The 144,179-nt window shown below is 44.0% G+C and overlaps 4 protein-coding genes and 1 long non-coding RNA gene across 22 annotated transcripts in view; 2 read left to right on the forward strand and 3 right to left on the reverse strand.

Annotated features, from left to right (window-relative positions):
• Positions 1–508, reverse strand: part of ZNF367 (zinc finger protein 367) — a 9,141-nt gene extending 8,633 nt beyond the window's left edge. Inside the window, exon 1 of the mRNA XM_028748936.2 lies at positions 1–508. This exon is cut by the window's left edge and continues 107 nt beyond it. Within this exon, the coding sequence (XP_028604769.2) occupies positions 1–274 (274 nt within the window). The 5' untranslated portion in view covers positions 275–508.
• Positions 509–7,331: 6,823 nt separating this feature from the next.
• On the forward strand, positions 7,332–26,866 carry HABP4 (hyaluronan binding protein 4). The gene is given in 9 exon segments (XM_028748200.2): positions 7,332–7,373; positions 7,376–7,871; positions 15,721–15,871; positions 18,423–18,584; positions 18,748–18,819; positions 20,361–20,444; positions 23,020–23,188; positions 24,907–25,092; positions 26,555–26,866. Coding segments are annotated over 9 exon segments (1,419 nt in total). The 3' UTR covers positions 26,612–26,866.
• A 1,082-nt stretch (positions 26,867–27,948) lies between these two features.
• CDC14B (cell division cycle 14B) lies at positions 27,949–85,725 on the reverse strand. Of its 11 annotated transcripts, none has more exons than XR_013394609.1 (16): positions 85,387–85,721; positions 69,387–69,480; positions 67,157–67,232; positions 64,117–64,209; positions 53,895–53,971; positions 51,837–51,903; positions 51,069–51,131; positions 50,613–50,700; positions 49,806–50,036; positions 47,118–47,256; positions 45,290–45,443; positions 44,705–44,805; positions 38,689–38,805; positions 33,166–33,263; positions 32,833–32,889; positions 27,949–32,550 (listed from the first exon to the last, which is right to left on the reverse strand). XR_013394609.1 is itself a non-coding variant. In XM_028749500.2 (15 exons), exons 1-15 carry the CDS (start codon positions 85,565–85,567, stop codon positions 32,514–32,516), a joined length of 1,575 nt encoding a protein of 524 aa, XP_028605333.2. In that variant the 5' UTR covers positions 85,568–85,721; the 3' UTR covers positions 27,949–32,513. The 11 variants fall into 11 exon arrangements, 9 of the variants coding, with proteins under 9 accessions (XP_028605333.2, XP_028605332.2, XP_028605339.2 ...); XR_003708989.2 differs by having other exon boundaries at positions 27,949–32,553; XM_028749500.2 differs by lacking the exon at positions 33,166–33,263.
• Positions 39,701–63,356, forward strand: LOC114606877 (uncharacterized). Of its 7 annotated transcripts, XR_013394614.1 has the most exons (5): positions 44,746–44,818; positions 56,022–57,012; positions 57,464–57,568; positions 59,671–62,101; positions 62,916–63,356. It is a non-coding gene; the product is annotated as an uncharacterized LOC114606877 (long non-coding RNA). The 7 variants fall into 7 exon arrangements; XR_013394613.1 differs by lacking the exons at positions 56,022–57,012; positions 57,464–57,568 and having other exon boundaries at positions 44,745–44,818; positions 59,671–59,897; positions 61,316–62,101; XR_013394616.1 differs by lacking the exon at positions 57,464–57,568.
• A 4,310-nt stretch (positions 85,726–90,035) lies between the features above and the next one.
• Positions 90,036–96,710, reverse strand: PRXL2C (peroxiredoxin like 2C). 2 transcript variants are annotated; one of them, XM_028749096.2, is made up of 6 exons: positions 96,423–96,699; positions 95,569–95,637; positions 94,699–94,752; positions 93,337–93,442; positions 92,120–92,251; positions 90,036–90,534 (listed from the first exon to the last, which is right to left on the reverse strand). In XM_028749096.2, exons 1-6 carry the CDS (start codon positions 96,612–96,614, stop codon positions 90,407–90,409), a joined length of 681 nt encoding a protein of 226 aa, XP_028604929.2. In that variant the 5' UTR covers positions 96,615–96,699; the 3' UTR covers positions 90,036–90,406. The 2 variants fall into 2 exon arrangements, with proteins under 2 accessions (XP_028604929.2, XP_077792159.1); XM_077936033.1 differs by lacking the exon at positions 92,120–92,251 and having other exon boundaries at positions 96,423–96,710.
• Positions 96,711–144,179: the final 47,469 nt, after the last annotated feature.

Raw genomic sequence — 144,179 nt, forward strand, 5'->3', positions numbered from 1 at the left:
CTCCTCCACCTCCTCCGCCATCGCGGAGAGGCTGCGGCGTGGCCGGCGGGGGGCTGAGAGTGACGTTGTGCGCGTTCTCCCCCCAGCGCCACGGGTAGACCATGAAGTCGCTGAAGCCCGGGCTGGTGGGGATGGGCGGCGGCGGGGGCGCGCGGCCGTCGGCTCCGCGGGGCGGCTTGACGGGGGTGGTCTTGATGACCGAGACCAGGACGCGCTTCGGGGAGTCGCCCGGGCACAGGAGGACGGGCGCGGGGAGGCCCGGCCGCTCCGACATCCTGCGCCGGGAGTCGCCCTCTCGCACGCTGCGCTCCGCCGCCGCCGCCGCCCTCGGCTCTTCTTCGGTGCCCTCAGGGGACGCCTCAGGGGCGCATGGCCGGGAAGCAGGCCGAGCTTTTCCCCTCAGGGACGCCGCCAACCCCGAAGCAGCCGCGGCCTCTTCCCACACGCGGCTTGTCACCCAGCAGCGGCCGCAACCCTGACCGCCGCCACCGAATCCAAGACTTTCCCGCGTTACATTTCGCGCCTGGGCGGAACCAATCACCAAGTCGGGCGCCCACGTCAGGAGAGTGGCGGGCCCCCGCGGCCAATGGCGTGCGGGGAAAGCGCCGAGCTCCCTCACTTCAAAGGCGGGCGGCGGGAAAAAGGGAGTAGCTGGGTGGGTCTTAGCCGTATAGGAGCTCAGCCATTGGCTGGCGCTTGGCCGTCTCCGGCCAACAGAATTCGAAAATCTCCTAGGGTGGGTGGGCCGCCGGCATCCCACCAAGGCCCGCCCCCGGCTGTCCTCATGTGAAGAATTGTGCTTGGTGCTGATTGGCTGTGGGGTGGAAAGAGGCGGGTTCTGTCGCTGGCGGTTAAATGCGCAGTAAACAGGCTTTGGGCGCGTTTGGCGCGTTATTTAGTCCCAGGCGTCTGGCCAATCAGAACTGCCGACGCAGCTCTCTAGGCGCGCTAAGCAAGAGACCACCTGAGCGCTTATCACGTGACAATCTCTATTTAAATGTAATTAATGAATCAGAATAGGGACGCGGGTGGCGCTGTGGGTAAAACCTCAGCGCCTAGGGCTTGCCGATCGAAAGGTCGGTGGTTCGAATCCCCGCGGCGGGGTGCGCTCCCGTTGCTCGGTCCCAGCGCCTGCCCACCTAGCAGTTCGAAAGCACCCCTGGGTGCAAGTAGATAAATAGGGACCGCTTACTGGCGGGAAGGTAAACGGCGTTTCCGTGTGCTGCGCTGGCTCGCCAGAGCAGCGATGTCACGCTGGCCACGTGACCCGGAAGTGTCTCCGAACAGCGCTGGCCCCGGCCTCTAAAGTGAGATGGGCGCACAACCCTAGAGTCTGTCAAGACTGGCCCGTACGGGCAGGGGTGCCTTTAATGAATCAGAATAGGAAAATGTGCAGTTGGACGGAGACACGCTTATGTTATTAGCTAAAACTGTGATAAACAAGAAAAGACGTTGTGCCAGTCTAATATAAAAAAGGTAAAGGTACCCCTGCCCGTACGGGCCAGTCTTGACAGACTCTGGGGTTGTGCGCCCATCTCACTTTAGAGGCCAGGGGCCAGCGCTGTCCAGAGACACTTCCGGGTCACGTGGCCAGCGTGACAAGCTGCATCTGGCGAGCCAGTGCAGCACACGGAACGCCGTTTACCTTCCCGCTGGTATGCGGTCCCTATTTATCTACTTGCACCCGGAGGTGCTTTCGAACTGCTAGGTTGGCAGGCGCTGGGACCGAACGACAGGAGCGCACCCCGCCGCGGGGATTCGAACTGCCGACCTTTCGATCGGCAAGCCCTAGGCGCTGAGGCTTTTACCCACAGCGCCACCCGCGTCCCTGCCAGTCTAATATATTGGGCTTTAAAGCCCTGGTTCTCAATAGAATGGAATTATTCCCCAAACCTAGAAGAAAATTGTTGTGGGTGAACATATCCGATGACACAGCTCTTATTAATTCACAGGCCAGAACAGAACTGAACTGAAGGGTTCAGCCAACCTGGTTATATAGAGCTCCACTAGAACGCAACTGTAACACTTTCTGTAACTATCCAATCACTGAATGTCACTTTCAATCCCTTATTTGCATATGTGGACCTGAGTGAAAACTATCTACAGTATCCCCCTGATGGCCCTGGTTGAGAGCTTCAGTACATAACAAAAATAGTGTGCCAAAGTACAGTGGTACCTCGGGTTACATACGCTTCAGGTTACAGACTCCACTAACCCAGAAATAATACTTCAGGTTAAGAACTTTGCTTCAGAATGAGAACAGAAATCGTGCTCCAGTGGCGCGGCGGCAGCAGGAGGCCCCATTAGCTAAAGTGGTGCTTCAGGTTAAGAACAGTTTCAGGTTAAGAACGGACCTCCGGAACGAATTAAGTACTTAACCCGAGGTACCACTGTACATTCATCGCAGAGGCGAGATAACGGCCCATCTAGTGCAGCCAGGGATTTGCTAGCATGCTCAGCCACGATTCTGTCAGCCCTTTGTTATACGCTTCTGGGACAATGCACTCTCATAGTCATGTACTGTATAAGAAAGTTGAACTTAGGATTTATGTAGCACATTTGTAAAGTTTTTTTTTTAATGAATACAGTCATAGTTTTTTTTCATCTGGAACTCACCAGAACTCAGTTCCAGCACCTCTCAACCGGACTCCATTATAAGAGAACAAGGAAGGCATTCGTGATGAGTTCCTGCACCTCTTTTTCTAGAAAAACAGCGGCGAAGACAGTATTGTCCGGATATTTATTGCATTTCCTTTCTGTGGATAAGCCAAGCAGAAATTCATTAAATATGTATCTGTTTAAAATCACCACATTTATATTTACATTTCTTCCAAGGAATTCAAGGTGACAGGCATGTTTCTCCCACACCCCATTTTATACGCTGAAAAGTCCTGTGAGGTAGGTTAGACAATCATTATTTGCCATGGCTGTGCTCAGCTTTTAGTACGCTTTTGAATCCCAGTGGCTGGAAAGCACAGGAGAGAGTGCTATGTGTTCAGGTCTTACTTACTGTTACAGATCTGGGATACCAGAGTTTGAGGGTGCAAGGGCACCCAGAACTGCTAGAGTTAGTGAATGTTAGAAATCAGTAAGGTAAAGGTAAAGGTACCCCTGCCCATACGGGTCAGTCTTGCCAGACTCTAGGGTTGTGCGCTCATCTCACTCAAGAGGCCGGGGGCCAGCGCTGTCCGGAGACACTTCCGGGTCACGTGGCCAGCGTGACAAGCTGCATCTGGCGAGCCAGTGCAGCACACGGAACGCCGTTTACCTTCCCGCTGGTATGCGGTCCCTATTTATCTACTTGCACCCGGAGGTGCTTTCGAACTGCTAGGTTGGCAGGCGCTGGGACCGAACGACAGGAGCGCACCCCGCCGCGGGGATTCGAACCGCCGACCATGCGATCGGCAAGTCCTAGGCGCTGAGGTTTTACCCACAGCGCCACCCGCGTCCCTTAGAAATCAGTAAAGGGGTATAATTTAGCTGATTTTTGGAGTATGAAGGAACAGTGCCAGAAACTAGATTCAAAATACAGGCCGAACCAGTTCTCCTGTTCAGGAGATTGTTGTTAGCGATGACATTAAGAAAACAAGAAGAACTAAGGAGCGGGCCGTTAAAGAACCACCCAGCTGGCTGTCCTTCCACCTCAGCTGTGTGTTACTTATAGCACAGTTGGAAGAGGCTGCAGGAGGCGTGATGTCACACAGGGAAAATGTGCCCTTTTTGGAAACAGGTCTCAAGAAGGGGAGCGAAGAAAGTGAAGGGGAGGTGTTGCGCTTTGCAAGGTGTTCTGGGAACAAGGAAGAAGTAGAAAGAATTTCATGCGCTGCTGGCTGGAGGAGGAGGTTCTGCCGAGAGACTGGAGGCCATGACTGCCTTTTGCTTTGGACCCAAACTCACTGAAGCTGTGAGAGGAGCAACGAGGGACACTCTTGGGGTGCAATATTCTGTGTCCCATCTGTTGAAGGCTTTAGGTGTAAATATCTTTAAAATAAACCGTATTTCTTAATGGCACTAGTCTATGGTGCAGCGTTCGAAACTCCCATTGTTCTAGGCATGTTTTGAGACAAGGAATTTCACTACCGAGAGAAGTTTCTGAGCTCTGGGCTCAGTACTGTGCCTGTGATTTCAGATTAAAACTGCAGAGTGGAAGCAATGGAGGATCTTTTTCTGCCTCCCCACTCAAAGCCACTCTGAAAACTGGAGAAGAGACCCTCTTAAGAATATTAGGGGGGCAGGCAGGGGAAGCATGGCTTTGTTTTTGCAGTCTTCAGATGAGGACTAGTCTATGTGAAAAATGAATACAAGATTTTAGCTGCAGTTCATTCATTTTCAGCTTTGTATTCTTGTTGTAAAGAAAGTGTATCTAGACATTCCGTTGTTCTGCCCATAGCCTAGCTTTAAAGTGCCATTTAGCTCCTAGCTTTCATATCTCAATTTCTAACATTGCTGTGCTGTGCCTTAATTTCCCAGTGGAAACACAACCCTGTTGCAGAGATTGAGGGTGGCATGCAGCCTTAGTAACAATACATTGCCTCACACATGCTGTCATCCTCCACATCCACACCTTTAGGGAAAGCTTTTCCCCTCTCCCTGACTGAAAGTAAATTGTACTCCTTTCACCCCAAGTTACAAAACATGTTCTGCATCAAATAAATATTATGGAGTGTGTTGGTTAAGTTCATATTTCTTATAAATTCACTCCAGCCTACTTATTTGCACAGTGTGGCATCCAATGAGGGCTTTGTACTAGCACTTATGCTAACACAACACTTTTACCAATCCTTTTTCCATTTGCTGTCCTCCGTGTCATATGTACCAAATATTTAGGAATAGGTTTCAGGGAGCACGAGTAGGTGGGGACAGCAACAATCAGGTGCAGAAGTGGAAGCGCTTCTAATGCAAACCCATTGTTGGATACAAGCCCTATATTGGCTTATAAATGTTGGGCATGAGAACTAGAGGAGTAAGGAAAAGACATCATAGAAAAGATGGGTTCTGAAATGCGACTGGACGGAAGTAAGAAACATAGTATTGCACAGGTGTTCTGGGAAGCAGTTCAAGTATATGGAGCAGTAAGGAGGAGAGGCAGATTTTTTTTACCCTAGATTGTAGGATTAATCTACACTGGTGAATTATAACATTAAAATGTGTTATAAAAATGTGACACCAGAGTGCTGTAGAGCAGCGATCTGTGGCCAATGGGAAATTGCACTGGAAGCTATATTTTTAAATAGTGTTTTTTAATAGCGTTTTCCAGATCAGTGTAGATCCGGCCGTAGTCTCCCTTCCATATATTATAACAGAGACCTTACTTACCATTAGCTGAAACTGAACCTAGGAACTCACGTTTTTATTTCACTTTAACCACATAGCCAATGTCAAGTATTGGTATATACCAAGTTTTACAGCAAACTAGAGTCTACGAAATACTAAGTAGACCTCAGGGACCAAGCCTTGGAGGAATCCCTAGTCTGCTGCAGCAAAAACAAGTCTTGTGGCATTAACAAATTTATTGTGGTATCTGTTTTTTCAGATCAGAGTCTTTATCAGATGACCAAAGGTTTTCCTTAGTAGGCAGTTAAATAGACATAGTGGGGGGACGGACTGTAAGCCATGAAGCCATGTGTCTATGAAATGCAAGAGCTAGTTTGTGATATTCAATGTAAAAGTGTATATAAGTAAAACACAGTGTCTATTTACAACAGCATTCATCTGTAATATAATTTTTCATAGCTTTTTAATGTTAATTTAACATCTGAAATGGATGGAAGCAATTATCGTGAGCCAGGGCTAAACAAATATAATTAAAGGTTACTGATAAACTCTAGTCCAGCAATTTTTCATTAGAGACTTCCTTTGAAGTGGTTATACTAAGTGTTTATACTAACCTAGACAGTATAGAAGTGCTAGGACTGGGAATTCCCAAGTTCAAAGCCCCACTCAGGCATGAGGGAATGGGCCGTAGCTCAACAGCAGAGCACAAGTTTTGTGTGCGAAAGGTTCCAGGTACAATCCCTGTCATTTGCAAGAAGGCCTGAGAAAAGACTCCAGCATGACAGCACAGAGAGCTGCTATCAGTCAGTGTAGACAACACCAAGATAAATGAATGGTATTTATAGTATTTTCCTATTCACAATGGCCTTCGGTCTTCAGGGAAACCAACTTAGTTATAATCCTAAAAAAGCAGAGACATCACCTTGCCAACAAAGGTCCGTATAGTTAAAGCTATGGTTTTCCCAGTAGTGATATGGAAGTGAGAACTGGACCATAAAGAAGGCTGATCACCGAAGAATTGATGCTTTTGAATTCTGGTGCTGGAGGAGACTCTTGAGAGTCCCATGGACTGCAAGAAGATCAAACCAATCCATTCTGAAGGAAATCAGCCCTGAGTGCTCACTGGAAGGACAGCTTCTGAAGCTGATGCTCCAATACTTTGGCCACCTTATGAGAAGACTCCTTGGAAAAGACCCTGATGTTGGGAAAGTTTGAGGGCACAAGGAGAAGGGGACGACAGAGGACGAGATGGTTGGATAGTGTTCCCGAAGCTACCAGCATGAGTTTGACCAAACTGCAGGAGGCAGTAGAAGACAGGAGTGCCTGGCGTGCTCTGGTCCATGGGGTCACGAAGAGTCGGACACGATTAAACAACAACATACAGTGGTACCTCGGGTTACATACGCTTCAGGTTACATACGCTACAGGTTACACACTCTGCTAACCTAGAAATAGTGCTTCAGGTTAAGAACTTTGCTTCAGGATAAGAACAGAAATCAGGCTCTGGCGGCGCAGCGGCAGCAGGAGGCCCCATTAGCTAAAGTGCTGCTTCAGGTTAAGAACAGTTTCAGGTTAAGAACGGACCTTCAGAATGAATTAAGTACTTAACCCGAGGTACCACTGTAATCCTATCATTTGCTACACTAGCACTTTAATATCCAAGCTGTCACCTACAGTTACTGAAAAATATTCCATAGACCACATGGAGGATTTCTGATAGATTTTTACCCATCAACTCTAGTGGGGCCATTCTAGTTCATTTGCTCATGTACAGTAATTAGCAGTTACTAATTACTGAGACATCTCCCTGCCCCCCCCCCCCCGCCCCGTGTAGTCCTATCCATGACATTAAAAAAAAAAACCCCGGCCCTCACTGCTTTTGCTTCCAAAGCCGGGCACGTGACGCCACAGACGCTCTCCGTCATAAGCCAGCGGCGTGGGAAACTGTGCGAGCGGAAGGGGGATCCCGCCTTTTCATTGGCCGGCCGGGGAGGGCCCGAGCTCCCTGATTGGCCGGTGGCTCTGAACGTCGTCGAGGTGCATTATTGGGTAGGGCCATGAGGGACGGAGGGCGCGGATTGGTTGGCGGCCAGCGCCTGGGGGGGAAAGGGGCCGACGCCTGCGCGCCGATTGGGCAGTGCAGTCGGACGGGGCGGGCGAGCGGCCATGGCGTGGTTACTTGGGCCGCGCTGAGCCCGGCTCGCTTCTTTCTGTCGCATTCGGGGAAGGGGCGGCCGTCGGTGCCGCCGCCGCCGCCGCCAGGGCAATGATGAAGGGCGCGCTGGCCAGCCCCGTGGCCGCCGCCACAGCCATGCAGGAGACTTTCGGCTGCGCCGTCGCCAACCGCTTCCACCAGCTGCTCGACGACGAGTCCGACCCTTTCGACATCCTCCGCGAGGCGGAGCGGCGCAAACAGCAGAGCAAGAAGCGCGAGGAGGCGGCCGCCGCCGCCGTAGCCGCCCCCCCGGCCGGGAGGAAGCCCGGCCCGGGAGGAGCCGCCGCCGCCGCTGCCGCGGCCGCCGCCAAAAGGGAATCCCAGAAGGAGCGCAAGGGTGGCGCCTGTTTCCCGCAGCCCGAGAGCCCCTCAGCAGCGCCCGGTAGGGAAGGGACCCGGAGCGGGGGGTGGGGAAGCCCTGGGGAACGAGCCCCGTCCACCTCGAGGAAGCGCGCCCAGGCTCGGGCTTCGGGTCGGCTGCGCTGCCCGCGACGCCCTTTGGACGAGGGAGCCCATTGGAATGAATGGGCCGGGGCGGGGGAAGGAGAATCCGGATTCGCGACTGCGAATGACATTGGACGGGGCGGGGGCGGTTCGGGTTAATGGACGCGATCGCCGCGGCGCACCTGCCCTCCTCTCGCCCCAGGCGGCTGCCTGCGCGCGCCTTCCGCGCAGGAGGGCTGCTTCCGCGCTCGCCTCGTGGTCGGCTTCCGACTCCTCCCTGCGCGGGCCGTGGGCGAGTCTTGCCGGCTGCGGAAGGGCAGGGCCGGGCCGCCGCCTGCGTGCAGGGCGATTGTGGCGTCGGGCGGGGAGAGCAGGCGCTTGGGATGAGGGCGCAAAGTTGCGGCCGCGGCGCCTGGGCTGCGCCTTCCCGTTCTGGTCCCGCGGGCTGGCCGGCGCCAAAAGGCAGCGACGTTTTCCCCCGCCCGGCCTTGTCCCCGATTAATTCCGTCGCTTGACGCCAAGCTGTCAGAAAGGGCTCGCTCGGCTGCCTTCAGGACTCCCTGATTCCTTGGGGATCAAGCCGATCTCCCAAGCCCTGAGCTCAGCAGTGCCCGGAACGAGGGGTGCTCGTGCTAGAGAGCTTTCTTTGCTGCTCTTCAGCTGAAGGTTTTGGAACAGGCTCCAATCAAGTTTTTGCTCTTCGCATGCCAGACCGCACGTGTGGCAGGAGTGCCAACTTGAATAAAAAATGGGGGAAGGGGCAGATAATCGATCACAAGGTGGTGCACACACACCAGTTCCCCAGCTACTTTGGGCAGCTTCCAACAAAATATTAAAAGACAATAGTCTGTCAAACATTAAAAGCTTCCCTAAACAGGGCTGCCTTCAGATGTCTTCTAAAAGTCTGGTAGTTGTTTTTCTCTTTGACGTCTGGTGGGAGGGTGTTCCACAGGGCGGGTGCCACCACCGTGAAGGCTCTCTGCCTGGTTCCTTGTAACCTGGCTTCTCGCAGCGAGGGAAGGCCCTCGGCACTGGACCTCAGCGGTCCAGCGGGCAGAATGATGGGGGTGGAGATGCTCTTTCAGGTATACTGGACCAAGGCCATTTATGTCCATCAACATGGGGTGGCAACCCCCCTCAGATATTTTATTGGAGGGACTGAAGGGACCTCTGCCCCTAGGAGTTGACTTCTGTGATTTGTGAACAACTCAGTTTGTGCAAGAGCACGTATGAGTCAGTGGGGGCAGTTGTATCCAACCCACGTGCCACTAGGAAGCCTGGTTTGTGCTGAGAACCTAAGCTAAAACTTGACGATTCTCAGAGCAGGGCTGAGTCAAGAAACATTGGTGTGTTTTCCATCCCCACTTGCCAATTTATGAATAATGGCATTATTCCAAGGGAAAGATGCATCAGGTTCTTTGATGTAGCCCACGTTGTCATTGCCCACAAAAGATTGGCCATTCCAAGTGATTGGGCAGAGGGGATGTCTTAAGCTGGCATCAGAAAATCATTCATGAGGAGATGGCCGTATCCCTGTAGGGAAGGAGTTCCACAGGCAGGGTGTCACCTCAGAGAACATGCTATCCTGTGTTGCCACAAAGGCTGTAGCCATTGGTGGAACCATGCAGAGGGCCTTTGCCATAGATCTCAAGACCCAGGCAAGCAAATGTAGGTGCTCCCTCAAGTACTGCTGATGAACAAAATACATGATTTTCTGTGAGCCTGTCTCCAGTTTTAATCCAGAACAGAAATGTGTGCCTTGTCAATCACTTGAAAAACATTGCAGCTTGGGATAACTAGCGTATTAAAACCTAATACGCATTTTTACTGCACACAGCTTAATATAAAATTTCATGATGTCAAGATTTAGGTAAAAAAAATGCACTGCAGAATGGTTTAGCAGGTCACTTAAATGTAAAATTGGGTGTAAGACAAATTCATTCGTGCTTCGGAATACTTCTTGAATGTTCAAATTACATACACAATATATATTTTTGCTGGCTGTCCCCAGTCTCTCGCTTTCTATATCCTGACTCTTCAATTTAACCAGTTTGTACTTGGGACTGGAGGAGCTGCCCAAAATCTTCATATGCCGTGTCTCTCCTACAGACACATATATGCAGAGAGATATCCATGGACTACGGCAATTGTTTCATCACAGCAGCACAGTTTTTCTGTCACACAATAACATGAGTTGCTGCAGCTGGCTATGGTAGTGTGCTGGTGTTTTCTGTGGAAATCTGAACCCGGGACAACTGGGGTAGATCAGATGGAGAACATTTTATCATGTCTGAAGTGTCCTTCCTTCATTCTCCGTTAAATTTACTGTTCACACAGAAGAGCAAAGGGGAAAGTATACAGACTCCTCTTTAGAGATTTGAATGCCTAAACTGTCTAGGTGTAAACTAGAGGCCAAGGATCGCATTCCCTTCTGGTTAACTTTTTTGGGGGGGTCGAGGCTGGTGGTGAGCAGCTGACACAACTCTTAATATTTGTTCAGTGAGTTACAATTTCCCCCCACCCCAAGTGAAGGGCTTCCAGGCAAGCAATAGGTGTTATCAGACTGCAAGGACACCTTTTAGCCAGGCAAAACAAAAAACTGCATAGGTTGCTTATAAGGTAATGTGGTTCTGCAGAGTTTCCAAAAGGACTGGAGAGAGATGGCTGAAGGGCCACATTCAGCCGCTGAACCTGAGGTTTCTCATCCTTGGCCTAAATCAGTGGTGTCCAAACTTTTTTCAGAGAGGGCCAGATTTGATGAAGTGAAGGGCCATAGGTGCCGACCAAAGTTGCTGAGTTCCTTTTTTTAGGATTTTACCCCAAAGTTGTTGAGTTTCTTTTTGGATTGAAGTCGTTGAGGTGTTTCATAGGATTTTACCCCAGGAAATAAACTGCCACAGGGGCCGGATTAAACCGACCGGCGGGCCGGATTAGGCCCCCGAAAAGGACTTTGGACATGCCTGGTCTAACTGTCCAAAATCTACAGGATTACAATCTGCTCTCTTCCCCTTTCCACAATGTGTGACCCAATTAGTAATTGCGTCATATACGTGCTAACGTTGGCTATGGAACTGCCTAGCACAGCTGACTCTGATTGGCAGCTGCTGTTGAGAATCCCTGGAAGAGCATGTTTCTGAGACTTGCTACACAAGACTGTTGAACTGAAAATTGATAGATTGATTGCATTTATAACACACCTCCCCTCCCCCCACTGAGCGCCCAAGGTGACATACATGGTACTTAGTCCCCTTCCTCATATTATCCCCACAACAGCCTGGTGAGGTAGTTTAGGCCAAGAGGCCCAAGATCGTCCAGTGAGTTTCTCAACCGAGTGGGAATTAAAACCGTGGTCTCCTAGGTCCTAGTCTGACACTCAGTAACCATGACACCACAGTGGAATGAACCTTGGAAGCAGATCTCCCTGCAAACCACATTCCACTTTAGGTTAGGTTGATACCTCTTAAGTCACACTATGTTCATCCCCCCGCCCCCCCTCAAATGTTGACATGGTGAAAAGAGCTTTGAATAGTTATTGGCTAAAAAGCAGTTGGGATTTAGTCATTTTAGAACTTTGTCCATTATCTGTTAGTGCTGCTTTACTAATAAGTTCTCTTATATCTTCTCCCACCATATCAACAGGATGGGTGTTAGTCTTTGGTAGCTGTTTTCACATTTAATTTGTTAACTTTTTGTCTGTTTCCCTGGGTCGTTTTCTCCCTGGGAATTAGTAGCTCTGTGCTGTTTTGATCCTTTCAGATGATGACAGCATCTGAACAATCTCTTTCTGCTATCAATACATTTGCATACAGGTTTGATAAATCATGCAACTAGGACTGTTTAGGTAGCGCAACACTTCCCTCCAGCTGCAGTGTTCATCAGAATTTGGAAAGCATGGGATACATTAAAGCCTCATAGTGTAACAAGACTTCTATACTGGTTTACTGGGATAGAATCCTCTCCTTAGAAATGGCTGGGTTAATATTGGGTTTTTGTTTGGTGAACTACCATGTGCTCTATTGGATGAAGAAGAATTGTCTAAAAATTCAACAGATAAATAATAGGTTTTGGCCCTAGCCCAAACAGTGGCCTGAAAGAGATTTGGGAGAAATTTGCTTCAAATCATCTCTCAACATAATGGCAAATTCAGGGGGGGGGGGTCCTATGTGAATGTAGTTTACCTGGTCATATGCAACTTTAATCCAGGCATCACTGATTTCTCCTTCCCCCCTCTTGTTTTTGCTACTTTGTATGCTCCGTGTGGAGGGTAGTAAATATTTGAAATATAGGCTGCTTAGGTTTCTATTTTGCCGGTAGTTGAGATGCTAACTTACATTAATGATAAAAACTGCAATCCTTTTTCAGGGTTGTAAGCAATTGAATTGGTTACACATTCAATTTCAGCTGTGTAGTCATAAGCACCGGCTTATTTTACTTGTAAAAATTACAGTCTTTAAAACATAGCTCTGTGCAATTATCTTAGGGTGTGTGTACACAAGCCTTTTAATATGTATGAGATTCAGCTAACTCGAATAGGAAACCATATAATTAGAAAAGTAAACCTCTTGGGTTGTAGAAGAGCCCTTTGCTCGCTAAAGAGCTCTTAGTTCATTAAAACATTTATTCTTTATGGCTTAAAATGCAGATTCCTACATGATTATATAATGGAATACAGTGGGTATAATACATACTGAAGACTTCGAATGAATTGTTTGCCAGGACATATTTATAGTAAACATACACATGCTATGTCCTTAATTTCTTTAGACAATTTGTAGGTCTTAGCAGGGCTGGCCCAAGGCATTTTGGTGCCTGAGGTGGACCCCAAATGGCCCCTCTCCTCGCTAGGGAAGAAAGGGCAAGGAAAAATCAAAATCCAGGAACAAGAGGGAAGAAAGGTTGACATTTGGATCTGGTGCCCCAGTGGATCCTGGTTCCTGAGGCAGTCGCCTCACCTTGCCTCATGGGTGGGCTGGCACTGGGTCTTGACATCCTTTGGACTACAGCAGCTGATCAGCCATTGAAATAAAATGGGTTCTTTTGGATTCTAGAAAAAAATGGCTTGGCTCTGCCTGGTCATCAGTTGTTGATTCTGTGAAATGGCACTTTAGATGTCTTCATTCCAGAAAATGGCTGGGCTACAGAAAATGCTAGCACTGTGGAATAAGCCTTTCTACATGCTGCTGCTTGGATTGTGGTCATTGGTAGCATGGCAGGATTCCTTTATGAACCATCTCTGGAAAAACAAGTTTTTCTTCCTCACATCGAAGGCTTGTAGGTAGTCACAGAAGATGAGAGATCTAACAAATTATGCAGAGAGGCCAAGATGAGGTAATGTCTCCCAACAGCCATTCCCATTATTTTTTCCATATATTGAAAGCTCCAAGTTCACTGGGAACAGGTCTCTTTCAGCGCGGTATCTCATTATGTCCTTCCAGTTGTGTTATGACTCTTTAACTACCAAGCAAATAAATAAATAAGGAGGGTGTGTTACTTAGCTTTGTGAGTGGTGATGCTGTAACTTCTGATGCATGGTCCATAAGAAATCATTCATAGCAGCTGGCTCAGGGCACTGACTGAGTAGTTACTACTACTACTACTACTACTACTATTATTATTATTATTTTCTTTATACCCTTCCCATCTGGCTGGGTTTCATCAGCCACTGGGCACATATAAAAACATAATAAAACATCAGACATTACAAACTTTCTGATAGAGGGCTGTCTTCAGATGTCTTATAAAAGTTGTGTAGTTCTTTATCTCCTTGACATCTGATGGGAGGGCATTCCACAGGGAGGGTGCCACTACTGAGAAGGCCCTCTGCCTAGTTCCCCGTAACCTCACTTCTCACAGTGACAGTGAGGGAACTGCCAAAAGACTCTCAGAGATGGACCTCAGGGTTGAATGATGGCGGTAGAGATGCTCCTTCAGGTATATCAAGCTAAGGCCATTTAGGGCTGTAAAGGTCAGCACCGACATGTTGAATTGTGCTCGGAAACGTACTGGGAGCTAGTGAAGATCCTTTAGGGCCTGTTTAACCATTCTTGGCTTGCCCATTAAAAGTACAGATTTATTTCCTGCATAATCACTAGCACATCTTCCTTGTAACCTTCAAACTTTCCTCATCTTCTTGCTAAGATTTTTGCTGTGCACCAATACTTGTATTTCCTAAAAGGCGTTTAGTATTGCTTGTTGGAATACTTTCATGCATCCGTGGGAGTATGAATTTTATAGGGGTTTTCACAGTTGTCCCCACTAGTTGTGATATCCGCAGCTTGTATATTTTAGTTGGGAGTCCTACATTCTGAATACTGGGTATGCTTCCTCTGTTATTTTCATATAAATTGCACAAAACCTGCCCCCTTTGATAGCTGAGCTTTCTTGCCGAGTTGCTTGCATTGAATTTGTAAAGCCCAGTCAACAATTGTGAATGTCTGTTTGCTGTCAGTGGTACCTTTGAACCAGATTTGGGCTTGAAAATAATTTTCCTTTTTTTTATTATCAGTTGCATACTGTCAAGCTTTATGTTGTACACTGAAAATTGTAACACTTAACAACGGGCTGTGAAATGAAGCTGAACAATCACTTTTTTCTATACATTTTGAAGTTTTGTTTAGCTTAGTTTATTATTTGTACCTTACATTTTGACCAAAGGTTTTCAAGGTGGCTTGCAAAATAAAAATAGAAGTCATACAGTGGTGCCTCGCAAGATGAAATTAATTCGTTCCGCGAGTTTTGTCGCCTTGCGATTTTTTTCGCCTTGCAAAGCACGGTGTCGGGAAAGTTTTGGGAAAGCTTCAAAAATCACCAAAGTCTTTAAAAACCTCAAAAAAGGCTACCACACCGCATTCTATGAGTTGCTCCTCGAAGTCAAGTCGCAACTGTATAAACGGTGTTAAGAAAAAGGAAACAAACTTGCAAGATGTTTCCGTCTTGCGAAGCAAGCCCATAGGGAAAATCGTCTTGCGAAGCAGCTCAAAAAACAAAAAACCCTTTCGTCTAGCAAGTTTTTTGTCTTGCGAGGCATTCGTCTTGCGAGGTACCACTGTACTCAGAGTGGACCCATTTACAACAGTGGATTAAGTTACTTACGAGTAACTGAACCAATTTCAGTGGGCTTACTCTGTGTAGGACTAAATTGGAACCACTCATAGAAGACATCTAGATAAGTACACTTCTAAACAAATAAAAAGTAAATCAAGAAATTCAAGTGAGCAGCATAAATACAAAGACAAAGATAAAAATAGCTGGGCATTAGAAAAGTGCATTTATTTATTTAATACCATCTATATGCCACTTGATAGTTTTTTAAAAAAACAACAACCCACCTTAATTCGGTTTTCAAAAAGAATGAAACAAAATTATTAGTAGTAACAATATAAAATGGTTATTTAAAATAATTCAAAATTATTAATTTAAATTAGAACCAAACTAAAAATGCATTAAAACAAATCAATATTCTACATATTTTATTTATTTTACTTTGTAAAGTATTTATTAAGTATTAGATGTTAACAGATGGTAGAAAAGAAACTCGCAGACACAGTTCAAACTGTACATTACAACAGCCTTCACTAAGCTGATGCTTTCCATTGTGTTGGGCTCAAGCCTCCATGCTGACTGGCGCTGATGGGGTTTGTGATCCAGGATATTGGAGGGCCCCAGGGTGATGAAGACTGCTTTCAAATCTGATTCGAATCTAGGTGTCTCAGTTAACACCCCGTAGCTTTGTGTGATTCTCATGGTTCATCTGCCTAACAAAATCATGTTTTTTCTGTACCCCACAGGCCAGAAGCGAGCTCCAAAAAGGGGAGAACAGCAGGGATGGAATGAAAACCGAGGCACAGAGGTAAAGCAAGATAAAGCTGAATGGAGACCTTCTTTCAGGGAGTACCGTCCTCATGAAATGGAAAGACAAGCGGAGTTAACACTAGAAAGGTATGTGCTGTTGGAGGAGGTATAAAAATGGCACCCGAAAGGACTTTCCGGGTTCATTTTCCAAGCCACCAGTTGGCTAGACCTGTGACTGATGGTTCCTAGAGATGTTCAACCACAAAGCCAAGTCTTTGTTTTCATTCTGTTCTTGGTTGGGTATCCCCACGTGCCTGAGTCTTGGAATTCTAGACTGCATTATTCCTTTTCGTGCTTCAAACTTGCTTTCAGCTAAATTGATTGCTTACGTGACCTGGACTCGCTTTGTCTTGTAAATGTGACTCTGGTTTACGTATCTGGAGCAGATTGTTCTCTTGAAAAGACAATAAATACAGGCGGTTGTTTTATCACAGTAGCATGTAAAAAACAAAGAGAAAGCTCTTGGCTTTCTGAATTGCTCTATCATACTTTGTGGTGTTGGGACCGCACCTAGATTTGTGGGTTGGTTTTGTTTCTGTTTAAAGCACATCTTACAGCTTGTTGAACTCTAGTGGGAGGGGAGTGAAATGTTCCGCAACCTCTCTGAACCACTGGCTGCTCATTAGAAAAGAATTCAAATAGCAGCTCAGAACCAGAGTTGTCTTGTGTGAAAAGAAAGGACTTGGCTGCAGCAGCATGTATCAAGACCTCCCAATTTGCTTGTATCCCTGCAGGTCTCCATGCCCCCATCACGCTCTGTTCCAGAGGGTTCCTTAACCTTTGAGAGCAGATTACAGTAGGGTAGAAGAGCCAAAAAGGATAAACGTCACAGGCAGAATTCCACTTCTTAAGATTGTGGCCTTTGGAAGAAATCTTCACAATTGCTTATGTTTTCTAGGTAATAGCAGCTGTGGCGATCACACACAGGGCCCCCGGACGTTTGACGGTCTATTGACCCTGTGCCGCCACTGTGATTGCTTTTTCCGCTGCCACCACCCCGCATCTCACGGGGACACATGGAGTCCAGTCAGTTGTTAACATAAACAAATAATCAAGTTTATTTTAAAATGCAGGAACAAACTTATGGTTTCAGTTAGTTTTTCTTGACAGTTTCTTATCCTTAGTTCCTAACAACTCCAAACTGATTATTCCAACTATCTATCTGACTCCACCTAACAATTCCTCTCACTCTCTCACAATACAACTCTACCAACCCACACCTAAACCTCCCTCTTCCTTCTCCAACTCCCAAACCTCAACTGACTTTCAAAACCTCCCACTCTAACTTTTATTCCCCCCTTGCATTCTCACTGGCCAATCACATCACACCATTTTAACCCTTTCCTATGACCCATCCTAGGAGGCAAACGCCACAGCAGCAAAATGAAATCTGCTCATTACCACATTGGACAAAAGGAATGCAGTTGCAGCTTTGATTTAGTTTTGTGAACTTTCATGAGGAAATCAACGTGCTGCCATCTGCCATATTGCAGGGCAGATATGTGGGTAAACCGTATGCGGAGCGAGTCTGCCCCTGCGGCCTGATAGAGGTGGAAACTGTCTCCCATGTCTTGCTAAAATATCGTTTTTATGAGGATATACGCTCTGTCTTTATCACCCCTGTTATACAGAAAATTCCAAGTGGGTCTGAACCTCAATGCTTAAAATCCCCGATAGAGTATAAGGATCCAGAGATCACGCTACGGGTGGCCAGATTTTGCGTGGCTGCCATAAAACTCAGGGAACAAGCCGTGCTGTTACAAAGACTAAGGCCTCAGATGCAAACCCTAGATAATATCTTAGAGACTAAGACCTAAACCACATTTCTAATGGCCGTCATATTCGTATTGTTTGTTGTTATATTTGATTGTAAATTCAAACTTAATTCTGTTGTGTTTTATGTTCGTTTAGTATGGTATGTGAATCTGGTCTGGGACCGCAATAAACTTCCTTTCATTTCCATGGGGGAAACATCAGAGCTGTAAGGTTAAATCCTGCTGGATTGGGGCAAAGGCCTATCTACTCCAACATCCTGTTTTCACAGTGGTCAACCAATGAGAAACCTGCAAACAGGAACTGGGGCCAACGCTGCTTTGTGGTAGCAGCTGTTACTCAGAAGCATACCAATGATGGTCATCTTTTCCTTGGATTTGTTTAATACCCCTTTAATGCCACCCAGGTTGGCAGCCACTGTCTGTTCCTGAATCATCCAATTTCATTGGATGGCCCTGAATTTGAGTACAGTCAAACCTTGGTTCTCGAACGGCTCCATTTTTGAACGTTTCGGCTCCCGGACGCCGAAAACCCAGAAGTAAATGCTCCGGTTTTCTAACGTTCCTTGGAATTTGAATGTCTGACGTGGCTTCTGCTAGAATGCAAGAAGCTCTTGTAACCAATCGGAAGCCGCGCCTTGGTTGTCGGAACGTTTCAGAAGTCGAACGGTCTTCCAGAACGGATTACGTTCGACAACCGATGTTTGACTGTATTATGAGGCCCTATCCGCTTTTTCAGTCTACGCCATGTATAATTTTAACGCAATTAAATGTCTTGCATGTAATGCTTTGCTTTTCAATTGCATCTCAACGGTGTTAACCTATTGAAGATACGCTGGGTCAAGCTAAGGTGAATTGTATTTCAGACCGATAGACCGATTTGATCGGGAAAGGCCAATGAGAGGTCGTGGGGGAGGAAGAGGTGGAATGAGAGGCAGAGGAAGAGGTGGTGGAATGAACAGGACTTTCAACGGCTTTGATCAAAGAGGGAAGCGGGAATTTGACCGACAGAGTGGGAGCGACAAAACGTAAGTGTGCTGGTCTAGTACCTTAACAGCATCTTAGTAATACTGGGGTGGGTGGGTGTGTTGTGAATTTGCATCTGTAACCAACCTTTTGGACAACCATTGTATACAAATATTTTTAATTTCCAAAAACGGGGACTAAAAAGAACACGATTTATGTCTCTAGAGGAGTCCGAGCAGAAGACAAAAGGGGTGGAAGTGGACCTCGCAACTGGGGAGCAGTTAAGGATGATGTGAGGTATGACAGTGTTTTAGTAGTTATATCTGGATTGTAGTCTTGTTGGAACATAGTTTCCAAGCTGTATGGTCATAATTTATCATGTACGAATGCCGCCTCCCAGCTTTCAGATCTTGCATCTAAGAAATTGGCAAAAATTCCAGAATCTTGATGCTAGTGTCTGTGCTGAGTTTTTGGATTCTGTTTAACGTCCCTAAAATCTCTGCTAAAAATATTGTGATATTTCTGTCATCAAGTTACTGGCATACAATGCAATGTGCTAGTTGTCAAGACTGATATTGTTTGAGCATGCCCCCATCTCTCCAGTGAGACACTAAGTAATAATATCATAATAATAATTTATTATTTATACCCCGCCCATCTGGCTGGGTCCCCCCAGCCACTCTGGGCGGCTTCCAACAAAACACTAAAATACAATAACCTATTAAACATTAAAAGCTTCCCTGAACAGGGCTGCCTTTAGATGTCTTCTAAAAGTTTGGTAGTTATTTTTCTCTTTGACATCTGGTGGGAGGGCGTTCCACAGGGCGGGTGCCACTACCGAGAAGGCCCTCTGCCTGGTTCCCTGTAACTTGGCTTCTCGCGAGGGAACCACCAGAAGGCCCTTGGAGCTGGACCTCAGTGTCCGGGCAGAACGATGGGGGTGGAGACGCTCCTTCACGTATACTGGACCAAGGCCGTTTAGGGCTTTAAAGGTCAGCACCAACACTTTGAATTGTGCTCGGAAATGTACTGGGAGCCAGCGTAGGTCTTTCAAGACCGGTGTTATATGGTCTCAGCGGCCGCTCCCAGTCACCAGGTCTAGCTGCCACATTCTGGATTAGTTGTAGTTTCTGGGTCACCTTCAAAGGTAGCCCCACGTAGAGCGCATTGCAGTAGTTCAAGCGGGAGATAACTAGAGCATGCACCACTCTGGCGAGACAGTCCGCGGGCAGGTAGGGTCTCAGCCTGCGTACCAGATGGAGCTAATAAACAGCTGCCCTGGACACAGAATTGACCTGTGGCTCCATGGACAGCTGTGAGTCCAGAATGACTCCCAGGCTGCGCACCTGGTCCTTCAGGGGCACAGTTACCCCATTCAGGACCAGGGAGTCTTCCACACCTACCCGCCTCCTGTCCCCCAGAAACAGTACTTCTGTCTTGTCAGGATTCAGCCTCAATCTGTTAGCCACCATCCATCCTCCAACCGCCTCCAGACACTAACGCAGGACCTTCACTGCCTTCACTGGTTCTGATTTGAAAGAGAGGTAGAGCTGGGTATCATCCGCATACTGATGAACACCCAGCCCAAACCTCCTGATGATCTCTCCCAGCGGCTGCATGTAAATGTTGAAAAGCATGGGGGAGAGGACAGAACCCTGAGGCACCCCACAAGTGAGGGCCCAGGGGTCTGAACACTCATCCCCCACCACCATTTTCTGAACACGGCCCAGGTGGTGTTCAGAAAGGTGTAGTTATTCTGAACAGTCTGTATGAGTACACTGCAAAGTATAGTTTTTGGTTTCCAACGAGTTTACTTGGTGCACTTAATGTTTCTGCAGTGAGCTGGAACAGACTGCTCCTATGGAAGAGACTGCAGAAACAGAAGAGAGCGCAGGAGCACCTGAAGGAGAATCTCCAACCAAGTATGGGCTGGTTTTGAACATCTTGCTCTTGTTGTTAAGTCATTATTGGAAAACACGGCCCATTGTCTAGCATCCTGCAAGTGGTGCAGATATTTGGGCAAGCTGCACCTTGCATAGAGTGTCAATGCAACATTCTACAACAGGCTTGCCCAAGTTGTGACCCACACTGGGTGACTTCATAAAAAAAAACGTGCATCAGGCTATGTGATAAGTACCTGGCCATGTTGCATTTGTAGCTGATCTTAGTCCTATTTGGACCCCTTGAAATTAATGGATATGAGTCATGTAGGTTTATTAATTCTAATGGACCTGGCTTGAGTATGACTTAAGTTAGATACAAACCTTGGTGCATATAATTCCTTGTGCAAATTCTGACTTTATAAGACTTGCATTTCTTTCCTTGGCAGCTAAACCTAATTTCCTGTTTTAAAGCTTTTCTGATAACTGAGTTCTCATGAAACAGTTAAGGCAGATAATGCATCATCAATCAATCAATACGCCCCAGCCTCTCTTCTCTGGTTGGTGAAGATTGCATTTAGTGTCACATTTGATAAGACTCCTCTCCCAGTTAGCTATTTCCATTGTGTAACTAGCAGCTAAATTACAGTGGTGCCTCGCAAGACGAAATTAATCTGTTCCGCGAGTCTCTTCGTCTTGCGGTTTTTTTGTCTTGCGAAGCACAGCTATTAACGGCTTAGCGGCTATTAACGGCTTAGCGGCTTTAAGAAAAAGGAAACAAACTCGCAAGAACTCGCAAGACGTTTCTGTCTTGCGAAGCAAGCCCATAGGGAAATTCGTCTTGCGGAACGACTAAAAAAACGGAAAACCCTTTCGTCTAGCGAGTTTTTCGTCTTGCGAGGCATTCGTCTTGCGGGGCACCCCTGTATTGCCACAGCCATAACATATCCATGTTATATTCCATCCAAGTACTCTATCAAATACCTGTATATATTGTTCTGCAGAATATACCCATCCAATAGGATATGTCGAGCTAATTCCCTGCAGGGAATAAGAACTACTATCTGTTTCTCTTTCCTGTGACAAATGGTATATAAGAGCATGCAAGCTCTTAAAGTGGTTTGTGGGTTAGATAGATATCTCTGATGTTTCTTGGGTGTGCTTGCGTACAGCTAGTAAACCTAATGGACTTATAACAGTTTTGATCTTGGCAATACTATAGCAATACTGAACAGCAAATGTCAGTGTTTTAGAAACTGGTGAAACGATAGGCGTCTGCTGCTGTTGCAGTATGGAAAAAGTAAGGTTCAGGTGTATCTTTGACTTGTATAGTAGGTTAACAATAGTGGTGGAATCCTATAGATCAGGAGTGGCTAACCTTTTTGGGGCCTGAGGGCCATATTTGCTTTTGGCCAACTTTCTGAGGGCCTCATGGCATCAGAGGGTGTGGTCAAAAGTTTGTGGATGTGAACACTTACACAAACATACAGGCACATGTGGGTTGAAACCAGGGTGGATAAAAATCAATGATTTTTAAAATAAATAAATTCCGTTACAAAACCAAAGCGTTCCAAAACCAAGGCACGCTTTCCCATAGAAAGTAATGCAAAGATGGATTGATCTGTTCCAAACTTTTAAAAACAACCCCTAAAACAGCAGTTTAACATGAATTTTATGATCTAATGCGAAACCATTGTTCCATAAAATGAAAGCAATAATCAGTGTACTGCAGTCACACAAGCAAGCAATCAGTAGCTGAACTGGGTTCCACACAGTCACAAAAACGCAAAATAAATAGCAAAACCAGACAGACCTCAGCATAACATTCAAAACGGAAGCATGGCACTCAAAACAGAAGTGTAACACTCAAAACGGAGCACATTTGGCTTCTGAGAAACCTTCACAAACTGGAACACTTACTTCCGGGTTTGCAGTGTTTGGGTTCCAAGTTGTTTGAGTACCAAGGCGTTTGAGAACCAAGGTACCACTGTATAGTGGACGCTTGGGTTGCGAACGTGATCCGTGTGGGATGCACATTCCCAACCTGCAGCGGCGCGTCTGCGCACGCGTGGGTTGCGATTCAGCGCTTCTGCGCATGTGCAAAGCGCAATTTAGCGCTTCTGCGCATTCACAACCGCCAAAACCTAGAAGTAACCCATTCCGGTACTTCAGGGTTTCGGCGGTCCGTAACCCAAAAAAACACAATCTGAAGTGTCTGTAACCCGAGGTATGACTGTATTGGAAATCATATTTTGAGTTCCAGAAGTTTGAACACATGAGGGAAGTATTGACATGCTCAGGGGAACATCAAGGTCTGCCGGAGTTGAAAAGAAAAATCTTCAGGACTCCGTTTAAGTTACCCGATGAGTTCTCTGTATACTCAATGGAGTGCAGTCTGTTGTGGTGGAATGGAGTAGCCAGGAAGGGGGAATGGCTGGCTGGAACAGGAGCATTCCATACTGCAATAGTTTGTAGCAGCTTCCTCTCACTGGTGCAAGCTCTTCTTACCGTTGCTTAGAAAGGGAATCTCCACTTTCAGCGCTTTGTGCCTTCAATTTTCCTCTGCCTTTCCCTTCTTGCCATCCTAGAGGCTAATGGTTTTTACTTAAACCCTTAGAGTTGCTGAAGGAGAGCCTGTGGAAGAAGTAGTTCAAGAGATGACGTTGGATGAGTGGAAAAATCTTCAGGAGCAAAGTCGACCAAAGCCTGAATTCAACATCCGGAAGCCTGAAACCACTGTTCCTTCTAAAGCAGTGGTGATTCACAAGTCAAAATATAGAGATGATGTAAGCAAAAAACTTAGATTTTAGAGGGTTCTTCCTTTCAACCCTATGTTTTTTAAAAATGGCTTTATTATGCTGAATCATACTGAGAGATAGTCTGAACAGATGAAACATTATTAGAATTCTTTGGAATTGCTCAAGTTTTTTTAACTTCCAGCAGTAGATATTTTTCCGTTCTTGATGGCTCGGTCGTATTGACCAAACAAGCTTTTTTTCATTTGTCTTGTTTGCTACTTTGAAGACTTGTGATCCAGAGTATGAAATCAAAATTGAAATGTTGGGGTTTTCTGAAGCTTTTTTGAGTGCCAGGTGTCTTCATGATTTGTATTGTGTGACTGCCAAAAATTATGATAGGCACAGCCCCTGCATATTAGATGTTTCCTTAGCCCAGCTTCATGAGGGCTTTTCTTGCATTAGTCACTATAACAGTGCCATTGAAAATAAAATGGTTGTAATTCTTCATAGTTGCATTGAGGATTAGATCAGTGTTTCCCAACCTTGGGCCTCCAGCTGTTTTTGGACTACAACTCCCATCATCCCTAGCTAGCAAGACCAGTGGTCAGGGATGATGGGAATTGTAGTTCAAAAACAGCTGGAGGCCCAAGGTTGGGAAACACTGGATTAGATGATAGGCAGATTATTTTCGAAAGCAACAAGATTTAAGCTTATAAGACCCAGGTAACATCCTTTGCAACACTTGATAAACCACAACACTTTGATTTAAGGTGACTTTGCCTTTTGCTTGTATTGAGCTTGGAGCCCAAGAAAAAGCGTTATGTGAATTGTCAATGAAAATTAATAAAACATATATTTTTTAAAAAAACAGCAACCAACAAATTTATCAGCATTCATTTCTGTGTTGTACAAACCATGGTTAAAAGTATTTGCAGTGTAGCATCTTTGGCAGAGCACACTGATTACTCTTTTTGCAAAGGACAAAAAGTTGGCTATGAAAATGCCAAGATAATAGGCGTGTTGTCGTCTCTGTAACATAGAGACAAATTATTGTGACTGCTGTGCTAGTAAGGTGGGATATTGTTATACAGTGGTATTGTGGTTTTTGAACAGAATGCGTTCTGGGAGTATGTTCGATTCCCGGAACCATTCAAAAACCCAAGCGTGGCTTCTGATTGGCTGCAGGAGCGTCCTGCAGCCAATCGGAAGCTGCACAGGGTGTTTGGTTTCCAAAAATCGTTTGAAAACCGGAACACTCACTTCCGGGTTTCGATAGTTCAGGAGCCATTTTGTTTGGGAGCCAAAGCGTTTGGCATTGTACGACTGTAAAATGTTTAGCGGTATTAGTACACTTTTCAGAACGACTTGTCATTAGTGGCAATTTAAATAAAAGAGCTGTCTTCTCTCAAATACCTTACAGCAGGCATAGGCAAAGTCGGCCCTCCAGATGTTTTGGGACTACAACTCCCATCATCCCTGACCACTGGTCCTGTTAGCTAGGGATGATGGGAGTTGTAGTCCCAAAACATCTGGAGGGCCGGGTTTCCCTATGCCTGCTCCAAACCCCCTTATAGGTCTCCATGGGTCAAAAGGTGTGGTGAGAACATTGTAGCAATTTTTGGGTTGGTTTTCTTTTGTTTAAAGCTGCAACCGTTTCCTTTTCATGTCCCCCTTTCACAGCTCCTAGGAAGTGTCTGGTGGGTGCTCCTTTTCGGGGGGAAAGAATTCAGGTTGTGTGTTTATAATCTAGATCAATTCTGTTCCAGGTGCTGAAGGAGGATTTTGAGGACGATGCTCACTTTTTCCGGAAAGCAGCAAACGACATCACTTCTCAGCTGGACATTAATTTTGGGAACCTGCCTCGTCCGGGGCGTGGAGCTAGAGGAGCCCGGGGAGGTCGCGGGCGTGTCCGGAGAGTTGAGGACTCAGGAGGACACAGGCCGGAAGTGATGGTAATTATTAGGGTGTTGTGTTAAGCCCTCCTTCCCAGATCTAGCGAATGCAGACTGACCACTTCACTACAGTTTAGGCCAGGGGTCGGCAAGGTTTACCTCGCCTGGGCCGGTTCACTCCAGCAGAGATCTCTCCATGGGCCGGATCGCGTGTGCCCGCGTGTCATTTCTGACAGATGTGATTTCTGGCATCTGCGCAGACGCGATTTCCGGCATCACAGAAGCGAGTCCCTGTGCTGTGCTGCGCTGCACCGGTTTAATACAGCGCGCGTGGACTTGCCGAGTGGGTGACTCGGTTTGGGGGCGACTCGTGGGCCGGTTAAATGACCCCGTGGGCTGCTTGTGGCCCATGGGCCTTAGGTTGCTGATCCATGGTTTAGACTGATCACTCAAACTCAATTATGTAGATTTGTCAAATTCTCAGGAACTTCTTTTTTTAAAAAAAAAAAACCCATTGGGAATAAAATGGGTTAGAAATTCATCTGAGTTCTCTAGTAGTTTGGAGAAAATAGAGCGCTTGAGACCTGTCTGTAGACTCAAGAGGCAAGGAAATCTAGTGTATTTTTCGCTTTTCGCTCTATAAGACGCACCAGACCACAAGACGCACCTAGTTTTTGGAGGAGGAAAACCGAGGAAAAAAAATATTCTGAATCTCAGAAGCCAGAACAGCAAGAGTGATTGCTGCGCAGTGAAAGCAGCAATCTCTCTTGCTGTTCTGGCTTCTGTGATAGCTGCGCAGCCTGCATTCGCTCCATAAGACACAAACACATTTCCCCTTACTTTTTAGGAGGGAAAAAGTGAGTTTTATAGAACAAAAAATACGGAAAATTTGTGAGCCCACTGCTGCTTCAGGACCATGACCACCTGATGGGCTCACCTGTGTGGGTGGAAATTAGGAGTTATGGTTGGGAGGATGCCATAACATGCACTGTTTGTGGGGAAAAGAGCAATAAAGGAGGCAGAATTTAGAATAAAACAAACGAATAATTCCACTTCTATCCTGCCATTGCAAAAGTTTGGCCATAGGTCTCTCTCCCCTCCCTTTTATTCTCATAGCTGTTGAGGTAGGCCAAGAGTGATTGACCTAAGGACACCCAGTTAAACTTCTTGTGGTTGAATTGTGGTCACTTTTAATTCTAATTCAAATTGAAATGCTATAGTTGTGAGTTTTCAGGCTCTTCAGAATTTAAGAACTTGGGTTTTACAAGTATTTTTTATTAAAAATAATAATAAGCTGAACATGCAAAAGAAATCCTATATGCCTAATGTACACAGACACTGCCCATCCATTGTTTAATAGAGGCTTACAGTAAATAATATTTGGGTTTGAAGGTTGCGGCGCCAAAATAGAAACTGAGATGAACAAGAGTCAAATTTTATGGGCATCTCAGGGTCTAGATAACACCGCCAGTTATTATCGAACTAGCAGAAAGGTTTTGAGATGTGCTCTTCTTTCTTTTAGATGCACGTCACTGCTCCAAACCCCGATGACCCTGAGGATTTCCCTGCTTTAGCTTGAAAGAACTGAATAATGGCGCCTCAAAAGTAGCGACAACAGCTCTATGTTGCTGTGGAAGAATATCATCCAAGCCTACAGAGAGAGATGACTTATGTGTGTGAATTTTGCACTTCTATTGTGTTAAGCGCCTAGACCTATCCTGTGGGCTGGGAGGAAAGGTTGAGCACCACTGTTTGGGGATTAGCTTTGTGAAGGCTTATGGTATCGTACGTGAGGGCTTTCAAATAAAGGTTCAAGGTGATGGTGTCAAAACAAGTACAGAGGGGTGTCTCTTTGTCCACGGTGTCACAAATGCAAGCTAAACCAGATTGGGTGGGTTTTGGGTTGTTGTTTTTTTGAAAAGAGAGGATTGTTTTGAGACTTGATGGCAAAACCCCATAGGCACTTGGCAGCTGTTTTTCTGACCTGAGTGAAATGTACCTTCGCCTATGCAAAGCAATTGCACAATTTCGAGAGGTTAGCAAATAAACAAAAGCCTGCTCATTGGTTGGGGTGCGAGGTGGTATTTTCACAGCGATAACTCTCCTTACTCCATAACCCTCGGAAGCTGCAAGCTGTGGTGTTTACGGTTTCATTTCCAGTTTGGAGAGTGGGTTTCTTGGGAGTGAAGGGTGACCAGAGAAATAACTGAGAAGCCCTGTGGGTGGGCTGGGTCCCTGCTGGCAATGTGGGAATGTTCCCTCCATCAATAAACATTCATACACGCAGAAACTTAACTAGATAAGTGAGTCCAGGTTAGAACTCTTGTTCTCTGCGGAGGGTGCTTTTTTGGGGTATGGCAGTGTGTTCCTTCCTGTGAAACCATACTTGAAGCTCCAACTTTATACCACTTCAGTGAGGCTACTGACATATCAAAGTTTTATACAGGATTAATCTACTGGATCAAGCCATCACTCACTACCTGTTGGCATTTAATCTACAATTTTAATAGCTTCCATGTGCTTTGTTGACCCTTCTGAAATTGCACCAGGTTGGGTTCATTCCAGTTTGGGACTAGGCTTGAAGGCTTTGCAGCTTCCTTGCCTAATTAATGAAAAAATGGTTTTTAAAAGCCCGTCTTATTTTGCAGGAGTTGCACTAATCACTGTAGATAATTTAGGTGTGGGTACTTGTGTGAGTGTCGTACTTGGGCATTCGCTTTGAAATACAGAATTCCTCAAGTAGCCCCAGGTAAAAGGGTTATTCTGTAATGCATGTGAATTTAATTATGGCTCCCTTGCAGCTAAGGCATGGATACAAATTCCTCCAGAGAGAGACAGTCTACCAAAAAATTGTTTTCCCTTGTATGGAAAGGACCAGTGCCTTTTTATACCAACACTACACATTGCAGAGCCTGATATAAGCAATATATTTTATTTGCATACAGTTCTCTTATATGTCAGTATTTATATAATCAAATTACACTGGTTTAATAAGAAACACACACTATCAGATCAAATTTCCAAGATAGTATTAATTTACCCTTAAAATACCTTTAGCAAAATAAACTTCCTTTCTTGATTTCTTTAAAAAATATTATTTTTTGCTTTAAAAAAAGATGAGCAGTATTGATTACACCACATATTTGGAACAAATGATCTGTACAAGAGTTTCCAAGGCAATACATATAAAAACTATAGGGCAACATATATGGGAAATACAAGTGGCAACTTAGGTGGGTTGGGGAAGGCTATGTTTTTGTCCAGTTTTGAAACAGCACAGCTGTTGTCATAGCAGGTGGATGTTTGAGAATGACCTTGCCCTAAGTTGGCAAGTTTGAAAATTGTGCCGCAGTTGCGATAAACCAGTACTGACTTGGAATAATTTCAGGGGGTGGGGTTGGTGTGTACGTAGAAGGCAAAACCAGTAGCTGAAATGGCATTCATTTAAATAGCTCTATAAAAGCCCAAACTAAAGCAAATGATGCAGAAGAAATGTGAACCCTCTTTGGTTTACAAGCCTGGAAAATGCAACAAGCCCCACTTTAGGCATGAGAAACACAGGAATATATTTTCCAGCTGACTTACCAGACTGTGTCCCTCAAAGATGGTTTGAGATGTGTAAGACCTGGAACTAGAGTTCTGCAAAAACTACCAAACTTAACATGAAATAAGAGGTGCCTTAAATTGGAGCAGTGGTTTTCAAGTGGCTGCTGTTGCAATGGCGCTCCCATCATTTATATTTGCGTTATTAAGGAACAGGAGAATTGTGTGTATAGTAAAATGTTCAGGGCTTAAGAGAAGTCCTCTCTCCAAAGTTTGGTGGCTAATAGCAAATGCAATTCTTTACACACATGGCAGTAAATACCGCTGAAAACAGTGGGGCTTCTAAGCAAACATGCCTAGGATTGGGCTGTTAATGATTGAGCTCCATGCAACTTAAAGGTTTTCTAATCTTTATAGACCAACATTTAAGGTTTTGAGTGTGGGGAGTGGAAGTGTGGCTGAACAAAATTTGGAGAAAAGCCAGCTAGTATAACAGTTTTGTGGACTAACAACAGTTGTGGACTGTTAAGTAATCTTTCCTTCTATCAAGCCTTCCTGCTAATTTAGTTAAGTGAAGGCTCAAGCAATTCTGTCTTGGGTGTCAACCTCCCAGGATCGGTCTGTCATCTCCCATGGGACATCTTAAGCATTTCCTCTTAAGTTAAAGCAAAAGGCTGACATGGACTTGGGTCTACCCTACACTGCAAGAAGCTACCAAATAGCACTTATGTTCAGGCCTCAGATAACTGAAATATGGTTGCTTGTCTGTTTTTAGTATTTGTATATTCTACATCGGCTAACCCGTAAATTAGTGCAATATTTTCAAAAGCAACAGGAGGAACTCTTGTAAGGTTATGTTGCAGAGAGGAATTACAGTCCCAAACTTCAAGGGAATATTTGAGTCACTGAAGGAGAAACCCCACCAAGTAAAATGTGTGTGTGTGTGGGGGGGGCATTGATTATCTCTTTTGAAGATGAATATTATCCCTATGCCTTTCGCAGTCCTGTAAGATCTGAATTTGCCCAAAACAGATTACTAGACAATCGTTTCTTTTCAATTGACAAGCCAAGGCTATATATCTAATAGGCTGAGATCTCAGCTAATCTTTATCCCCTGCCTAATGGGATTCAATAGGCTTACATTTTGAAACTGAAAGGTAGTTAACATGGAATGACAGAGTTGGAAGGGACCTCTTCTAGTCCATGTAGGCTTTTCTAGTCCATGTACTGACCATAACTCTTACTTTCTGTAAGGAAATGCCAGAGCAAATTATATTCCCATGAAGCAACTGGGTTTAGTTTTTTTATATAAAGTAAGTTATGGTTCCAAATAAACTACCTTCTCACATCCTAAAATTCAGGCCCCCGTGTATGTATATACAGATCTTGAGTATCAGTCCATTTGACACGATCAGGGGTTGGCAAACTTTATCAGCAGGGGGCCAGTCCACTGTCCCTCAGACTTGTGGGGGGCCGGACTATATTTTTTTTTGGGGGGGGGGGAATGAACGAATTCCTATGCCCCACAAATAACCCAGAGATGCATTTTAAATAAAAAGGACACATTCTACCCATGCAAAAACACGCTGATTCCCGGACCGTTCGTGGGCCGGATTGAGAAGGCGATTGGGCCGCATCCGGCTCCCAGGCCTTAGTTTGCCTAGCCATGCTCAAGATTAACGCGGCACATATTCTCATTATTTTTAACAGGCTGTATCTATTTGGATCCTCTTATTTGCCTAGCTCTACTGGACAATACCCAATATGAAATGAGTAGCAGCAGGAGACTAGATCTGTTGGGCAGAAGGTGGTTTGGTCCCATGACCAAATAGCTGGGGATGATGAGAGTTGTAACCCAAGCATTGGAGGGCCACAGAGACATTACAAAGTCCTTACTCATAAAACACTTTTGCAAAGTAAGAGGGGTGGGGACTGTAGCTCACCTTTTGGTAATTCTAGTATTTGGTACCATGTACACAGGCTGTGAAACCAAATATTGACTCTATCAGTCCAGCATGATGTGGAAACATCACATTCTTTCAAATATTTTCCACGCATAAAGTCTGCAGATTCTTAAATGAAAGCTGCTACACCATGGAGAAATTTTGTGGTAACATGAAGCAGCACAGTGATTTAAAGTAAAATGCTGGAAGTTACAGGCCATGAATAAGGGAACCAATTTTACCGAATGTGTCTGTTGTGGCAGCGAGAATTCAATCACAACATATTCATGAAACTATAGTTGCATTTCTTGGCAACTGTTAGCAGCAACCTCTTCATTGAAACTATGATGGTCAGCAGCTTGCTCAATGTCAAGTGGCTAGCAGTCTCTTAGTTTTAGGTTTCTTTTGCTAGCCCCACAGGGGCAGATACCCCCAAAACCAAATCCTAAGGCACAAAGCCAACGCCCTACTTAAAAAGTAGTAGCAACTGCCCTCAAGTAGACAGGTGTTCTTGTGCCACTTTCTGGCTCCCACAGCAATATTTCCCTAGGCAGGAAAGAGCAGAATGGAAGAAAGACAGCATTCCTGGAGCAGGATTGTACCACGCCTCCTGTCCCTTGAAGATCTAACAAGGTGGCCAATGCAGCTGTCAAAGTGCTATGTCCAGTAACAAAGGGCAGAAAGCAGCATTGTGGTGCTTTGGCCCCATTCTTCCAACTTTTTAAAGCCACAAATTATGATAGCTTAGGATGCTCCAGGTACACTTGCCTCCAGGACTGCTACTACTACTGCTTCTCCATTAAAAAGGTAATTTAAAGCTGCAGTGTGTCAGACAAGGGGAGCAAAGAGGCTATTGCAACTCCAGTCAGAGCTCAGTGCTAGAGCCTTTCTATTCAGAAGGTCCAGGTTCAATCTCTGGCTTCCCCAGGTAGGGCTGGCATATAGACTCCTGTCTGAACACCTAGGTAATGCTGTAGGCCAGGTATGGCCAAACTTGGCCCTCCAGCTGTTTTGGGACTACAACTCCCATCATCCCTAGCTAGCGGGACCAGTGGTCAGGGATGATGGGAACTGTAGTCCCAAAACAGCTGGAGGGCCAAGTTTGGCCATGCCTGCTGTAGGACATATTGGTAGCCACAGCAGCTCTAAAGGCTTGGAGAGAGATTTCTCTAGCATTGCTTTTATAGACATGAGATGGTGTGTGTAAATATCTGCAAAGAAAGAAAAGTTACTAGGAAGCTCACCTTGCCTCCTGCATTTTGGCTCAAACCAGTAGTGTTAGGATAGTTTTTCTCTACCTGCACAGGAGAACAACTTTCCAAAGTGGCCCTAAAATACGGCACATACAATCTTTACATTTAAATTAGAAGCAGTAAGTAACACAACAGACAGTGGTGTAACTTGGAAGAGAAAAAAATAGAAACCCCAGAAAACAAAAACATAAAAATAAACCACAATTTGATGGACGCTAGTTTAGTAGTCTGTTGCCGCGTTATAAAAATCCTACTAAAATTAGGATAGTCAAACTTGTATGGAGCTGTTTAGGGGGTGGGGGTGAAGTATCACTTCTCTCCACCTAGGGAGAGAAATTACATTGATAACTTACATTTGTTATTCCAAATAGCTAAAATGCCACAGTCGTCTTGGTGGTTGACAGAAGCTAGATGATTGCCATCACATTTTAGACATGAGCGCTGTACAGAAAAGAAAGCTCTTTTGATAACAAGAGTTATTCAGACCGAAGGCTAAAATTTACACGCTGCTTTTTATATTCGGGAATAATTTCCTAGCATTAAAAGTAAAAATGGTACAGTTTACAGTAATTTAGGGTCCTCACACAAAAGTTCTCTTCACAAAACTAAAACGTCTTCCAACTAAATATAAAAAATAGACCACTGCTTTTTTTATATATATACAAAAAAGTTTCTTCCAATTGTTTTAATTGGCAGCCATGTCCTTTTGTTTCCCTTGAATCCTCTTCCACTCTGATTGCTTTTAACGCAACACAGTTCTGGTTCTTGGGTTGGGAGCACTGCTGAAATGATAAAAATGAGGTGTGCAAGATGTCAGATACACATGGCAAAACACAAACCAGTAATTTAAGCATCACTAGCCAATATAAAACTATGCAAGCAAACCAAAAAAGGGGCTTGGGGAGGGAAAGGACCACTCACAGACGGCATTTTTGAAAGCGATGCAACATCTGTAGTCAACGAAAGCACAGGCCAAGCAACTCAGATTACAAACAGTGAGGCAGGGAAGGGGGGCAGGGAGAGTTCAGGTCTATAAAGGGATAGCAGTGGGAAGAAAGTACCATAAGCGCATTTGTTGTAAAGCATCCCTTTTCCTCCTTTCCCTCTGAGGCACCAGACTGTAGGAAGAGTAGAGAAAGAAAAGGTAAAGGGAAAACAGTTCTTTCAAGACCAGCCAGAGTTTAATGCATGAAGTACTGTCGTTTTATTCAGCTTTCAGTTTAAACAAGGAAGACCAAATGCAACTAATGATATTAAAAGCAGGTGGAGATCTTATGAAACAAGGTGCGTGTGTGTGCCGCCCCCCCGCCTGTTTTTCATGGTTAAATGGTTAAACTATCCCTGAAAGAAACTAAAAGTATTTCTTACTATTTAATTAATAGTGTAGGACTTACGGTGTATTTGATCCTATTCTTCAAGTGCCTTTTAAAATCCATTCTCTCTCCACTCATCGTGCTCCCTAAACTGCTATCTGTAGCAACATGGGACGACTCTTTCATTTGTAGCAAAGGTTTCCAGCCATTTTCAAGAGAAAGAGGGGAGGGAGTTACGTAAGCACTCTTGAAAACTGCGTAGGAGCTTAAGATCCGGGTTGTGGTTTTTTTTGAACTGGCTGAGGCACCCGCTCCGTATAAGCGCTTGTGAACAACCCCGATATAGAAGCAGTTCTACATATATGTAAAGTACTTTTCTAGCAACGGTTGTTTCCCTTGCGATAGAATTTCTATGCTGCCACAACCCAAAAAATGCCTGGTGGTATCATAGGGCTTTCTCTGTAGGGCATTGAGGGACCTTACACAGAGCACCTGCTAAGGCTGATACCGTATTTTTCGCTCCATAGGGTGCACTGGACCATAGGGTGCACCTAGTTTTTTTTGGGGGGGGGGGGAATAAAGGGGGAAAAATTATTCCCCCTCCCCCAGCCACAGGGCTGGAGAAGCCCGAGCTTCCCCCGACCCCAGAACAGGCTGCTATCCGCAAGCCTTCAGAGCCCGAAGGCTTGTGGATAGCTGCCTGAAGCCCAGGGTGCGCAGCGAAAGCCTCCATTTCAGCGAAAGCCTGCATTCGCTCCATAGGACGCACACACATTTCCCCTTCATTTTTGGAGGGGGAAAAGTGCATCCTATAGAGCGAAAAATACAGTAAGTGTGGCCTAAGCCTACCTTGCAAGAGCTGTCACACAGGTGTGTCTTGCATATGTACAACGGATCAGTGTCCTTAGAGGTTCAATCTACTGAGCAGACCAAGGACTGTGGCATGATGCAGATTATGAGACTGGGGTATGGAAGGAGGCAAGGCTTCCAAAGGAAACACACTTATTTTTTACCACAGGGGCATTTGCTTGCACTGCACCGAGGGATACATAAAACTGCTGTGTGGCCAGCACTGCAAGTTGCTTTTGAAAACAACCCCCTCTACGCACCATTTGGGTCACCTGTATGTTTCTAGGGTTTGTTCTGACTTTTCCAGCATTATAGGAGTCAGTTCCCACATCTCCAAAATTCACTTCTGTGTGGGGAATACAGTGTGCGAAATCCCCCTCTGTATATAGGACTTGAGAAAACAAGTTATAGAATTACTGGTCTTCACCCTTTACTGAAGAGAGGTGTGATCACCACTAAGTTGTATACCCTGGTTTAGAATTCCCAAGTATGGGCTGTAGCCAATGCCAGTTCTACTCAGAAAACACCCACTGATATCCCCTCTGCAAAGCGAAAATAGTCCTTCCATTCAGGAATCTGGACACCTTGGCAAACTATTGTTGGGAGAAACCTGGAAACGGAAGACAGAGGGCATGATTTTGCAACCCATAATCTTCCAAACTGATTTTAATTTTTTTTAACGCGGTGAAGCATAACAGATTCGTTTTTGTTATCTTCTCACTTATCGTATCATTTCTAAAATTACACAAGATAGGATGAGCCACATCACAAGTGCACCTTGCTGCCTTGGCTGGGTCCTGGATTTCCATTCTCTATTAAATGTTTGATATTATTTGACTGAAACAATTGTGCAAAAGGCTGAACAAGGGGAGCGTCCATCACTATTCAAGGTGATGTAGAAAACTGAGGCGAGGAATCATTTTAGGCCCGAAGGCCACATACTCTCACAGGCAGCCAGGGGTAATATTCATGCAAGTCTTACCACTGTGCAACAGATTACAGTCCAGCTGCGCAAAAAATCAGGTTTCTACACATACACCTGTCCATTCAAATTTGAGCCAAACAAGAGGCATTATCACAGTCTGAGCACACATTCTTGGCAAAGCACTTAGGAAGAGGGTGACCTGTTGCAGGAGGGCAGCTGGAGAGGGGGGGGCGCATCGTGAGGGCCAAAGAAAGAGGTCCAGAGAGCCACATTTATGCCTAGGCCTGAGGCTCCTCACTCCTGATGTAAATGACTAATTTCTGCTACTCAAACACCAGTGTACAATTCCTCTCTAACCTCGGTTCCACTAAAGTCAAAAGAAATATGGCTACCACAAAACTACAGGAAACTACTGGGCGATAGTGTATATCGATATATTATCCATAACTGGTTTGAAGTCCGTATCTTGCTAGCGGTTTCATAATTTTTGACCTGGGAATATATTGCAAATCACGATGTGTGTGTGTGGGTGTGGGTGTGCGCTAAGCAAAAATCATAACGTGGGGGAAAACCATGAAGCCAGCCAATGCTCTCGATTCCTGCAGCCCGTTAACTCTGCCCGCTCAGCTCTCTCCTGCTTCCTGCAGGAGGCAGCAAATCACAAGAGCAGGGGCCAGCAAAAATTACAATGGGGGAAAAACATGAAGCCGGCCAATGCCTCTACATAGCTCCATCCTTATTTCAGACGTTGTGATTTATCAGTATATCGCAATGATATATCATGATGGTGAAAACCAGATATTGCCTGGCCCTACTGTGTACTATTTAAATCACAATTATCCAATGCCTAAAATATCCAATTCATGCAACGATTTAGCCTGTGGGCCCTTAATCTACTGACCCAAGATATCTTCTAAGGAAAGGGCCCTAGTTCAGATGCAACTAGGCTTGAGCCTTGTGCCTGCATGTTCTGTTCTTACACCACTTTTTCTCTCCTTGGCACATCAAGGGTTGAAGACTTTCTTGGTTAACCAAACCTATAGTGCAGAATCCTTGTTGCACAGCAGAAATCTGCTCATGTAAGAGACTTCACCTTCTCTTCTCCCCCTGCAGCCTCCCTATTTTCTTCAAAGGGTCTTCAGAGAGAAAAGAGAAGGGAAGGGGTGGCATGTTTGTGTATATGGTCTGTGCATATCTTGCCTTAATAAGGCAAGGTGTAATATCTGAATCTGGTCAAGTAAAAAGTGTGGAGACTGAAGGCAGAGATCTATTAGAGTGCAATGGAAATAGAATGTTAGGGATACAGTGGTACCTCGCAAGACGAATGCCTCGCAAGACAAAAAACTCGCTAGACGAAAGGTTTTTCCGTTTTCGATTTGCCTCGCAAGACGAATTTCCCCTATGGGCTTGCTTCGCAAGACGAAAACGTCTCGCGACTTTGTTTTCTTTGTCTAAAAACAAAGACATGTTTTGTTTATAAAGTTAATTTATTTTCCCTTCAATTTTTGAACTGCTCTTTACAGTATGTGTGACTTTAAAGAGCAGTTAATAAACTGTTGTTGTACCAAATTTGGCTTTGTTTGGACTTTTTTTGACCATAGGAACGCATTAATTGATTTTCAATGCATTCCTATGGGATTTCGTGCTTCGCAAGACGAAAAATTCGCTAGACGACAAAAATTGCGGAACGAATTAATTTCGTCTTGCGGGGCACCACTGTATTTGAAGACAAAGAAGTTCAGATAAAGGCATACCAAAGATAATAGTGAGACTATGCAGAAAGGAGGAGGAAAGATAGCCAGCGAAATCAGCAGGTTTTGAGAAACTGGTTCATTGTTCATTCTGCTTCAACAAGCTGAGTAAATAGTTAGTGGACTGTGAAAAATTGGAAATACGAGTAATTTTGAAACAAGCAAATATTAAATGTAAAAGCAGGAATTATTTCTGCTGAAGCCATTTAGAAAAATAAGTATCGTCCAGATAAAATTTCATTGACATTGTAAGGATGGGTGGCTGATACTGTCATAAGGTGTTTCATTCACTATTCTTCTTAAAAACACAAGAGTAAGACTGTTAAGTTGTGGCCTATGTGGACCTGAGTGAAAACTATCTACAGTATCCCCCCTGCTGGCCCAGGGTGAGAACTTCAGTACATAACAAAGACCATGCGCCTTGATAGCACAAAACAATAGTGCTGCAGCAAGTGGATTCAGGTGAAGGGCTAGTAGAAAACAGAAGAAAAGAACAGCTGGAGAAGGGGAATGAAATGCTGGATAGAGGTGATAAAGCGTCTCAACAAAAGGACTCTCACCAAATACTTCCAAAGAGGAACGTAAATCTTTGCCAAGCCAGGACAACCCTGCTGCCTTGGAACTAGATTGTGTGGTTGGAGGGGGAGGGGGAGCATAGAAACCCAGACTAGTATCTCTACTGCAAGAATACATTTCAAAATGCACCATCAACAACCAAATTTACACCCCCCCCAAAAAAAAATAACATGCATTTTTTCAAACTTTGATGTAATACATTTTCTATTTCCTTCTGTTAAACTAATGGCCAGTCTAATATCAAGTGCTTTGTTATTAAAAAAAAACCCTCCAATAGTTCTAAAATTAACAACGGCATAGCTACTTGAGTGTTTTTTTGTTTTTGATGATGTGCACTTATGCACCAGCAGCCATCATCTTACAAGAAACGTATTCCCCTTCCTTTCTCACACAGGACACAATACCAAAATGGCGCTTGCCATATACAGTTCTTTTTTCCTTTTTTAAAAAAGTAGCACCTGTATGCTTTTCAAACTGGTTACTGATTAAACATGGGTATCTTTTAGTCATTCAAAATATATCTTAAATGCACTAATTAAGCAACAAAATCTTGCAATCCTGTATGTCCAAGTCTCTCCCCCCCCCCCCGATCGCTTTCTATAAACACCATGCCTCCTGCTCAGTTCTTTAAGGTCTTTGCATCTAAGTAGAGGAGGCATTTATATAATTTTCATATTCTTATAGCTAAGAGACTCTCTCGCCCACACAGAAGTCTTTCAAACTTGTTTTACAAGGGGAGGCTGATGGTATAAAAACATCTTTTACTGATTTACTTCAGCTTACATTCAACCTTCATACGTGGCTTCTGAGGTTGTCACCCATCCAGGCAGTGGCCAGAGTTGGACCTGCTTAGCTTCACAAAGATGGAGGCTTCATGTGCCTTCATGATACATGTTATTCAAAACATCCACATTTAACTCAAGTAGTTCTGTCTTAAATACATTTTCCCAATACATTAGAAAAGGATACTTGGGCCCAGGCTGGGTGCAACACCAAATCACATTTTAGCTTTATGTGTGTGAGCAGCCATGGAGTCCTGGTCTCACATGCTCCCCCTTCCTCTCTCCTCTTACGAGTCATGGCGTAAGGAGATCATCATCAGCATCCACTTCTACTTTTAAACTAACTGGCAAGAGCTCTGATTTTGTTTAAACTATAGTTTTAAGTATGCCAGGATCACAAACCACAATTTGACGTGGGCTTATTTGAAAAGGGGACCCCCGCCTCCCAAAAGCTAAACGTAGTTCCTCCCACCCCTCAAATTCAGATACAAAAAGAAACAGGTTAGTTCAAAACTTAAAGAGGATGCTTCTGACCTCATGGCTGTGCTGAAGGAGGGAAGGGGGAATCTGTGAACTCAAAGCTCACTGCTACTTGCACTAAACTACGGTTCAGTGTTTGTCTGAACGCAGCATTTAATTCAAGAAGCAGAAGCCTGAATTTTATTTAAAGTTCAGTCTTCATTAATTGACAGTGTCCGCAGGGCAGCACAGTAGTTCTCACCTTTTAAAACTGCCTTTTCTTGCAGTAGACCTGGTTGTTCTTTTAGAATGGCCTGAAGTGTCAGAATTGCTAGTTTCAGGCTGTTTACTTTTCTGAACACTGGACTGCAGAATTACCCTGAAAGCAGTAGGAGAAAGAAATTACTTAAAAGTAAACTGAAATGTACATAATGTACGAAGATAAATGTGGCATATAGTTTTCTACCTAAAAACGTCTACCTAAGATGCCTAAAAGACAGGATTTTGTGGACAACTGTTTTTGATCTTTCCTCATTGAGTGTGAGGTAGTATTCAGATATTGGCTCTGTTTTAAATCCACTAAAACTTTTCATTCAGACTATTAATACAGCCAACCATTTTGGGGTCAAATTTTTTACTTCCAAAACAGAGAAGCAAAGGGTTTTCTTTCTTTCTTTCTTTCTTTCTTTCTTTCTTTCTTTCTTTCTTTCTTTCTTTCTTTCGCAACGAAAGTGCCTTTATGGAGGACTAAGATCCTACCATACAAACATCTCTGCATTACTCCTGAATGTCTTAGACAAGGCACGGGTGACCACACAATCCAACATATGAACCGATACTAAGAAATATCTAAATATAAAAAAGGAGAAGTGATTGCTCAAGCTTGACCACTGGAGTTTATAACCAAAGAAACTGGTTTTTATACACATGGAAAAACCATATGTGGGACTCAGGATTTGCAAATGAACTATTTGGTTTTCAAAAAGTTATGTGAACCAACACTTTAAAAAAACCAACAAGATAATTTCTGCTTTGCTGCTATCCTGTTCTCCTAATATCCTAAAGCATGCTTTGTTTTCATGCTTTCCATAGGCGGTGAAGCAGGAACAAACTTCTCCTTAAATTCCCCCACTTCACTACCCAGTTATTACTGGAAAGGGGAGAGATTTCATCAACATACATTACCCAACTGCATCCCCTCCCCTCCTAGCTGGTAAGCTGGTACATGCTCACACAGCATCTTGGATAATCATTTCCAGAGGGTGATGCTTGGGGGAGTGCACTTTGGCCCTGTGGAGCCTTCAACGTAGGGTTCCTCAAGGTTCAATTTTATCCTCCTTGCTATTTAACATCTACATGAAACTGCTGAGTGAGTTTTAGAGTACGTTGTCAGCAATGAGCTGATGACACACAACAATTTCTCCTTTACATCTGCAGGTGAGGCAGTGGATGGACAGGACCATTGTCTTGCCTCGGTCATGGACTGAAGCTCAATCCAGGTAAGACCAAGGCATGGTCAGTGGGCAGCTCCCTAGACTCTTGATGGAATTACACTCCCTGGGAAGGAGCGGTTGCATAGCTTGGGGGTACTCCTGGATCCTTTGCTTTCGCTGGAGGCTCAGGTGGCCTCAGTGGCGTGGAGCGCCTTCCATCAGTTTTGGCTGTTGACCCAGCTGCACCTCTATCTGAACAGGGATGACCTAACTTCTGTTGTCTATGTTCTGGTAACCTCTAGGCTGGATCACTGCGATGTGTTATATGTAGGGCTGCCTCTGAGGATGGGTTGGAAACTTCAGAATTTGGCGTCCAGGCTGCTCACTGGGGCAGGATGGTTTGAGCACATTGCGCCAATTCTGGCCTGACAGCACTGGCTGCCGATTAATTTCCAGGACCGATTCAAAGTACTGGTTTTGACCTACAAAGCCTTAAATGACTCAGGACCACAATGCCTCAAGGACCACCTCTCCCTATCTGAACCACCCTGGACCCTGCAATCATCATCTGAGGCCATTCTTCGTGTGTCTCCTCCATGAGAGGTCCAGGGGGTAGCAACATGAGAATAGGCCTTTTCTGCAGTGGCTCCCAGTTTGTGGAATGCTCTCCCCAGGGAGGCTCGTCTGGCACTTTCATTATACCTCTAAGGGCAGCAGGTGTTCTTTTCTACCAAGCCTTTGGCTGATTAACAATTCTATGTCCTTTTAAATGTGTTTTTGGGAGGGGGGATTATTGGTTTGCTCTTTCTTTGTTCTTGTTTTTATTACGTATTTTGTGTTTTCATTTGGTATTTTTATGCTGTGAGCCACCCTGAGATCTTCGGACGAAGGGCGGTATACAAATTTAAACAAATAAATCCCATATCTTCATGGAGCAAGATTCAGCTCTGATACTATAGAAGAATTTGCCCCCATCTGTTCCTGTAAGCAATTAAGTGGGCTGCAATAATAGTTCTGTTCAGTGAAACTTTCCAGGAGGGACAATGGCTAGGTGACTATGGATTTCTTTATTCTTACTTTTTTAAAAAATTAATAATAGTGCTTATATTATTGATGTGCTTTCAGTTTATTTCTATTTATTCTATTCTTAGCCACTTTAGATATATAAAAAGGCATTCCTGGAAACTTTAAAAGGACAGTAAAAATTCAGGTCAGCTATTAAAAAAACATTTTCCTCCACAAGGGGTATGAACCAGTCATTGAGAGGACAATTAACAGAGTAATCCTAACTTACCTTTACACCAGAATTGGGGAAGAGGGAAAGAGTGATCAGCTGGTACAATGGGAGCCAGATCCACTGCTCGGCTATTTCATAGTAGCCAGAGCAGGAGGTGGGTGACAACAGATTTCACCCCCCTGCCAGGAGCTGCAATAGGAGGGTATTAACTATGGCCACTCCATGACAGGCATTCAGTTTCAGTGATTCTGTGGGCATGTGAAGGAAACAAAGCGTCTATGGTTCTGGTGTATCCACAACTAGCTCCAATAAGCCCCCTTCTTACCTCCTCCACCCATCATCACTGGTGGAAGGTCTAAGCCAGTGGAGATCTAAGTGTCTTCTCACTGGTACACCTCCATCTACATCACAGCAGCACTCCCGGGGACAAAGGATTGCTCCATTAAGATGCTAAATCCCTCTTCTACAGCAGTGGCCCCTCCCTCTCCCCCCACATTTTGTAAGTGGGTGCATTTCAGATAAGTGACAGGTTCTGCAAGACTGCCACTGTAGTGGCAACTGCAAAGGGAAGAGACAGTTTAATTCCTCACTGTAATTGTCTCCTTCGCTTTGTGACACCAATTCATTTCACTGGTTGCAATGCATAGCTCATCGCTTCTATTGTGAGACAAGAAATGTGTCTCAAGTCTCCAGGAGTTCATAAAATGCAAGCTATTCAAAGCACACTAAGGCTGATGTGTATACAGTACAGTGATTTACTGCATTTTTAAAGCTAAAAATGCAGGATATGCTAAATTCCAGAAATAACACAGAGCAAGACAATGGTCTTCAGCTATAAAGAATGGGAATGGGCATCTGTATGAAATGGCTAGGAGCTGCTATCAAGGTTCTAGCAATATGTGAATGACATCCTGCTCTTTCTCTTTATTGCCTGCATTGTAGGGGGTTGGGCTAGAATGCCCTGGGAATCACTTCCGGCTGTACGATTCTATGATTCTATATTTACCAAGTTAAGGAAATCATCTATGCCTCATTTCTGTAGGTTTAAATTGGGTGAGCAGAGTTAAGGACTGAAAGTTGCAATGAAGCACAAGCTGCTCAACACAAGACCTTCTTGTTAAAGATACAGGGAAATGTGAAATATTCCAAAGTATCACTAGGGGGCATAAGGCCTCGTTCCTTAAATCAGCCCAGTACAATCCAAGACACAACAAACTTTCCTTTTTCATACACTATTTTACGTTTCCATCCTAAATCAGACAGAAAGGTGGGATTTAAGACTTTCATTATGTGAAAAAATGCAGAATACCTGCAATCCAGAAAATAGTTTTCCCCTTTTACATTCCTTCACTTACAGCACAATCCTATGCAGAAGGCTTGTTCACAGGGAAGCATGCATAGGATTGCAAGTTTCAGTGTCTGACCTGTACTGCACTGACAAAGCACTCTCTGCATCTTTTCAAACCCATAATCTGAGAATCAAAATCCAGCACAGATTACTGTGGCAAGGCAGCTATTCAAAACTAGTCCAGAACTAGGAGATGAAGAAACCCCAAACGATCTTTCATATGCCGATAACAAGAGAACACCGGACAAGAAAAGAACACCATCCTGCAAATGTCTGGCAGTTTTCGAAGGGCAATTCTGAAGCACACAAATCACAATCAGTTTTTCTTGTAAGAGCAAGTAGCCCAAGTTCCATGATGCCTTGCAAAAAAGGGGGGAAGGAAAAAAGAAGAAGGCTGTAAAAGCTTGGTGCATGCATTTATGAAAGAGGCAAGAAGGTGAACTTCTGTAAAGAATGTAATAGGGACACACTTACACTATGACTCTGTCAAGGGAGGTCCTGCTGGACCTAGGTTCTTAACCCATCTAGATAGAATAGGAGGTTGGGAAGAAGGGAGCCACACACAATCCACCAGATGACAATGCTACTCAGGACAGACACCAGCATAGCTAGGAGACATCTAAAAAGGGGTGAGGGTGGGGAGGAAGAGATGGATATGAAATCAAAGGGGGAAATCAGGAACTCTTTTTTTAAAGAAATGAGTGGTACATTTCAGCCAGTTGCAGTTGCAAAAAGGAAAAAAGCTCTATCCATGATCTTTGGTGCTGTGTGTGTGGGGGGGGGGGGGGGAATCCCTTCCCTGTTCAAAGGCCATGCTGTATTTTCAGGGAGATTATTTTAACCTTTGTTTGATTTACAGGGTGAATCTAGGAAGGATTCTGCAAATCACTTTTCACCTAAAATACCCCAAACTCTGTCTTAGCTGGAAATTAACTGACAGATTTGTCCAAAAGCCATTTAAGAATACAATTTAAGAGCCTGTGCATCAGGCCACTGGTCCATTTAGTCTAGCATCCTCACAGTGGTAACCAGGTACTTAAAAAAAGGTAAAGGTACCCCTGCCCGTACGGGCCAGTCTTGACAGACTCTAGGGTTGTGCGCCCATCTCACTCAAGAGGCCGGGGGCCAGCGCTGTCCGGAGACACTTCCGGGTCACGTGGCCAGCATGACAAAGCTGCATCTGACGAGCCAGCGCAGCACACGGAAATGCCGTTTACCTTCCCGCCAGTAAGCGGTCCCTATTTATCTACTTGCACCCGGGAGTGCTTTCGAACTGCTAGGTTGGCAGGCGCTGGGACCGAGCAGCAGGAGCGCACCCCGCCACGGGGATTCGAACTGCCGACCTTTCGATCGGCAAGCCCTAGGTGCTGAGGCTTTTACCCACAGCGCCACCCGCGTCCCAACCAGGTACTTATGGGAAGCTAAAAAGCAGGACCTGACTGCAATCTCCGCCCTTAAAAACACACAGACACAAAACCTTGTTCATAATATTGCATACCAATATTAAATGCTCTCTGTGGGAGGGTCCATCAATTCATAGCTGTCAACGTTTCCGTTTTTAAAAGGGAAATTTCCTTATTCCGAATAGGATTCCTCGCAAGAAAAGGGAAAAGTTGGCAGCTATGCATCAATTAGGCTACATCTGCTTCACCAATATTTGGTCTGCCTGATCTAACAGCAACATCAGCATCAAAACACATACATACACACTTCAAACAAAACACACAGAGAGATGTGATGCTTTTCTACATTAAAATTATATTTTAAAAGTATTGCATACTTTTTACCCGTTATGCATTTTTTCTAACCATAATGCACATGCAAAGGAATTTCTTTCGGCCAAAAGCCTTCACACTCACACACACAAACACAGGGAACTGCTCCAGGAGCAGTTTCCCTAAAAGCATAAAGCAAGGAACTTCTAAGTTATGGGTAGGAAAACCAATCCTGGAAGGGCCTTGTTTTGTAGCAGTTTTGTTTTGAAAAATACACTGAAACAAAGAAGCTTTTAGGCATTGATGTAATGTTCGGTTTAGTAAGTGTTTTGTGATTTAGCCAATGAGCCTGATATGTTAGTAGATGTGGCAGAGAGGAGAATTTACTGATGATAAGGAAATGAGAAGATTTGGACAGCAAGGTGGCAGCTAGTGGCAATGAATTAATTGTGTGCAACTTTTAGAGTACCTAAAAACATAGTGAAGAAGTCAGTCTTTAAGAAAGAGGCTTTTGCATTTACAGATGCAAAATGAAATTAACTTACGTTAGTGGAACTGAGTTTCCTTTTGACTGCCGTTTACTTTTCAGGGCACGGAGCTTATCTCCTTGCGTAACCGAGTGCATTTCTTCTTCATCATCACTGTACTGTAAATAAATGGTAAGTCATTGGAATAATTTATAGTATACTTCAAAGTCTTGATGCTGAAGCATAAAACTTGATGCATACCTGACCCCCAGTGAACTAATGAACTTTTCACCTAAAGTTGCAACAGATCTCATGAAAACATTTCTTTAGCATTTTGGTGCGTATCTGTTGTATTTTCTTGTTAACACAGGCATAAAAACCCACAGGAGGAACGCCCTCTCCACAGCAACAGAAACTTGTGTTATCTCTCTTCTGCCGCTCAAAAAATAATATCTAAATTCAACTATATTATGCCCATACCTCACCTGTAGAATGTCCTTTCAATCCTGCTCATTCGTCACACATTTTCCCCTACTCTTAGGATGCTTTTCAGGAATAGGAATACAGAAGAGCATACAAAAAGAATCCAACCACTTTTGCTTTATTATACCCACATTTAGCAACGCCCTAAGATTTACAACAGCACGACGTTCGGGTGATTACCGGGTCAGAATCTTTACCGCTGCCAATCTGACTTTTGGAGTCATGAATTGAAATGTCATCTACTCCTGAAAGAATTTTTGTAACAGTGTATTTTGCTGTCTTCCTTAGCTTTGCACGGAGAATATCACCTTCCAACCAAAGTTCTGACTGTTTCCTGTTACGGAGAGAAAATACAGTAGAAATTGCCAATATCAATTTCTGACTACATTTATAAATCCAAATTCATAGGTTAAGCAGAGTCCAGTAGCAGGTGTGCCATCCTCTAATGTGGTACAAAATGGTCTCAATATAGTCATGTAAAATATTTATCGCATTGCATCCAACTATGCCCTTCCATTTGCAGAACTGCTTTGACCTAGCAGTGGTTTCCAGTAATTGGAAAATGAGGTTATTTTTGCCAATTCCTCCTCCTCTTCTCTGCAACACCCTCCCCAACAACAAAAAAAGCAATCTGCTCTGGAGGGTTGGTAGAATCTTTGGAACAGCATGGGAAGTAGTGTGGAGGGATGCCGGGGGAATCATTAAAAATTGTCTCCCTTACATTAGAGGAGTGGATCTCAGCTGAATCAAAAGCCCTTTTGTGAACAGAACAGGTGGATGCAAACCAGAGTTGTTTTTTTTAAAAAAAAACAACAACTATAATTTTATTTCCACCTTGAAAGTTTTACTGAAAGGCAGGAGACAAACATTTCAGAGAGCTATTGCTGTTGTTTGTTTAAAACCATTAGACGTATTAGTAGATTAAAAAGTTGCTTTCAGTCTGCTGGCAGGCTTAATGAGTGCCGACTGAAGTCTTGCAGCATACTAGTTTGTTATACTAATCTGATGCCAAGGCATCAATCAATATTGATATTTTAATCACCGCATTTTAGACATTTCATTGCTATGTCTTGTGCATGTTCTTCACCTTAAAAAACAATAATGTTTCATTTCATTTTTGTATACACTTCAGTAGTAATTCATATAATGATGTTTCTACCCAATTCTGTGCCATAGTCTATAATTTTGAGGTTGGGTTTTCTGTTTTTCTTCCCTTTTCTTTAAGGCTTAGTGAATGAGACTGTCCAGGCAGAATGTGTGCGCAACTGTATAGGCTCTGTGATTTCAGCTTCTGTTAGTAATGCACATTCAGCCGCTGAATTCTACTGCATACCCCGCAAGTGTCTCGGGGGGGGGGGGGGACCATCCCATTTTTTCTCACGATAGAACAGTGGCCATTTGGGTTGCTGCAATGTTGTGCAATTTCATGGTGCAATTTTTTCCTGAAAAAAGCACTTTGGGGGAGCTGCAATATTGCATGGTGCCCCAAAACATGGATTTTTGGGCACCGTGCCTGAAGAAAGCAGGTTTTTTGGGGGGGCCTGCAGCACAAAATCACATGAGATCACAGCAACCAAACTGGCTGGTGTGCTCTCACACAAAAAAATGGGAAGATGGTGTCTGTAAAGAAGGCATCCCTGATTTGGGCTTCATAGTGTTGGAAGGTATGCTACTGATGGGAAAGCAAGTCAAAGACACACAGATCTAACCAGATGCCGGTGATTGTAGGCTGCTTATACTGTAGTTTCCAATTTACGTGCAAAGCAGCAAGCAGCAGACCAAGCCAGCGGTCAGAATTACCAGTGTCTTCAGAAGGCACACAGCCAATGTGGGTAAGTGCTGTTTTATAGTCCTAACTTCCTTTAACCTATGTTTAATATATCAGAAGGCAGAATGGTCATTACCAATTTGTGTGAGGCCAGGTCCCGGTCACAGCATGCAAATAATTAAATAGCTTCAGCACTGATTCAATCTTCTGGGTGGGAAATGGGTTTAAAGGCTTACTTACTCTAACAGGAAGTGCTGCTGTGCTCCAATCACAGAGCCAGGTCTGCAGATTCTAATCCAGGCAATCGCTTCAGCAGCAGTCATCCTATAATGCTTCATAATGTAACAGGCTATAAGTGTGCCAGTTCTGCCAAGTCCAGCTGCGTGGAACACAAATAAGCTCGTTCTTTTTTCTGGCTTTTGCAAGCAGATCCTCAGTCAGGCTTTATCATGCTTTTATGCTCCCTCTGCAAACCACAATTGCTTGGGCCCTACATTTCTTAGGCCAGGACTTCACAGAAAGGAACCCCAAGCACATCAGGCCATGTATCTGGTGTGTGTGTGTGTGTGTGTGGGACACACTATATAGCTCAGTCATACATCACATGCTCTACATGCAAAAGGTCCCAGATTAAATCCCCAGCATTTCCAGTTAATATTGGGATGCAGATAATGAGGTTGCCCCTTTTCTGCTTCTGGAAAGCCATTGCCAGTCAGAGCAGACAGCCCTGGGCTAGATCCACCAATAGTCAGACTTGCTATGAGGCAGTTACTTATGTTCCTATTCTGGCTTGAGATACAGTGGTGCCTCGCAAGACGAAATCAATCTGTTCCGCGAGTCTCTTCGTCTTGTGTTTTTTTCGTCTTGCGAAGCAGGGCTATTAGCGGCTTAGCGGCTATTAACGGCTTAGCGGCTATTAACGGCTTAGCGGCTTTAAGAAAAAGGAAACAAACTCGCAAGAACTCGCAAGACGTTTCGTCTTGCGAAGCAAGCCCATAGGGAAATTCGTCTTGCGGAACGACTCAAAAAACGGAAAACCCTTTTGTCTAGCGAGTTTTTCGTCTTGCGAGGCATTCGTCTTGCGGGGCACCACTGTAATACTCTTTTCTGTAACTGACAGTATCCTCTGTGGTCAGCTCAGAGTGCCCTGTTGATGTATTTTATAAACAAATTTAAACAGCAAATGCTTGAGCAGATCCAAGGCTGGATGAGGCTCCTCAGCTTTCATCAATCTCTTCGAATGGTATGGAGATGCTCCTGAGCTGAGCCACCTGTGGCCCTCTGGGGAAATGGGGGGGTACCCAATTTTCAACAACTCTGCTCCCTCCTAATCCCAAGTTGCTCACAGCTCACCCCACTCAGGAAGTGCTCTCCAACCTGTTTGGATTCAACACACTGTATCTGTAATCAAAACTTTCTAAATTGCACCAAAGGCATACCTGGACATAAGGTGGCAGTCAAAAGTTTGTTCTGAAAGGGATCTTTCAAAGTGAGCTTAGCTTTCGATGCCCAGATTTGTAATACACAAAAAAGCAAACTAAAATATATCCATATGTTATTCTGTAAGGATGTTCACCTTTATTTTACTTCTAAAGGCTTGAGCTGCTCACTTTTCTCCCATAAAAAACTTTCATAAGTTATCACTACCTCCTGGGTGACTTATGATGAGGCTTACCTGTAGCAGCTGGCCTTGCTGGGATGCTCTTTATTTACTACACATTTATGCAGGTAACTTATTTATTTCACATTTGTGATAATAATAATAATAATAATAATAATAATAATAATAATAATAATAATAAAAAACATAATAATAATTTATTATTTGTACCCTGCCCATCTGGCTGGGTTTCCCCAGCCACTCTGGGCGGCTTCCAACAAAGATGAGTAAAGGTAAAGGTAAAGGTACCCCTGCCCGTACGGGCCAGTCTTGACAGACTCTAGGGTTGTGCGCCCATCTCACTCAAGAGGCCGGGGGCCAGCGCTGTCCGAAGAAACTTCCGGGTCACGTGGCCAGCGTGACATCGCTGCTCTGGCGAGCCAGAGCCGCACACGGAAACGCCGTTTACCTTCCCGCTAGTAAGCGGTCCCTATTTATCTACTTGCACCCGGGAGTGCTTTCGAACTGCTAGGTTGGCAGGCGCTGGGACCGAACAACGGGAGCGCACCCTGCCGCGGGGATTCGAACCGCCGACCTTTCGATCGGCAAGCCCTAGGCGCTGAGGCTTTTACCCACAGCGCCACCCGCGTCCCCAACAAAGATGAAAAATACACTAAAATGTCACATATTAAAAACTTCCCTGAACAGGGCTGCCTTCAGATGTCTTCTGAATGTCAGGTAGTTGTTTATTGCTTTGACATCTGATGAGAGGGCGTTCCACAGGGTGGGCGCCACTACTGAGAAGGCCCTCTGCCTGGTTCCCTGTAACTTGGCCTCTCGCAGTGAGGGAACCGCCAGAAGGCCCTCGGAGCTGGACCTCAGTGTCCGGGCAGAACGATGGGAGAGGAGACGCTCCTTCAGATATACTGGACCGAGGCCGTTTAGTGCTTGTTACAGTTTAGTGGAATCCACTGGAACACAGGCCGAAAGCAGAATCTTTAGAGGCTTACTGCTTCCATTTCTCTGTCTCTAACTAAACTATGTATGATTAGCAATATTCCACATGGAAGTTGGAAGTAGTAACCTAGCAAGAGGCCACAGCAGTTAGGGATGAGATGGAAGAAAAAGCAGACTTCCAACATTCTAATGACAGAGATGTCAGAATCCTTGCAGTACAAATGATTTTTAAGAGAAATTGGTGTGAGTTTGGTCAAATTGCTAAAAAAAAAATCTGCGTAATGGCTGAACTAAGTGATGGTTAATAATGCATGCTGTAAGTGCTATCCCCAAAAGTTAGTGTCAATTACTTTAACGCATCATTCCTGTACCTTTGCAATGAACTGCTATAGCACCTTCGGCATTTTCACAAATACTTAGGAATGTTCTGACGATGGCATCATTAGGTATACTTCCATCAGCAAAGAAGAGTTCATAATGCTCAAACCCTGCATCTTTAAATCTCCTTGCATCATACACTCTCTTGTTTAGACGGATTATAGTGGTAACATTATGTCTTCTGAAGTAGGGAAAATAGGCCTCGGGGGCGTGGTGTGGGTAACCTGGAAGAAAGGAACCAATGAACATTTACGGCAGCGTAAAACAAAATATCAAGCAAGCCACCCAAAATACCCCACCAAAACCTATCAACCCAGCCTGTTTTCAAATACTGATTTCTATAGTTCAGCAATGTCCAACCGGGTGACCGTGATTGACAGGTAGATTCCAGGAAGATCATGGTTGGTCGCGGGATCCTTATCAATCGCAGGATTTAAAGCAATGCATAATGAATTTTTGCGCCCCCTGCCCCATTCCTACGTAGCTTCAAAAGGGCAATCGTTTCTAGTCTGCTGCTGATATTAGTTGGCTTTATTGTTTTGTGTGCTTGTTAGTGTTGTAATTAATATTAATGGTTAGCCTCCCCCCTGCCAAAAAAAGCTCAACAACTCTGGCCTTTCCACCCTAAAATAAGTTCCTCCTCCCTCCAATGACTATGGGTAGATCACAGCCAGTTTTTTTATACTGGGAGTAGATCGCAGTCTCTTGGAAGTTGGACGTGGCTGCTATAGTTGGTAACGCAATAAGTAACAGAATAATGTATTGTTTCCGCCGCAAGTGCCTCTATCTATTAAACATACCATTTTCAATTTTACTTCTTGAGTGTGGGCCACTGAAGGCAATGAATTTTTTTGGTATTATCCAGTTAAAGTCTCCATTTTCAGCCCTCTGTTAAGAAAACAGAAGAATTGTTTACTTCATCCCTAAAGCATCCCTGACATTAGTCACATTTGCTTCGGTGAACATAGTGAGGATGACGAGGAATGCTGATGTAAGGTTTTGCAGAATAAGAATGTGTAATTCCGATTTCATCTGGGATTATAGACCACATGCTCTCACACTGTCATGCGACAGCCTTAAGTGTATTGAAACATCTTTTTGTTATTTACCTTACTTTCCTTGACTCCACATACTTAGATATAGACTATCTTGAAAACAGAAAAAATCAAGAGCTATAAGTAATGCATGCCAATTTTAAGCAAAGACAGTCTCAGCAGTAATTATAAGTAGACATCAGTAAACAGAATGATGCTTACCTCATAGTGCTCATATTCATCTACATCAAATGAATTGAAATCAAGGAAGCCATACCGCAAAGCCTAAAATTTGTGAGAGAGTAACTTTAAAAACAACAACAGAAGCCTTGTAGAATGGACCATAAATGATCACTTTTAGTCTGTCTCTTTTATCATTCCATATTATCTACATTGTCTGAACTAAAACTTTACTTATGTAAATGATACCTGCAAAGCACTCAGGAATTGCTATGTAAGTGTAATTATGACTACCATTCCTGCTCACACAATGGAACTTTCCCAACACTAATAATAATAATAATAATAATAATAATAATAATAATAATAATAATAATAATAATATTTTCTTCTCCTTCTTCTCCCCATCCTCCTCATTGCAGCCTCCCCCAAATCCAGTCACTTCAGTTCAATGTACTTATTTAAAATCATGGCTAAGCTAATAAAAATAGACAACAGCTGGCTTACTGACCAGTGAAAGCCCACTCCTGAGGGTCAGAGGACCCAATGACGCATTGTTTGGAATGAGGGGCTCCAAGAAGAGGGGGATTGATAGAATTTGGGGAGTGGGAGACATCATACAAACACGGAAGTAAAGTCTAATCTCACTATGGATCCAAACCATAATTGTGATTTGGCTTATTTTCCCCTCTTCTTAATTATACAATCTTTCAGAAGAGTAATCTTTCAGATTTCAAACTGTCCAGAATCCCATAAGGTTCTGATCAAAATACAGGGTTCCAGATCACACATAGAATTTATTTCACTAACCTTATTTACCGCCTGAAAGCAGTCGAGCAGCGTTAGATGAAAACTGCAGGTACCAAACGCAGCATCCCTGCAAGGCACACAAGTATGAACTCAATGTTGGCCAACTTTCCTAAGGAAATTTTTTAAGGCTTCCTGACTTAGCTACAACACCACACTCTAGCTAGTGATTTCTATTAGTTAACAGCAAGCAGATAAATACGTGTCAAAAGGACATTTGAACCGTTCCCTAGTTTTGTGGCACACAATTACTGCTTTTCCGGCAAAAGCAAAATGGTCTCAATGTATGGGCACTGGTTCCCTAAGCCACACCAGTGGAGCAGTGCCATGGCAAGGAAGGATCTTGTTGTGGCTGGTTGCCTTGCTCTCTTGGGTCAACAGCAAATGCGAGAGAAATGGCAGAGAGGTCAGACTGGCTCACTCCACTAGCTGGAGTCTGCCCATCCTTCCTGCCCACGGCCAACCTGCCCCTTTCTTGAGAGCTCTCCAGCCAGCAGATGCTACAAGCTTCACTGAGGCTCACGCTGACCACCATGATGAGATGAGAGGAGTATTCAGGTCAATGCGGGGAGCATCCTGTGCCACATCTAAGTCCCAACTGCTCGTTTCGTTTTCTGGAATGATCTGCCTTGCATGTGTGTTGAATTCTCAGCTCTGGGTTCATTTGCTATGCTAGGAACTAGTCAGTTGCAGGTGGGAAAATAAATTGCTGCACTTGGAAGCTGTGTTGTCATGGGGGCAAAATCCACTAGCCACTTAAGTAAGTAGCGAGCTTGGCCCCCCATCAACCTTGAAGCCTGCGGCTGCAATCCAATAAACACTTATTGGGGGGGAGCCTTGCTGAACTCAGTGCAGCTTACTTGATATGAATAGGATTGCACTGTGTGTGTGTCTGTACATGTAGCGCACTCTAATCTATCATACGAGAAGTGTTCAGCTGGTGTAAACACAAAACTATATTTTAGGGATCAGTAACTAAACAACAGGGACGCGGGTGGCGCTGTGGGTAAAACCTCAGTGCCTAGGACTTGCCGATCGTATGGTCGGCGGTTTGAATCCCCGCAACGGGGGGAGCTCCCGCCGTTCGGTCCCAGCTCCTGCCCACCTAGCAGTTCGAAAGCACCCTTAAAGTGCAAGTAGATAAATAGGTACCGCTTTATAGCAGGAAGGTAAACGGCGTTTCCGTGTGCGGCACTGGTGCTGGCTCACCAGTGCAGCTTCGTCACGCTGGCCACATGACCTGGAAGTGTCTTTGGATAGCGCTGGCTCCCGGCCTCTTAAGCGAGATGAGCGCGCAACCCCAGAGTCGGTCACGACGGGCAGGGGTACCTTTACCTTTACCTTTAACTAAACAACAAGGGATGCGGGTGGCGCTGTGGGTTAAACCACAGAGCCTAGGACTTGCCAATCAGAAGGTCGGCGGTTTGAATCCCCGTGACGGGGTGAGCTCCCGTTGCTCGGTCCCTGCTCCTGCCAACCTAGCAGTTCGAAAGCATGTCAAAGTGCAAGTAGATAAATAGGTACCGCTCGGGCGGGAAGGTAAACAGCGTTTCTGTGCGCTGGCCACATGACCCGGAAGCTGTACACCGGCTCCCTCGGCCAATAAAGCGAGATGAGCGCCGCAACCCCAGAGTTGGTCACGACTGGACCTAATGGTCAGGGGTCCCTTTACCTTTACCTTAACTAAACAACAATGTTAAAAATTGTTTCCTTAACACATTTTGCCATAGCAAATTGCATGGGGCTCCCTTATCTGGTTTATTTTTGTTTAAGGATAGTAAGTCTTGAGCACACATGTAAAAAAGATCTAGAAAATTCTTCACCAATCAGGTGCTCTCCAGAGGTTTTGGAGTTTAACTCCCATCCTCCCTAACCACTGACCGTATTCTTTGGGGCTGATGGGAGCTAGATTCTAACAGCATCTGGCAAGCACTAGGTTAGTGAAGGCTGAGGCAGGAATTCCAAATGGGCAGGGGATCAGTTTCTCCCCCTGCCCTGCCAAGAAAGGGTAAAATGAATATTTTTAAAGGATGGGTGGTTTTAATACATGCTTTCATTTACCTGAAAGGAAGATATGTCACATTTTCAGACACTAAATGTCTGTATATGTTTTCTGGAGATTCCCTCAGATATATTATCTATTTTGGAAAGAGAGAGGAGAAAAAGGGGAAAAAAACATTCATATGGTACTTTTAAGTTAACTACAAGATAATATTCTCTGCAATTCTCCCACCCACCAAAGCAAGGCATACAGTAGGACAAAGGATAGTGTGCATACAGTGATACAGAGAACTGGCTATAAAGTAACATGGCGGTCAGTACAAAGCCAGAAAAAAGGCAAATAGAACCAATAACCATTCTGCATACATAAATGCTGTTCAAGCTCCAGAAAATGTTATTGCAGTAGAATTGCAGATCAGAATTAGATTCCAGTTCAAAACATTGCTACGTTTTCTTCATGAGCCATTAGAATGCCCCAATAAATTTTCAGAACCATCAAATGGGTCAGTTTTTAAACTAACAGGATTGGCTACAGAAGACTTTGCTTGCACAGCACTCTGGCATGTAAGCAACCCAAGCCCAGTGTTATGGTTACTACTGGTACAACCGTGTTGGTACCAATTCACACAAACTGCTTTTACCAAGGAGCACAGCACCCACGTGATTTGACAACTCTGGTGGAATCCACACCATATCCACAATATATCAGCTAGGCCTGACTCTCACAACCAGCCTACACCTGCTTGCAAAGGTGAGACTCCTACCTGTACTACTTATTTTTATAGTGTGGTAAACAAATAACCTTTGGAATCGTACACCTAACTTTGCCATATAGGAAATGCAATTATTATTATTATTATTATTATTATTATTATTATTATTATTATTATTATTTTTAATAACATATTTATTAAAATTTTCAAAAAATCCAAAAGAAAAAGAAAAAGAAAAAAGAAAACATTTACATTTAAACCTTACTTTCAATAACATCTTTCCAAGACTTCCCCACCCCTCCCCTTCTTGTATTCCATTTCCGTTTGTTTATTTCAACAAGTTCTTATCCCAAATTTTAACCTTATTGTATTTAGCCCATTATTCGATTTAATTCATTTTATATAGCCACTTTCCCCTTATAGTCCACAGTCTTTAAACATTAGAATCTTTTTCTAAGGTCGACCCCAATTCCCTTCCATGAATTCCCTTTTTTTTATACTCATAACAAAACAAAATAAAGAAAGAAGAAAAATTCAAAATATAATTGTACACCCTTTGTATTCCCAAACTCCAACCCCCCTTTCCCGGTTTCGATCCCCTATATCCATCAGTCTATCTGCTGTCAGCCTGGGGACCTCACATCCGAGGCCCTGGAAATGCAATTATTTTAAGCCTCCATCAGCACAAGACATGAACTGTGACTGTTCTCACACCACCTATTTAATCATTATTTTAAATACTAAACAGTTTGCAATGAAAATTTATAGAACTATGCTTCATTAAAAATGAAAATAGAAAATACAGCATAGGCAAAGTTTGGCAACTGTACACACTTCTATCAAGTTCCACCCTCCCCAGTTTTTAATCCTTAAAATATTAAAAATGCTAGGTGATACAATTTTGCAATCAGCCTTCCTAAACAAGTGTGCTCTCCTAGTAGACAAAACAAAGGATAAAATTATAGGTAAAAGATAATTCAGCAGCTGCAATTCTTGATTATCCAATTAGCATTCCCAATACAATATGGCTGTGCACAAAGCAATTATCCATTGCATGGACTGAAGAGACACGTCATGTTTCAATAACACTCAAGTCCTGTTTCGATGAACAGATGCTACACAAAGTAGCACAGCTGGGTAGTTTTAGTCTCTGGAGTTACTGGTCTTAGGAGGGGACCCCTGCTTACATGGCAATCGGTATTCAGTTACTTCAAAATGTGGGGGAAATGAGCATTGTTGCACTTGGGGGCCCTCCTGCACATTCTGATTAGTAGGGCGCTGGAATCGTGTCACAACACCCTCAGTGGCTTATACGTTCAACAGCACAAGCTATTACTGTTAATCTTGAAGGAGAGCTTCGCTGGCTATATGCACTGATGGAGTGAATAACAGGACCCCCACCCCACCCCTACAAGGGATTGGAAATTAGAAGCACTGCACATGGAAAACTACCTTGCTTAAATTTCTTTTCAAGGAACGCAGCTTCAAATTGCTTTGAACACAATGCTGTCCTACAAACAAGTAAAAATACTATTGCAGAAATATGCGGGTTCTTCAGGAGCTGCTTCTACGTAAAGTGGGACAGAACATCTGCTGTAAAACCTCCCAGTCTCAATTCATGTACATTTGCATCTGCTGGGTGAGAGCTCTGGACAGTAAGGCTGGGAAGTTCTGGTATACTTCGTAAGTGATAACCTATTAAAATGATGTCCTAAGAAAGATCATCTCTTCCGTAAGGATGTTGCAATGGTATAATAAGGTGAGGGTGGGGGGAATCAGTGGAAGAAAGCGCTTTTCTAATGGGGGACACATCAATTGTTAAGGTCACCACTTCCACCATGAGTTATCTGCCAGAACTGTCTCCTCACCTTGCTCTAAGACAGGGGTGAGGAATCTCCAGCCCATTGGTCCATCTTGGCCTGCCAGGTCATTTCCCTTCACAAGCCACACCCACCTATCCATCAGCTGACAACACTAGGTGGTGTCCGCAAGTGTTGTGGGGCCAATCCTGCTGGGTTGTTGCTTTCCCACTGCCTTCTTTTCAGGAAATGTGTTGGTGAAGCAGACCTTTCCACCCGGTCTGCTAAAAGAACTAAGTCAGCATGAGTCAGCGGTCTACAATGACTCATGCAACCTTTCACTAAATTGTACCTGTATATATAGAGTGGCCAATGTTAGTGTTGGGTGTGGGTTGGTTGGATGGTAGAAAGCTAGTTGCGTTTGGTGTGGGTAAAAGCTGTCGGTCGTGGTTGGAGAAGACGACTTTTTAAGAATAAAAGCAGCATTCTGCAAAGTACTCTTTCTTAAGGACTCTTTGTGCCAACTAGGGTCTGAGGACCAGGCAAAGGAGGCAAAGGAGGTCAGAACCTTTTTCTTTTTCAAACACTGACAGGGTCGACTGAACCAATGGATTCAAGTTACCAGAAAGGAGATTCTGATGAAACATCAGGAAGAATTTCCTGACAGTAAGAGCTGTTCCACAGGGGAAGAGACTCCCTTGGGAGGTAGTAGACTCCAATTTTTAAGCAGAGGCTGGATGGCCAACTGTCATGGATCCTTTAGATGATATTCCTACATTGCAGGGGGTTGGACTAGATGACCCTCGGGGTCCCTTCTAACTCTACAATTCTATGATAATACGATTCTAAGTCTAATAACAACCTCCCTACCAAGCACCAAGTCCACAACCACTTATTTTCAACAGTACTTCAGCAAAACAATCTCCCAGATCATTCAATGGCCCACTGACACGAGCCTATTTAGTGTTATTACTTTCCCCAGATAGACACAAGCACGTAAAAACATTACAAATCTTCAGAACAGGTTATGTTTTTGTTTTAAATGGTTCTGGAAGCAAGTGTGCGCAAGCTTGTGAATGTATCATCAACCAATAGCTTTATTCTCTTCAAAACTCAGCGCAAGGTACCGTGCAGACAACACTAGCTGGCTGTAACCCTGGTTAAAGGATTAAGAGTGGTTCATCAGACTTCACAATCCCTGCCCCAGCCCTTCCCTGCTTCGGTGTGTATTCCTTCTGCTCGCTAAATCATTGGTACAGATACCGAATCATTGCATAGGCAGGCACAGAGATTCAAGTGCAAGAGGGAAGGTCCATTCCAGATTCCTTAACCATGGTTAAGAAATGGGTAGCAGTTCATCTGCTCCTGTCGCAGGAAGTATAACTGAATTGGCATTTCTATATCCTATCATTCATGCAATATTCCGGGGGATTATAATATACAACTGATCTGAGTTAAAGTTAAAACAGTTGACTTGTGGTCAAGTGTGCGAGAGAGAAAAACCTGTGGAAGTTAAGTGCATATTTTTATTATTAGAAAAAGTAGAACTTTAAGCCCTTGTATTCTATAGATTTGGTTTGGGTTTTTTAAATAGCAACTTTTCATCAGCTTTACAAAAGAGTGGGAAAGAAAGCATCACAGAAAGACAGAAAATAAATACATACAGCTGAAATGACTTTCCTAAGCCAAGGCACAAACATAACTCATAAACTGTTTACAATAATAACACTGTGTAAAAACAGACTACAGAAGCAACTTGCCTAGTCGGCAGAACCAGTACCCTGGCTTTCTGGCAGTGGGTTACTACTGCTTTCTGGGAGGATTGATGCGGTGGGGAGGTCAGCGCAGTGCAAATCCACTGGTAGAACCAATCTGGCACTCCTGCCAGTGTGTTTGCACTGCACCAACCTCCCAGCTGCCTAATGCCTCTTGGTAGACAACAGCAACCCACCTGCCAGGAAGCTAGAGTAGCAGCTGCACTCTACCAAGAGACAGCTTCTGTAAACAGGTATAAAAGTGAAAAGTCACAGGAGCAGGCAAACATTGAGACCTTGCAGAGATAAAAGAAGAAGATTGCATATTATTCCTTGGGGAAATGAGACACAACCACACTGGTGAAATATGCACCCTTAGAGGGAGAGAAAACATTGTAAGGGGAAAAACCCCAGCACAGCCCAATACAGGTTTTAGAAAAGAGACAGGACACAAATACACACACGCCCGTTTGCTTAAATGTAGAGAAGGATATGAAAGCCAACACAAGATATACAAGAAACCCTGTTGGTATCAAATCCCCATGCATTGACGTAGAAATTTTTAATTTAATTTCAGGTACTACTGGAAGTACTAATGGAAAGGTTAGATATTTGAATGTTACATCAGCAGTGGTGATTCTGCTTCGGCAGCTCCATCTAAAATAAGGTTACATCTAGAAAAGTTGGCAAACTGAACCTAGGAAGGATTAAGGGAAAAAAAACAAAGAACACAAGAGGCGAAGGAAACTGCTTACCCTGAAGGAAGAAGATGAGAAAATAAAGTACACAGAGATGAGTCCTGGAGATGACCTGAATTACAGCAATTCTTGAGGGTAGGACCCAAGAAGGGTAGCCCTCCAAAAGGACATAATTAGTGCCAAGCCTGAGAAAAAGAAACACTGTTACTAAGTTAATGCAGGATTTGGGATACAGAGTTGAGATGGAGGCAGGAGACAAAGGAGGAGGACAGGACACACAGGAGCTATTTCTGAATTAAAACAGACAAAGAGAGTCAGAAGAAAGGATATTAACCCGTGAAATAATAGAGGAGATAAAAAGCACCCATTTCAGAAGTAATCTCAAAGTATATTTCTATCTGCTAACAAAGAACTATAAACCTCTCTAGCTAATGCAGTTCTGCCTTTTAAGTATGAACAGGCTGGTATTTTAACTGAGCAAAACTAAAGCTACGACGTCTTATTTCACAACACTTATCATTACTCTGCTACCAAATATTCCATGTATCAGCCTCCCTCAATGCGATGATCTCAGGATGTTTCAGACTACGGTCCCAGTCTCAGTCCCAGCCATCATGATGACCAATGGTCAGGGATGATGGGGGTGTTAAACATCTGAAGAGCACCAGATCAATAAAGGTTGTCACATATCCTTTTCCAGCAGCACACACATGCTGCTCAATTTAATATATGTCACAATTACATACAGATGATTAGTGATGAAACCTACCCGAAAATCATGTTCAAGGCCCTAACAGATTGTTTAACCGTCCCATTACTTATTTTGAGTTATTGCACATTATTTGAAATGCTTCTATCTTCTGTTTCTAAAGTTCAGGTCCCCAAATAACCCAGTTTTTGATACGGTATACCACAAGAAACTCTTATTGAAAGATCCAAGAAAGCAAATGGCCTGATAGGAAAAGACAAACGGAAGAAACTACATCACCTACAAACACTGAAAACATAAATGAAAATGCCATCAATGATTCATGATCTTCATGAAATGAAGGAACACCACATTCAGATTCATTTTCTGAAAACATTCTAGATACAACAGGTATGATAAACAGTTTTCTTAATTTGAGATTTTACCTTATTTGGCTTAAGGTTATATGTGGTAATTTGAATTGTAAACCCAGTTCTCACTGGAGCATTCAAGGACCACTGATTTCAAGGCAGGTCTAATATTTTCTCAATAACACTCTCACTATCCTTCAGTTCTATGGTTCTATGTTTATTTCCAAAATAAAACTTGTGGGAATAGCACTATTTGCAGTGCTGTAGTCACTTGCATAATTATGTATTATTCTTAGATGTATCTGAAATCAACAACCCCAGAGTAACATCTAAAAATGCATTTAATACATTCATGCAGGGGTATGTCAAATATGTCATTTCTTTTTTTGAAGGGGGGATGTCAAGGTATCAGAAGGTTAATACAACCACCTATAAAACATTGAAAAACAACAACAAATATTTTATTGTAACTCCTTTTACCGTTAGAGAGTATACTCGAAAGCATTAACATTCTGGTGATAATAAATAGATAATTCTACAGTGTTTGTTTATTTATTAGATTTCTATTCAATTACTATTATTTTCATACAGCTGCAGTCATAGAAATCAATGATAGGAAGACAGTAAAACTTGACATATTGAGAACTGTCAAATTCTCTGTGCATAAAGGACACCACACAATGTCTAGAAGAACAGCCACAACAACTAGACAATTAGCACAACAGATTTACTACTTTCTGGTTAAAATCCCAGTCCCACTGAAAATGTTCAAGTTGTCCTCTATAAACATCAAGCAAAAGTTTAAAGCCAAACAGTGAAAACAGCTTAGGAATACAAAGCTCCACTAGGTAGCAGTGATTCAGCACTAAAACGACACATTTCTTACATTAAATACAAATGCTACTCCTTCCTGAATTTGTTATAATTACTCCCACAAAATGGAAACACTGAGAATGCTTCCATATGACAGGGCAAGCCACAAAAGCGCTGGCTCTTGTATTTTCTGTATTATTATTTTTAAGAACAGTGAGCTAATTTTCAGTAGCTGATAAAGAATCTCTCCCTTTAAGTGTTGGGCTAGTTTTGGCAGCAACAACAACTGCTGCTTTAAGAAGTACAGAAAAGCATTGCTGCTGTCACTTAATTTAAAGGACAGAACTTTATTGATAAATGCATGTAGTGTAATTAGCTAGTTAACAGATACATATTTTCATATGAATTAGGGGAGTTGTTCAACATGTGAGCGTTCCAACAGGGCAAGCAATTCAGTTTGCCAGGCTGAATGGTCCCCCTCTCCTCCCCCTACACACCGTTCTGGGGGTTCTTCCGAGCTCCCTGAGCCAATTTTGGGGGACATGAGAGAGGAGGAGAAAGAGGAAAGGCTTCTACTTACACGACTCATAAATTGAATCCTGCCCAAAGAAAAGAACCTTTTTGTTTTGATTTGTTTTGTCTTAGATGGTGTACGTATGTGCTGCAGCAGAAATCACCAAAGGAGTCAAGAAGGAATACCTCTTTTTTTAATTACACCTGCTATTTGAAGCTTTTATATTAATTAACATTAAAAAAGTGTTGCCATTAATTGAAGACACATTTTTAATTAGTCAAAATGTGTTTAGCAAATAATCTAACCAATTGACCAAACATTTAAGAAATCTAAAGGCAAATAAAATCAAAGAATCACATGGGGAAACTATGTTCAAGAATAAAATATAGCAGGCACCCCCAAACTCAGCCCTCCAGATCTTTTTGGGACTACAATTCCCATCATCCCTGACTACTGGTCCTGTTAGCTAGGGATGATGGGCGTTGTAGTCCCAAAACATCTGGAGGGCTGAGTTTGGGGATGCCTGCAATATAGCAATTGCAAGGATAGCTCTGGAAGGAGAAGACCACACATACAGTTGCATTCACACACCCTTCTAGCTCTAACTTCTCCTGCTTTGTGATAATTTTGCTTTGTGATAAATGCACCAGTGCAGGCAGGGTCTGCTGCTGTAAGTTGGACAGGACAAATCAAGAACCATATCCATGCCAACGTGTGATCATTGCTTAACAAGGTATGAATAGTGCAGCTCTTTGGATGGAAATCTTGCTCAAGCTGAACTTCCACTCAGCTGGAGAAGAATTCTGGACACACCATGCGACTTTCAGAAACTGCAAACCAAGCCACACTGTACGGAGCAGCTTATATCCCTTTGAAGATTGGAGAAAGAAGGATCCAAAACATATTGTCTACAAAAGGTATCTTCGGTATGAAAAAAAGTAAAGTTACAATTCAATAAGCTTTTAAAGCAATTTAAGCTTTCATATCAGAAGGAGAATTATTGTTGAGAAAAATTATTTTCCAACTTTCTACCTTCAGGACAGAACTTTTTTGAGATTGGCATGCCCATTTAAGCAGTTCGGCACATTGCAATGGATTCTAGAGTACGCTGTAGAGAAGGAAGTTGTCCCCAACCTGGTGCCTCCTCCTTACGTTTTGGACTAAAAGTACAGCCCACACAAATAACTTGCTCTCTACCCCAGGGGTGGATAACATTCTTCAGCCTAACAGCTGGAGTCCCTTGTGGAAAATCTTTTGTGATTGGCAGGGTCAGAGGTAAAAGTGTGGTCCATTCCATCCATGCAAAACTCAGAGAGTTCAACCCTCATTTCCCCTCCCTTCATCCAAGCAAGAAAGAGGCCTGGTTACACAGTTCAAGTTCATATTCCGGACTTGAGGAGTATGTACTGCAGTGCCAATAATGGGTGTGGCCTGGGGAAGAGGGAGAGCGCATGGTTCCAAGGGCCAGAGAGGCATAGAGGGCCACATTTAGTCCCAAGTCTGAAGCTCCCCATGCCTGCTGTACCCATTGCTGGACCTCTGTGGTTACTTGAAGAAAATGTACTTTCCACATACAAATCTTAACTGAATCATATACTAGGAATTACACTAAGGCTGCAATTCTCAGCACGTTTACTTGAATGTGAACACCATGCTGATCAGCAAGACTTATTTCAAAGAAAGCATCTTTAGGATGGGAGCGTTAATGTGAAATGTACCATTCTTTTCCAGAAATATCATCTGTGAGAGAAAGCTCACCCCTCACCCTGGAAGTGCACGTTGCCCCTTCTGTGCCACTGCGCCCATGTGCCAGGAGGTAATCATGAGCAAGATGCTCTTCAGGAATGCATGTCCACCATTACTGATTGGCTCACTGATGTACCCCTTCGTGTCCAAGGAAACCCAGGATTTCCTTGAACAGAGTTTGGTTTATTACATGGTTCCCATTCTTTTCCCTTCATTAATACTGATGCATATGGGATTACGCTTCCTGTCGTTCAGGGTTTATTCTAGAAGGATGCTGTGGTCTGGTGCCATGGATATGTGTCAAAGCTATTCCGCCTTCCCAAGTCTACACCTGTGTGCTTTGTGGGTTATGCTTTTCGTTATGCTCACTTTACGTTTTTGTATTTGAAATGTGCCCACAAAAATAAATTAAAAGTAAAAACACAACTATTCCTCACGGGCATGGTTTGTCCTCCATTGTATTTTAACACTTCTCCCTCAAACTAGCCCCACTTAATTCCCAGTTGTCCCAATTCAATTAATGTTTTAAAAAGTCTTTCATCTTCTTTGAAACTTCAAAACCCTGGACTGTTTATAATAGGGTATAACTAGATCTACCAGTGGGCCTGATCAGTGTTTTTTTTCCTGGGGGTACTCAAATGTACACACTACTGGCACCTTTTTTTCTAGAAGAAAAGAACTGGGCCTGACCCTCATCTTCCTCACAACCCCGCTTGTCAGGTTGACGTCCCTGACTCATCTGCCAATCACCTGACATCACAATGACCATCAGGTGACTAGTTTTTGCATTGATCTGTGCATGGAAGCCAGGACAGATCAGCTGAGCACTGGGGCTTGCAAAGAGGCTTTGTAGGTCCAGCGACATCTCCACCTGTCTCACACGGTATCATATATGACATCTGGTTTAGCAAGGCAGGTGAGCTTGCCAAAATGGTCTGGCAATAAATAAATCCATATATCTAGTAATAAGAGTAACAGCAGCAACAAGTGAGGGGGAAATGGGGAAAGAAAATGGGCTTAGGGATAAAACCGTAAAGCGGTTTTATCCTATGAATGCATTCCTTTTCCTAAACTGAGGGCAAAAAGACATGAATCACAAGTTACTTGATCACTAGACATGAGGGGGCAGGGACGACACAGGCTTGTGGGTCTTTGACAGTTTAAAGTTAAACATTAGAATACTTACTGCGTAACAGCCTATGAGGAAGGCTGCGTTGACTTGCTTTTTCTGATCAAAGCCAGTATAATGAACAATCTTCTTTCTTAACATGGTAAAGGACTGTACCAAAGAAATAAACAATGGAGTTATAATCCAACTCCTTGCATTATAAAAAGTTGTATTTGAATCATATTTAAGTAGTAAGCACACATAGAAAACAGCCTCATTTGGTAACACGTAGTTACACTGTTACATTTCATTTAAGACATAATTCAAATAATTACTTCTTTGTCAAAGCCTTTCTACAACAAAGAGGGACATTGGGACCCAGCATACATAGTAATGAAGGTTGAAAATGGTAAGAAGAAGAAAATTAAATGAGCTAGAAGATCAAATATCCAAAGTTAAAATATAATTTAATGAAACAATTCTGAAGTCCACAATATAACATAAGTGTTTGAGTCAGGAACAAAAGAGCTTGTGTAAACATGAGGTTATTATGAGAAGCAATTTCCTCAACTTTGCTGTTTTAAAGGGTCTTTTGTAAACTTTAATTGTACCAGACAATGTGAAATTTATTTACACACCTCAGAGATTCATTAGTCATTTATAGAAGAGCAATAAAAAATACACACCCGAACATAAATTTGAACCTATAGTGCTGTCCTTCTCTAGACATGCTCTTATAAACCTCTAGCTCCTGAGCACACAGCTTCCCTGTTCACCGAAAAATAATTACTACAAGGCCACATTCACACCATACTTTTAAAGCACTGCAATACCACTTTAAACTATCATGGCTTTCCCCAAAGAAACCTGGGATGCGTCGTTTGTTAATGGTGCAATGACTGTTAAAAGTGTTTTCACAGCACTTTAAATGTATGGTGTTAATGTGGCCCAAGCAGAGTAATTGGAATGTGAAGATCCAAGAGTAATCCCATAACCAGCTCCTCCACATAGTACTTCAAATTCCAAACTTACAATTTATCAGATCTCCACAGCAAACATCACTTTTAAGTCTTGCAGCTGTGTGTAACTGCTGAGTCACAAACTTCAGTTTTCACTGTTTAACTTTGCAACCGCATTTCAAAGGCTGAATGAAAATGTATTTGCAGCTTCTGTTTTTTTATTCTGCAATGTCTTCCCAATAGGCATTTCCCCCCATCTACTATCAGAAATTCTTGCACTAAATAACTTGAAAAAATGTGGGAAAGCCTAGAAAATAGTATGACTTGTTTGACTAGACGAGCCATTTCTTCAGCATGCTGGCTGTCCCAAGATCCCTCACACTACTACATAGTACAGTTGTAAGGCTTAATTGCCATTATATACTACTAGTTCTATAAAACACCCAAGGGTATTATTTTTGTAAAAACTTGAAAATAACAGATTGCCTTGTACACTGTTCCATCTGATCATAAAGGAAAAAGAAAACAGATTACAAGCTTGTGGGGTCTACCGATCTGTAGCAGGGAGGAACAGCAACTAGATGTATTTAACCTTCACAGTATCCATGATTTACTTCTTCTAGTTATCTGTTCCAACATTACAGCAGAGGTGGAGTTTGGGGAGTTGGTTTCCTAATTATTTTAAAGGGGAGGCCACAGCCTACCTCTGGGGGTCTTAGCGGGGTAATCCAAGAAGCGCTTCTGCTAGGACTTTTGGCTGTGCAACATAATTTCCCCTCCCCCTCCTTTCCTCACACACCTCCTAAATTTGCTCTGGGTCCCACGCCCCAACTCTCTGAAACATATTTGGGGAGACAGAGCACAGGATGCACAGGGAGAGTTGAGTGTGGGGAATATTCCATTACGTAAGTAATTTTCAATTTTATATTGATCAAAAGATTAAATATCATGCCGCTGAATAGACTAGGGCAGAGAGCCTCAGAGCTTTTGTCATATGTTTTTATTTGGCTTGCCTCTTGCCCAGGGTGCGTAATGCTGAATGGTGGTGCACAAGGAGCGACAAACTGATCCCTTGTGTGGGTGCCGCATGTCATCTATGGGGGTCCTATATTTGACTTAGGTTAGAATCCCACCCATTTCGTTACAGTACAAGATACATTTTCCTTAAAATGTTAAAAACAACAGGGTATGTTTATTATATGTTTATTATTTATAGGGACGTGGGTGGCGCTGTGGGTAAAAGCCTCAGCGCCTAGGGCTTGCCGATTGAAAGGTCGGCGGTTCGAATCCCCGCGACGGGGTGCGCTCCCATTGCTCAGTCCCAGCGCCTGCCAACCTAGCAGTTCGAAAGCACCACCGGGTGCAAGTAGATAAATAGGGACCGCTTACTGGCGGGAAGGTAAACGGCGTTCCGTGTGCTGCGCTGGCTTGCCAGATGCAGCTTTGTCACGCTGGCCACGTGACCCGGAAGTGTCTCCGGACAGCGCTGGCCCCCGGCCTCTTGAGTGAGATGGGCGCACAACCCCAGAGTCTGTCAAGACTGGCCCGTATGGGCAGGGGTACCTTTACCTTTACCTATGTTTATTATAAAGAACCAGTATTTTAATCGTCAAGAGGTGCTGGCAAGCATTGTTAAGATTTTATTTTTTTAATGAAAAAGATAAAACCAACTGAAATACATATTATCTTCAGACACTGGCAGGTTGCCAGAAACAAGGAATTCCTTGGGGGAGGGGGCACTTCCACTCCAAATAGCGTTTCCTAGTAAGTTTATTTTGTCTGTGATACCACGAGGACTTTTAAGTTCCATGGTTTTCAGCTTCTTGCCTTCGGCCTTTATCCATTAACCACAGAATGAATTCCCTGTTATTTGTACTCCAAAATAAAAGCAGGCAAGTTCTACCACATTATTCTTCCCCACCCTTTTGCCAAACACAAACACACACACACACACACACACACACACACCACTCTCTGGACTGCACTACCTATATGAACACCAACCTAAATCCCTATCGCTTTAGATATTTTCTGCCAGTGATTATAAAGTAGTAAAAACAGTGCACACATGAACTTCAAGTGAATAATGTTCACTCCCAGCAACATTTTATAAAGGAACATAATAACATACAAACCATTGAGTACAAATTCATTTTTACCTTCAATTTTTTATTTAGCTTGCAACAGTATCTGTAAATCATTGCCAGATTGAGTGGGCCAAAATCTGCATAGAAACTTGGGGAAAGGGGGCAGGTGGGTAAGAGAAGAGGTGAAGAAGAAAAAAAGTTCGCTTAAACTGAAATACTTCGGTTGAAATGGCTGTTCAAAAGAACCACATCCCTCCTCAACTCTGCCAGCACTGCCCACATAAGCAGGCATTATAGCTGACATACCACTTATTCAGATTCACTTCTAGATTACTGTTCGAATATGTTGCAATTATCGGTGGAAAAACAATTATGTAACCCTCATACATATTGTAAAACAGCTCTGCGGTGTCTACTAGATTACAATGTCAGTGTGTGTTGAAACAATTTGGGAATTTTCTCTAAAACAATTTGCAGACATTGTTTTTAGAAAAGTCAGTCCGAAAGGTAACAATGCAGAAATTACAAAAGCTTGTTAGCACCCTGTTAAAACCCTTCAAAACCTTTCAGCTGCAAATTAAAATATATACTGAAGGTGACAAGAACTGAATAAGGTGGAAGCTGCCCACTGGATCTCTGAATAATTCTTATTCTGTCCTTGCCTCCTACCAATCAGCCTCTGCTGTGGGTGTTTAATTCAGGAATATCTACCAAAGGCAACCCACAAAGGATGCTGCCTGTTTCTTGCTGAACAAGTCTCTGATCTGAGCCTGTCTTCTTTCAGAAAACAGGATGCTTGCAATGACGTAGCAAAGATACAGAATCTTGATTAAGCAGTTTATACTGGCTACACACAGTTTTCCCTCAAACTATGGCCTATTCAGGTGATCCACAGAAAGGCTGATGAACAGTTGAGACCATCTGTTCTTGTATCTGCATGACTGCTTTTTTTTTTAAACAAGGGAAACTGAAATTGTTTTCATGAAGACCATATTATAAAAAGCAAGCTAACAAGGACCCGACTTATGGTCCACGGACAACAAATTTCATACTATGGCACTGGCAACATCTACAATCGTTTTCTGATATGTACCAGTTAAAGGCTATTTAAAATACGATCTATATATGTTTTGAAAGCCTGTTTGGTGTAGTGGCTAGGGTGCTGGACTAGGACCTGGAAACCAGGGTTCAAATCTCCACTCAGCCAGTATGTTTACTGGGACTCCCACTCTAATCTACTTCACAGGGTTGCTGTGAGGAGAAATTGAGATGAGAACTTTGTGTGTGTGTGTGTGTGTGTGTGTGTGTGTGTGTGTGTGTATAAAATATTAAGTGGTCCCTCAAGAACCTTGCTAATTTTTAGTTGGGCATATGCAATTTGCTGCTATAAGACCTAGTGATGGCTACTTTCTTGGTTAAACTAATTACAGTCATACCTCGGGTTGAAATTGCTTCAGGTTGAGCATTTTCAGGTTGCACTCCGCGGCGACCAGGAAGTAACGGAATGTGCTACTTCTGGGTTCCGCCACTCGCACATGCACAGATGCTCAAAATGACGTCACGCGCATGCGCAGAAGCGGCAAATCGCGACCTGCGCACGTGCAGACGTGGGTTGCGTTCACTTCAGGATGCGAACGGGGCTCCGGAACGGATCCCGTTCGCATCCAGAGGTACCACTGTGATGGAATCATCAATGGTTACTAGTCATGGTGGAGACAACAGAGGCTCAGAAACAGTATGGCTCCCCAGCAATATACTACTGGTGGGGAACAACAGTGGGAGAGGGCTTTTGCCTTCACATCCTGCTTATGGGCTTCTCATAGGTATCTGGTTGGCCGCTGTGGGGAAGAGGATATTAGACCAGACAGTCCTTTGGTTTGGTCCAGCAGAAATGTTCTTACATTGTTTGGTTACCTTCAACCATCTTACTTGATCCTATGGGCCAGATTCAACTGAGGAGTCCTGCTAGTGGAAGGAAGCATGCACAAGGACTTCTGCTGGTACAAGGGGGCTTTTCCTCCATCTCTTCCCCTGTGCCTCCCCCAACTGACTCAGAGGGTGGGTGGGAGAACACCCAGAACAGTGTATAGGGGGAGGAGAGGGGAAATGGTTTGTCTGGCAAGCTGAAACGCTTGCACTGACTGAATGATTGCCGTAGTGCTTTGCTGAACTTCTCCCATTATATTTTCCCTTCAGGGACAGGGATATTATAATAATACCTGCTATGATAAAGATTCCTATTACATTCTCATGCTGCTTTATTTCACTGTGTTGAAGAACAAGGGAATAATATTATACTTACTTCTCATATACATATTCATCATCTACGCAGAAATAATGTGTGCTTGAGCTACCACTCTTTGGTTTGTGGAAGAGAATGGCAAAATAAACACGATCTGAAATTGAAAAACAGGCATGAAACTAGTAGTTGTCATGAAAGCCAATATATCTGCATACAAATATGTTGATCCTATTTGAACTGAGTTAAAACTGCAGATATAAAAAACCCGGATATGCTCTTGTGCCAGGCAACATAAAACATTAACAACTGGTCATGGTGGTGAATTAAGTGACCAAAATGCTGTGTTTGGATGTAGGAAGCTCAGGCTCAAACCCACTTTGACCTATGTCGCTCAATGGGCGGTTTCAGGCAAAGTTCTTCCAATCTACTTCACAGGGTGGTTCAGAGACCAGAGCACCACTTAATTTCACTGTGAGAAGGAAATAATACATTACTAAAGCCACCCTCATGTATGCGTTTTATTAAGGGGAACAATGTGTAGAACAAGGCTGTGTGCTTGTGCAATGACACTGGCTCCACTCCAGCATCCACGCATTATAGGAATGGACATTTGCAAGAAAAAGCCTAGGGTTTTGCTCCCTCTGTGCCTCAATACCACTACATGCAGAGACTTTCCCTGGCAGATAGCCACACCTAATAGGTGGACATTGTGGTGGGTCTAGAAACCCTACTCTTAGTCTAGCAAATTCCCCTTCACATCATTTACATGTAATCAGACTTGCTTAAAATGTGTGCTTTGGGCTTTGTTTGTTTGTTTTGTTAAAGGCAGAGAGAAGGGGGAAACAAAGAAAATATATTATTATTCACTTAAAGGTCTGTTTGGGTCAGAACACAGGTCAAACTAGTGGCTTTGATCATACCCTTACGGCTATCTCTAAATTACTGGAGGAAGTATGAAATGCAACTGTGAAGGAAGAATGAGAAGGGGTTTTTTTAAGTTCTCTTTTGAATGAAAAGCAATCATTTCACAAAAACCTCTTGATTAACAAAAGCAGCACTCTAAAACATTTCCAAGCCAAACAGATGAGCATGCCAGCCTGTAGGATCCCAGTGGATTCTTTGCCACATTGATTTAAATCAACTAGTCTTTGCCCCACTAGGAAGCCCTAGCGATTTCCAAGGGGACTTACTTCCAAGTAAATACCTGTAAGGCCGTGGTGCAACACAGCAATAAACATGTTTTCCTTGGAAGAGTCACGAGCCTTGAATTATATACATCCTAGCCTTAGAGGAGGGAAGAAAACCCTCCTGAAGTCAAGGGAGCTTACATGGCTAGGGTTGGGTTGTATTCTCAGATTCACCCGTTTTGTTCTCTTGAGGTTTCTCTTTTATTTCCCCTGCAATGGGGTGTTGCACCAGCAGATTTGCTTGCTTGCGTGTGCAAAGTATTTACAAACGCAGTCTACCCAGCCACCCACCCCCATGTGCAGACAGACAGCTGCCGGCAGCCTGCAGTTTGTATCCTTTTGCAAAGCAGCTCATAACCACAAACCACTTGCATTTAATGCCAAATAAAGACACCAAATTTAAACGGCTTATATAAAAGACGAAGCTCGAGGAAAGGAAAGTCCGGGGCCCCTTTTGTTACACAACTACACTTGCTGCGAGATTGTCATTTGTATTTCACCCCACCAAACTTCTCGCAAACTGGGTATAAACCCCGGCGGGGTTATGAAGATGATGGATTTATCAGAGCTAACAGGAAGAGTCCACGACCAGAAGGAGGAGGAGGAGTATCAAGAGGAATGGAAGAAATTTAAAGATTATTTAGTTAGATATGTTAGGATAACTTAAATAGAATGACTTGCGAGTAACAGATTGGCCTAGGATTTAAATATGTGATGTTGTCGAATACTATGGATAAAAGTCAAAAGGAAAAGAAAGAAAGATGTTAATGGATCAAGTAAATTTTGTGTGAAACTAGTTTTGGGAAACTGCTACAATGATTTATAGGGAAGCTCAGCCAGGGAGATTCGAGGAAGTCACCCAAGAATGATAACAAAAGTGGAATTTTTACAGTTAGGATATATGTATGTTTGTTGATTTTTTTATATGTTTGTGGATATGTTTGTTATAAATTTGGAAAAAAAAATTGGGGGAAATAAACCCCGGCGGGCCATGATCCACGCCACCAGCAGCCGAGGAGTCGCCCTGCTTGCTTGCTTGCTTGCCCGGCGTCCCGGGTTCACACGCTGGCCGGGAAACTTCCGCGAGTCTTTAAAGGGCCAAAAAGTCGAGCCAGAGAAACCCGCCCGCCGCCCGCCCTGCTCCGTTCCCCAACCCTTGTTTCCCCCTCCTCACCTTTCGCCACCTCCGCGCACAGGCGAAAGTCCTTCCCGGCGTTCATTGTTTACAGGCATGAAGCGAAGGCGGCCGAGGCTGGGGAAGCCGAGGCGGAGCGCGCTGGAAATGGCTGCGGAGGAGACAGCGAAGGGCTCCTCCCCCCGGAAAGTTTTCCTCAGAAACACGCTGCGGAGCCTCCGCCGCCGCCGCCGCCGCCCACCGCTCCCGCTGCAGCGGCCGAGAGCGCGCCCGGTCCCAAGCCCGAGGGGTGGGGGACTCGCCCGGCCGCGGGGAAGCGCAGGCGACTGGGGGAGAAAAGCCAGCCCCGTCGATGAAGGCCTCCCCGCGGCTGCCATTGGCTGGCGAACGGGGCAGAGCCGCTCCCGCTAGCCGGAGGCAGCAGCAGCCGCCCTTCGCCTCCCGAGCGGGGCACGGCCCTTCTTCCCCCAGCCCAGCAGCCGCCGCCAGGAGAGCTGGCCGGGCCCGCGGGGGGATAGGCAGTAGCCGGGCTCGCCCAGGGACTTGGCAGGCCGAGCTCCATTCCTTGGCCGCCCGGTGGCTCTGCCTCGCCGCCTGAGGCGACGCGCAGACTTGCGCACCGCTGGCCAGAAACCTCTCCTCTCCACGACGACATTTGAGGCGCCTCGCTCGCTTTCCCCCCTTTCCCCTCCGCGACAATATCTGAGGCAGCCTCTTGCAGCTTTCAAGGGGCCTTGGAGGAAGCCACAAAACTCAAAAACAGTCCCCCGACGCCGCCTCTTTGCTTTCCTTGGCCCGTGCTAAACCAACGCGAATTTCAATGAAGTTAGGCAGCCCTTCTGGAAACTTCTGTCTTGCTTTTGTACTGCTGGGATTTGCTGATTTGAATGTAAGCGGCTGTGGGAGGCTGTGACATTTTTATCGCAGCCCCGTAGCCATCTTGAGTCTCCTCAGAGAAATAGGTTGTTCCAGACTAAAAGAAGAGAGCAACAGATGGCTAAGGTTTCACAAGAGGAAACATTGGGTGTGTTTTAACAAAATAATAGGTTTTTTAAATAATAATAAAAAAAACAGAAGTAAGAGTTCCCATATCCCACCTTTACGCAATATGAGGTGCTCAAGGTGGCTCCCAAATACAGTGGTACCTTGGGTTACATACACTTCAGGTTACATACACTTCAGGTTACAGACTCCACTAACCTAGAAATAGTGCTTCAGGTTAAGAACTTTGCTTCAGGATGAGAACAGAAATCATGCTCCGGCGGCGCAGCGGCAGGCCCCATTAGCTAAAGTGGTGCTTCAGGTTAAGAACAGTTTCAGGTTAAGTACGGACCTCCGAAACAAATTATAGTACTTAACCCGAGGTACCACTGTACCCTCAAAACATTTGAGCTGGAAGGCATTGTTGGAGAATAATGCAACAAAACACCACCACCACAAACTGGCTTATAAGTATGAAACCAAATTTACTAGAATAATAGCTAGAATAGGCTTGTAACCATTCAAGCAACAAACATACTGTACTAAGGTGCCATGTGCAAAACAAAGCCTGGAGATACTGTAAACATGGAGTGGATAAATGTACAACTTGTTTCTCCAGTATCTCCAGGCTTTGTCTCGCACATGGCACCTTAGTATGTTTGTTGCTTGAATGGTTACAAATCTATCTCTATTCTAGCTATTATTCTAGTAGATTTGGTTTTATACTTACAAGCCAGTTTGTGGTGGTGTTGTTTTGTTGCATTATTATTACTGTCACCACATTTGATACTTTGTGTATATTGTTTGAGAACACTCTTTCACATGCTCCAGCATAGCTTTGGCAAAAGTTGCAATGCACAAGTACAGTTTACATTGACTTCTGTGGCACCATGCACAGGATTGCACAATAAAAGGGGGGGGCAGTGCAATTCCTAGTATGGTTCCTTGGAAGCCACACAAGAGTCTCTCTCGCAACCTCAGCCCCTTCTGTAAAATGGGGGCAATAATCCTAATTTAATTTACAGGCGTATGGGGTGTCAGGGGAGGGGTAGTACCTTTGGGGTGATGACTCCTTCTGGGCTAGGCACTGAAGCGTTTTTGACTTCACACCCCTCCCAGGCACACTCCATTGTCTCTAGAGACAGTTGTATGCCAACAACAAAGTTACAGGTTTGCTGAAACTGTTACAATATGGTTAACTTCTGAACAATTCATAGCACTGTATAAACACTAAGTATCACCTCTTTGGCACCTCAAATGAGCAAAGTGCTGTGCAAAACCTCAAGAGTTTTATGGTATGGCTTGCTGACGTTTCCATTTTAAGAGAGCAAAAACATAGGGAGTAATTTGCTAAGCGCACCCAGACGTTTGAACTAGTGTCCTAGTCCAATTCTCTGTCTATCAAAGCTTCCACATGTGAGCTGCTTTCCCATAAATCAGATTCCCACCTGTGTATCTCCTTTACATGTAGAAAGGAGGAGAATTGATAATGCATGCTGAGATTTACAGTGCATGGATTCCCCTGGAAAAGAAAATGGCACTCGGGAGTGTGATTCCATAGCTAGGAAATCTAATAAATGAATTGGCTTTTTGTCAGCAACAGGGAAACTGGTTTGTGTGATGCTTTGTGCTTTATCTCAAGGGACTGTCAAGTGTTTATCTCGTGTTTTTACTGTTCTGCTGGGAGCTGCCCAGAGTGGCTGGGGAAACCCAGCCAGATGGGTGGGGTATAAACAACAACAACTGTTGTTATTTCAGATTAAAGAATGATGCACACATGCTGAGAAAACCTATAGAAGTATAATGCAGCACGATGTGGCAAATTGTGGCCTCAGAGGGGCACAGGGAAGCTTTCACACTATAGAACTTTGCTGTGAGACTCGCCACGGATGAATGGAGTATTGTCAGGATCTGCCCTTCCCCATAACTCATGGTGAAGATCCCAGTTTCAATTCTCAGCATTTCCTGGTAGGGTTGGAAAATCTGTCTAAAACCTGGGAAGCTGCTGGTGGCCAGCATTGATAGAAGCTCAACTGATTGGTGGTCTTACTTAGAAACTTGCCTATGTTCCTAAACTTTTTATGGGGAGGGGTGTACCATTTGCGGACTAGGGGAAAAATGCATGTGAGATGTCTCAGTTCTGAAAGCACAGCCTTTTTAGAATTACATCTTTTAGTTTTCTTCACTTTTGCATGTTACACGCTCTTCCTCATTTTGCTGCTCATCAAAGGGAAAATCCATGGGTAAAAAGAAAACACTGTGTGCTTATTTGTTTGTAAGCTGAGGATTTGCTTCTTCCCAAGCTAGTGGCAGAATATTATGAAAGAAGTATTAGCAATTTTAAGACGTTAATTGCAGGGTGTGGAGATGTTGTTTTAGGGTGCTAACTTTAAAGGAATGCTCATGGCAGAACATTTTTACAATTCCTTACCACACCTATTACTATGAAAGAAACCAAATGTAGAAATAATAACATTTAAACCCTTCCGTAATAGATGTGTCCACAGAGGACAGTTTCAAAGGGCGAGCCAAAAATGGACACTTTTCTTTAGGAGGGGGTCAATGTTTTACAGTTTCTTCAGATATCAAATATTTGTTTTAGCATGCTAACTGAAAAGTACTGCAACTCACTTTATATATCACCATACCATAAGCTAAAGGCTTGGCACAATCACAATCTCTTTCATCATTACAACCACTTTCTTAATGACTACTCTGAGTAACATCACCATTTCTATTTTAGTTATCCAAGATAACTTGCCCAAGGTCTCTGTTCCCAAGTACAGTGGTACCTCGCAAGACGAATGCCTCGCAAGACGGAAAACTCGCAAGACGAAAGGGTTTTTGGTTTTTTTAGTTGCTTCGCAAGACGATTTTCCCTATGGGCTTGCTTCGCAAGACGGAAACGTCTTGCAAGTATGTTTACTTTTTCTTAAAACCGTTAATACAGTTGCAACTTGACTTCGAGGAGCAACTCACAGCACGCGGTGTGGTAGCCTTTTTTGAGGTTTTTGAAGAATTTGGTGATTTTTGAAGCTTTTCCAAAACTTTTCCAAAACCGTGCTTCGCAAGACGAAAAAACTCGTGGAACGAAATAATTTCGTCTTGCGAGGCACCACTGTAATGTCACCCCACTCAGGGATCCAGGGTCCATATTAAAAAAGTAAGTGACTTTAATGCATTTACTGAAGTGTGGATGTAAGCTACAGTGTTTGTGATAACTATCACAACATTGATAAATTGGTATATGACCTTACCTTTACCCATTAAGATACATTCTACTTCCATAGCGCAACACATCTGAAGCCTAAGAGGAACAAATAGTTACATTCCTTATTTCAGTAGTCACTCCTTCATTTTGCATCCATTCGCAGCTAATTCTGAAAGTTCTTTAATTTCGTTACACATTTGGGAAGAGCTCCAGCTCATTTTGTGCCTTTGAGACTTCAGCACTCCTGTAAAGCAGTTATCAATATTTACAGGGTAAGTGCTGCAGTTAAGAGAGTGACTAATGGGTGTCATGAGAAAGCCTTGTAATAATCAGAACAGACACTTAAAGAGCAATATCCTTGAGTTATGGAACACTTTGTACTAAGTAAATATTCACAAATGGGAAATGCACTCTGACCCAAACCTGGGCACACTTAATTCAGCAATAAGCCTCACTCAGTACATTAGATGTACTTCAGAGTAAAGGTGCATAGGATCAGGCTCCATTTTTGGGGGGAAGGGCAAGACTGTCAATATTAAAAGACTTCTTAGCCCTCTTCTTCTTGGGGGAAGGTACCACCAAATATTTTGGTGCACTTGAGGTTTAGTTAGGATCTACACAGGTCATGTTCCTTTTCTTTCTGTATGTTACCTGTTCCATACATATATTTTCAAACCCTTGTAAAAAGCCCCACCAGCTGCAACATAGCTCAGTATTCTACACTGCAATGCCCAGTTTTTTGGCAGGCCTCTACAATCTACATCCATTTTTAAAAGGTCAGTGGAAATTTGCCCATTGATTTCAGCAAAATGGTGCTTATTTTGCAACTCGGGTGACTTGCTGTAAGTAGATTTGATCAAATCAGGGTCTCCAGCCCCCTTGTCCTCTGTGCCACCAGTTCTGGTTCCTCTGCAAACCAGGTACATTTACCTCTGTTGATGAAAAGATGCCCTCTGGGCTGCAGCTCCAGCCTGGCTGGCCTAGGTAGGATAAGGATACCTGGCACATTCCTAGTCCACCGAAGCAGATTTCAGAGGAGATACCTCTCTGCCTTTCCTGCCAGATGTGCCTGTGTACTTCAGGCAAAGTTCAGAATTGCATTCTTTGCTCATGTTGCTGTTACGGAAGTACAAGTCCTTGGCAGACAAAGAATTCTTACAGGGCTAGAAGGTTGGAGCTGTGATTTTTTTTTGGTCACAGGACTCTCTACCATGTACCGTATTTTTCGTCCCATAGGACGCTCCGTCCCATAGGACGCACCTAGTTTTTTTGGGGGGAAATAAAGGGAATAAAGCAGGGCTGCTTAGGCTGCGGATGTATTCCCGAAGCACCGGACACTCTGCTTTCAGGGCGCCCGACGCTCCAGGAAGAGGCTGCTATCCGCAGCCTAGACATCCCTGCGGGACCTCCCGCAGGGCTGCCTAGGCTGCGGATGTCTTCCTGAAGCCTGGAGAGCGAGAGGGGGCGGTGTGCACCGACCCCTCTCGCTCTCCAAGCTTCAGCGAAACCCTGCATTCGCCCCATAGGACGCACCCAGATTTCCCCTTCATTTTTGGAGGGGGAAAAGTGCGTCCTATAGGGCGAAAAATACGGTGCTTACATTGAAACATAGTAAAGGTAAATTCTGACAGGCCCAGGATGATTCCCCTCATGTGGAGGAGCTTTATGAAGACATGCTGATATGTGTGTGGAGCCCTTTCTCGTGTGTTGGAAGAAAAAGATGGTGAGAGGTGGAGCATAGCTGCTGGGTGCATAGGTCAGGGGGGCTAGCCCTTAGAGTCCTACAACCCCCTTACACGTCCTTTGAACACCTGAGGAGGTCACATGAACATTCCCTTATAAACTGATGTTGATCTCCTCTGAACCATGTGGTGTATCCTACAGAAACCAAGTGGAGCAACAGTATCTTGCTGTGTTACCATTTCAAAAGCCCATCTTAACAGCTTACTTCAGCATATCAGGCAAGAGGCCAAGACAGAGGCAAACTCTGCAGTGAGCGAAGTGCATTTGATCCAATATTAAAAGGCCTTTAAGATAGTGCTCAGAGCAGTCTGTGACACAGGGTGGCTGCCTGCAGTCTTTCGGTAGGTGACACAGGGTGGCTACCAATGGGCAGTGCAAGTCAAGATGCCTCGGGTACAAATCTAGACACTGTTTACATACCTAGGAAGGCCATTCTCAGCCTCCCCCTATCAATAGCATAAGGATAATACTGGTCTTTCATACAAAGCAATTGTAGATGTGAAATAATGTGAGCAAAAGCTGAAAATCCCCCTTTAGAAATACACTGGCTGGTCCCTTTCTAGTCCCAAAATCAAAACAACAAACACTTAGAGCAGGCTTCCTCAACCTCGGCCCTCCAGATGTTTTGAGACTACAATTCCCAGCATCCCTGACCGCTGGTCCTGCTAGCTAGGGATCATGGGAGTTGTAGGCCAAAAACATCTGGAGGGCCGAGGCTGAGGAAGCCTGACTTAGAGGAACAGGAGAGAATAGACGCAAGGGAGGGCATCTAGCTAAAGCGTACAGGAGGATATAGAAGCTACCTTTCATTGTCTGCAGCAAAAGTAGCATGTTTTGATGCCAAGTGATGCAGATTAGCCTCTTAGAAGCATCCCCTCAAAAAGCTAAACAACTGGGGTTGCTTTGTGCACCCTGTTATAGGAAAAGCGATTGATTGATTGATTGATTGATTGATTGATTGTCAGAGGGATCTCTTCAGAGAATGTCTGGGTTGCACACGACTGACATTGCATCACCAAGTTATAGGTGAAGCAGTTCATGAACCTTCCTTGGAGGTTTTTTCACAGAGGTTGGATGGCCATCTGTCTTGGATACTTTAGCTGAGATTCCTGCATTGCAGGGGGTTGGACTAGATGGGCCTTGGGTCTCTTCCAACTCAAAGATTTTATGATTCTATGACTTTGTGACTTCATTGAATAAACTCAGATGCCACAGGCAAGAACCCAGCCTTAGGGGTACAGCTGAACTTGGGTTTGAACTTAGAAGTTCTAAAATAAATGTGAAAAGGGAACCTTCATGCCCTGATTATTTATAGTCTATTAGCAAGATGCCCTTTGCCCCCCAGCTGAAAGGGAAAAGGCTTGACTTTCCAAAAATAGCAAAATAAGTATTGATAAATTTAGGCAGTTGGGTACAGTTTCATTTACAGAGCAAGATTCCTAGCCAAATTCAAGTTCTTCTTTTGCATCAGATTTGTTATTGAATTCTGGAATAACTAATGTCAGGGAGCATGCTGCTGAGTGACATGTATTGGGATTATCACGGAGACACACTTTAGGGCTTTCCCTGTCCATCATTGCAATCTTCTATTACCAGCTCAACACCAAGAAAAATCAGAGACATATTCTCAGGACATGTGCAACGTCCCAGCTATACTGAGCTTTTTCGTAACATTTATTCTGACGCAGCAACAATCAGAGTGAATTTACACACATAAGAGAGTCATGCATTGCTTAGGCCAGGGGTCAGCAACCTAAGGCCCATGGGCCACAAGTGGCCCATGGGGATCTTTTAACTGGCCCATTGACCCCCGCTGCCTGTTCAGTTGGCTCCCGTGCACCGCGCTAAACCGTCGCAGAGCAGAGCAGGGACCACCTTCCGCGACACTGCACATGCCTCCACGCTGGAAAGAAAATAGCGCATGCATGTGCGCTCCTGCACACACTCCGGCCCACCGCGACATCTGCCGGACTGTGAATGGGCCCAAGCCACAAAAACTTTGCCGACCCCTGACTTAGGCTCTCCCAAGCTGAACAAAAACCACTAGCTATGTACTGTGGCCTGCCAAAGTATTTGGCACACAGACATACAATCTTTTTTTTCTTTTTTGTGTGATGTGAAATAAGCTGCATAATGGGCATACCTAGCCCATGGCTGCTGTGCGGCATGTTGATCACAACATATCTAGGCCTGTCACAGGATCAGACTGACATAACAAATGACCTTTTTATTTGGACAGGACAAAGTCACTTTTAAGTGTCAGTACGCCCATTTGAAGGAGTGCTGTAAATATCCAATGCAGAAAATATCCACAGTAAACACTGTACTACCATGAACGAGCAATGCAAAGCCCTGTAAATGAAAACATAACTTTCCAGCCAAGCAATGCAAAGAGAGAGAGACAGAGCTGTGAGTAAATAATGCCTGGGCTTTTTCAAAAATTGTTTTGGGAATTTAATTCACAGACTGTTACTTATTGTTGTTACTAACCATTTATGCAGCATCACTTTTAAGAGGTAATGTGCTTTACAATTATCTCCCATATGCCTTGCATCCCTTTTCAGAAAGTGAGTGACATTCCTGTTCTATGGATGGACAACTGAAATGGAGAGACCTGACCAAGGCGGAGTTTACAACCAGGCTATAATTTTCTGAAAAGGTTCCAATATATGTAACATATATCAGGGATCTGAAACCAGCTGCATTTTCTAAGCCCTGTGTTTATTAGCGTGCATAATACAAGAGCATGTTGAGAACATAATAGATCAAACAGCCCTTAGATGTTCCTCCATCATGCCATCCCACAAAGTGGGGGCTTACAAAGAACTGGGGAAATGAAGGGAGAGTAATGTTAAAAACCAATAGTATTAGACTGGGCACTAGGAACACTGGGACTAGAATGAGTAGCTTATTGCTTATCCAGCCCCGAGCCTAGCACTATGGTGCAATTGCCATACAGCTTACCCATTGCTACAAACATTTTTCCTTAGACAAGCCTAACCAGACATGCAGTTGTTGACATACATTGATCTCTTTTCAATCTTAATTGTTTTAAATGTTTCTAATTGTTTTAAGTGTTTTTCATTGATAGTTTTAATATCTCTTGCAAAGAGGTTTTATTACAATCAAGTAGTATAAACATTTTGTTAAATAAAAAATAAAGCACCAAGGATTTTGGGGGCTTGAAAAGCCCTACATGATTTAAAATATCTAGCTCTAAGCAATATGCTAGAGTCTGCTATTCATATCTCTTGCAATATTTATATGGGCATTTACATCTACCATTGATTACATGCTGTTCATAAAAATCAAAACATTATTTATACCCTCTTTCAAAGAACAATAAAAGTGAAAGGATAAGAAAACACAAAGCTAGATGTCAACAGGAAATTCGATTCAGCAGCTATAAGCACTCCAAAATTTAGATAGAAAAAGGCTTTTAAGACTTTGGGTGGAAATAAAAGCTACAACAGCAGTTTAAGGGATCTTTTAATGCCACATCTTTAGTTATGTTGTATTCCTAATATTCTGTATTTCCCCCCTCATGTTTGATTTCCACATCCACAATGCAATATTATATTGAATTCAATCCTTCACTGCTTTCTTGCAAGAAGAATATGAAACAAATATGTGCATGTTGCTGATAAAGCACATTTCCTGGACTCAAAAGATTTTCAGTTTAACTGCGGTGAAAACTTGTGCAATTATTCATCATCCAGATGAAGCCTTCTCAATATAAGTGTTCCATTTTATACCCAGGACTCAGCTATACAGCTGCAAATAAAACGTTTTAGGTGTGTGCATTACACAAATGTGACACTAGATGGCAATGGTGAGCTAAGGCAAATTCAATATATTTTTCAAATCATTCCCCCCCCCAAAAAAAGCATTTTCACAACATTTTTTTATATGTGTATACCGTAGATTCCACCCAAGATGCAGAGACATGCTGTATTTAAATGCTTTGTATGTTAGATGGATTAAATCGAGTCAACTTAACTCATGATTGAAACGTTGATTTAAAACTGCCAAGAAAAAAGTTTACATCAAATCACTGGTTTCAGCCTAATTTTCCAACTTATATTTTTCTTCAGCAAGCCCACACAATAATTTGTTGAAATGATAATCAAAGCAGTATCCGTTTATAACTAAGCAGAGCCTTTTAATTACTAAGGAGTATAATCTGAAATCTCTAGGTACATTAGTCTTCTGGGCTTTTGCACTGCAGAATTTATATTTGCTTAGAGAGAGAGGAACAATGGTGAAATTGGCTCTCTTTGCAGCCATATAGGTGCAAGGAAGATCACTACTTGAAGAATAAGACCCAAACTACATTTGCTATTTAAAGTGCTTTCCTGATCACTTGGGAATCTTGCCACATAGGTCATGGCTTCAGTTTTCAGGTATCATGGGCTGGATCCAGATAATTCTGCACACAGAACAGGACTTTCCCACCTCTTTCTTACTTTAGCTCCCTGCTGCTCCTAAGGGTTGGGGGAACCTATTCAGAATGGCATGGGATCAGGTCCTAGAGGGGAAATCTGCAGAAAACAAGGCAATCCACTGTGTGTGGGGAAACTGCCATTGATTCATGCAAACAGACCTTTGGGTCTGTTCTCATGAGTCTAAACTTTCACATGTGTTTCTGACTTTCAGAGTTTCACTGAAATGACTGTAATTGAAGGCTCAATACAGCTGAATGTGTGTTAACATCCAATTTAAACTAAAATTAGCTTCTTTATTTTGATTTTTAAGAATCCACTCCATTTTGTGCAGATAAATTATGTATGCATCAGATCAGAACAATACACAGCGTTTCCAGGAAAAAGCTGGAGGAAAAAGAAAGCAGATCAATCAAATAAAGCAGAGATGCTGTTCAGTAGTAGTTTGCTGGCGGCCTTTGATGATTCCCCATCTATCCAGCATGACAGGCTGAGACAGAAGAGCAACCATTTGAGTGGAAAGAACCTTGAGTGTTATTCAACTCCAGAACCCTGCCCAAGCCTTTGTTTCCCTCCTTAAAATATGTTTTGTAACAATGATCAGAATGTAGATTTTTTTATTATTATTATCACGAGCTTTCTATACTACCCTTCAGCAAAAATGGCTGTATGGTGGTTTACAGAAACAAGGTAGTATGAAAACAATAAAGCCTAAGAAATAGAAACAAAAAATAATAGTTCTCATCAGTTACATAATTTACAGCATTATGAAAAGGGGACTTCCAATCTATCAGCCTCTAAAAGGTGTTTGTTTACCTGGCTTCTAAAAGAACATAAGGGAGGGCATTCTACAGATTATAATTTTTGTAGATGTATTATATTATCATACTGTAGGTATAATTTCATGTACAAACATATATACACACAGTAAAATGTAAAACCTGCAGATGGAGAATCATGTTGTGATTCATAAGGTTAAGGCATCTCTTAACTAGAAAAGAGGAACTGCAGCCTAGCACTGTTTTAGAATGTTCACGCTGATGTGATAGCCTGTGTAATGCCATATTGTAATATATCTATAATATATGTACAAGTGGAAATGTTTACCTGGATACTGCCCCAGCCAACAAGTAGTGCAGGGACATTTAGCTATGCAATGCAACTTCCTGATCCTTTTCTCTCCTCTCTCCATGCAACCCCTAAATCTGTTCTGGGTCCCCCTCCCCGCCCCCACTTTCAACCCACCAGACTTAGGGGTCACTCAAAAGTCTTTGTGCTAGCGGAACTGTTTAGCTGGATACTGTCCCTGGGTTTGCATCCCTCTGCTCAGCCATGACACTCCCTGGGTGATGTTCAGCAAGTCAATTGTTTCAGACTAACCTGACAGGGTTGTTGAGTAGATGAAATGGGGAGTAGGGAGGACTATGTATGCCACTTTGAGCTTTTTGGAGGATAGATGAGCTTTACATGTAATAATGAATAAATAAATAATAATATACTATTGGAGGGATGCGGGTGGCGCTTTGGTCTAAACCACTGAGCCTCTTGGGCCTGCCGATCAGAAGGTCGTCAGTTCGAATCCCTGCGACGGGGTGAGCTCCTGTTGCTCAGTCCCAGCTCCTGCCAACCTAGCAGTTTGAAAGCATGCCAAAAAGTGCAAGTAGATAAATAGGTACCACTCCGACGGGAAGGTAAACAGCGTTTCCGTGCGCTACTCTGGTTTGCCAGAAGCGGTTTAGTCATGCTGGCCACATGACCCGAAAAAACTGTCTGCGGACAAACGCCGGCTCCCTCAGCCTGTAAAGTGAGATGAGCGCCGCAACCCCAGAGTCGTCTGCGACTTGACTTAACTGTCAGGGATCCTTTACCTTTTTAAAAATATACCGTACTGAGAAGCTTAGAACTACTGCATTACTCCGAGGAGTGCTATAGAGAGCTTCCCACCGTAATGACCACCAAGGTGAACAAGGGTCCGGAAAGCAAGCCTTATGAGGAATGGTTGAAGGAGCTGGCTATGGCAAGCCTGGAAAAGAGGAGACGGAGAGGAGATAGAATAGCCATATTCAGATATCCAAAGGGCTGCCACATGGAAGATGGAGCAAGCTTGTTTTATCCTGCTCTGGAGGGTAGGACTCGAACCAATGGCTGCAAATTATAAGAAAAGAGATTCCGACTAAATGAGGCCAGCTGTCATGGATGCTTTAGCTGAGATTCCTGCGTTGCAGGGGGTGGACTAGATGACCGCCAGGGGTCTCTTCCAACTCTACAATTCTATAAAGCAGCGAGCTAGTGGCAAAGCAACCTGGAGGTCCTTTTGCTCAGGATTTGTATCATCAGGACAGTTTTAAGCTTCCTGTACAAAAGGTGGAGAGGAAAACAAGCACCCATTGAACAGGCAACAATAAAGAAGTCTTGTTTATCCCACACAGGCACACCAGCTCTGGGGAGGCAGCAATTTCCCCCAAGGGCTCATAACTAGCTGCAGCAGAGGAAAAGACATTTTCCCCGACTCCCCTATCTCTATACAAAAGGCAATGCACAGAATCCTAAGATTTGATCAGAAATCAAGATAACACCCACTCCTCCTGATACTCCTCCTCCTCCAGGAAGAGTGGATTAAATTGAATGATTACTTAGTTAAATATGTTAAGTTAAATTAACCGAAAACAGCTTGCAGATACTTACTTGGTTTAGGATTTTATTTATGTTAAGTGATGAATTCATATGTTTAATTTCATAATGTGAAGATCGAAGGATGTTAATGTTTAAGTTAAATTTTATAAGAACTGTGATTTGGAAAACCGTTAAAAGGACATGCAATGAAATTCAACCAAGGGGAAGCCAGGAAGTCGCTTAACAATGTTAATAAATGTAATTTTCAATAAGGCTGTGATTTATGTTTGTTTGTCTTATGTGTTTGTTTGTTTATAAAAAAAACAATTTTTTTTTTTTTGGCAAAAAAAGAAAGAAATCAGGATTACACCAGGGGTGGTGGAGGAGGAGAACGTCTGACCTATTTGCATTCGGAAGCAAAAACAACAACAACACCGCGATTATTGAGAGGGGATCAGCAGCTTCCTCGTGCATCAGATTTTCAATCCCAAGGGATCGCGGGTAGCGCGCAACGTCTGGAGACGCGAAGGAAGCCTGGGCATTGTTTACCCGGCGGCGCGCGCGCGGACGCAAAGGGCAGCTGCGGAAAAATCCGCGCCGCGAAGTAACTCGGAAGGCTGATTTCCAAGCCAGGGAGGCGGATCTGCGAGTCGTCGTCCCCCCCCCCCGTGCTACCGGGGGTGGGGAAAACCGGCGCCCCATCCATCCCAAACACGCCCACCCGCCTCCCCGACCCGCGCCCCCTCACCTGTGATCTGCAGGTAGAGCTCTCTCCGGAGGGGCCGCGGCGCCGGCTCGTCCGCCTCCAGGACGGCGGGCAGCGTGGCCGAGCTGCGCGTCTTCTTGACGGCCGGCGGCGGCGGCGTGTCGGGCAGGCTGGCCGGGGCCGAGTTTCGCCGCCCGCCCGCCGCCGAGGTCTTCCGCTTCATGGCGGCGGCGGCAGCGGCGGAGGAGGAGGCGGCGGCGGCAGCAGCAGCGCACCGGCGCTCATCCCCGCCGCTTACCCCCCTCGCGGGGCTCGCGCAGCCCAGCGGGAGCAGGAGGCGGCGGGCGGCGGGACGCGGCGGCCACAAGCGCCGCCCCGCTCGGCTCCCAACCGGCCGCGAGCGCCGCTGCTGCCGCTCCCGCGCTCGGGCGCCGCTCCCGCCTCATTCGGACGCTCCCTCCGCGCTCATTGGGCCGGGCGGCGTGACGCCATAATCTCCCAGCCTCGGTCCGGTGATGTCATAGTGAGAGACGCCTGAGCACCTGCGTCTGGGGGGGGCGGGGCGGGTCAAGGCGTCAAAAGGCCTCGACGTTCCTCTCTTTCTTTTCCTGTCGTATAGAACAGGGGTCAGCAAACTTTTCCACCACTGTCACATCCTTAGATCTTCACATTATGAAATTAAACATGTTCATTTGACACTGAACATAAATAAAATCCTGAGCCAATTAAGTATCTGCAAGCTGTTTTCAGTTAAATTAACATATTTAACTAAGTAATCATTAAATTTAATCCACTCTTCCTGATAACTCCTCCTCCTTCTGGTCGCGGACTCTTCCGGTTAGGTCGGCTAGCTCCAAAAAATCCATCATCTTCACTGATCTTCAAATATGAATGAATTTCTATGCCCCACAAATAACCCAGAGATGCATTTTAAATAAAAGCACACATTCTACTCATGTAAAAACACCAGGCATCTTCAATGGATTTGAAGATCCATTGAAGATCAGTGAAGATGATGGATTTTTCGGAGCTAGCCGACCTAACCGGAAGAGTCCGCGACCAGAAGGAGGAGGAGTTATCAGGAAGAGTGGATTAAATTTAATGATTACTTAGTTAAATATGTTAAATTAACTGAAAACAGCTTGCAGATACTTAATTGGCTCAGGATTTTATTTATGTTAAGTGTCAAATTAACATGTTTAATTTCATAATGTGAAGATCTAAGGATGTTAATGTTTAAGTTAAATTTTATAAGAACTGTGATTTGGAAAACCGTTAAAAGGACATGCAATGAAATTCAACCAAGGGGAAGCGAGGAAGTCACTTAACAATGTTAACAAGTGTAATTTTCAATAAGGCTATGATTTATGTTTGTTTGTCTTATGTGTTTCTTTGTTTCTAATGTTGTGAAAACCAATAATTTTTTATTTTTTTTTGGGGGGGGGGGGAACAAACACCAGGCAGGCCCCACAAATAACCCAGAGATGCATTTTAAATAAAAGGACACATTCTACTCATATAAAAACAAGCTGATTCCCCGACCATCCGCTGGCTGGATTTAGAAGGCAATTGGGCCGGATCTGGCCCCGGGCCTTAGTTTGCCTACCCATGGTATAGAAAGCTATTGGCTGGTGTCCTGGCGGCCAAAAAAAATCATATATAATTGTAGAGTTGGAAAGGTCCCCCCCCCAAAAAAGGGTAATCCAATCCAACCCCCTGCAATGCAGGAATCTCTAGGAATTAACACGTGAGGAGTGTGCTGTTGCCCTCAGGTGCCTGGAAGCACGCCTCATAATTTCCATGGAGTTCATGTCACAAACAAGGCATCAGTCTGAATTGTTCGTAGCTCGCCCTCCATTCCTCCTATTCATAAACACATCAACATATAATGCTCACTCTCTCTGCTCCCTTTTAGGATATGCCTGCCATCTGCTGGATATTAAAATGCTATGTTTTCACCTCATTTTCAAGCACCAGAGTTTAAAAATTCAAGCATAAATGCTGCAAGGATAACTATGCCTGTTACAGCAAAAATAAAAATGAAAAGCAGTCTTGTGGCATCTTTAAGGAACAGAGCAAACTTCACCAGATGCATAAAAGGCTCTCATGGGTACACAGAAAGCAATGAAGACATAAAAAATGGGGCCAACTAGTCTTAATGTGGAGTCGCTAATTTTCTGGAATTTCTATGCAAAATTCAAGCAGTGTGTTTTTGTGCCCATCCACAACAGCTGCATCTGGTGATTCCACAATCACCCTAGCTTAGCCAGGAAGAAAGTATTATACCAATTATGTTGCTTTAGCCACTGTTATCTGTGCCAGATTACCCTGTGGTTTTTGCTGCAATGGACAGAGGAAGCAGCCTTAGACCAAGTGAAGCTGTTGGTCCATATAGCTCTGCTGCGTTGGGTGACCAGCTGCAGATCTCTGGGAGTTCAGATAGGAGTTTTTCTTTCCAGCCCTACTCGATGCATGGATTGAACCTGGGGGCTTTATCATACAAACATGTGCTCTGCCACCGTGCTATATCCTGTGCATAACTGCAAACATTTGAGTTTGCAGAGAAATGTCAGGCATTTAACCCTATTGTTGACGTTTTTTTAGGACCCACGTACCTACGGGACCGCCTCTCCTGGTATGCCCCGTGGAGGACCTTAAGGTCCACGAATGACAACGTTTTGGAGGTCCCAGGTCGCAAGGTGGTCAGATTGGTCTCAACTAGGGCCAGGGCCTTTTCAGTACTGGCCCCGACTTGGTGGAATGCTCTGTCACAAGAGACTAGGGCCCTGCAGGACTTGACATCTTTCCGCAGGCCTGCAAGACAGAGCTGTTCCGCCTGGCCTTTGGTTTGGACTCAGTCTGACCCTTATGTTTCGCTCCCCTTAATGTTTTGGTTTTGATTTATGGGCTACTCTTAAAATGAGGCTGCATTTTAAATTGCATTTTAACCTGTATTTTAAATTGGTTTTTTTCCCTTTTCCTATTATGTTTTTAGTGTAATTTTACTGGTGTTAGCCACCCTGAGCCCGGCTGTGGCCGGGGAGGGCGGGGTATAAATCAATTTATATATATATATATTTATTATTATTATTATTATTATTATTATTATTATTATTATTATCTGCAGCAATGTATGTGGTGTTTGTGATACACATCAATAGATGTGTGTACGTGTGCATACACATCACATTCATGGTGGTTTTGTGTGTTTCTCTCTCTCTAACACACACACACACACACACACACACACTCATCTGGCATCTACAAGTTGGTTGCACTGTTAGATGACCTGATCCAGGAAGAAACATAACCCTGACAATTATCCTGGGCCTATCAGGGGCTTTTGATGTCATTGACCATGGCCTATTTCTGGATCAGAAATATACATCTGTAGACATTTTGCTCAGTGGATCCATTCCTGTTAGGCTGGATCTATGAGTGGGTGGGTTAATTATACAGATAAACCACTATCTGACTTTTAGAAGACATATGAAGGCAGCCCTGTTCAGGGAAGTTTTTAATGTTTGATGTTATATTGCATGGGTAGGCAACCTAAGGCCCAGGGGCCGGATGCGGGCCAATCGTCTTCTCAACCTGGCCCGCAGACGGTCTGGGAATCAGCGTGTTTTTACATGAGTAGAATGTGTCCTTTTATTTAAAATGCAACTCTAGGATATTTGTGGAGCCTGTCTGGTGTTTTTACATGAGTAGAATGTGTCCTTTTATTTAAAATGCATCTCTGGGTTATTTGTGGGGCATAGGAATTTCTTCATTTCCCCCCCACAAAAATATAATCCGCCCCCCCCCCCCAAGGTCTGAGGGACAGTGGACCGGCCCCCTACTGAAAACGTTTGCTGACCCCTGTGTGTATTGTATTTTAATTTGTTGGAAGCTGCCCAGTGTGGCTGGGGGAACCCAGTCAAGACGGGTGGCATATAAACCATAAATCATATTATTATTATTATCATCATCCTTTTCTACAGGTAGCAACATTCACTTTACTGTATTGCTGTATGGGTGCTCCATTTTCACTTCATGTAAAGTAGTGAGAGAGGGCCCTGCCTTATTGTTGCACGTGACTGATAGCAATGTAAATAGAAGGAGAAATGCTTTTTAATATGTAGTGCAAAATCAGGCCTTGGGTCTCAACGAGCACCCCCTCAAATAAAAATTGAATAACAAGATTTATTCCACACATGGCATGCATATTTTGTGCTATCCTTCCTTGTATTTTCCATGGTGAATCCACACATTATTTTGTATTGAACCTTCTGGGGACCAAATTGGGCAAAAGGTATGAAAGTTCATAGCCCTAAATGCTTACTTGGAGTACAATATTTGATGTTACAGGTTTTCCTAACCCCCCCCCCCCCAAAACAAAAAAACAAACAGAAGTTTTAACTCAAGGTCTGGAAGTAATTCCCTACATAGTTCTGAGGGACAGGACACAAAATTACTTTTCTTTGCACGTTTCAGTTCCTCACAGCCTATCAGGTGGTATTCAATTAAGTTTTATTCACAGCAGACAAATTAATTCATTTCTTAGAATTTACTCTGAATAAAACTTAGTTGCCTACTACCCATTGAGTCCATGTCAATATTGTTGAAGAGGACTGCAGAGTCTTCACCACTGGGTCCAAATCATAACCGTTTTGTTTTGACTCATCAAAGAAGCTGTTTTACAGACAGTAGAAATTTACATTTTTATTTAACCTGTAGAAAAATATGTCCCTTTTATTAAGTCATTGTGAGACAGGGGTTCAGAAGACAGAACTCACTAATAATGATAAAGGCTGTGATGGAATAAAACCTATACACTGTGTATGCCAAGTATATATTTATGCAAGTTTAAACATCACTTTTTTTGTTGTTAAACACATCACAACTTAACTTTGTGTTCAATGAAACAATAAAGTGTGAAGTCCATTTTTACCCACCGGAAACCGAACTATTCAGTAGCCTGGAATCTTCCAATGTAACCTCACCCAAAATTATTTGCTGAACACACTGTTGACATGTATCGTTTAACTCGCCTCCTGGGTTTCTTCTCCTTTTGACAAAGTCACACATCAATAATTGGAGATCTGTTGGTGAAGTTTACTGCTTGAACTCCAGCAAGTTGCAAAAGAGTGTTAATGGGAACATGGTCAAATCTGTTCTGGTCAAGGTGCACATGGTGGATTTCATTCCCTGGGGGGTGGGAAAAAAAATAAGCCTGTTACTGCCTATCTACAAAATATTGCTACCAATATTCACAACCACCTATCTTTCAGCCAATGCGGTCTGGTGCCTTGGGTGTCGGATATGGGAGCTTGGTTGTTCGTATTGTCAGAGCCGTCTTTCCCATATGGCTTAGTGGCTCGTTGCGCCAGGGCGCCGGCCTCTAGGGGGCGCCCCGGCGAGTGGGGGAGCTATGTGGCTTTGCTGGCGCCCCCCCCCCCTTTCCCTGCACGCCCGCCAGCTGCACCCATCAACCATACGGCTGGCGGGCATGCAGCTTGCCTCCCAAGCCTCTGTGGGGATTGCTCTCTCGCAGCGGCATGGGGGAGAGTTGTGTACCCCTCTATGGCTGGCAGTGCGCAGCTTCACCCCACCCCCCCATCCATGGTAATTTGGGGGCGCTGAGTGGCTATTTGCACCCCAGCGCCGCATCTACGAAAGATGGCCCTGCATATTCTATATCAGCTATGGATATTTGTGTGGGGGGGAATACTTTCCAGATGACAAAACGCCCCATTTACTGATTACTGTACTCCGATTATGTTGCGGGGGAAGAGAAATTGAGATTAAGTGTTACTACATCAGCACAATGACCGTCATATACAGTGGTACATCGGGTTAAGAACTTAATTCGTCTGGAGGTCTGTTCTTAACCTGAAACTGTTCTTAACCTGAAGCACCACTTTAGCTAATGGGGCCTCCCGCTGCTGCCGGAGCACAATTTCTGTTCTCATCCTGAAGCAAAGTTCTTAACCCGAGGTAATAATATTTCTGGGTTAGCGGAGTCTGTAACCTGAAGCATCTGTAACCTGAAGCGTCTGTAACACGAGGTTCCACTGTATGTGCTCAAACTAGGAGCGGAGGGGAGAAACCAGAAAATTTCCAAACAGCACAACACCCCCCCCCCAATAACCACAGAAACACCACCAAAGCCCACCAGCCAGGGACTGTGCTGTTGATGACACCCACATGCAACCCACTCACAACAACGAACTTGCAGCAATGTAGGCATGTCCCCAGCACAACTCCCTGTACCACAAAACAGGAGGTTTGCTCCCACTGCTGCAAGTTCAAATCTCCCCCAGCTGGAGAGCTCGGTTGGTTTGAGCGTAGTGTGGATTAATGCCAAGCTTGCAGGTTTGATCCATGCAAGGGACAGCTGTATATTCCTGCACTGTGGGGGGGTTGGACTTTCAACTATCTAGCATCATTTCTTGAGCATAGCACATTAAGGGAAGGGAAGAAGAGGTCGCACAACAAAATAGCCACATAGCAGCAGCATCCAAGTCAGAAAGAAGACCCATTAATGTCATTGATAGTTGTGAAGTGGGGAGGGCACAGATTGGCTGTGTTTCACTCCACCCATTCAATCCATGCTATCCGGTGTTGGCATGTTTATCTGCTAAGTTCCTTAAGTGTGTGCATGTGTGAAATCTCAATGGTTATGAAGAAAGGGAGACAAGGGCTCGGCCACTTTTCACCAGTATATCCAGGAGCACAAATGCATCATGTAAGCATAACCAAGGCAAAGGTTAATCTTAACAAACAGCCTTACCTGGACCTAAAATCAAAGTGCCCCCCTGCTGAGCTGGATCTCCTTGAAAATCAAATGCAGGGCTCGTCATTGCTCTCCACATGCTCTTGATACTTCCTGACAGCAGGTTGGATTTTACATGAGGACTTTGCACTGAAATGATATGATGATATAGAAGAGAAAGCGTACTTTGCATGAGAAATTAAGTTTGCTCTGCAGATATTGCAAGCCTAAAGGTAAAGGTACCCCTGCCCGTACGGGCCAGTCTTGCCAGACTCTGGGGTTGTGCGCCCATCTCACTCAAGAGGCCGGGGGCCAGCGCTGTCCGGAGACACTTCCAGGTCACGTGGCCAGCGTGACAAGCTGCATCTGGCGAGCCAGAGCCGCACACGGAAACGCCGTTTACCTTCCCGCCAGTAAGCGGTCCCTATTTATCTACTTGCACCCGGGAGTGCTTTTGAACTGCTAGGTTGGCAGGCGCTGGGACCGAACAACGGGAGCGCACCCTACCGCGGGGATTCGAACTGCCGACCTTTCGATCGGCAAGCCCTATCGAAACCCCTATCGTGGGCAAACCCACGTCCCACATCGCAAGCATACCCGGCTACAATCTATGCATGGTTTTGTGCAAGTCAGTCAGTTGGAATTAATAAATAATAATAATAATAATAATAATAATAATAATAATAATAATAATAATAATTTATTATTTATACCTCGCCCATTCTGGGCGGCTTCCAACAAAATATTAAAATACAGTAATCCATCAAACATTAAAAGCTTCCCTAAACAGGGCTGCCTTCAGATGTCTTCTAAAAGTCTGGTAGTTGTTGTTGTTCTCTAAACGTGCTTAGGAGAGAGCAAGCCATTTGACTATCCAATAAGAAAACGGAAGTGATCGGACTGAGGAGGAAAAGCAGAAATTTCTCTACTCATAAACCAACAACAACAACAATGGACTTTTCCTTCTAAGGCCAGCTACCTTCCCACCCAAGCCTAACAATGCAAACCCGTGTTTGTGTTTACTCCGAAGTCCCAATGGGACTTACTTCCTAATTGTTTAGGATTGCAGCCGGCCTCTCTTGTTCAATTTTCAAGTAGGGCGGCTTATGCGAGAATAGGAATCTAACACAGACTGTTAGAAAAAGTATTATGTAAATTGCTTGGGAGCTATAGTTCTTTACGTGACCATTTTTTGTGCTGTGGCCTCCGCGTTTACAGTTGGTACCACAGCTTACCTGATGTAGCAGATGCTTCACCCCTTTTCATCCCAAGCGTCCTGTAGATTTCCCTTTCAGGATCCACATACATTTCATGAGGATAACCTGTCAAAGTGCAAAACGGCTGCGAGAAACATATGTAAATATCAAAATAATGCATTGGAAAGTGGCTGGGGCAACCCAGGCAGATCGACGGGGTAGAATAAGAATAATAATAATAATAATAATAATAATAATAATAATAATAATAAATTACTAACTACCAGGAAAACAAAGGCTGCACATGTATTTGGAGGGGGGGTGTCAGTCTCATTACATTCAGTGGGACTTTCTCCTAAGTCAACATGTTTAAGATTATGTTGTATGGATAGGCATACATGTCTGGAAATAACTGTCACTAAAATGAGTGGGACTTATTTCCAGGTAAGTGTATTTAGGACCAGAGAGTAATTCTGATTTTGAAAACCTTCAAGCTCCACACTTAAAATGCAGCTATCCCTTAGATGTGTGTATTCAAGGGAAAGTTCCTCTTTGGTGGGACTCTACAGTGTTTCCCCTCAAGGACACTTAAAAATAAGTCCACTGGAAACCAATTGTCCTTATTCACGTATATTTTAGTAATGATATATTAGACAAACAGAAGTGGTAGCATCCATGCTATACATTTAAAGCACACTTGTGCCAACAGTCTGGGTTTCCTCCCAAAGGATACTGGGAACTGTAGTTTGTCAAGGGTACTGGAGGTTGTTAGAACACCCCAAAAACTATTATTCCCAGCACCCGTAACAAACTACAGTTTCCATTATTCTTTGGAGGAAGTCGTAACTGTTCAAGTGACAGAGAGCGCTTTTAAATGTATCATGCAGGTGTGAACATGGCTCATATAACTCTTCTTTTTATTTATTTAAGTGCAAACCTATACATAGAGCCACCAAGACTTACTTCTTAGTAGAGATGCATGGGACTGCAATATTATTTATAAACTTTAAATCTCACCTCATTGCCCAATACTTGAAGGCAATTTTCAATTACAAAATTAAATAATAGTAACAACAACAACAACAACAACAACAACAACAACAACAACAACGTAATATTCCACAGTTTTGGTGCCACCCGAAGAAAACAACAAGACTTCTCTGTGGTACCCTCCGAAGATGTGGACACCTGGAGAAGGGCTTCTGATGCAGACCTTATTTTGATCTGCTCCCAGGTATAGATGATGCCACTTATATCAGTATCTCCTTCACACTGGTTGTGAAAAGAGAGGGAAATGCACAAAACTCCATTTACCAGTTTGCTTCCCTGTGCCTGCTCGGAGGTGAAATGAGCTGAGTTCAGAATATGCCAGTAGAATAACTCCAACTTACACGGACCTACCTTAATGTGATGGTGCGATGATTGTCCAATAACCACAAGTCTGACATTTGCATCCTAAATGGGGAAGGTGTCGGGGGAAACACACAAAAGTATATATAAATCTTTAAACTGCAGCTAGTACTTACAACACGATCATTGTGGCAAGATAATAAACGCATAAGGTGGACTTCACAACAGCTATGCCATTAGAGACTCTCAAAATGGGATGATACGATGGCAATTTACAGTGATGATACAACGGTGCAAGAATCAGATAGGACGGCAGAAATGTTTTTGGATTGTGCAGCCAATTCTGGAATGTTATTAATTACAGCAGTGATTAGTTTTCTAGACTGGTTATTTGAACATAACCTTTTTAGTGCTGATTGGCATTATTTCTCTGTACATAGCTGTCAACATTTCCCTTTTCTTAAGGGAAATTCCCTTATTCTGAATAGGATTCCTCGCAGGAAAAGGGAAAAGTTGACAGCTATGTCTCTGTAAACCTGTACAGTGGAGCCCTGTGCAGGATTCCTGAAGCATAGGCCTTTTCAGCTTTTTAAGGAATTTTCTCTTTATAGAGGAGGTTGGGGACTGATGGTGGTCTACATATTTATCACAGGAGTTTCTTTTGAAACCTCACCTCTGTCTGTCTGTCTGTCTGTCTTTTTTATTCTGTTATTATTAATATAACAAGGCACTACTGTTTGCGATACTGATTCTTTGGCTTCCAGGGTGCTCAGCTGATACTGAATATTTAAAAAGAATGACAGAAAGCAAATTAATCACTGCATGCATTATAAAGTAATTGAAGATATTTGTAAATACAGTAAAATTGCCCTATATTGGAATTCACAATATAATACTTTTTTAAAAAAAAAACTTACTTACTTGTAAAAATGTCTTGGGAATTTTGCCCAGATCTTCCACATATTCCTTACAGGCGTAACACAAGAAATGCTGAAAAGAGACGATGAGGAGTGTCAGAACAACTGTAATAAAAGTGTTGAAGTCTCAAAATGCGGGGGGGGGGGGGGGGAGGAATAGGTAAGTACGCTGAGGTTTAAATAGCATAGATCAGAAAGCCATCTATAGTAGAGTTCGCAGCTGGATGATGGTTTCATACCTGCTCACTCAAAGGTCAGAGCATCAAAAAACTAAAAGGAATAAACATCTTCTTTTTTGGGGGGAGGGCTAAGAGATAAAGATAATCGCGTGCTTTCTGGGAGTTTTGTACACAGCCCATTATGTTTTTCTTTTCTTTTCTTTTCCAGAACAAAACCAGCAAGTCCTTTATTTACTAGGTGGCATGGCAAAAAATCTCAGGTAAGCGAATTAAAATTCCTTTAATTTGGCTATAGCCCTGTTGAAAAGTCCCACCCCTTCTTTAGAATTATTGTTTCAGTCATGCACAAACGTGTTGCGATTGGATCCATTACAACTCGGGAAGCGTGATCAAGATAAGATTCCTTTCCTCTTTAGTGATCAGCCATTCCACTGAAGTAGTAAGAGCGCAACAGGGCTTAGTCCCAGGTAAATGGGGTGAAGAATGCCTGCCTAAAACGAATGTGCATCGGACGGCCCGGTTTCCTCCAAGGCCTCGGCTGCAATCCGGACCGCGATCGCAGCTTCCGATTTCCTGTTTGCAAGACGAAACGAAAGTCTTGCAAAAAAGCGCAAGGCTTTTTAAAGTTCCCTTTAAAAACGAAGCACTTTTTTTGGGTTGATCTCCCACCTCGGCTTACCCGCACAAACACCACGATCGCCTTCCGCTCCCGGTACAGGGATCCGAAGGGAACCGCTTTCCCGGCCGCGTCCACCACCAGGCGCCGGGCGGCGTCTCGCAGCTCCACGGGCGCATCGGCGAGGGGGCGAACCCGGGCGCCCACTTGGCGCGTGACGGGCAGCGGGGCCCCCGGGGCGCCCTGGCCCGCCATGCTGGGACCCCGGGCAGGGAGGCGGAGGGGGGAGGCCGGCCGGGGCGGAGAGCCTGAATTCCTTCTCTTGTTTTGGGCTGGGGAACTCCGCCCAGAGGAGGGAAGGGAAGGCGAGGCCAGCCATCGGGGCGCTTCGCCATGTTCCCATTTGCGCCAAAACAGGCGCGCTGGCTAAGTTCTCCTGGCGCAAGAAATGGCTAGAGGTCCTGTGTGAGTGCCTGGAGGCGGTTGGAGGATGGATGGCGGCTAATGGGTTGAGGTTGAATCCTGACAAGACAGGAGTACTGTTTTTGGTGGACAGGGGGCAGGATGGTGTGAAGGACGCCCTGGTCCTGAATGGGGTAACTGTGCCCCTGAAGGACCAGGTGCGCAGCCGGGCAGTCATTTTGGACTCACAGCTGTCCATGAAGGCGCAGGTCAATTCTGTGTCCAGGGCAGCTGTTTACCAGCTCCATCTGGTATGCAGGCTACCTGACTGCAGACTATCCCGCCAGACGGTCTAGTTATCTTTCGCTTGGACTGCTACAATGTGCTCTGTGTGGGGCTACCTTTGAAGGTGACCCAGAAACTGCAATTAATCCAATCCAGAATGCGGCAGCTGGACTGGTGACCACCGAGACCATATAACATCGGTCCTGAAAGATCTTCATTGGCTCCCAATACGTTTCCAAGCACAATTCAAAGTGTTGGTGCTGACCTTTAAAGCCCTAAACGGCCTCGGTCCTGTATACCTGAAGGAGCGTCTCCACCCCAGACACTAAGTGTTATGTACTGAAGTTCTCACCCTGGGCCAGCAGGGGGATACTGTAGATAGTTTTCACTCAGGTCCACATATGCAAATAAGGGATTGAAAGTGACGTTCAGTGATTGGATAGTTACAGAAAATGGTTACTGTTGTGTTCTAGTGGAGCTCTATATAAGCAGGCTGGCTGAACCCTTCAGTTCTGTTCTGGCCTGTGAATAAACAAGAGCTGTTTGAAGAATCGCTGTGTCGTCTGATATGTTCACCCACAACTTAACACTGAGGTCCAGTGCCGAGGGCCTTCTGGCAATTCCCTCGCTGCGAGAAGTGAGGTTACAGGGAACCAGGCAGAAGGCCTTCTCGGTAGTGGCACCTGCCCTGTGGAACGCCCTCCCAGCAGATGTCAAGGCAATAAACAACTATTTTACTTTTAAAAGACACCTGATGGCGGTCCTGTTTAGGGAAGTTTTTAATGTCTGACACTGTATTGTTTTTGATATTTGGTTGGAAGCCGCCCAGAGTGGCTGGGGAGACCCAGTCAGATGGGCGAGGTACAAATAATACATTATTATTATATATTATATTATATAGGATCCCTTCGGCGTTCCCCTCCTCGGTCTTCTCTGTGTGGAGAATGTGTGGCTTTTGCCCTGTAATTAAAAATTTAAGGTCTTCTATATATAATAAATGTTCATCAATGTACCAACCACCCCCACTCACCTTTCTCCCCCTCCACCTCTTTCCCCCTTCCTAATGTCTCAACAAATGAAACTGATCTGTAAAAAATGTTACTTGGAGAGAGAGAAAGAAGAAGAAGAAGAGAGAGAGACATTGCACATACAGTGGTGCCCCGCAAGACGAATGCCTCGCAAGACGGAAAACCCGCTAGACGAAAGGGTTTTCCGTTTACGATGCGCTTCGCAAGACGAATTTCCCTATGGGCTTGCTTCGCAAGATGAAAACGTCTTGCGAGTCTCGCCATTTTTTCCCTGCTTTCCCCCCTTTTCCCCCCCGCTTCCCCCCCCTTTTTCAAAGCCGCTAAGCCACTAATAGCCTTTTAGCAGCTTAGCCGCTAATCCTTTAATAGCCGCTAAGCCGCTAAATCGCTAATAGCGCTAATCCTCTTAGCCGCTAATGGGGTTGCTTTGCAAGACGAAAAAACCGCTAGACGAAGAGAATCGCGGAACGGATTCTTTTCGTCTTGCGAGGCACCACTGTACTTTTGTAAACCAAGAAAATCTTTAATAAAAATACATTAAAAAAACAACCAAGTACGTAAAGAAATGTGTGTTTATGGGGAAAGTCTGAATAGAATACAATATATATTTTTTAAAATACAAAAATGTATTGTACAGTACAGTGGTATCTCAGGTTACATACACTTCAGGTTACAGACACTTCAGGTTACAGACTCCGCTAACCCAGAAATAGTACCTCGGGTTAAGAATGGTTCAGAATGAGAACGGTGCGGCAGCAGCAGGAGACCCCATTAGCTAAAGTGGTGCTTCATGTTAAGAACAGTTTCAGGCTAAGAATGGACCTCCGGAACGAATTAAGTACGTAACCAGAGGTACCACTGTATTAGTGGAAATTACTTGCAATAATGTGTCTATTAGGAAGAATTGCATAATTTATTTTTTTTTAAATGTACCAACCAAGCACGTACATAGATATGTGGACTACATGTTTGGAGCAGCACAGGAAGACCACCCTGAAACCATTTTGACTCCCAAACTGACCAAATGTTTTCTCTGCAAGGAGGGAACGGGTAAGGGAACCTTCCCATTGTCTCAGGAATTGGGTAATCACCAGCTTCCATCCTAAGCCTCTGCAGGGATCGCTCTCCTCCCGCAGAGGCTTGGGAGGCAAGCTGCATGCCTGCCAGCCATATGGTTGATGGGGCACAGCTGGCGGGTGTGCAGGAGGGAAAGGGGAGGTCACTGGCAAAGCCGCGCAGCTCCCCCACTTGCTGGGGCTCCCCTGAGAGGCCGGCACCCTGGTGCAATGCGCCAGTAAACCCAATGGGAAAGACTGCTCTGATGGTAGGGGTAGCTTGGCCAGATGCTCTAGTAACCTCCAATCTGGATTGCTGTAATGTGCTCCACATGGTGGATGTCCTTGAAGGGACGCGGGCGGCGCTGTGGTCTAAACCATGGAGCCTCTTGGGCTTGCCAATTGGAAGGTCGGAGGTTCGAATCCCCATGACGGGGTGAGCTCACGTTGCTCGGTCCCAGCTCCTGCCAACCTAGCAGTTCGAAAGCACAGCAGCGCAAGTAGATAAATAGGTACTGCTGTGGCAGGAAGGTAAACAGCGTTTCCGTGTGCTCTGGTTTCCGTCACAGTGTTCAGTTGCGCCAGAAGCCACATGACCCAGAAAGCTTTCTGTGGACAAACACCGCTCCCTCGGCCAGAAAGAGAGATGAGCCCTGCAACCCCATAGTTGCCTTTAACTGGGCTTAACCGTCCAGGGGCCCTTGACCTTTTTTTTTACCAATAAGGGTGTAAAGCCATCCTGCATAGAGACCACCATATACAGATGGAGCAAGTTGTGCACAATGGTGACTTCCTAAGCCAGTCTGGATTCCGCCCCATTGTAGTGTACACTGCATGAATGTAGGAAGTTGCCTTTGATCCATGGGATTCAATATTTCCTACACTGGCTGGCAGCAGCTCTCCAGGATTTGAGGCAGGGGGCATTTCAAGCCCCACCTGAACATGGCAGGGATTGAACCTGGAACATTCTGCGTGCAAAGCAGATTCTCTTACCTTCATGAGTGCATCGGTACATTTCTCCCAAGAGTTATGGCCCTAAGACCTCCGAGGTCGATGAGTTTGGCCGAACACCCCAATAACTTCATATTGAATACTAGGGGCTGCCACCCCTGCTCACATAGCTCGCCAACCCACATCCGCCCACCCCAGTTGTCACTCCACCTCCCTTTAAACCTTGCCCAAGGCCCCCCTCCGCCCCAGTTCACCCAAACCTCCCCCCCCCTTTCGCAGCTGAGGTGGAATCTAGACACATGTAAGAAACGCTGTGAAAATGATTTTTTAAAAAATGTTTTGAAAAATATATTGAATTTGCCATAAGCTCACCATCACCATCTAGTGTCATGTTTGAATAATGCACTTAAAACACACTTGTAAGGTAAAGGGACCCCTGACCATTAGGTCCAGTCGTGACCGACTCTGGGGTTGCGGCGCTCATCTCGCTTTAGTGGCCGAGGGAGCCGGCGTACAGCTTCCAGGTCATGTGGCCAGCATGACTAAGCTGCTTCTGGCGAACCAGAGCAGCACACGGAAACGCCGTTTACCTTCCCGCTGGAGTGGTACCTATTTATCTACTTGTACTTTGACGTGCTTTCGAACTGCTAGGTTGGCAGGAGCAGGGACTGAGCAACGGGAGCTCACCCCGTCGCGGGGATTCGAACCGCCGACCTTCTGATCAGCAAGTCCTAGGCTCTGTGGTTTAGCCCACAGCGCCACCCTCATCTCTTATAAAAACACACTTGTATAACCAGTTTAAAAGGCAGTGGTGAGGTGATGGCAACAACTAGGGGCGAGGGGAGACTTGCCTGGGTTGTGCACCTACTATACTCTGGCATGCACACTCAGCCACCAGTTTGATGATGAATGAGCGCAAATATAGTGTAGAGAAAAATCCTATTGCCAGTGATGAATTAAGATTCAATGCTCATTCTGGCCAGTTTCTTTAGGGAGGGAGAAATAACATTTTTGCTTCTTCAACCCAGAAGCAAAATTTCTCTGTTTGGGCCTTGCTGGATCTGCAATCTGATCTACGGTAACTCTGATAAGAGTTACTCTGAAACATGACCTCCATGACCAGAAGAATATTATCTAGAAATGGGCATTCCCACCCCGAAATTGCTGCATTTTCTTATCCTGCTTTCCTCCCCTGTCGTCAAGGAGTCCTGCTTGCTATGTGCGGCATACACATTCCTGAATCTGTTTAGTAAGACCTGGATAGGCCCTCTGGAGATCTTATCCAATACTCCTGTTTAAAAGGGTGCTGCAAAATGATAATGTCAAAAAGATATGGGGCAATTTAGTGTAAACTTTATCAGTGAAAGGGACTCTTTGAGGTTTGCAGTGAACACTAAAGAGAGCAACTACAGCCAAATGAAGGCGAAATATTGTGCTTTAAAAATAGTTCTACTCCAGACCATGTGAATAAAATTAACTTAAGTAAAACAAAAGAGTACAATAATTAAGCTCAGCTGACTCGGATGAATGTTTGGCGGTATCCGGATGCCTCAAACAAATTGCATTAGAGATAAGATTATTTGCTTAGAGGGAAATCCATTTAAATGATCCATATTTGAAACATCCACTTGGAATGCACAAAATCCCACTATATCTTGCCCTTTCTAATTGGCTTCAGGAAATAAACCTACACACACACAGACACACATCAGCAAACATGGCTCAGTCACTTCTTACAAGGGGCTTGCGCAGTGTTGGAATGATTTCCTAACCCCTCTAGTTTAAAGTATCGTTAACTATTCTGTGATATCTTAACATGTGTGTGAAGCTAGGAAATTTTCTTCACAACTGGTAATGAGTATTTGAACTGATAAAGATTCTTGTCATGGTCAGAACATAAATTAACTGTCTGCTTTGGCCCAAAACTTATGAGATATGAGATCTATGATAAGATGTGAAGGTGTAGTTCACAAACTATATACACAGACTAAATAATAATAATAATAATAATAATAATAATAATAATAATAATAATTTTATTTATACCCCGCCCTCCCCAGTCAGAGCCGGGCTCAGGGCGGCTAACATCAAAAAAAAATTCAGTAAAAACATAATAAGAAAAAAAAGAAAAAGAAAAACAATTTAAAATGCAAGTTAAAATGCAAGTTAAAATGCAGCCTCACTTTAAAAGCCAGAACCATAAGGGGAGGGAAACAGAAGGGTCAATACACACAAACTATATACACAAACTCTGTGTTTGTGTTGTGTGTGTGTGTTGTGTGTTGTGTGTGTGTGTGTGGTGATGAGCTGCAGATACAAATCTACATGTGAATTTCTAAGAATCGGGGATTCTAACAGCTTCATCTAGAAGTTTGAGGACGTGGAGTCTTTTTTGTTTTTGTTATTTAAAAAAACCATTGAGAGTCAAAAATCTTTGCAATTGTACATCAAGCCCCATTGTACTATGCAAGTGAAATTCTCTTAATCTAGCCCATCTAGTCTGCTGAATGCACATAACCCACAACTTTGTAGCATGTATACAGTGATATAGATGAGCGTGCTTAACACATGTTGAACTATGAACAATTTTCACAGTTCTTCCTACACATACAGGTTTTTTGTGTGCAGCAAACTGATTATTTATTTATTTCATTATAATATTTCCTACCTGCGCTTGACCGTAAGATCCCTGGGCAGGTTGCAATGATATAATATACAGTTATGAAATGGATAATACAGTGGAAGACTGGATGTTCAAAACTTGAGAAGTTGTAAATATAAAATTAATGGATCTTGCCAGAGTAAGAGAAGGGAGGCAGCCTTAAAATTGCCTTGTGGGAAAGTGGAGTATGTATTAGTGCAACATACAGAAAAATGCAAAATTATACATTTACAGATGTTATAAGCTACTTCAGTAGCTATGTATTCTGTTCAGGTAAACAGTATCGTTGGAAATTTTGTTGTTATTCTCAGAATCACTTTTGTTTACTGTACGCATTTTTATATCATTCATGTATCTCTTCTTTGTTATTGTAATTACGTTTCCACTGGTTTGTACTTTGATTGATAACAAAAAAAAACCTATGGTAAGAAAACAAGTTACAATTTTATATTTGTGTGTGTGTAAACTGATTAAGCCAGAACAGGAAAGTATAAATTCAGCAAACAGGTGGATCCCGCAGAACAAAGTGCCTTAACTGATGGCTAGGCTAAAGAGGTACATTTTTGGTACAGTGGTACCTCGAGTTACATACGCTTCAGGTTACATACGCTTCAGGTTACAGACTCCGCTAACCCAGAAATAGTACCTTGGGTTAAGAACTTTGCTTCAGGATGAGAACAGAAATCGTGTGGCGGTGGCGCAGCAGCAACAACGGGAGGCCCTATTAGCTAAAGTGGTGCTTCAGGTTAAGAACAGTTTCAGATTAAGTACAGACCTCCGGAACGAATTAAGTACCGGTACATAACCTGAGGTACCACTGTATATGACAAAAGCTATACAATGAAAATGTTAAGAGTTCCACAATCTAAAGGCTGCTACAGTGAAAGCTCACCTTTACTCACACTTCTCAGTCCCCTCTGTTTATCTCCACACCTGAGAAGGATCATAGAGATGGAGGCAGTCTTTCGGATTTTGGGGACCTAAATTGTTAGAGCTTTAAATACAGGAGAATGTTTGAAGTTATCCTGAAGCTCAATAAGGGATAATTTTTTCCTAGTGTGTTCTAACATCTCACTGGATTCCCCCCCCCCCCATTCCCTCCCTCTCCAATTTGGTTCTATTTTAATAAAATTGTTTATCTGCTGCAAATCCTCAGCATGAGCTTGACTAAAACCTAAACCAATTAGCAAAACAGTTGTGACAAGAAACACACACCCACACTGACAATTATAGATGCACAGTCTAATCAGAAGTAAACTCGACTGAATTCACTAGGGCTTACTCCCAGGTAAATGCCTTTGCAGCTCTTAATTCCTGGAGGCACAGGCCGCAATTGTCATAAAAATGACGGGCACTTTCATAATGCGATCAGATTTTGTGCCAATTATTTCCGACGAATGGCTAGAGGACATGCAAAACATTCCGTGCGCAAATGCAGCTTTACAGATTGGCCGCTTGGTGTCAGAGATGTATTACACATTTGCTGCTCATGTGCTATGACACAGGGCTTCTAAAATCAGACATGCTGTCTACTGTAACAACTGCTCTCCCATTTATTTGTGAGATGGTTCTTGCCAGCAGAGTGCCTTGTCCTTTTTATTCTGATTTCCATCCTCTCTGACACGCTCTGCATGCCTCATCAATTTCCATTTCTCCCTCACCTTCCATTTTTTTATTATCTGTATATCTCTGAATGCTAACACAATACTAACTATGCAGCTGACTGAAAGGTATCTGACACGAAATGTTAATAAAAGATGTACTTGCTTCCCCTGAGGATGTTCTGTGTGCTCATAATTAGGCCTGTTTTGAGGGAAAACATTCATCAAAAAAGCTTTCAAATGGAAAAGGTGGTTTCTGCTGAAATGGTAAATCCCATCATGAAAAGATTGCTTTTGACTTCATGTCCCATTTGGCAAAATTAAAACTTCTGGTCAGCAAACTGAAGGGAAACTATTTTTTTAAAAAGTTTCAATTTCTTCACTAAGGTGAATAGTTTTTCAGATTTTGATGGAAACTGAGTTTTGAAATGGATCTTGACCATATTCCCTGGTGCAGAGTTCTGGAGTGCTCAAAAGCTTGCATGCCAATTTGTGACATTTTCGTTAACCTAATAAAGACAGTGCTCCAACATGGATTTCAGAATGTTTTAATTGTGTTTTTTAAATAAACTTCTAAATTGTTTAATACTATATTTAATACAATGTTTAATAGTATGTTAAGCATTTTTACTTTTTGATTGTTTGTTCTAGCTGTTTTACCTTATTTTAGCTTATTTTATTTATTGATTTATTGATTTCATATACCTCCCTATACCCAGGGGTCTCAGGGCGGTTCACAGAATAAAATGAAGATATAAAATCACACAATACATAATAAAAATAAAAGTAACAACAACCCAATAACACCCCCGTTCTAAACAAAATCTGCCCTTCTTCCCTTATGGGGTATCCAAGAGCCTGTACAGAGTCCTTAAGTCGGGTCCCTATCGGTAGGAGAAAATAACAGAAGCTAACCAGAGAATATTGAAAAGCAAAGCAGCTAGTAAGCCTGATCTTTATTAAAGCTGTTGCAACAGGGTGCTCCCCTCACACGCAGGAGGACAGAGGAGGACCCAGAACAAAAGTGTGCCCGCCCTTATATAGACATTTTAAATTGCCCTCCCTGCAGTTCAAGACCACCCCCAGAAACATCATACATACATCACAGGAGGGGTGTAGCCCAAGACCACCCTCCAGATACATCATACCTACATCATAGAAAAGGCGGTCTACAACAGAAATCTGAGTGCGTTGTTTATCTCCTGTCTGGCAGGTTACCTGTTAATGGTCACTTGATTGGATACCCCGGGGAGGCTGGCCAGTCTTTTGTAATGATAAATACTAAGTTCCTGAGCCAGGTCACAGGCTCACCCTATTCATACACAGACATACCCTTAAGACAGGGTTTGTGAAGGAAAAGACAATGGGGAGGCTTTTCCATTTTCCTTCAACCTTGCAGAGAAATATTTGAGGTCAATTTGGGAGGGACAAAATGGTTTCAGGACTTTTTGTGTGGGCTTACTTTCTTTGGGGGACCCCAAAGTTGTTGACCTTTCTAAGGAAAGGCTGCTCCCGCCCTCACACTGCTGCCCCATGCTGCTCACGCACGGCTGGACATCGGTTCTCGCAGTGGGATCATGGTCTGGGGCTGGGCAGCCAGGCACGATGGGGGTGGCACGGGAGGCAGGCGGGGGTCTCGCCCGGGCAGGGACAGGCGAAGCAAGCTGGGCCGTCCGCATCGCCGCAGCAGAGAAGCACACTTACTCAGCCGCAGTCTCGTCGTCCTTGCTTGGGGAGGAAGGGAGGGGAGGAGAGAACATGTCTGGGAGGGGATCAGGTAGGTGAAGGAAACGTGGTTCGCATGAAGGAGTGTGGAGGTGGTGGGGGCAGCGGGAGGAGGGAGGGGCGCTGGGGGCAGCAGTTGCAGCGCATAGCCTTGAGCGCGGGAATCTTTTGAGGTAGAATGGACGGGGGGAGCGGGAGTCACGTTTATGATGCGCAGAGTTTGGATTTGATACCCCGCTTTATCACTACCCGAAGGAGTCTCAAAGCAGCTAACATTCTCCTTTCCCTTCCTCCCCCACAACAAACACTCTGTGAGGTGAGTGGGGCTGAGAGACTTCAGAGAAGTGTGACTGGCCCAAGGTCACCCAGCAGCTGCGTGTGGAGGAGCGGAGACGCGAACCCGGTTCCCCAGATTACGAGGCTACCGCTCTTAACCACTACACCAGAGCTTGGGATGCAAGCACACACCACACAGCCGAGGAGGTGGTGTGTTGCGGAGCCAGCGGAAAGAGCTCCAGACTGCAGGAAAGCATCCGGAACCTTCCCGCCTCCAATGGGCCCTTGAGGCGTGCAGGCACCAAGACCCCGCTTCTCTTCGCTTACCTCTCCCCCCGGACTTTCTGCCTGGCGCCCTCCACTGCTTGGCGTCCGGGCTTGCCGTGCCATTACACCCAATGGTAAAGACATCCCTGGCTGTGTCCTGTGATCAGAAAACTCATGCCTCTAATCTGTTTAGGTAAAGGTAAAGGGACCCTTGAGCATTAGGTCCAGTCGTGACCAACTCTGGGGTTGCGGCGCTCATCTCGCTTTATTGGCTGAGGGAGCCAGCGTACAGCGTACAGTCATGTGGCCAGCATGACTAAGCCTCTTCTGGTGAACCAGAGCAGCGCACGGAAATGCCGTTTACCTTCCCGCCAGAGCAGTACCTATTTATCTACTTGCACTTTGACGTGCTTTCGAACTGCTAGGTGGGCAGGAGCTGGGACTGAGCAACGGGAGCTCACCCCGTCGCGGGGATTCGAACCGCCGACCTTCTGATTGGCAAGTCCTAGGCTCTGTGGTTTAACCCACAGCACCTCCCGCGTCCCTCTCTAATCTGTTTACTGTGGCACAATTTTCCGAAATGGCAAAGCACGGCTGTGTCTGATGCTAGACTCAATGAAATTGGTATCACCGGGTATTATATTATTTCTTCCCTGATGAATTTTCTGTCACATTTGTTTGATTTATACTGGATGCCCCCCTCCCCCCAGGGCTGTTCATGTTTACTCATTTTAGTATATTAAAATCATGTTATTCCTCCCTCTTTCACCAGGACTCGTAAATGATTCTGCAATTACAATGTAAACTACAAACACTCAGAGACACTCCCACCTTTTCCTCCATGCATACAAAATTAAAAGATGCCATAAAAAAAACTAAGGAAAAAGATGTTTTTTTATTTCATAATTTGAAAGGCAAATCAATTTTTCAGGTAAACAGATGAAACATTTGATTCACAAAATTGCCGTCCATTTTAGCAGTTCAGCGTTCCCGAGTTAGAGATCTATCTAATTTTAGTTTGTCATACTATCAAATGTGATCATTTTAAAGTCCATCCTATCATATCCCCTCATTCCACGGTGACTGTTGCGTGGTGGTCTGATGGCTGCCTTTAAAAACAAATTTTAAGGGGCTGTGTTGCTACATGCATTGAAAATGGGGCCATAAATACCCCTAGGAATGATGTGACATGATGTTGTCTTGTCTGCCCATCTGTCTCCAAGATATTGTATGGAAGAAAGATGGCTGCCTCCATGGACAACTACCATGATCCCTAGCTAGCAGGACCAGTGGTCAGGGATGATGGGCATTGTAGTCTCAAAACATCTGGAGGGCCGAGGTTGAGGAAGCCTGATGTAAACACACACCACAAAGCAATATCTCCCTGAAGCATTCAAGGGAGTTTTTGCATTATAGTGTGCTTTTCACATCACTCTTGGCTTTCTTCAAAACTTGTGGGTATCAGCTGAGGTATCCCAGTAAAACTTCACAGGCACAGGTAGCAGAATTATCTGTTTAAAGTTCAGGTGCTAGCTCGACCCATTGCACCCATTTAATAGGGTCTGGGGAGAAGAAAAGATGCAAAATACATTGCAATGTCATTATAAGGCCACTTAAACACTGTATTTCATTGGAAGAATACGTTGTCCAAATTCAACCCAGCTTCAAAACTGCACAGACCCTGTTAAATTAAACCAGAGATGAGCAGGGAGGAAAGAATATGTCTATTCTACCAACAGCATCTGTTGTAAACTGCCCTGTGATCCTCAGGTGAAGGGTGGTCTAGATATTTAATAAATGAATAAAATAAATAAATAAATTGCTGATACTTTTGCCCATACATGCTGGGCTCTTGGTTGTAGAGGTCTGTGCTTTAAGGCTCCATGCCTGAGCATTTTCTATTTTTTGATTTGCCCTGAGCTTTCCTTGTGAAAACCCGCTCTTTAGCGCTCAATCGGAGCAAATGCCAATTTGGGTTTTCCATGGATGGATGTTTGCTCCGATTGAGCTTCAGAGAGTGGGTTTTTGCAGGGAAAGCTCTGGAGCACAAAAAAGGCGCTCGGACATGGAGCTTCAAATTGCAGTCTGATTGGAGGAAAGAGAGAGGAATGGTCAGTATGCATAAGCCCTTGCTCTTAGTGGTGCAGCAATAAAACTGCTAGCAGATTTGCAAAGCTAAGCAGGGTCTGGTACGGTTTCAAATTGGATGGGAGACCATGTGTTGAGATTCCTGCATTGCCAGCGGTTGGACTAGATGACCCCCAGGGTCTCTTCCAGTTCCACAAGTCTATGATCCTCTGACCATAGTCACTTAAAGCTTTCATTTTATAAATGAATGACAAAATATATGTGCAGCTCTTGCAATATGAAAAACCCACTAGATGGTGCTCTTTGTTAACAAGATGTTTCCTTCTACACAGCCAGGCAAGTTTAAGTTCTCCCACCAGTTTGGCTGGTGGAGAGTATATGGGAGTAATTCATCACAAAGCCATTAATTCAATCAGTCCTGATTATGTTGCAAAATGAATATTTTATATGATCATATTTTATATTAACAGATATGCTCTCATAGAACTGGTGATTTTGCAAAATTGCTTTTTAAACTTTATGGATCTTTGCAGTATTAACAGGATCATCCTTGTATTAGAGCAGCCATATCTGGACTATGGTGAAAGGGCAACTGCAATCATTAATTAAAAGGGGATAGCAGCTATATAAAAACAATCAACTAAACAATTATGCTTTACAGCTTAAGCACCAGGAAATGAGCAGTGAAAAGAAACATAGAAAAAGGGGGCAAACATTTCAAAGGGTGGCAACAGATAGCACAAACCAGGATGTGCGAGAGCTCAGGAGTCATGTGATGCAGGACAGTCAATCCCACTGTATGTCGCAAGAACAAATTAAGATCCCCACTGGATCAGGACCATTTAATCAAAGGATTACCTAATACACAGTGACAGCAGTCATGAAATTAAAAGACGCCTGCTTCTTGGGAGAAAAGCAATGACAAACCTAGACAGCATCTTAAAAAGCAGAGACATCACCTTGCCAACAAAGGTCCATATACCGTAGTTAAAGCTATGGCTTTCCCAGTAGTGGTGTATGGAAGTGAGAGCTGGACCACAAAGAAGGCTGATTGCCGAAGAATTGATGCTTTTGAATTATGGTGCTGGAGGAGACTCTTAAGAGTCCCATGGACTGCAAGAAGATCAAACGTATCCATTCTTAAGGAAATCAGCCCTGAGTGCTCACTGGAAGGATAGATCCTGAAGCTGAGACTCCAATACTTTGGCCACCTCATGAGAAGAGAAGACTCCCTGGAAAAGACCCTGATGTTGGGAAAGATTGAGGGCACAAGGAGAAGGGGACGACAGAGGACGAGATGGTTGGACAGTGTTTTCGAATCTACCAGCATGAGTTTGACCAAACTGCGGGAGGCAGTGGAAGACAGGAGTGCCTGGCGTGCTCTGGTCCAGGGGGTCACGAAGAGTCAGACATGACTAAATGACTAAACAGCAACAATACACAGTATCCAGCCTCCCACAGTGGACCCCCAGATGCCCCTGGGAAGTCCACATAAGCAGGGCCTGAAGGCAGTAGTGCCTTCTTCTTTCTCTGGCGATCACTCGTAGCTGAGTAAGATTGTCTTCCATAAAAACGCTTTTAACAATGAGTCCATTGGAGATGGCATTTATAAGTGGTCCATATTTCACAAGCATACAGTAAGGTTGGTAGTGTACAATAGCTTTGTAAACAACATAGCTTTTTAAACAAAGCAGTGCCTTACCGCAGGGATGAGTGTCCAGTGTCATACTGCCTCTGATCTTGGAATTAGTATGCAGCCATTATGACTCATGGCCATTGATAGCTGCATATCATCCAAAATCCTGTTATGTAGCTCAGCCTTGCCATTATCTGCAATAATGCTAAGCTTTCTAAGATAATCTGAAATGGTCAAGATGAAGATGAGGCCTTTTTCACTCTTGCATCATACGTACTTCCTTTTGAGGTAGTAGGTACCTGAGCTATATACAAATAAGTATTTGAATTTCGGACTTAACCAGAGGGCTGCTATTTTCCAGGGACAGTCCCAGATTTACAGAAGCCATCCTGGTTTCTGAATTGATCCCAGAATGTCCTGCTTTTCCTTAGGACGTCCCTATTTTCATCAGATAAATGTTGGGTGGTATGGAGTTATATGACCCCCGAGCCAAAGAGATAAGTAACTATACAACCTTTAAAAGACATCTGAAGGCAGCTCTGTATGGGGAAGTTTTTTAAAAAAATGTTTAATATTTTATTATTGTTTATATATATGTTGGAAGCCACCCAGAGTCAGGTGGATGGGGTATAAATAATAAAATGATAATGATGACGGATTAGGATGTCCCTATTTTCAGCAAGGAAATGTTGGAGGGTATGGGGCTGTTTACAAGCATTTAATGATCAACTAGTCTTATAGGTTCTGAAAACCCTCCCCAAGCAATAAATATATGTGAAGTCTTCTTAAAATAAGCACAGAGGGGTTTTGACACGTTTCACTGAGCAATACATTCCAAAATGTTTGGGGCTGTAACCGAGAAGGCCTTGTCCCTTGTATTTCTTTCTTCCTTCCAAAGATGGCATTCCAAACAGGATTCCCCTAAGTCCCTTGCAAATTGTTTGGGATTGCTCAAATAGAGAAATAAGTAGTCTTGTCTCCTAATAAAGAATCTCACAGTCCTATTCAAGCACTTGAAGACCAAACTTGTGAGACTTTTGAGGGTAAGTGGAGTTTGTTTGAACCCTGGGTGAGAACCCAGAGGCTGAGAGGGGGTGAATAAAAAGGAAAATGAACTGATACTGATTTTTATATACAGTGGTACCTCGGGTTACATACGCTTCAGGTTACATACGCTTCAGGTTACAGACTCTGCTAACCCAGAAATAGTACCTTAGGTTAAGAACTTTGCTTCAGGATGAGAACAGAAATCGCACAGTGGCAGCGGGAGGCCCCATTAGCTAAAGTGGTGCTTCAGGTTAAGAACAGTTTCAGGTTAAGAACGGACCTCTGGAATGAATTAAGTACGTAACCAGAGGTACCACTGTATTAGTAACTTTTCATTAATGTAACATTTTATATGTAACTGTATTTTTGCAATCTTTTGTTAACGTTATCTGTCGTTGCTTCAGTTTTTTGAACACCGCTTAGAGATATTTTAAAACATATTAGCCCACACCACAGTTAAATCATAAAAAAACCGAAATCCTTCCCACCTGAGCCCCTGTATTGCACCTGGCTCCAGCTGGTGAATCTTGGAGGTGTGGTGAAAAGAAGCAGAGCAGATAATACAAGCAGAAGTTGCCCCACCTTTTCTCTACACGGATTGTGCAGGTGTCAGGTGAAAAGAACAAAGTGAATCTCGAGAAGGAAGGCTAAGAAACGATCAGAAAACAAGTATGATAAATTTGCAGGGCTGCAATGACTTTGCCTTGAAAAGAGCACTGGCTGCGCTGTGCACTCCTTCATATCAGTCTTTTTCAGCTGACACCTTGGTAAAATACACTTTTCTTCTTTAAGAACAGCACCTAAACTATCCTGTCGTTTCATCTTCAGTGGATACCCTCCCCGCTCTCTCTGAAACTGTATATTTGTGATACCAGTAGCAAGTTGCAAAAAAAATGATTGATAGGGATTCTTTGAAGGTTTTCAAGGAATTAAGCAGCCTAGTTGCAAGTATTTGATACCTCAAACACAAGGAAGAGGAGAGAACTCAATCAGACAAGCATCCTTATGGTCTACAATGTTCTCCAAAAGGCGTTCTGCTGTGCTCTCACTGTTCCCCCACAAGCACGCAATATTGCGGACTGTCAGTACAGAGATGTGCTGTTGGTTTTCTGCCTTACGCACCAGTCAGAATGAAAATAGGCAGCGTGCCAACGCATCAACAAAAAGCAGAAGCCCTCATTTACAATCGAAAATGTTGCCGCTTCAAAAGCGCAGGCAGCATATGTTGCGGAGCATATGAATAAATCAAATGCCATCCGCAGCTAATGAAACACGCTTCAATATGCTTAACTCCAAATTACTTTTGATTAAAAAGCTTACTGGGGGGACCAATGTAAACCACTGCTAGGTGCGCTCTCCTCAGAGTTATGTCCTGAATCTAATTTGAAACGGATAAGAACCAGCAATTCATTTCCTGTGCATTTATATATATATATATTATAAATAGCAATTGCAAGTGTGTCATTCAAACTGCAGGAAAGGCCTGTATGTTTAGCAGAGTCATCATGCAAATGAAGTTCAAGTGATTTAATATGCTCACCATCTCAGGTAGATAACTTGATCAATGATGTGTTTTCAGCGATTGAACAAATGGGCTACGTCGGTGAAGTGTTTCAAGCTATTCTGATTCTCTCCGCAAAGCGTTCAATGCAGGATATACCTTTAGCACGATAAGCAAACAGTGAGGAGTGATTAATGGACAGATTTCAGCAACGATGCTCATAAGAGTAGCTGCAGGGGTAGAACACACTGGCAGACATGAGAGAAAATTTACACTGCAATCTGTATAAATGCACGGCTTAGGTTTGGGTACTCGGCGGGGTAGTGTAGCAACTCTGCCCCCCTTTTGGAAAACCTGTGAGAATTCCAAAAAGCAATGTAAAGAGGTAAAAGCTTGCTGGGAAATGATATATAATGAGTTAAAGAAAATGTTTAAAAACACATTTGTTAAAAACAAGAAAATTTTCCATTGTGCAGAGTGGATAGACAAGATAAAAAATTGTTCTTATATGCAACAACTGCATCAAGAATTTTAGTTACAGGTAGGTAGCCGTGTTGGTCTGCCGTGGTCGAAACAAAATAAAAAAATTCCTTCCAATAGCACCTTAGAGACCAACTAAGTTTGTTATTGGTATGAGCTTTCGTGTTGAAAATCTAATCCCCCTATAAGCAAATCAGGATAAATGTTCAGTAAACATGTCTTCTGGCGCACCCTTTCTGTGACATCAGCCCAATCTGTGACATCATCATATGAGAACAGTCACAGCCAGAGGGTTGACAAATATACTTGTGGCATAAAGCCAATACTTACATGACGAAGCTGGCATGTTCATAACATGGGCTGAGTGGCTCTCCAGGCTGTGTTGAAGCTGGCTAGGGAAAACTGGCATAATGTTTCTGGATGGCAGACCTAGCTTCTTAGGATCTTGGGTTTCTGGGCAATGATGATGGTGATGATGATGATAATTTATTATTTATACCCCACCCATCTGGCTGGGTTTCCCCAGCCACTCTGGGCAGCTTCCAACAAAAGATTAAATACAGTGGTACCTTGGGTTAAGAACTTAATTCATTCTGGAGGTCCGTTTTTAACCTGAAACTGTTCTTAACCTGAGGTACCACTTTAGCTAATGGGGCCTCCTGCTGCCGCTGCACAATTTCTGTTCTCATCCTGAAGCAAAGTTCTTAACCTGAGGTACTATTTCTGGGTTAGCGGAGTCTGTAACCTGAAGCGTCTGTAACTCTACATTAAAACATCAGTCATTAAAAACTTGGGGATGCCTGGCTTAGGGCCTCATCAAACCTAAATCTGGCCCTGGGGGAGTCCAGACTCCCAAAACTTGGCTTGGGAAGGATCCCTCACACCCAGGCCATTGGGCTCCCCCTTCTTTAAAGTACTGTATCATATGTTTGTGCTTTCCTTGCATCCGCACAGTACTATTTCCATTTGTGTTATAAAAAGGACATGAGACAGTTGCGAATGTCTCAGTCCTTCTATGCCTTGGGGAGCTGCATGCAATCCAGACACTGCTCTCCTTGTTTACTCTCCCTGAATACTGATTTAAGTGTGTGTGTTGCTATTCCCAAAGCCTCAGGCTTCACATAAAGATGTGTGTGTACAGAGCAACATTTTACATTTAGGTTTGGGGATAGTAGAGGGCTGAGAGATTTAAAGGCAAAGTTACCCATTCGTTTTGGATAATATATTGGAGAAACACGTGGAAAAGGTTCCCAGCAATCTTAATGAATACAGTTTGAATATGGAGAAGAGAGAGAGAGAGAGAGAGAAGAGAATTACCGTATTTTTCGCTCCATAATACGCACCTGACCATAAGACACACCTGGTTTTTAGAGGGCGAATGCAAGAGAAAAAAAATTCTTTAAAGGGAGCGCTGAGCAGAGCCTGTATGCATCCCAGGATCTGCTCAGCGCTCCCTTTCACAAACCGCTGATGGGCTGCCCTTCTCCCTCCTCGGGGAAAAGCCCCCAAGAGCCGCACACACGCTCCGTGTGGCTCTTTAAAGGGAGTGCGGCTCTTTGGGGCTTTTCCAGGAGGTGGGGGAAGGGACTGAGGGGCTAAGCCAGAAGCTAGAACAGCAAGAGGGAGTGCTGCGCAGCAATCCCTCTCGCTGTTCTGGCTCCTGGGATAGCCGTGCAGCCTGCATTCGCTCCATAAGACGCACACACATTTCCCCTTACTTTTTAGGAGGGGGAAGTGTGTCTTATAGAGCGAAAAATACGGTAGCTGCAGTTAGAAAAACGGGGGTGCGTACAGCCTTTGAGGGGGGAATCAGCTGCTGCTCGGGAATCTGCCATAGGATTGCTTTGCAGATTCCCGATCTGTTTGCTTCCGCTAACTTCTGCTAGTAAGTAACACAAAGATTACAGAAGCCACTTCCAGGCTTTCACTATTTTGCAGGCAGAATTCAAGTGCATACTAGCAAGTTCATACTGCACAACTGAAGTGGATTTTGCATTCTTGTGCAACAAACCCATTTATTTGATGTTTTACTATGTTTTCATATGTGCTGTAAGCACCCAGAGTGGCTGGGGAAACCCAGCCAGACAGGTGGGATGTAATTATTATTATTATTATTATTATTATTATTATTATTATTATTATTATTCCACTACTTAGGGCTGGCAGAGAGAAAGCCCTCTCCCAGGCCACCCCCCAAAATACTTATGAAGATAGTGATACAATCAACAGTGCCCCCTGTGCTCATAATACCTGTGAGGGTCTGTAGGGAACTAGGTAGCCTTTCAGGTAATATTAAAGGTAAAGGTACCCCTGCCCATACGGGCCAGTCTTGACAGACTCTAGGGTTGTGCGCCCATCTCACTCAAGAGGCCGGGGGCCAGCGCTGTCCGGAGACACTTCCGGGTCACGTGGCCAGTGTGACAAGCTGCATCTGGCGAGCCAGAGCCGCACACGGAACACCGTTTACCTTCCCGCTAGTAAGCGGTCCCTATTTATCTACTTGCACCCGGGGGTGCTTTCGAACTGCTAGGTTGGCAGGTGCTGGGACCGAACAACGGGAGCGCACCCTGCCGCGGGGATTCGAACCGCCGACCTTTCGATCGGCAAGCCCTAGGCGCTGAGGCTTTTACCCACAGCGCCACCCGTGTCCTAATAAAACAATTTGCTACTTAGATGCTGGTCTTGACCATCCCAGCATGTTTCAAAGCTTACAATTAGTGAAACTGAAAAACTGGGAATGCATAGGAGAAATATAGCTCTTGACTGGATAAATGAAGATTTGCAGTCCTGAATTCAGCAGCAAGAATATGACTATGGGATGCATCCAACATTATCCAACATAATCCTGCTACTCGTGTCCATTAATTTCTTTCTTTTTTAAAAATAATTTTTATTAACCGACCAATCAAATCAAATCAAATCACATCACATAAATTCCGAATTACAAAGCCGAATTTTAAATTTTTGTTGAGGGGACCCATATTTCAAGTTCCGAAGGGGGATTCCAATCATCTTCTTGCTACTGCGTTAATATCCACAAATCAGTCCAAATAATGTTCATAATTGTATCTAGTCTTATCTTGCTGTTTCCACATCTCATCTTATTCGTATATTTTTTCTTTTTTTTCTTTATGATCTCTTCTGATAATCTCCTTAAGCAGATAAACACCAATTATAATCCTGTGCGAATTTTTCCGTTCGTCCAATCCTCATATCAAGATGGTTTCCATGTATCATCGCTTTCATAAATAACATCACTCTTTCCATCATTAATCTCGCAAATCTGTCGCTCTTAAGTCCCTCTGAGGAGTCTCACCCACAATATAAAAACAGCTCTGTTCCTCCTCCCAGACTTAAGTCTTCCGACAGAACTTGCCAACATGGCGACGGTATTTTTTACTGCGTCATTCCAAAGCTCTTATACTTTCCAAGATCTTCTTGAAACATGCTTTGGTTAAGAAATTTATCTCCACACAGTCATAAATCCACAGCTTAAGTCATTTAAACGGCATTACTAACTTGTGACTTGTGGGGGGGGGGGATTCTTGGTTAATCACATAGAGGAAAGAAAGGAAAGTTTCCCCCCTCCCCCATCCAGTCCCTTTGCCACACCGAGCCTTGGTGGGTCTTCTCATGATTTATTCTTGCTCCTCTGACCAGTCTTGTTTATCAGAGATCTCTTCAGTTAGCAGTCTTTACTCCCCCTTCTTCCTTGAAATATGTGCATTCGCTTCCTCCTAATTGTTTCTTTTGAAGTTGCTGCAAGCTAGAGGCGCGGATCAGAGGCAGTGTCCAGGAGCGCCAAAATCCACAGGAGGGCTTTCTGCCTAGTGCCCCCATCCCCACAAATTTGGGGGGTGGTATAGGGCACAGCAGGCAAGGGCAGTCCCTCCCCACACCCTTGGGGGGGCAGGGGGGCTATTTACTCCCATCGCAGCCTCCTAATTACCTCATGTGGGTCGGAGAGATGTTATTGTCAGCCATCTTCCGATGCGCCGCTAGTGGCCCCTCCACTCGTGTCCATTAATTTCAGGGGGTCTACTCTGGGTATGACTAATATTGAATACAACCCATGATGATGTCATAAGTAAATAATATACATACATGCATCACATAAAGTAATTCCAGTGCCATGGGCATGACTGTTTATATATATATTGTCAGGGGTTCAGGAGCAGAGGCACAGGAAAGGGAGGAGATAGAGACCGAGGGGGAGGAATCCGAGGGAGAGGTTAGCGATGACAGCCGCCCTAGGTCTCTAAGTCTTTCCAGTGAATCGGAGGATTCACAGAAGGGGGCTCCTGTGGTCAGAGCAAAGGGGTTGCCAAGGGGAACACCCCAGGAAGGAGGGGCCAGAGGGGACTCAGAGAGCAGCAGTTGGAAATCGGGACCAGCTTCCCCACCAAAGAGCAGTAGGGGGGAGGAGTCCCAGGTATCGACATCAGGCAGCTCTCCGTCAGCGGAAGGACATGAGTCAGGATTGGCCACGCCTGCATCAGAGAGCGAGGAAACGGTCAAAAGGAAGGTTGGAGACTGGGCGCGCGCGCCAAGTTCAAACGTACAAGAGGGTGGCGCAGTGAGCAGCCCGGAAAGGGAGCCAGGTCCTAAAGCCCGCCGAAGGGAGGGGGAAGAGTCAGAGGGGTCCGCGTCCGAAGCGTCCAGGAAGGAAGGGACCCCGGGGGGTAGTAGGACCCAGAGGCGGAAGGAGAGACGGAAGAGGTGGAGTAAGGTTAGAGTCTTAAGCTGGTGTACAGGGGGCGGAGATTCAGACGGAGCTTCGCCGGTCTAGTCTCTAGACGTAGAGACGCACGCTAGGGCTTGAAAATGGAAACTGTACTGCAATAAAGACTTTTGTACATTACTACTGGCTAGCGTTGGTCCTCTGTGAGCTGGGACCTGGAGGCAGTCTCTGACATATATATAAACGGTTGTTAAGTCAAAACAATTGGGCGGATGCTATCATTTTACACAAATAAGTCATACATGGGCTGCTACATTCACTGAATGGTGTGCACAATTAGCACCAAGGGTGCTTTCAGACTGTTGCTATTTTCACACAGCAGCAAATTCAGCTTGCACAATTCATAGATTTGGAGCTCTTGTGCAATTCATTGGCAGGTGCACTTTTTTTTGCATGGAGGGGGTATTTAAGAAGGGAAGCCAGTTCTTAAGGTATCCCCTACACTTGCTTTACATACAAACACCCAGTTTTATTCTCCCAGAAGTAAAAGGCAACACACAAACTGCTTACATTGCCAGAATATCCCATTTTGTTTCCTCAAATTACAAACCTCCCCCTTTTCTTATAGCCTCAACTTCTTGTAAGCAGCTTTATAATTATCCTGTACTCAGTATGAATTTCAGTTCCTGGTAAGGTGGAGACTTCAATCATTTTTAATATGTCATGCCGTCCTTATAATGCTACTAATAATAGTTCAACCACCTTGTTGAACATAATTTTAGGTTAAATTGTCTTAAGAATGCACAAGAAAACCACTGTGTATTAGAGTATTCAGGAGCTGCACTACGGTTGTCATGAATTCACTTAAGGATATTTATTTCAACAGATCTGTTCTGAGTTCGACTTGGTTCAATACAACCTAAAGAAACTATTCCCTTGTATACATCCAAATAGAAAACAAAGCCATTACATATTCTGGGGAAGCCCAAAGCTTCTCCACTTTGGGTTGGGGAATGGTGTGTGTATGTGAATAACAAATAGAATTCAATACTATTTTTTAGCAAAAGAGGGAAAAGGCATTTGTGAGGAATGAAAAGAGAGAGTAGATGTGTACTTAAAGAGATGGGAATGGCAGTCTGGAGCTACAATACATCACGATTAGTATTGGGATCACTTTCAAAACAAATACATGAGCAGCGGCTAGGGAAAGCTATTTCTGTCCTCAAACACAATAATGAGGAGGAGAAGAAAAAGAACTGCATTCATTTCAGTTATAACGAAGTGCATTTCATCAGGACCATTCTTTGTTGTTTGTAATCTTATATTTCCTGGACAAGCCAATAATTTCAAGGTGGGTAATTTCTGATCCAAACCATGCAATACGGTTCATTCCTGTGTGCTGGTGAGGCCAAGGTTTTGAGTCAACCTATTCCCGCCCCCTTTAATTCAAACTTATAGTACATTTCTTGTTAATACATAACATTTCTGTGCAATGTATTTTTCTTTTCTTTGAAAGAGTTTGGCTATGACATCAGGGCACTGAGCATAAAATCCAATGCAATACAGTCATACCTCGTGTTACGTTTGCTTCATGTTACCTTCTTTCCGGTTACGTCCCGCGGCGACCCGGAAGTACCAGAAAGGGTTACTTCTGGGTTTCGCTGCTTGCGCATGCGCTCAAGCACCAAATCGCACTGCGCACCTGCACAGATACGGCGCTTCAGGTTGAGCTCTTTTTGTTGTGACGTGGGGTTTGTGATTTCAGCTCTCTTGACATAATATGCTGGAGTCAGTTCTTTAGTAACACTTCTTTATTAAAGCAAACAAGACTGAGACCTGAGGAGGGGAGAGCTACATTTATAGGGACAGGGAACTAGCTAGAAGGGATACATTTTGGAGGGAACAATATCAGGCAATCACAGTCCTGCCTTTTGGAGGGAACCAATAAGACAGAGGATCCAAATACAGCAGCTTAAATGAACCAATAGTAGCTGTACCCTCTGGAACCAAAAGGCAGTTACTTTACCCTAATGCAAATACAGACAATAATAATACAGATATAAAATCCTTTGACTCAATACACAACACTTTTCATGTTGCGAACGGGCCTCCGTTCGCAACCAGAGGTACCATTGTACAGTGGAACCTCGTGTTATGTACCATCCTCCTTGTGAATGCTTCGGGTTATGAGCTCTGCTAACCCGGAAGTCGATGCTTCCGGTTGCGACCTCTGCCCTGGGATGCGAGCGGAAATCGCGCGCCGGCAGCATAGCAGCAGCGGGAGGCGCTATTAGCGAAAGTGCGCCTCATGTTACAAGCAGTTTCAGCTTAAGAACGGACCTCTGGAACGAATTAAGTTTGTAACCAGAGGTACCACTCTAGTATCCCCCCTGCCTGTAACATTACATGATATGGTGTAAGCAGTGAAAACCAGGGGCAAGGAAGGGTGGAAGTAATTGCCAAGGGATGGATGGCTCAAATGTCAAGAGGTGCAGGAGACTGGATGAGTCATCCAGGATCATATGTGCTCTGTACTCAAGAGGTCTCTTGAATTGCGACACAGATTTAAATTATTAGTATTTTGTCAGCCTCTGTCTGTCTCAAGAGACAACATTGTGTGGGTCTGGGGGTGAAGCCAAACAGCTGTGCCAGCAGCAGCACTCAAGTGATCTCCCCAGGGCACAAGCCTGGGAAGTGTGTATGGAGGCCCTGGGCTGCCCAGGTGACAAGACTCCGCTCTCGGCCTCACTGAGGTGGTCCAAAGGAAAGCAGAGCAATATGTTTGGTACCAACTTGGCTGTAGGAGCTGCCAGTAGGAGGCGTACAAGAGGCAATCCAACTGTCTTAGGGACTCCACTCCAGATCTGTGTTGGGTTTACTGCTTAGCTTTTTCTTCTCCCAAAGGCAGATTCCTAGATGGACTACGTTCCCATCTACCTTCAGACCAGGCACATTTTCAGTCTTGTCTAGAGATGCCAGGGGTTAACCTAAGTCTTCTCCATGCAAGGCGGATGCTCTTCCACAGAGTAATGACCCTTTCCTATTTCATGGTGTGCTGTTTTGAGGCGCTTAATGGGGAAATTACAGCATACTAACTGCACAAAGGGACGCAGGTGGCGCTGTGGGTTAAACCACAGAGCCTAGGGCTTGCCGATCAGAAGGTTGGTGGTTTGAATCCCCACGATGGGGTGAGCGCCCGTTGCTCGGTCCCTGCTCCTGCCAACCTAGCAGTTCGAAAGCACGTCAAAGTGCAAGTAGATAAATAGGTACCACTCCAGCGGGAAGGTAAACGGCGTTTCCATGCACTGCTCTGGTTCACCAGAAGCAGCTTAGTCATGCTGGCCACATGACCCGGAAGCTGTACACCGGCTCCCTCGGCCAATAAAGCAAGATGAGCACCGCAACCCCAGAGTCAGCCACAACTGGACCTAATGGTCAGGGGTCCCTTTACCTTTAACTGCACAAAATAAGGCATCCTCTTTTTTCAAAAGCTGTCTGAATGTGCTCCTTGGTGTGCCCTTCAGATAATCTATTTCAGTGGAAGCACCTCACAATATTTGATCGTTGGCTGTATTTGCCTGGCTGAATCTGTCACTTGTAGCTGAACAGCCCTACAGCTGTACGGTGTGTCGTAAACTTTATTTTTAGGGATCTAGTAAAGATTTTTGTCCGGTCTCAGGCCTTTGGGGAGGGATCATTGCTGGAGAGTCGTAATCCCAAGTTAAACCATATAATTTCTCCCACGCCCTAAATTAGCACTCACGAAAACGCGAGGGAGATTCAGTTTCAAAAGGGGTGGGCCGGGCTTCCTGTAGCCTTGCTTGTCCTTGGTTTATCTCGCGTACAGCAAATCTCTGACCGGGAAGGCTGTGGAAGTATTGAACTGTTGTCTGGAGTCATTGATGGGCAGGATGTAGGCGAACAAAGTGAAACTCAATCTGGACAAGGCAGAAGTGCTTTTGGTCAGGAAATGACCCCGTGATCGGGAGTCAGCTTGTTCTGGATCGGGTTTCTCTCCTCTTCGATAATGCAGCGTGGGACCGCTCCTGGACCCAGCTTTGCTCCTGAATGTTCAGACAGAAACTCTGGTTAGGAACACTTTTGATGGCAGCCGCTGCACTTGTTTCTAGAGAAAAATGACCCTGGACCCAATCAAACATGCCTTAGCACAGACCCTCCAAGTGTTCCTATTTTCCAGGGATGTCCCTAATTTAGAGAAGCCATCCCAGTTTGTGATCTGATCCTGGAATGTCCCATTTCCCCTTGTTGTTGTTGTTTAGTCATTTAATCGTGTCCGACTCTTTGTGACCCCATGGACCAGAGCATGCCAGGCACTCCTGTCTTCCACTGCCTCCCGCAGTTTGGTCAAACTCATGCTGGTAGCTTCGAGAACACTGTCCAACCATCTGTCATCCCCTTCTCCTTGTGCCCTCCATCTTTCCCAACATCAGGGTCTTTTCCAGGGAGTCTTCTCTTCTCATGAGGTGGCCAAAGTATTGGAGCCTCAGCTTGAGGATCTGTCTTCCAGTGAGCACTCAGGGCCGATTTCCTTCAGAATGGATTGGTTTGATCTTCTTGCAGTCCATGGGACTCTCAAGAGTCTCCTCCAGCACCGTAATTCAAAAGCATCAATTCGGACATCCCTATTTTCATTGGAGAAATGTGGAGGCTATGGAGTTACCCAACCCCCAAGCTGTCTGAAGGCGATCCTGTATAGGAGAGGTTTTCTTTTAATGTTTAATGTTTTATTATGTTTTTATCTATGTTGGAAGCTGCCCAGAGTGACTGGAGCAACCCAGTAAGATGTGTGAGGTTTAAATAGTAGAATTGTCATTATGGAAAGGGACGTTCCTATTTTCATCGGTGAAATGTTGGAGGGTATGTTAGCTTAGTACAGCCTTGATAACTTCAGCTAGCACAAAAGGCTTCCAGGAGAGCTCTGACCAGTGCTAAATGTGTTGTTTTTGCATTGTATCATACCATATTGTTTGTGTTTTATGGTACTGCTGGGCAAACATGGTCCAGAATGGGAGCTTATTAACATTTAAAATAAGGGTAACCAATGCAGTACCCTCAGATTTTCTGGACAACAACTCTGCCTTGACTGTTGGCCGTGCTGGATGAAGCTGATAGGAGTTATGAGTAGCTGGCGGACACCAGCTGTCTATCTGGCTATATCTGACTTCATGCATATTTTCTTTGTCTTCCAGTCCATTTCTGCCCAATATTTGAAGTGCTGGTCATTACCTTTAAAGCCCTTAATGGTGTTACTGGGGAAAAGAGAGAGAATGAGAGAGAGAGAGAGAGAGAGAGAGAGAGAGAGAGAGAGAGAGAGAGAGAGAGAGAGAAATGGCACATACTCGTGCAAACCAAGAAAAACTTTAATAAATAAAAAATCTCGCAACATTATTGAAATTTAAAAAATGAACGTTTCCAGAAAGAATTGTTTTTGTTAGTTTATCATACGTAGGGAATATTACTGTATGTATACTGTATACTGTACAAAATGGGGTCAATCTGCATTTGTGGCTGAGGAAAAGTTGGTAAAAAATATATGAATACTCTCAACAATAAACAAATCAAACACGCAGGAAAAGTGTAAAAATACAGAATGCCATCTGAAATAAAACTTTTTTTCTCATTACAAAATAAAATAAAAAATAAAGCCCTTAATGGGTTATGGCAAAGGTGGAGAACCATTTTCAGACTGAGGGCGACATTCTCTTTGAGGTGTGGCCTGAGGCAAAAGGGGGTGGAGTTATGGAAGTAAATCTTACATTTGAACAGTAGGCTGGCTTCTCTGAACATTCACACTTTTAGCTCTGTGCTTCATGCAGGCAAACAAGATGCATTACTGGAATTCAAAGGCACTTCCAACCCAGGCAAGAAACATTTGGGGTGCAAATCTGTGTCCTCCTTTTGTCCTCTTCTTGTTTGGGTGCATCTCCTATTTCTTTTGCCGGCCTGCTCTAATGGCTGCCTCTTCTAGGGAAAAACAATTTAAAGAGGGGAGTCATAGTGGCAAAGGGAGGGGATTAGTCACCTTCAGCCCCCTCCATCCCTTTTCTGCTGCAACTATCTCCAGCCACTTGTTCCTCCCACAGGCTTTGAAGTAGGTATATTTATGATTTGCAGATTTATAATCACCTGGAATTCTACCGGGCTCAAAGCACCTTGAGGTGTATATATTGCATTAGCAGGTAACATCAAATTTGGCTGACCTCAGTATGGAACATTTTATTTGACTTTTTAAACACTTGGTCCATTTTGACGAGCAGGTATGTGTGCAAAAACGGTAGCATAAAGGTCAACTATAAAGATAATAGAGTAGACCCAATAGAAATAACAGAATCTTAGAGTTGGAAGGGACCATGAGAGTTTTCTAGTCCAACCCACTGGAATACAGGAATCTGTATGATTCTGAGATTAGAGTTTTATGCTCTACTGTCTCCCAGACGTATCCTCAATGTTGGTGAATTCTCATCCAGATTGTAAAATTCTGCATTTATTGAAATGGTTGTTCCAAATTCTTCCACCCAGTATAATTTGGTTTGCAAACAGTTGTGCATAACGCTGCCATGTGGAGATTGTATATCTACTGTTAAGCTGTGGGTGAACACATCAGACGACACAGCGATTCTTCAAACAGCTCTTGTTTATTCACCGGCCAGAACAGAACTGAACTGAAGGGTTCAGCCAGCCTGCTTATATAGAGTTCCACTAGAACGCAACAGTAACCATTTTCTGTAACTATCCAATCACTGAACGTCACTTTCAATCCCTTATTTGCATATGTGGACCTGAGTGAAAACTATCTACAGTATCCCTCTGCTGGCCCAGGGTGAGAACTTCAGTATATAACATCTACTGTCTTTTAAAACACTGGTGTCTGTAGTAAAGGTCCCGTTAAAACAATGTATGCTAACTATTGGTGGGATCCCAAAGGGATGTGCTCACTGCCCTGTTGGTTTGTTTTCAATCATTCCCAGAACCCTTAAACTGCTCTTAACATTCTAGATGTTTAAAAGGGAGCTCTGTCATTAGGTACAAAAGATTTTGAAAAGGGCAAATTGTGCTTGCTTTTCCGCCTCTTCCCAATGTCTTCATTAAAAAAATATTGGGCCAGATCTTAAACTGTTTCTTGAACACAACGGACCTGAAAGAGTTGTCGGAGGCTACAACGAGAGCTCCTTTGAAGAGTAAGATTTCAGTGGGGAAAAAAGTTGCCTGAACATCTGTCATATAATTGGTCTTCAGTTGGTGGGCTGTTGCCACAGCACTGCTGCCAACATCTTCTTTTCCTAGTTATTTCTGCTTCTCTCAACTTTCTGCTGTCAGGAGAAGAAGCAGGATGCAAATAAAAAGACAACTTATTTTGTGCATGTATCATAAAATGGGTGTCACCAGAAGTGGTCTCACATGGAAGGTTAGGGTCCACCCAGTTTCAGAAAAGTTGAACACTATCATCCTGTACAATGTATCATGTCATTTTCATCGAGAACAGATTTCACATCATTGAATGGCCCCCACTGCTTCTCTCTGATGCAAAACAAACCTATTCTGGACAGTTAATGCAGTAGAAAACATTATTGCATTTTTTGGAGATATTTTTCTCTTTCTTTTGGGGAGTTCAATTTATGAAAAAAGAAGAATTTAATATCTGTGATGAAGATGTATCACAAGTGTTAGAACATGGGAAAACAAGGGTTTTGACCACAGAACTAATAGGCAAATAGAGAGGTGAGTGAATTTTGGAATTAATATTATATCTTTATATCCTTCCTTTTCCCCAGAACCAGGACTGAATAAAACACTGGAAATGTTATTATTAGTTCTGAAAATGGTTTTTAAGGATATATTTTTCCTAAACGGCTTGAGGTGGATTTTTGGAAAGCAATCAAATGGTATATACCTTTTAGGAAATAAATAAATAAACAATATTGTTGACACACTTTAAGGAAATAAGTGGCTTTCTTTTAGATGGGTCATACTTGGCCCAATATAGAAATCTTGAAAATCTATCATTTAAAATTTATTGTCAAAGCATTAAACTTTCCAAGCATGTTGGTTACACCCTCAAACCCTTTCTGAAGAACGTTCCAATCAACTGTCAACCTGCCCCCCCCCCAATACGTGCCCTAATTGGGTCATTAGTCTGGAAAATGCTGAATATCTGTCACAAGTGCAGCTGTCTATAGCATAAATGGAACCTGAAGTGACTTAGTTCCACGTTATTAGGTGTTTATTTGAGAGAATGGATGACAACTGCGGTGGCTGAGATCATTTAAGCTGTCTTGTATGCTTATTGTAGCTGTGGTTAATCACATTATTACAGATGGCTGCTTTAATGGCCCATTTAGGTGCCACAGCGCTGGCACAGCAGTGCACAGGGTCAGCTGGAAGAATCCCAATGCCTGCACACAGAGGCGGCTCGTCCCCTTCCACAAGCACTTTGTCAGGAGCTCAGCCTACACTTGAGTAGGACCCTGGCAGAGACACATGCCCGACTGGCATGTTCTCTCCCTCCTGGTCGATCGTTTGGGAGCTTCATAAGCTTTCTTCAGCCCGAACATCACAGCAACCGATGCCAACAGACACCGGCACACTTAGGGATCTGCAGAGTCTTTGCAGCTTGTGTAACAGACTTCAGCAACTCAGCATTTTGGCTAATCTCCTTTATTTACATATAAATACACACAGAGCACTGCAACATGGCTCCCTCTCTCTCTAGCATCAGACAGCAAAGAGAAAAAGAACAAAGGACAGTAGTCCCACTTCATGGAACACAGTAACACAAGCATCCTGTTTCTGTCACTTCCCACTTTGTGGAGTCAAAATATATACCGTCATGTGATAGACAACAATCCCATGACTGCAATCATGGAGCAGCAATTCTAACACACTTGCCAGCCTTTCCCCGTTCCCATTTCTAAGAATCACGGTTGTGCCGCACTGTGGGGATGGGACAAAATAAAGGAATGGCTTCGGAAGTGTTGCATCACTAGAGGCCGTGTTTGTTAAACAGGAAGCGGAGATAAATATGATTTAAATTGCACAGAATTTATTAAGGGAGGAAACATCCTTACACTGAGTCAGAGCCATTGCTCAATCTAGCTCAGTATTGCGTCTCGAGCCCCAAGACCCACCCCCAAAATTAATACACACGGACACTGATATTAGTTTAAGTTTTAGGGCAAATTTTGGCCACAACTTTATTGAAATACGATCACATGAGCAGTATTGGCTTAGGCATTGACTCTCCACTATAACTGGCTCCACCTCTCAGGGTGATCGTCCAATGGGGTAAACCAAACGAGGGAGCTAGGTCGATGAGGACCAACCTAAGCTCACCTCGGGGTTCCTGGTGTCCTGGTAGGGCCGTAGCCACTCAAGTGGACTTCGGATGAGATCTAGGACCCCCAGATTCCTTTAATGGGATACTCAGTTCCTGGAGGGGCAGGTGATGGCCACAGCTCCCCTCCCCACAATCCAACTGAATCGATGCCTAACCACCACCTTACAAGTTGTGATGATTTGCTAAGTGGTAGGCAAAAACCAAATGGCTAAAGCCAGTCTGCCAAATGGAAAAAAAATCCTACCCAGCCCCTGTTCCAAAACAGGCGACCCACACCAAAGCAAGGCCAAGCGACTCTACCTAAACTAGGGAGGGTGGGCGGGAGTTCAACAGTGCGAAGCAAGTGCCCCACTCGCGTCAGGCTGCCGCTCTTAAAGCCCCTGGGATCACGCCACCTACTGGCTATTGGCTAAAACCGCCTGGCGTGATCCCAGGGGAATGGCCAGGACTTCCTGCTCCTTCCCCCCCCCCCCATTTAAAGCTGTCAGGTGAGCTCTTGGGTCCCGCGCGCAACCAGGATCCTCTGTTATGAGGATCCCATTTGTCTGCACTGTCTGGTAGCAGCTCTCCAAGATTTCAGAAGGTGGTCACTATCAGCCCTGCTTGGACGTCTGGGGGGATTGAGCCTGGGACGTCCTGCATGCAAAGCGTGCTACTGAGCTACCGCTCATAGTAAGCGGGGTTGTACGGCTGCTGTAGACAGACATATCTATCTGTTGATCGGTAATCTCAGATAACGGAATGCTGTTCCCTTCCTCCATCAGCTTCTGCAAGAAGCAGAGACCGTACCCTCCAACATTTCTCTGATGAAAATATAAAGGTAAAGGGACCCCTGACCATTAGGTCTAGTCGTGACCGACTCTGGGGTTGTGGCGCTCATCTCGATTTATTGGCCGAGGGAGCTGGCGTACAGCTTCCGCGTCATGTGGCCAGCATGACTAAGCCGCTTCTGGCGAACCAGAGCAGCGCACAGAAACGCCATTTACCTTCCTGCTGGAGCAGTACCTATTTATCTACTTGTACTTTGACATGCTTTCGCACTGCTAGGTTGGCAGGAGCAGGGACCGAGCAACGGGAGCTCACCCCGTCATGGGGATTGGAACCGCCAACCTTCTGATTGGCAAGTCCTAGGCTCTGTGGTTTAACCCACAGCACCAGCCGCGTCCCTCTGATGATGAAAATAGGGGTGTCCTCTTCCATAATGATAATAATCATATGGATTTTATTATTTATTCCCCGCTGATCCGACTGGGTTGCTCCAGCCACTCTAGGCAGTTTCCAGCAAATATAAAAACATAATAAAACATTAATCATCTTTTAAAAAACTTCCCAATACAGGGCTGCCTTCAGATGTCTTCTAAAGGTTGTATAGTTACTTATCTCCTTGGGTCGGGGGTCGCATAAACTCATCTCCGAGATTTCTCTGATGAAAATTTGTTGTTGTTGTTTAGTCGTTTAGTCGTGTCCGACTCTTTGTGACCCCATGGACCAGAGCACGCCAGGCTCTCCTGTCTTCCACTGCCTCCCGCAGTTTGGTCAAACTCATGTTGGTAGCTTCGAGAACATTGTCCAACCATCTCGTCCTCTGTCGTCCCCTTCTCCTTGTGCCCTCCATCTCTCCCAACATCAGGGTCTTTTCCAGGGAGTCTTCTCTTCTCATGAGGTGGCCAAAGTCTTGGAGCCTCAGCTTCAGGATCTGTCCTTCCAGTGAGCACTCAGGGCTGAATTCCTTCAGAATGGAGAGGTTTGACCTTCTTGCAGTCCATGGGACTCTCAAGAGTCTCTCCAGCACCATAATTCAAAAACATCAATTATTTGGTGATCAGCCTTCTTCATGGTCCAGCTCTCACTTCCATACATCACTACTGGTGAAAATAGGTACGTCCTGAGGGGACGTTCCGGGATCAAATCAGAAACTGGGGTGGCTTCTGTAAATCTAGGACTGTCCGTGGAAACTAGGGACACTTGGAGGGTCTGAAAGACATCCCCCAAACATGCTAAACTGGGATGTGTTGAGGTAGTGGCCACCCATTCAGAATTCAGTGTAAATTATGAAATGGAGAGCTGCCCTGTCTGCTGTTTATGTACTGGGGGAGAGGCTTCATGTCTAATAAGCATGCCTTCAGAAATCTCTGGAGGTGCCTTTTGATTAGAAATGAGTGCCATTTAGGCCTTCACACTAGTTACAGGCATACAGCTGTCTGTAATGAATGTTATCAAGAACTTGATTAATAATGGAACATATTCTTTGTAGCTGCAAGAATAAATAACACTCCCGAGACTCTTCAGTGTTCTTAACAGTAGGTTGTCTGTTTACAGCATAAGTAATTTTTCATATCTGTCAGCCAGCTCTGAAATCTAAATGGTAAAGTCAGCTCTTGGGGGACCTGTTGACTAGTGATTACTCTGGAGGGGCTCCAGCTCCATCTGCAATCCGTGGTCTGCATTCATCCATGCTATGTGAGCTTCCTTGTTGATCCTCACTTAATACAAAGGTGGCAAGAAGCCTCTACAATTACTTTAAATAAGAAATTGTCCCGTTTAAAAGATTGAAATAGACACAGGTGATTACTCACCTACATAGTTAGCTATGAAAAGCCTCTGTCAATAAAATTAATCAGTGTTAATCAATAAAATTATCTGTGCTACAGGCAAATGGGCAGCAAGCCACTATGTCATCTGCTGTATCAATATGGATGTTATTCCTCTGCCTTGAAAAGTAAGTATGTGTATACTCTTCTTCTTCTTCTTCTTCTTCTTCTTCTTCTTCTTCTTCTTCTTCTTCTTCTTCTTCTTCTTTATATACCACCCTATGCCCGTAGGTCTCAGGGTGGTTCACAGAATAAAATCAAAATATAAAACTACAAAATACATATTGAAAATAAAATTAACAACCCAATAACTCCCCCTCAAAAAACCCCACATTTTAAAAAGGCATAGGATGTCAATCAAATCAACCAAAGGCCTGGTTAAAAAGGAACGTTTTTGCCTGGAGCCTAAAGGTGCCAGGCAAACATCCCTGGGGAGAGCATTCCACAGATGGGGAGCCACCACAGAGAAGGCCCTGTTCTCGTGTTGCCACCCTCTGGACCTCTTGAGGAGGAGGCACATGAAGGAGGTCCTCAGAAGATGATCTCAGGGTCCGGATAGGTTCATATGGAAAGAGGTGGTCACTGAGGTATTGAGGTCCTGAGCCTTTTAAGGATTTATAGATCAAAACCAGCACTTTGAATTGGGCTCTGAAACTAATTGGTAGCCAGTGCAGTCAGACCAGGATCGGTGTAATATGCTCAAACCATCTTGCTCTGGTGAGCAACCTGGCCGCTGATTTCTGCACTAGCTGAAGTTTCCGAACCATCTTCAGAGGCAGCCCTACGTATAATGCATTGCAGGAATCTAACCTTGACAGGCTATGTCATGTGACAAAGATATTTGAGAGCAGAAGCAGTAAAGGAAGCAATAAAGGAGTCTAGAAATGTGAAATGCTGAAAAGCTGCAGAATCATTCAGCATGCTGAATCACTGTGAGTCATCTTAAGGAGGACTCATTCCCTGTACAGTGGTACCTCTGGTTACGTACTTAATTCGTTCTGGAGGTCTGTTCTTAACCTGAAACTGTTCTTAACCTGAAGCACCACTTTAGCTAATGGGGCCTCCAGCTGCCGCTGCGCTGCCGGAGCACGATTTCTGTTCTCATCCTGAAGCAAAGTTCTTAACCTGAAGCACTATTTCTGGGTTACCAGAGTCTGTAACCTGAAGCGTATGTAACCCGAGGTACCACTGTATAAGTATTGTATCTGCTTGCGGGCAGACACAGTCTCAGTATCTCACTCAGTGTGTGTGTCTGTGAGAGTGTTGTGGAGCCTGTGCTCTGTGGAAACTCTGTGTATGCTCTGAAGCTAGTTTAATCTTCTGTTCACTATGCTGTTATATGCAAACAAGTTTATTTTAACTCAGTAAAGCTTTTGTTCTTTTACTGAAGAAGACTCTGCGTTATTAATTTAGGCTGCGTGTCAGGCTATCCCTGTCCAAATAGGGGCATAACCTGGCCACCAGCTGAAGTTGATGAAAGGCACTCTGGGCCACTGAGGCCACCTGAGCCTTGAGCGACAGCAATGGATCCAGGAGTACCCCCAGGCTACAAACTTGCTTCTTCAGAGGAAGTGTAACCCAATCAAGAGCAGGCGATCTCCCACCCATCTAGTGTAAGGAACCACCCACTAATCTGATTCAATTGTAGTAGGCTGGTTCATTCATAGCCGCAGTAACTTGGGTGAAATAGTGGTGAAATAAGTCCTGCCACCACTGTCAGGCAAGCTAAAACCATGCTATGACCAAATATTTCCCCACGATCAACAGTGGAATGATGACCATGCAGGAAGAGGGGGGAAATATTCCTGTTTGGTGGGGTGGGAAATAATAGTAAGGAGATGGGCTTCTCTTGTAAGCTAATGCTCTTTTTTTGGCTCCTCCCATTCTGTGACTCTCGGCACATCTGCACATTGATTTATTTTGAGCTGGTTTAACAACTGGCATGCTTCTCCCTTAAGAACAGCACAAACTGTTGTCAAATTAGAATGTTGATAAATCTCCAGCAGATTCCTAACTTCAGAGTAAGCTCCTTGGATGAATCCATGATAGTAAAATCTCCCTCTCTCTCTCTCTCTCATCTATCTATCATCTATCTATCTATCTATCTATCTATCATCTATCTATCTATCATCTATCTATCTATCTATCATTTATCTATCTATCTATCTATCATCTATCTATCTATCTATCTATCTATCTATCATCTATCTATCTATCATCTATCTATCTATCATCTATCTATCTATCTATCATCTATCTATCTATCTATCTATCTATCATCTATCTATCTATCATCTATCTATCTATCATCTATCTATCTATCTATCTATCTATCTATCTATCTATCTATCATCTATCTATCTCTATCATCTATCTATATCTACGGTATCTATCATCTATCTATCATCTATCTATCATCTATCTATCTATCTATCATCTATCTATCTATCTATCTATCTATCTATCTATCTATCTATATCTATCTATCATCTATCTATCATCTATCTATCTATCATCTATCTATCTATCATCTATCTATCTATCTATCTATCTATCATCTATCTATCTATCATCTATCTATCTATCTATCTATCTATCTATCATTATCTATCTATATCTATCTATCTATCTATCTATCTATCTATCATCATCTATCATCTATCTATATCTATCTATCTATCTATCTATCTATCTATCTATCTATCTATCTATCTATCATCTATCTATCTATCATCTATCTTCCTTCCTTCCTTCCTTCCTTCCTTCCTTCCTTCCTTCCTTCCTTCCTTCCTTCCTTCCTTCCCACCCTCCCTTTCCTTTCCATGTCATTCTATCACTTGCTGCTTTCAAAATCTCCCCATGCCTTCACGCTGCTTAACTTGAGAGTAGCTGAGTTTGTCAAACGTAGAATGACTCTTCCCATCAAGGCTTACCTGATGATAATGTCTGACAAAAAAGCTTTCTGCTTCTATTGATCTTATTGACAAAGTGTCCCGTTTAAAAAATGTTAGTGCATTAATGCCATCCATAACTATTAGTAAGGAGAATGCCCTGGGTTCTGTATTAAAAAAGAAGAAGCAAACCCAAATGTTGTTCATAATCTTTTACTTAAGCAGGAGACAGACACATGTAAGCATACATAAGTTCTTTATCATTACTATATTGAATATTTCAAAATGAGTTGCCCAGAAGAAGAAATCAAAATCGTATCTTTCATCAAGAGGCTTGACTGCAAATAACATTCCGCATAGCTTTCTGTAAATGTGCCATGCTAAAATTTCCCTGCTCAATTACACAGGCATTCTTGGTGTTAATTTTAATCTGTTCCACACCATAGGCAAATGGCTTCGCCCTCGCCACCAGGGAAGAACGGCTGAGTGAAGATCTTCAACAGGAGCAAAGATGGAGTAAAGATTTACGTACATCAGGATCTGCTGCCCCTCATGGGTGGGCAAGCCCTGGTGGCTACAGGCATCATCATCATCATCTTCATCATCATACCTTTATTGTCAATGTACAACCTGTGTACAATGAAATTAACCAAGCCTCCGCCCCCACAAACACTCCGTCTCATTGCACTCTGTGTGCTCGTCGCACAACACACCAACCCTGAAAGTCAGTTGGACTATATTATTTTCTGTTCAGCAGCCTAACGGCCCATGGATAGAAACTGTTTCTTAGCCTGTTGGTACGACTGATTATACTTCTATATCTCCTGCCCGAGGGTAGAAGATTAAAGAGGTGCTGGCTGGGGTGTGAATCGTCCCTGAGAATTTTTCTCGCTCTCCTAAGGCAACAATCCCTTGCGATGTCATCTAGTGGGCTCAGGGGACAGTCCATGATATCACTGTATTCACCACCCTCTGTAAAGACTTTCTGTCCGTGGCTGTCAAGCCAACGTACCACACTGTGATACAATATGAGAGGACACTTTCTGTTGTGGACCGGTAGAAGGAGGTTATCAATTGTTGTTTAACATTGTTCTTTCGCAAGACCCTGAGGAAATGGAGTCTCTGTTGGGCCTTCCTAACCACCTGAGTTATACTGTTTTTCCAAGTGAGGTCTTTACTAAGGTAAACTCCCAGGAATTTGAAGGAGGAGACTCTCTCCACACAACCCCCCTGATATACAACAGGGCTTTGCATTTGGTAAAGGTGTATCCTTACCCCAAGGTTTTCTCTAACCATAGGTAAAAGGTAAAAGGAAAGGACCCCTGGGCAGTTAAGTCCAGCCAAAGGCAACTATGGGATTATGGCAATCATCTCTGCTTTCAGGCCGAGGGAGCCGCTGTTTTTCCACAGACAGCTTTTCCAGGTCATGTGGCCAGGATGACTAAACTGCTCCTGGTGCACAGAAGACCATCAGAGCACACAGAAACACAGCTTACCTTCCTGCCACAACAGTACCTATTTATCTATTTGCACTGGTGTGCTTGCAAACTGCTAGGTTGTCAGGAGCTGGGACAGAGCAACGGGAGCTCACCCCGTCGCGGGGATTCGAACTGCCAACCTTACAATCAGCAAGCCCAAGAGGCTCAGCGGTTTAGACCACAATATGGTTCTATTGTTTATACCATTTAGAGTTTTTCATATTAAGCAATTTAAACTGAAATATCCTCCCCCCATTGCCACCTTTCCTCTTTCCACTCTGAGCAAGATTTCTGTAACAACCAGGCGTCTACTTTCTTTCTCTCTCTTCTTACTTCCTTTCCCAATTGCCCACCATTCTCCCAAGTTCCCATCTACGCCTTTCTTGAGCTGGCTCCAACTTTCTGTGAACTGCTGACCTAACTTTGACCCTCTGCCTGTTTTCTGACACTACTTTTGCCTGTGCCTTGAGTTGCCATAATCTGGAAGTGCTTCACTTCCCACAATGGCCCTGATGCCACTCTTACATGTGCTTTGACTAGTCACCAGCAGACACTCTGTCTCTTATCTACCACAACTCCCAGACAAGCAGCTCTCCTGCTTCCCTCACAGATCCAATACAACGGGGGAACCTGTGGCCTTCCAGATGTTGTTGAACTACAACTCTCACCAGCCCAAGCTAGCAAACCAATGGTAAATAAAGGATGGTGGGAGTTGAAGTCCAACAGCATCTTCAGGGCCACACATCCCCCTCCCTTGCTGCTCAACATTCTTTCACTGAATTGTGAGCATCACTCTGGCATCAAGTAGAGCAGTACTGTTGAGGTTTTTTTTTGGAAGGGGGTGGGGCAAAGTTGTTCACCTTTATTTACTTTTGACCAAATCTGTTGAACTGTTTTTGCAAAATCTCAAAAAGAAGAAGCTTTTGGGCTATTTTTAAGGGAAATTGCCCAAATCTACACTTCTGACATGGGTTGCAATATGTCCAGATTTCCCCTGACATTTCAGTGATTTCCACCCAGACACTGTTTCCAATGGCCGAATCCTGGCTATGTCTGGGAGCTTGTAGCTACTTGATTCCACCCTAACCCTTTTAGCTTTGGCACTGTGCTAGGCTAAGTGAAGGCTTGGTTTGGCATGTAGTATGAACTGGAACTTGTTGTGAAGAGCAACCCTTGGCCATAGCTCATAGTTAGTGAGGAGGAGAGATCTATGGCACAAGTCTGGATTTGGATGACACGTGGCTTAGCTCAGTGCGGTGTAGCAGTAAAAAAGACAGGGGACTCGGCTATACAGCTGCAAATAAAATGTTTTAAATGTGTTGTTAAATTCAATATACAAATGTGACACTAGATGGCAACAAGGAGCTATGCCAAATCAAATGTATTTTTCAAAACGTTTTTAAAAAGGCATTTTCATGGCGTTTTTAATATGTGTGTAGATTCCACCAAGGGGAAGCAGCTTTGAGCTCTTTTCCAGCAGTCCACCACACATTCCTGTGGTCCCAGTAAGCCCTAATTTGGAAAACTGTGTTGTGTGAACCAGGCCATTGCAAGGAAACCGATCCACAACTCTTCTTCCCTTACTGGTGTTTTTTTTTTAAGAGCCCTTAAAATATATTTAGGATGACTTCCTCATCTCCTTGAAGAAATTCAGTAAGCAGCAAAAGTACTTATTTTTAAATATTAAAAAATACAGTAAGTCCCCTGCTGTCCCACTCCAGTAGTTAGCTCTGTTTACAAAGTGTTTTCATTGTATTTTCTCAGTCTCAAATGCCTTTTTAGTTTTAACATTAGGGGGGGCGGGGCAAAACAGGTTTTGTGTGAATTCAGAGTAACAGCACAATCGATAACCTATTTACTCAAAAGTATGCCCCGCTGTATTCAGCAAGGTTTACTCCCAGCCCCTACCACATACAGCAGAATCCTAACCATATTTACTCAGAAGCAAATCTGATTGAATCCAATGGGCCTTTATACTAGGTAAGTGAGGGCAGGATTGTAGCCTAAACTAGTTTTAAAGAGAGTTGTTTGTTGTGGCTGTGATACTATACCTCTAACCACCATCCTGTCAAGCTAAGAATACAAAAGCTTTCACGCTTCTAGATAACCAGCAGATAGCAGAATGCAAAATAAGAAACCTCTCAGAATTTTAAATTCTGATGGGGCAAATCAGGTTGCTTAATAAACTTTTCTCTCTCGCTGTGATTCAGCTGGGGTCTGGGAGTCCACCTTGGGAAAAAATGCAATTCTGGGGGATATTTTATCATTTCCAATACAGACCTGCAAGAAGATTGTTTATTTTTCTCAAAACTAAACTTGCTTCAACCTTAACAATTCGAAACATTTGAAAAAAAGTCAAAGAACTATATTGTCTGCCACATTTACAGTGGAATTCTATACATGCCTACTTAGAAGTAAGTTCCATTAACTTCCACAGGGCTTATTCCCAGGTAAATGGGGTTAGGATTTTAGGCTCAAGTGACACGGTCATTGTCAACCTCACTATTTTGTACTAGATAAATAACAGCTTTCATTCCATATAGTGCTTGTCGCCTTATAAATGCAAGAAGCAATTAATATAATTCTATACGCACTGACCTAATGATACAGTTGAAAATAGATCATAATGTTTTAACAGCTAATGTAAGTTATTTCGCTGTTATCTGGCCTCCACCAAATTGAATCAGATCTCTTTCTTACCAGCTCATTGACAGCATAGATGGAATTGGAGTTGCTGTTCAGATTTATCCAAGATCAAAATCAGGCCCAATCGGTGGAGCTAGCAAAACATACTCTCCTACGTTTCAGCAGTAGTGTTAGGCTACTGTTTTATGAATCTGCTGAAAAGCTTCTATTGGCAATAGACTGCTCTGAAGTTTTGGCTTTTCACTGGTCTTCTGAAGCATCTTTAAGCGACCTTCCAGTCTCTGGGTCCATTCACGTCGGAGCCTGGGGACAAGGAACAGACGCTCTCATCAGTGAAATCCCTCGCCAGATTTTTCAGATGTCTAGCTCTTTTGCGTGATAGCAATGCTGTCCCTTTTCTTTCATCACCAATGCACTTGCCTTGTGTTAATTTAGCAAAGGTATCTCTCTAGCCTTCTGGCTGGGGACACAGAGAAAATACTAATGGCATAGTTCATCATCAGTGTGAAACCTGGTGACATTGCTAGATTCCAGAGGAGTCAAACAACTGGGAAAATGCTGTCATTAGATATATGCCACCTTCTCCCCAGGGTATTCCCTTGATGAAGTCTAACTGCTGCCTCATAGGGAAAAAATCATATAATGCATGCATTGGAAATGACATCAAGGAAATCTGTGAGCACAGACTGCTGTTTATGTTACTCCTGTCAAAACAAAACTCAGTGAATTGTCTAAATAATATGCATGCCGTTTGAATCAACAATATGCAGTTTTAATGTTGCCTAGACACTTTCCATATGCCTGATTGAACTTTTAATATACGACCAGGTTGACAGAAAATGTCCCAGTGAAAGATAAAGACTCCCACCCACCCACTGCAGACATCTCTTAAGAAGGATATAGATTGTAGGGGAAGTGGCTGAGGCACAGAAACAAAATGTCAGTAAAGTCCAGTGCCTATGGTCAAGTCAGGACCCTTGAAAAGGATCAAGGGTATTAAAATCTGGAGTAAAATCTAGTGCATTGACATCTGTTACAAAGGCTACATATATTGTGTTTTCTTGAAATAACCCGAGGCTGGATTTTGTTGGGCTCTGCATTGGTTTGTGTGGACTGAGTCCTTGCAGTGGGGTGTGAGTGGAGATTGAGTTTGCAGATGAATGAGGAGCAGGAGAATAAGTGACCGGATGTGTGCGAAGTGTTTCAGCATAAGTCTTGGGAAATGCTTATGGGGAATAGAATTAGGGGACTGCTATGATGGTAAGCATGGGCAGGGGGAGATATGGTAGGGGATCGAGCTGGACAGGTAAAGAGAAGAGGGAACAGATGTTGGAGGCGATCCTCGCTTCCAGTCCTTCCATCCATCCATCCAGATCTAGGATGGTCTGCCATTTTACTCTCTGGTTTGGTAGAGCAGTTGTTTAATGCCAGATCTGCCCATAGTGAGATCTCTACCATTCACAGCCTGATCATGGGTGATGGAGCTGGCTGATTTGTATTACTGAGACCTGGATAGATGAGCTGGGTGGCGTTAATCTGACTCAGCTGTGTCCACCTGGGAACTTAGCACAGCATCAAAACAGTCTGGACAGTTGGGTTGGTGAGTGAGGAGTCACTGTAGCAGTCGACAAGGATGATATCTCCCTTGAGGGCCTGCATCTGGTGTTGGACCACACATAGAAAAGGGGTGCTGCCCATGATCCTCACTGTCCAGTATTCTCCCTACCCAAGCTGGTGGAGCTAGTCTCAACAGTGGTGTTGGAGAACTTCAGGGCCATTTTCCTGTGGGACTTCACTAGACTTCCTGTGGCTGTCTTAGATGGACCAGATTGAGACTTCATGGTCCCCATTACAACTGTGGAGATGTCTCAATATATTGCTGGCACAATGCACAGAGACAGATATATTGATTGTTCTTTGCATGGGGTGGGGAGAGAGTTGTAATGAACTCCTTGTCATAGTCAGACCATTTATTGTGGCGACACTTTCCCCCATAGGGATGGAGGACTTATTGAGATGGTCCACCCCTGGAGACCTTTTGAAATCTGAAGCATTCCTGAATGTTCCTGCGGGATTTCCAGGTGAGCAGGCAATCCTTTTGAGCCTCTAGTCTCACTATAAAATGGTGAGAGGAGAGGAGTTGGTGTTGACCTTTAAAGCCCTAAACGGCCTCGGCCCAGTATACCTGAAGGAGCGTCTCTATCCCCATCGTTTTGCCCGGACGCTGAAGTCCAGCGCCGAGGGCCTTCTGGCAGTTTGCTCACTGCGAGAAACAAAGCTACAGGGAACCAGGCAGAGGGCCTTCTCGGTAGTGGCACCCGCCCTGTGGAACGCCCTATCAGATGTCAAAGAGATAAACAACTACCTGACATTTAGAAGACATCTGAAGGCAGCCTTGTTCAGGGAAGTTTTTAATGTGTGACATTTTAATGTATTTTTAATCTTTGTTGGAAGCCACCCAGAGTGGCTGGGGAGACCCAGCCAGATGGGCGGGGTACAAATAATAAATTATTATTATTATTATTATTGACACAACCAGTCACAAGTTCCTGCTCCAACACTGCAAAGTTCGTGTGACTCTTTGGTGTTCTGGAAAACTACAGACAGTGAAATAGGTTAGATGACATCTGGGGTGGAAATGGTGTCATAAACTAATCATAAAGACAACTGAATGTGTTACAGGGCATTATTTGGCCAGTTATGGGGTTATAAAGGTGATACATTGTTATCGGCTTCGGGCTTCTTGAGATTTCTTTTTGATTGTGCATCAATTATGATTTGTGTTCATGGTGGTACTGGAGCGGTTATACATGAACCTCCAGATACGATGCCCCTCCAGAGAGCAATAATGTGGTAACGCTGCGGAATTATGTGTGGATGGTCCAGTATAAACACTATTATTGCATCAATGACATGTAACAGAAAGAAAACACCAGTCTGAGGAAGCCTTGTGCCCCACTCTAGGATTGTCCATGGGAATGAAGAGCAGGTAACAAATATTTAAAATAAATAATACAGAAATATCACATTGGCAGACGCTCCAAGTGTCCCTGTTTTCCAGGAATATCCCTAATTTAGAGAAGCCATCCCAGTTTCTGATTTGATCCCAGAGTGTCCCACTTTTCCTTAGGATGTCCCTGTTTTCATTGGAGAGTATGGAGCTATCTGACCCCCAATCTGTCTGAAGACAAACCTGTACAGGGAAGTGTTTTGGTTTTTTTAAAAAAATGTTTAATGTTTTATTGTGGTTTTTTATATATGTTGGAAGCTGCCCAGAGTGGCTGGAGCAACCCAGTAAGATGTGTAGGGTCTAAATAGGAAAATTACTGTTATGGAATGGGACATCCCTATTTTCATTGGGGGAAATGTTGGTCTCAATTAGTTCTCAATTAGATTGTGTGGAGCCCTCCACACAATCGGAACAGCAGGGACCAGAACTTAGGAGCTGTGTCCATGGTGAAATTGTGCAGAAACAGCCACACCTATTATTGCAGAAAATTATGGAGTTTGGGCAAAATATGTCGTAACTCTTTTGACAATGATGAACATACAATCTAAGTACTTTTAAAAATCACAAGTGTGAAAATGCAATAAGCTGAAGATCCTTTAGGGTATAGTGCCAAGAGTGGAACCAGTTGATAATATAACTGGAGGCCATTGATGACAGATTAACTTCTCAGCAATACTATGCACAGAAAGCTCCCAATATTCTAGGCCAAGAATGAAATGTCACTGCTCAATATACCACTGAGTAGTGTTGCCTGCCTCCTTTAATGTCTCAATAAGCATTGCCTGGCCTTTTAAGGCTGTGGTCATTTTCATTTTGTTTCCAATTTAGATTGCAAATTACTGTTTAATATTGTTTTTTCAGTTTGATCTGCCCTGTAGTCAAAGTGGCATTCTCAAGAGGGCATAGTCAAGATCTTAAAAATCAGTCTAATCAGCAGGGACTATCTTTATTCAAAGCACAGTCTCTCTTTGGCCAAGTGCGACTTGCTAACTACAACAACCCAGGGAACATAAAGAGAATATTTGTCTTCAGTTCAGGCTGCTGCTTGCTCATAATCATCAGCTGCCCTCGGGAGGCAGGTCAGTCTCTCTATCTAGCCTGTTGAATTAAATGTACATTGTTTGAATTATGATTTGTAAAAGTTACTTTGTGTGGAGCCTCTGTGCATTATTTGGTTGTGGTGGAAATTTCTAATGAAGAGCTGGGGAAACTTTGGAGGAGACTAGAGTGTTCCTTCCAGTTCTTGGAGTCCTCTGATCTGCTAGCAAGGACAGCAGGCAGAGGACAAGGTGAGAGGCCTTTCATCCACTGTAGTCATTAATATCTCCAACTGTAGTCAAGGCCAGCAGGCCAGGGGGAAAGACTTGGTGGGTCAGATGAGATGGGGTGGTGCTTCACCATCTGGGAAAGCATTCCTGAGAGATGCCCATCCTGTCTCTTCTTGAAAACCTTCCATAAAAGACATCTTCTTTCATTATTGAACTGCAGAGAGTTTGGTGTTCATCGGCACACCCTCAGAGCCTCCATGTGTCCCTATTTTCCAGGGACGTCCTGATTGAGAGAAGCCATCCCGGTTTCTGATTTGATCCTGGGATGCTCCACTTTTCCTTAGGATGTCTCGATTTTCATTGGAGAAATGTTGGAGGGCATGGTAAAGGTACCCCTGACCGTTAGGTCCAGTCGTGGACAACTCTGGGAGCCCATGCTTGTGGGTCCTGTCTATGTTAGTGTCATCTCAGCTTCCAGGAGACAAGGCAGGCTCTACTATTAGGTAGAGAGAAGCTCATCTCGCTTTACTGGCCGAGGGAGCCGGCGTTTGTCCGCAGACAGCTTCTGGGTCATGTGGCCAGCATGGCGAACCAGAGCAGTGCACGGAAATGCCATTTACTTTCCCGCCGGAGCGGTACCTATTTATCTACTTGCACTTTGACGTGTTTTCGAACTGCTAGGTGGGCAGGAGCTGGGACCAAGCCCCGTTGCGGGGATTTGAACTGCCGACCTTTTGATCGGCAAGCCCAAGGTTCAGTGGCTTAGACCACAGCACCACCCACATCCGTAGGACATGGTAGGATGTCTCTATTTTCATCAAAGAAATGTTGGAGGGTATGGAGTTATCCAACCCCTGAGCCATCTGAAGGCAATCATGTACAGTGGTACCTCGGGTTAAGAACTTAATTCGTTCTGGAGGTCTGTTCTTAACCTGAAACTGTTCTTAACCTGAAGCCCCACTTTAGCTAATGGGGCCTCCAGCTGCCGCCGCGCTGCCGGAGCACAATTTCTGTTCTCATCATGTAGCAAAGTTCTTAACCCGGGTTAGCGGAGTTTGTAACCTGAAGCGTATGTAACCTGAGGTACCACTGTATAGGGAATTTTTAAAAAATATTTAATGTTTTATTGTGGTTTTTTATATATGTTGGAAGCTGCCCAGAGTGGCTGGGGCAACCCAGTAAGATGTGTGGGGTATAAATAGGAAAATTATTGTTATGGAATGGGACGTCCCTATTTTCATCAGAGAAATGCTGGAGGGTATATACTCTAAAGGGCTAAACTATTGGAGATGCCCATTTTAGAGGATACCCTACAGTCTTTTGCTCCATGCAAGTAAGAAAAAAACACTCACTTATTCAAAGCACTTCTGGTTAACTGGAAGTCTTCAACTTCTTTTTGCTTGGCCTGTGTTTCTTCAATGATTTCTTCCCAAAAGTTCTTCAAGCCACGAGCATCATGGACTGCCACGCCACGGCGTTTGGAGCCTAGATGTTGATTCATTTTTCTGAAAAGCAAAGCAAAGATATGAAGACCTTCTCAGTGGTAATTTAGGAAATAATATGTGTGTTAATAAAATGGTGAACTGTTCCCACCCCCTTTCTCTCTCCATTAGAATTTTCACATACCCCTGTGAAAATTTTTCCCATTCCCCTGCCAATTGGCAGACATTCTGCATGTACTAAGTACATTTAGTCTTCATTAGGAAGTTTTATGGGGGTCAAGCATTCTTGTACTTCTGCAAAGCTTTGAATTCCCTTGTGTATGCTAAGACATGCTCTTGTTTCTCAGAGTCCCTGTTTTGGCTACAATGCTGTCAGCGCTCACCACCTGACTTTGCTATTAGAGGGAGTCGTATAACTTGATATGCAATTTAGAGCGCCATTTTTCACCTTGCATGTCCTCCTTTCCGGACTTTCAGTGAACATGCTTCTTTCCACAAATTTATTGATAGCTTGTCGTTGTTGTCTTAAGGAACGTGTCTTCGGAGTTGTACACTGATCTACAGTAGTTAAAGATTGTCCCATATTTTAAGAAGCATCTTCATAAATACACATGACACCAATCATGCGGCCCTATCTGCCAACAGAGATTAGATTTCATAGCAGGGGTGGAGAAACTTTTGCCAGCTTCATTCTGGGATGGCGGTCTATGTGCCAGTGGAGGCAAAAGTGGATCAATGGATATGATTATTACCTTTGACGGTGACCTGGAAACTACAACCCAGAATGCGGCAGCTAGACTGGTGACTGGGAGTTGCTGCCGAGACCATGTAACACTGGTCCTGGAATACCTACATTGGCTCCCAGTACGTTTCCAAGCACATTTCAATGTGTTGGTGCTGACCTTTAAAGCCTCGGCGCAGTAGACCTGAAGGTCTACCCCCACCATTCAGCCCAGACACTGAGGTCCAGCTCCAAGGGCCTTCTGGCAGTTTCCTCCCTGTGAGAAGTGAGGTTACAGGGAACCAGGCAGGGGGCCTTCTCAGTAGTGGCGCCTGCCCTGTGGAACGCCCTCCCATCAGATGTCAAGGAGATAAACAACTATCTGACTTTTAGAAGACATCTGAAGGCAGCCCTGTTTAGGGAAGTTTTTAATGTTTGATGTTTTATCGTGTTTTTAATATTCTTTTCAGGGATACATTTCAGCTAGGTAAATGCACTCCAGGCTGGTGCAAAGCAAGACCACCGAGGATGTGTGACCTGTCAGCATGCAGAAGGTCGAAAGGCCAGCTGGCTAGCCCCCAGCTGAGCCGTCTCCTTCCAGCCGTCCCACTGCAAAGACCCATCGGCCTCTGCTCTGACCTAAATCAGCGACCCAGGCTTCAAAGCCAGGGCACACTATGTCAGCAGAGCGAACTGCACAAACAGAATAGGCATGAGGCTTGTGAAAGCATAC

This window comes from Podarcis muralis, chromosome 11 (assembly GCF_964188315.1).
Source record: "Podarcis muralis chromosome 11, rPodMur119.hap1.1, whole genome shotgun sequence".
In the NCBI taxonomy this organism is placed as follows: domain Eukaryota; kingdom Metazoa; phylum Chordata; class Lepidosauria; order Squamata; family Lacertidae; genus Podarcis; species Podarcis muralis.

Coding starts and splice junctions, on each gene's coding strand:
- CDC14B (XM_028749499.2), bottom strand. CDS start 85,567: ATGAAGCGGAAGACCTCGGCGGCGGGCGGGCGGCGAAACTCGGCCCCG. Junction 53,972..64,116: donor TCCTCATAGGCTGTTACGCA/GTAAGTATTCTA, acceptor TTTCCAAAATAG/ATAATATATCTGAGGGAATC. Junction 38,806..44,704: donor GGAAACTCAGTTCCACTAAC/GTAAGTTAATTT, acceptor TACTGCTTTCAG/GGTAATTCTGCAGTCCAGTG.
- PRXL2C (XM_028749096.2), bottom strand. CDS start 96,614: ATGGCGGGCCAGGGCGCCCCGGGGGCCCCGCTGCCCGTCACGCGCCAA. Junction 95,638..96,422: donor CGATCGTGGTGTTTGTGCGG/GTAAGCCGAGGT, acceptor GTCTCTTTTCAG/CATTTCTTGTGTTACGCCTG. Junction 90,535..92,119: donor CACTTTGATTTTAGGTCCAG/GTAAGGCTGTTT, acceptor CCCACCCCCCAG/GGAATGAAATCCACCATGTG.